Source organism: Trematomus bernacchii, unplaced genomic scaffold (assembly GCF_902827165.1).
Source record: "Trematomus bernacchii unplaced genomic scaffold, fTreBer1.1, whole genome shotgun sequence".
Taxonomy (NCBI): Eukaryota; Metazoa; Chordata; class Actinopteri; order Perciformes; family Nototheniidae; genus Trematomus; species Trematomus bernacchii.
In genome coordinates, this window is record NW_022988066.1 from 3,011,242 (window position 1) to 3,155,420 (window position 144,179).

A 144,179-nucleotide genomic window follows, 5' to 3' on the forward strand; every position below is an offset into this window, starting at 1 on the left:
TAAATCCTATTTAGGATCTAAGCCCAACGACAAAACACCAAATAACATGTTAAATAGAAACCTAACCTTATTGTCTTCATATCCCATAAAAAAAACCTACCTGGACATTATAAAATACAGTATATCTCACGGAAATTCAAACATAATAAAAATAGGACTATAGAATAGAAGTTATTTTACTTGATATTTTAAACGGCTATTCAAACCCTTACCCCGCTAATCTATCTGTCTACAAGTCTCATTTTCTTATAAGCAAATTTACAAAATGCAACACCAACCTTACGGTCATCATGGTCTACATTTAGGGTGACCAGATGTCCCGCTTTGCACGGGACTGCACAGCATTTTCACGACTTTTGGTGCGTCCCGCAAATTGAGACGATGTCCCGCATATTTCATTTTGATTGGCCAAAACGCTTTTCTGCGGAGAAAGGCCGGCTCGGTTCGCTGACGGCCGGCACCGCCCATTATTATATGTTTTAAACGGCATTATGTAAGTTGCGCTGACAGGCGACAGAGGTCCACAGTGTACCCAACCCCCCCCCCGTTGACAGTTCATGCGTCAACATCACATTTACATGTCCCACATTGTCCCACACAAACATACTCTCTGTCCCACTTGTGGCTTTCTGGCACCTGGTCACCCTATCTACATTAGATTGTATGGACTACAATATTTCACAAACGTTTAAAGATTGAAAACTAGAACGATATGTAATGATTTTGCTTTGTGTATTTTTTGTTGTCTAAATTGTATTGTATTCTGTTTCAAAGCTGTCTCTCTCTCTCTAGCCATGCAGAGTTATATGGAATTAGTTTTGTGTCATTAAGATAAAGCAACACTTTATCAGTATGAAAGCGGCACCCCTGCGGCACGCGCACGGAATTCTCGCGGTAGGCGTGCAGCAGTCTCGCTGAAGTTCTTATTTTTTTAACTTAGACTTTGTGGTCTGACCTAAATCTAATGTTTGTTGGCTTTTTATTGATTTATCTTTTTTTTAAATACACGGACAGGCAGCTATACATCTATTTTATCAGCAAAATATCAAATTTAAAATGCCTAACCTTTCTACCCTTCTAAAACGATTTCTTTTTTGCTTATCTTTGCTTTTTATTCTACTTACGTGCACAGCTCCCTAACTATCTTATACATACCTAAACATTTGAAGAATAATGCTCCCTCAAACTCTACGGTCCTTTGACACACTCTAGTGGTGTTATTTAAAGATGGACATGAGTTCTTTTTTAAATCCCTTAGTGAACAAAGTAGAAAACTGCCAACAATGCTTGAGGAGAGCTTTCATTTAAAGTCGGAAAGATAATTTATCGACTTCTTCCATACAGCATGTATCAAATATTTTATCTCTTCTTTTGTTGAGATAGAACTACAGACATAACATACTGGCCGTTTCTCAATGTCGAGTAAACCTGCTGCAGAGCCACTATTTCAAGTATACTACGTAATCGAGTTTAAATGCATGTTAAATGCCCAGCATTCGGCACCACTCGATGACGTAGTATACTTGAAATAGTGGCTCTGCAGCAGGTATACTCGACATTGAGAAACGGCCATTGTGTTGCTAGAGTGGCCATCATCCCACTGCCTTCTAGTCCCCGCCTCCATCCGAACCACTGTTCGAAATGGGGGGGAGCCAGGAGGAGCTTGGCTCCCCTAAAGAGGGGGGGAGCTACCCTGAAGGCCGACTTTGAGATAAATAGGGGGAGCCCAAAATTTGTTTGCATATTTGTGTCACACAGATTAGAAATGTTGAGTTCCTGTAAATAAAAGTTCTTGAAATAAATAATAGTCATTGGCGCAGCTCTTGGATTCACAAGCAAAGAAGCGGAGGAGTCTAAAAATGACAACGTGAACGGAACAACTTTTAGTTGGCCGGCTGTAAGCGGCGTTAGGGTCGAGTTTGACAGCTCCACACGAGGGCTCTGAAAAAAAAAATAGGGCTCCCCCGAAAGCAAATGGGTAATTCGAACACTGATCCGAACCATCATCTAGCCACCATCATCAGAGTGCATTCAAAAAGAGACAGAGGAGACAGTGGGTGTTTCTCAATGTCAAGGAAGGATGCTCCAGAGCCACTATTTCAAGGGAAGATTTTTTTTTAAATGTTGAAGTTAAAAGCATCAATCTGGTGCACTTTGAGAGCAACATTAGGAGATATATGGATACATCTCTCAACATCCATATGAAACAGAACTGTAAGCAGATTTTATTTTTCTTTATGGATATTTTACAAATCACTCTCCTTTTAAACCGTATTCTTGTTTATTAATAACAACTTCTTTTTACTGTCATATAGTATTTTATACCTGTTTACTTTATTCTCTTATTTTTTTATAACTATAATGATCATATAAAGATGTGCCTTTACGGTAAATAATGTAAGAAGCTTTTTCTCCCTCACTGGTTGGAGAAAAAGCTTCTTATATTAGTTAGCATAGCTAGCTAACCAGATGCTAATAACAACAAAGTTATTGACTGTATGATCAGTATGACAGATGAACAGATCGCCACTGGGCTTTCAACTAAAGACACAGCCACGCAAAAACTGCGGCATGTGTACGGCTCCTTATGGGTACTGCAGTTTGTGAAGTGTTGGAGCGGCGTTCTGGTGCTCTCCGTCAGAACTACACCCCTGTCAGACGAGACATATACCACGTGATGACCCTGACCTTGGCCAGGAAAAACAGGCACTCGCTTGTTTAATTATTTTGCGGTCTAGATTTCTTTAATTTTTTTCTTTTTTGCGTGTGTTTATAAATTACCTCGAGGGCCGTACCAAATGGTCTCGCGGTCCGTATACGGCCCGGAGGCCGGAGGTTCCCCACCCCTGCACTATAGGTTTAACATCTGCTTATGTGAGTTGGATTGTCAATTGTTTTCTTATTTTTAAATGCTGACACCTCTTCTCTTTTCGCCCATAAATTATTTCCTCCACAATCTAATCCACGCTTTCCTGCTTGGCATTCCATCTCCCCAAAAACAATAAACAACATATTTTATCAACCATCCACTTGCCCCTCTGCCCTCTGATATCAGGATGTGGAGTGCAGTTATGAACAGATGACGCTAGCTCACATATTCAAGGTCCTTATCATAAAAACATGCATAAAGCTGTCGTGGTTTTTACAACCAACAAGTTAATTTGTTGTCCAACAGGTGTGTATTTACTGCTTTGGAAAGTTGGAGGAGGAGGAGGAGGAGTGGGGAACCCATGAACAGACTGTCTCTGTCCTTGCACTTCATGGTGGTCCATCTGCCTGCAGGCCTTACAAGCTGACTGACTATCTCTCTGCTGCTCCAAAGTCATCTCCATGTCCGTCTGGTTTATCTGCGTGTCAGACTATAAGTCTGTGTGTCATCTGTCAGCTTGTCTCACTGCCTATCACAGACATGTGATTCTGGTCTGAGTGGAATTCCCTATATAAACACTTTACTGTCCCAAAGCTGGAGCTGGCTCCGGAAAGGTGATGACAGATGAGTTGCAGGCGGCAAGGCAAATAATCACTGATGCGTTGTGGTTTCATAGGCATCTCTCTGGAAAAATGATCTCCTTCATTAACTTAAATCATGTCATTCATTAAGTTAACACTAACCTTAATGAATGATTAAGTTACCCCCACTCCAAGTTACAAATAAAGGGTTCTATACCTTAGCAATATTCTTTTTTTCCTGATATGTTTATGCTAACTAACAATTCTCTCTTATAATAGTGTACCTAACCAACCCAACCAAAGAGCCCAATCAAACGCAGAGTAGGCCCGTCATGACTTCGCATTGTCGTATTCATAATTGTATTGGCGCCCACTTTTGAACCCTTAGTGCTGAGGCAGGTGTGATCCCATTGCAATCTTTTAAGATGCATTTTTATGGGTTGTTGGCCACCATATATTTGTTTATTTCCAGGCATTATTAACTCCCTGACTATGATTTTATTATCTGTTTCTCACACATTATTAGATGATAGTAAGCTTAATTTTGGTCAGTGGTGTAAATAAACTAAGTAGATTTACTTTTACTTTTTTACTCTTTCTTTTTACTGTACTTAAGTACAACTTTGAAGGACTGGTACTTAACTTGAGTTTTTCAATTATTTGTTACTTTGTACTTTTCAAAGGTATATCGTGTATCTTTTAGTGACTTTGCAAATTTTGATTATTGATGTGAAATATAATCAACACTCAAATAATACTTTAGACTTGGACTCACCTGGTCATGAGTATACAACTTATTTAAAATTAGCTGCACCTTTACCAGCTTTGATAACACTTTAATGCATCAGTAATTATAATCAAAATATATATCTGAAATAGGCCGATCTGCATAATGAGTGCTTTTGGTGCTATAAGTATATTTAATGCTAATATCTTTGTACTTTTACTTTAAATTCAGGACTATTACTTGTAACAGAAGATTACTACAGTACATGTAGGTAGTTCTTCTTTTACGTAAAAGATCTTACTTCTACAGTACTTCTTCCACCTCTGATTTTAGTCAAAACAAATCATTAAAACCTCTCACTCTCTGTCCTGCACATAACCAACATTTCCGTGTTCCTATGAACGCAGCATCACACTTCTGTTGCTCTGCATTACCACCCACCACTCTTCCTCTCAAGGTAACACATGGAACTTTACCGATATTTAAACCACTTAAGTGATAATTTATTCCACAACCTTATTTTTAATTTAGGTTACATTCTTATTCACTACACTTCTAACTACGTTTACATTAGCTAGTGCTATGTTGTTGTAGTAGCTCACATGTAGCTAACGTAAACTGTGCTACTGCAGCTAACTTGCTAACGCTAATGTTAAGCTAAACACATGGGTCTGTTGGTAAGACTGCATTACTGCAACTTAGTCAATAAACAAGTCTTAATTTAAAATCCTAATGGTAAGTTAACATGGCATCTCTGAATGAACAATGCTAAAGATAATCAAATTAAATGTTTATTTGGAAGGGACTTCAACTCATGCCAAGCAAAGGACTCTGGAGGCAAAATGAAATAAAAGCCGGGTAAGTTATAGTTTACTAAACTTCTTTAACCACAGACACTTAGTAAAGTGTTGTTTGTGTGTGTTGCATATTTCCTCATTGCTAACAGCTAACTGGTAAACTTACAAAACATTGTACTGAACTTAAACTAGAGAAGGCCTACTGTAGGTCCTCACTACTGGTCCATATTCATATTGATTTGTCAGGAAAACCACAGGTGTTACCAATTAACGATGGCTCTGTTCTACTCAAGTCTCCCTAATAATGAATTGTATATTCAACCTGCAATCAATGGCATTTCAAGGCTTTTTACTGTTGCAACCTACCTAGTTGCTGACATGAGTGAATACAAAAAGAAGAAGACTTACTTTATTAATTCCCCAACGGGCAAATTACTTTTATCACTCACATTACATATGCAGGTTGATATGTGAACATATGCAGAAACAGAACCACATGCAGGATATGAGATGGTGATTGTGACATGAAACTGCGACCCTTCGGTTCCCATGCCAAGTCCCTACTGACTGAACCACTGCTGATCTTGGCGTCGGGGGTCTCAATAGCGCCATAGAGTCCCCTATCGGTTGGGGCCCTTGAGGGAACTGTTGGACCAAATCCAGCCTCTCCTCCTGGCTGGCTGGAGAAGAAGGTTGCAAAGCCACGGCCACGGATACAGCTTCACTTGTGGAGCTAGATAGCAATGATGGTGGTGAGGCAGGGGAGCTATCGTGAGCCTCCGGGTCCGGCTGCACGTCAACATTGCTAACGTTAGCTCTCGATTTCGAGGACGATGTATGACAATAAAAACTGTCTAATTTCGTCAGTTTAGCTGTTACATCTCCTTGTTCTCTCTAGTCCTTTCTCTTTTTAGCGCCGCTCTTGTGCTTTGGTTTGCTGTACATTATAAATGCAAGCTATTACATTTTGTATAATGCTGCCGAACTTGCTGCTGCTAGCTACGGCCAATGCCATTGGGGCCCCAAAAAAAATCGATATATATTTTTTTTTGCATAGGCCCCTGGCCGGCTCTGGGCCTCGGTGCGTTGCACCGGCTGCACCGTCGATAGTTACGCCACTGATTGTCATATGTACATAGCTACAGTGTAATTATGACAATGAAAATCTTAGGTCACAGGCTCCTCCAACAGTGCAACACAATAAAACAGATAATAGTGCAACCGAATGGAGTTGGCTTTTGTGGCATTAAGTTGTATTATACAACAAACAAGTATTTTTTCATCTTTTAGTATTTACCTTTCCTTTTGTCTTTATGGTTCGTAAGCTACCATGGTAAATATAATCAGATTTGTTTAGTGAGTTAGCTATTAGCAGGTCTAGCAACACTAGCCTATCTGGCAGACCAGACTTATCTGGTGGGCCGTGTGTTTTTTTTCTTTCCCTTTTTGCAAAGGAAATTGAATCAGACAAAACACAAGGGAGGTGCTGTGGTATTAAGGGGTCAAAAATAGACAGGCCCATATGCTTTTCAAAACCTAATAATATGTTTTCTAAAGGACCTCATCATCCGTGGCTGAAGATGGTGATAGCGGTCTAAGTGAGGAGGATGTGGAGAGGGACTAAAGGCTCTGACACACCAATCTGACACCAAAGAACACGTCCCGACGGACCCGATTGTTGTGTCGCCTCACGTCTCCTGCGTCTTGGCCAAAAAGTCGCGCTGGAACACACCGCAAAGACTTCAGCCGACGGCCAAGTAGCACGTACGCACTGCACATGCGTGAGTGGCAATAACTCCCCTTACCAGCAAGCGGCGGTAGTGTGTATTCTTAATTCAAAAGAGGCAACCGGAAGACAGACTGCATGATATATACAAACAATAAATAGCGTGCGTTCCATTTTCACTCTCGTCCATCACAGACTGTTTCACAGACTGTTTCACATAACGACTTATAATCGAAAACATGTTTAGTGCGGTACTGGAAAATGAAAAATAATAGCCGTCTGTGTGTACCTTCTTCACTTCCGTTTCGCTTCTCATGCACTGATTCGCTAAGCTAAACAGCCAATCAGAGTGATTTCTTTGGCCGACGGCCTTTTGCCGACGGAAGGTGTCGGCACGGCCGAAAAGACACGACGGTGCGGGACACACCAATCTGAGTAGGGTGACAGGACGCTCATCAACGGCCAGACATCTATCGACGGCCGAAATCGGCCCGGTGTGTCCGAGCCTTTAAGGCCCCTACACACCAATCTGACAACAAAGAACACGTGCCGACGGACCCGACTCTTGTGTCGCCTCACGTCTCCTGCGTCTTGGCCAACAGTCGCACTGGAACACACCGCAAAGACTTCAGCCGACGGCCAAGTAGCACGTACGAACTGCACATGCGTGAGTGGCAATAACTCTCCTTACCAGCAGGCGGCGGTAGTGTGTATTCGTCATTCAAAAGAGGCAACAACCGGAAGACAGACTGCGTGATACACCGAGAGAAGAAGAATAGACTGCGTGATATAAACAAACAACAAATAGCGTGTGCGTTCCATTTTCACTCTACAGCGAGAAGCTCATGGGGCTTTCCCGAATCTGTGTCGAGAGCTGGAGTTACATTTAAATCTCAGATTTGCCTTCTTAATTTCGTTTGGGTCCCTCACTTCCGTTTCGCTTCTCATGCACTGATTCGCTAAGCTGAACAACCAATCAGAGTGATTTCTTTAGCCGACAGCCTTTAACCGACAGCCTACCGATTCAACATGTTGAATCGGCGGCGGAAGGTGTCGGCACGGCCCGAAAAGACACGAAGGGGCAAGACACACCAATCTGAGTAGGGCGACAGGACGCTCGTCGACTGCCAGACATCTATCGACGCCGAAAATCGGCTTGGTGTGTAAGGACTTTTAGATGTTGGTGAAGGGGAGGGGGATTAAAACTTGCAGCAGAAGAACAGTGAAAGTTGGATCTGCAGGAAAGGAAGAGGAGTTCAGAAAAAAAACTGCACCTCCTGAAGAAATTGACCAGAATGCTGCTGCTAGGTTATCGGGCGGTTATGATCTTCTCCTTGTCATGCGTACAAGTTAGTGGTGACCCTCCCATGGCCTGTGAAAGATCACATTTATCAAAAGGTGAGTTTACAGTTTATTCATTAATATATTACTATTTTTTATTATATTATTATTTATATACTACTTTTCTAGATGCTGATAATTTTATCAGATCGTTTTTCTCTCTCAATGTCCAGTATTGTCCTTGCTAGTAGGCTAAGTTAGCTAGTTACTAGCTATACCAGCGTGTAACTGTCTAGGAGAGCATTGAGCTAGTCATTTGAGCCATCCAAAATGATGCTGTCTAGTAAATTAGCTACTAGTCACATTAGCCATATGGGCCTGTAACTATCTGGGAGAGAATTAAGCTAAACTTTTGACCCATCCAGGATTAATCTGGCCATTCTGGCTAAATACCTAGCTTAAAGGTCCCATGTCATGCTTTTCCGGTTATTACCCGTCCCCTTGTGTGTTATGAAGGTTTTTATGCATGTACACGGTCTGCAAAGTCACAAACCCTCAAAGTACACCCTGTAGCGAGTAAAACTTTAACACAGAGAATACCTGTCTATGCTGCCCCAGAACGCCTCGTTGGAGATTTCTCTTTTTCTTCCTGGGTACAGTGACGTGCCCATACCCAAATGGCCCCATTGGTCTAAATGGACCAATCCGTGAAGCCGTTACGTTACGTCCGCGAAGCCGTTACGTTAAGTCCGTGGATTGGTCCAAATGGACCAATCCGCGGACTTCCTCACACACACCCACTCAATCTTTTCTCAGCTGCAGCTCCGCCGATTTCTAATCACATGTCTGTCTGCAATTGAGGAGTGGATGTCAAGCAACTTCCTACAGCTCAAAGCATCAAAAATGGAAGTCTTGCAGTGTGCGAAAAAGCACACGTCCCACCGTCCGGGACGTGTTATTTACAATGTCGGACAAGTAGATCTTTTAATTGACTTGTCCGGCGGACAAGTGACGTTTTTAGCCCTCATTTATTGACAAATTATTGATAAACTCAGTTTACAAAAGGCAGAACTCATTCGCAAATTGTCCGTGTCCGCTATTGTTCGTTTAGAAATGTTAGTTTCGGTTCTGCTTGTCGATTCCTAAGGAAATGCATCTCGCCGCTTTCTGTACTGTTAGACGGGGGCGGGGCGGTGCGGGACGTGTAGCACAGTGGCAGGGTTGGGAAGCAAAACCTGGTTCCGAGTAGGAACAACTAACAATTGTCCGGTACCGGGATTAATAAGAGTTGTGAGGACAGGAGGCGAGGCCGAGCCCCGCGGACCGCAGCTCTCTCTCTCTGCTCCGGATAATCTGATCGCTGCACGGTGCAGTTCAGCGTCTCTCTCTCTCCCTCTCTCTTTCTACACACAGCGGACCCGCTGCCCGTTAAACAGCCTAATCTTTGTCAAACTTTCTTATGTTCTTTCTTTAACACGTAATGAAGGTTATTAAGCGTTTTAGCTCCTACGTTGTTAATATTGACGCCATTTCCTTTATGAAGTAAAGCAGCCTCCCTGTCTGTGTCCTCGCGCTGTCGTCACATCCCCCGACCCCCAGACACGGAGGAGCACAGGGATGTCAGTATTGTTTATGAAGCAGGGTATAGAAAATACATTATTGAAATGAAAATACTATTTATTTACTTTTACAAACAGTGAGCAGCTGGGCAGCTGCAGCATGTGTATTGCAGGACATGTGTAAGCATGCAAGCGTCGTTGAGTTGTAGAAAAGCGCTAGGCCTATAGGCTATAAATATAATGTATTATTATTATTATTATTATTATTAGGCCTATGTGTTGGACATGTGTGGTTGGACTCTGTCTCACAGGCAGGTTGCAGTGTAACATCAGAGGAGACTGGGCCAATTATACATTCTCAAACTGCACCACATAGAACTAACTAAACAATGCAGAGATTATTTTTATATAATTTTATTCAATAACCGTAAGAAATTAAACAGTATGAAGTGATTTGTAAATAGGAATACAGATTTGACTTAATGTTTTCATAAATATGTTTTTCTCCCAGTTTGTCATGGGACTTATTTTTACCCTCTCAAAGAACCGGAATCGAGAACCGAAAATAACCGGAATCGAAAAGCAGAACCGGAATCGTTAACATCCAAACTATACCCAACCCTATGTGTGATGGAGTAAAATCTTACCGCTCACTTACGTTAGCGGTGTCGTAAAAAATGTGGGAAAATGTCAAATACGTTGGCGAAGAAGAAGATTTCAGTGGCCCCAATTTTTGTCCATTCTGGACAAGTGAAAAATGTATTCGGACAACTAAATTGCCAAACTCACTTGTCCATGGACAAGTACTCTCTAAAAACGTTTTCTCACACTGTCTTGATCTTAGCGGCTGATAGCATCGCCTCTAAGGTAGCAAGCCACCTGGGTTCATTTAGTGGTAATGTTATGGCAAACATAAAAAACCTTGGTGTAACTTTCGATCAGTCTATGCTACTAGACAAACACATAAACTCCTGACCCGTACCTGTTTTTTCCATCTCAGGAACATTGCCAAGCTCGGGGGGGTTCTATCCAACGCAGAAATGGAGATGGCTATCCATGCCTTTATTTCATCCCGGCTTGATTATTGCAATGCTCTTTTTGCCTGCCTCAACAAAACATCAATAAACCGGTTACAACAGGTTCAAAATGCTGCAGCCAGATTGCTCACTCGATCCAAAAAAACATGCCATATCACTCCGATCCTTTCGCCCTGCACTGGCTCCCTGTCCATCTCAGAACCCAATTCAAAGTATTGGTCTTCACATATAGAGCTGTCCATGGCCAAGCCCCAGCCTACATTAATGACCTTATCCACCCTCACAGTACAACCCGGGCCCTGAGGTCCTCTGAGCAAGGCCTCCTAAAGGTGCCCCGAACCAGGCTAAAGACTAAGGGTGACCGTGCCTTTGAGGCCCCCAAGGCTTTGGAACAAACTCCCCCAGAAACTAAGAGCCTCAATAGAGATTTTTAAGGGGCAGTTAAAGACCCACCTTTTCCGACAGGCCTTTGGGTCACCGGAGGAGGTGAGTTAATAGCTGTCTTTCATTGGTGTTTTATCCTATGTGTTACCTGCTGTTGTTTTATGCCTTTTATTCTACATTTTATAGTTGTACTTTGAATTGTGTCCTGTGTACTGTACTGTAAAGCACTTTGTACATCCGTGTTGAGAAGGGTGCTATATAAATAAAGTTTTACTTACTTACTTACTTACTTCTCCTCCCTGAAACGGCGGGACGTGGCGAGGCTGTGAGTCGGTGTGTGAGCACACACAGAAACTCCCAGCCAGGCAGCGGGTGTGTGTGTGTGTATTCGGGCTGGTTTCGGGCTGGGTTTTGCTGTGTCTCGCTGTCTCGCAGACGGCCACTGGACTCATAGGGAGGGGGGGGGGGGGGGGGGGGGCAGCAGCTCTAACAAGCCGTTTAGGACAGAGTGAATACACATACTATACAGAGATGCTGTATGAGAAACCAATGTGATTTTGGAAAATTGCACAATATAAATCTATTTTAGTAGACCTCAACAATGGAATTATGATCCGTAGAAATGGCCATGACATGGGACCTTTAACATTAGTTTTACACTATTTACTTGTTATTCATATAGGTAGGGTTTACATTAAAGATTAATATAAGACTCCAGGGGTCCTTTCAAAGTAATGTTTATTTAGCTGGCACTAATCTGCCTGACAGGCAGACAGACATTTACCCCTATTGGTCTGCCGTTGAGCTGCTGGAGCCCTGCAGGAGGCCCTGGCTCAGACTCCCAGGAACCAAAGGTCATCAGCCAATCTGGCTCCTAAATTCACTACATGACCCAACCTGCAGGCATGAGGCTTTACGTGTGAGATGCTTGATAGCTTAGTGTTGTTTTCATAGCTTATCTTCTGATATACATTACTTTTCAATTTTCTGTGATATAATCTGTATTTCAAAAAAATGAGGGTCGTCTTTGACAAAAAACTCAAAAGCAATGTTTTGAAGTGGGTAATCTTCAAGAATTTGCTTTACATTTTATATATTTTCTCGTACTGAGCAGTATTGGTTGTCAGGTTTTTTGGACTTCAATTTCCAGCTTGTCACAAGCAACATAGGCGGAATTTGTCATGAAAATGTATGGTAATTTTTTTTTAGATTTGGAAAAAGAATTGATTTGAATTCAGTTTGATTCATATGCAGTTCAAGTAGTGTTTTAATACTCTTTTCTTCTCTGACAGGAACATCGACTGAGTAAAAAGTATTTATGCAAGAGCCCATCAAAGAGCCGTTGTGGCAATTTTAGGGTAAGTGTGAAGTTGTAAATTCACAGTTGAGAAGAAACAATTTAATCTTTTTACAAGACTTGCCACTTAGTTATTTTCAAGTTATTGTAGGGGCTATTCAAGTCTATAAAATGTCAACGTGTTAACAAACTATTTTCTTATCTCAGCTGTTTAAAGCTTCTCAGGTTTTGGACTCAATGCATTTACACAGGATTTGATCAGGTTCCAATTGTGGTGTTCGTGTCATTCAGGTCCATAAAACAGTTTATAAACGTGCTACTATTTGTGGCCTGCTTCTTTGTCTGCTCCGTAAAACCAGTCACATTATTGGAAGATAGGGATTCTGCATGCGGTGCCGTGGCTGTGTGTGTCACCGTGTTATTTTAGTTCAACAATAAAAAATGCAACTGCTGTCAAAGGAATTTACAGGCTGTTGTTGTCTGTGATTTCTTTTTAAAGCTGGTTTTATGAGGTCATATGTTCTTTGAATCCTTGGCCAAATGCTGATAGCTTGTCATAACTTCTCTGCAATCTGGGTTAGCCACAAGGACACCAATGTCTGGACTGCAAATTAAAAAGTTATTTTTTGGTGTGAATCAGATATACTATTTTGAAATGAGGGTGTGTGCCTATGTCTCCCTGCCCTGGCCGTTCAGGTGTATGTTCATGTTTTGACAGATCTGTTAGTTGATCATTTGGCCCTCTCATGATATAAGAGAAGTGAAGCTATGTTTAAAGTCAAGGAGCTTTAGGATATAAACACCTGCATAGAAATCTGGATGCCCTCTAATGAGAGCATGCAACTGAACAATTTCTTTGCATGGGATTAATGGTGACTTTTAGTTTTTATTTGATTGTTTATATACTTCCTGGGATAAAGTTTATTTAAATAGATACAATTAAACCGCTTCAACCTAAAAGTTGAAGACACTATTGTTTGTGTAATTCCAAGTTGCTAGCTGCTGTGCCTGTTAGTGTGCACATAATGAAAGAGGCCTGCTGAAATAGATACCTTCTTCTCATGCAATGACCAAAACCACATTTGACCTTCAGGGTGTGTGAAAGTGTGTCACATGGGTTTGTAAATGAATTTGTGAGCTTTGGTTTGTCGCATACTATAGCCTGCTCACTGCTCAACATAACGGTCTCTCTCTAATGAGGCTAAAGGTAGAATATTAGAATGGCTTTAATTAACAGACTAAGCCTGCTTAATGGCTTCACACATGTCAGCTTAAAGCCACTACAAAATAAACATTCCCCTCTTCATGGGAATGCTCAGCTCCAGAGTGGCATTCCCAGCTGCACCCAGAGCAATTCTTTGGAAAACTGATCGCCTGGAAAGGGAGTTGTTCTTACTTAGCACAGTCTTACTTTGGCATTTCACATACAGTATGAATTGTCATGGCTGTCTTTGTTTTACTGAAATATTATGTCATAAAATATAATGGTGATACTGATATAGGAGAGGTAGTGGAGCCATTACATTTTTCATCCAACAAGATTGGCACAAGGGAGAAACCATTTCCCTGTTCCCATTATCCCCGTAAAACTTGAGACACTCTAAATACCTCCTAATTGACTGCATGCATGGTAAGATATACTGTACTGCTTTCAACACATATCAATCTGGGCACACACTGTAAGCTTAAGCACACAAACACACACAAAGATACAAAGTTCTGGCCTCATACCAATACAGTTTAAAGTAAATTATTTGTCAAAATATATTTAAATTTTTTTTCATACAAATATTTATATTACTTTAGGCAGACAACGTTGCTCCTGATATAGCAATGTAGAATATACATTTATATTTTTAGTTTGTACCAGCAGCAGTGCTGTAGAGGATATTTCAAGGTTTTGTGACATACACAAATATTCTTTAGCACTGACATTATTGTTTTGAAAATGTGATTTCTTCAAAATATTAGTTACCATAAGATATCATGCGTCAAAGGTTTAAGGCTTAAACATTTGCACATTAACAGACAAATATTGATAAACAAAGCACAATGGTAGTCAAGGAATAAGCAGTTGTTTGCACGACTAGCTTCAGGTAAATCATTTTGCAACTGAGAGCTGTATCTGTGAGAGCCTGCTCCTCTGAGTGGTGATAAGTTGTTACTCGGACTTCCACACTTTGTCAGTGGTTAGTTCTTTGCAAGGCCTCTTTCTGACACTCAATCATTAAAAATGACTTTTCGTCACTTGGCTTTTCAACCACAGCTGGCTACACTGAATATGACAGATCACTTCTCAGCATGTTCTCAGTTCACATGACTGCGCTAATGTTAGCCAGCATAGGTGAATTATGGGAAATGTGGTTTGATGGCAGACTTTCATAGTAGTAAGAATGCTTTTCCAATATGCTGATTGACTACAAATACCATAATGGTTAGAACTAGACAACATTTTTCCATGGACTGCAAACAGTCAGCCACATGCACAGACTCAGTCAGCCGCATGATTTCGATTTTAACATGGGTGTGACTGTGATATGTTTGAAGGTATAATTAGCATATTCATTTCTTCTGTCTGTATGTAGATGTTTGTTTTCAAATAACTTTTTTTCATTCCTTAAATTGCAGTAGCTACAGCATGGTTGCTCGTATGGTATAATTTGAAAGAGAATGGTGATGTAAGAGTAAGGAACTGTTGGGAAGTATTTGTTGTATTGTGGCTATGGAGTTTGTTGGTTTTCAAAGATTGCAGGAGGTTCACTGGACAAACGGTTTCATTGTAATTCACTTCTGTTTCTGCCATGCTCAACACTGAGTCATTCAGACATGCACCATTATAGAAACCACTACCGCTACAGTGGTATCTGCTTTCTCACAGGGCCAAAAATAAGCTGGGGGATTGTTATGTAGAGTTGTAACATGAGTATATGCATGCGCTTGCAAACACGCAACGCGTAGCGATAGTTTATTGTTGCTTTCAGCTCAGAATCTGTTAGATATGTTTTGAATGTTGCCTTTTTAAAGCAGACAATGCGATGATGTAGATCAAGGGCCGTATACGGACCGCGAGACCATTTGGTACGGCCCTCGAGGTAATTTATAAACACACGCAAAAAAGAAAAAAATTAAAGAAATCTAGACCGCAAAAGAATTAAACAAGCGAGTGCCTGTTTTTCCTGGCCAAGGTCAGGGTCCTTGAACACAACACGAGCCTAGTGTCATCACGTGGTATATGTCTCGTCTGACGGGTGCAGTTCTGACGGAGAGCACCAGAATGCCGCTCCGGCACTTCAGAAATTGCAGTACCCATAAGGACACATGACACATGCCGCAGTTTTTGCTTGGCTCTGTCTTTATTGCCTCCTAAAAAAAATCTTCCCGGGGGACCTAACCTCCTCTAGGGGGGTCCGTTAGGTCCCCCCCCCCACTTAAATCATGTTCACATGGATAGGAAACTAAATACATTTGCACACATCTTGTGCCACAACCGTGCACATGCATGCATGCGCGAGTCATGGTAAAATATCTGGATTAAGAGGTTGATTTTTCTTTGCACAGCATAAAAGAAAGGCGAAATTAATGGGTATTTTTAAGCAGAGGTCAATAATTTGTACGGCCCTCGGAGGATGTTGAAAAAATTGAAATGGCCCTTGAGAGGAAAAAGGTTCCCCACCCCTGATGTAGATAATGTCAGATCTCTTGGTTGGTTAAATAAAGTTCTTTTGGCATGATATTGACTCAGCTTTTATCTATAGAGGTTAGTTACTCTTAAATACAGAGCAAAATGACATAAAACAACAGCATTCATTTATGTTCAGCCAGATGGCCTTGCCTTATTTAATCAAATTTGAATGCTGGACTGTTTGTGATTTCGGTGTTTATAATCTGTGAGTCAGCTAGCGGCACATGGCAAACCATTTTTGGCCACGTGCCAACCAGTAAACTCAGCGCTGTAGATTAATCAATGTATTCATAGTACTATGATAAGTCAAAAAGCCTGATTAAACAGTTAGAATGCTTGAGTTAGGCCACTCTTTACATGGTCCACATTTTAGCATTTTATAAAACCAATTCATTGATTTTCCACAACTTTTTTAAGTTAAAGCAAAGTAGCCAAACCTCTTGGAACTTACAAACTGGATGTTTGTAATCTTTCTATCCTTGTTATTTAATTGTATTTGGTAACCTTTAAAAGGTGTAACAATTTGTCCAAATAAAAAATTGTTGAGGCACAGTTATGGTTTCTTGTATTAATGACAAATGCGATTCTCGAACTGATCCTTTGGAAACAGTATACGTTTCAATCTCAAAATCATTCACCTTGCCAAATGAAATATTATAAAATAATTCAACCTGGAAACAACAAGCTAGACCCTATATTTTGCTTTTGAGGTGTGGTATATCCTTAAAGGATTACTAATATGCTCTCACTCTTTTCTTCCCCTGATGGTGATTTATTACCACGCACGCCCCACCTTTTGGCTCACAGATGTGAAACCCAAGACTGCCTGGCCATTACAAAATGTGAATAATCTGACGCGGTGTTCCAGGGGCAGGAGAACGGACCGCTCCGATGATTCAGCAGCTAAATTGATCACGACACCTATTGAGTGACTGATTGCATTCCCAGAACCCCAGTGAATCCCTTCATTGGCCAGAATATGTGAGGGAGTGTGTGTCTGTGGCTATGTGTTTGTGTAGGACTGTGGAGGTGATAATCAGTTGTGGCAGGGGGGGACTTTCTTTTCCCTGTTGTTGTGCCGCGTGAAGCTGTCCCGGGCAGGGACTCCCATTTAGTCCCTTTCTACTCACCCCCCTTTTGTCGTCCCCTGAGCCCACCTCTTCTGCTTTTCCCTCTTAAACTTCACTCAGTCAACCTTCTGTTTCCCTTTGAAGAGGCTCCCATCTTTTGAAACTGGAGAGAAGAGGGGAAGTGAACAAATGTCCTGTAATTGTAGATTGGGTAGTTTTCTAGGGAAAGAGAGTTGGAGAGAATAGCCTAAAGGGCGCTTTGCTGCCTTTGCAGCTGTCGATCAGGAGTAGCTGAGTGGAAGAACCCCTGCTGAAGCTCAGCAGCCGTTCTTTCCCTTCCTGCTGGGCTTTCTGTCATCTGACCATGCAAGTAAGGGGAGAGAAAAACATAGCTGGCTCAGAAGGTTGACTGTCATCAGGATTTGCTGTCTTAACTGTAGTGGTTATTTTTGAGGGGGGTGTTAAGGCTGCAGGTGGTGCTAGGGAGTTTGTTTTGCCATGCAGCAAGCTTGGGATCGGACAAGTAGCACTGAGAGGGTCAAGAGAGACCATACAAAAATGCTGGGAAAAGGACAAAGTGGTGGATATCCCCCCGAGACAACCAGTGAACTCTTGCAGAGGTAAGAGAAAGTTAGATCCACCCTAAAAAGGCCAAGGTGTGTCCAGTTAAAGCACATGCCTGGTGCTTACTGTATGAAAGATGTATTTGTTCCACAGAACTTTGGGTGATGGTATTCATGAATACACTGTAACTCCCAATGCTTTCGATAGTGATTGGAAGTATTGCTGAAAATAAGTTTTATATGTGCTGGAATGTCCACTTGCAGGAAATCTCACGCAGTGTCAAGCCTTAAATTATATATCAATTAAACTTTATTCTGCAGTATGCCTCAAAATTAAGTATTTAGATATGTCCTATAAAGTAGTATTTAAGTGAATTTGAATTAAATAATTTTCAATTATAAATACTGGCCCCTAGTTCTCCACTCTAAAGGTGAGACTTTTTTTTAGTACTTAAACATTTTGACCAAAAATGACCTATACATCCTTAGTAAAAACTACAATATTTGCCACTGAATCAATCTTTGGTCATCGTCTTTTCCCAAGAGATACATTTGGGACGTGTTGCAAACATAATTCAAAAATGGTTCAAGCACATCATTATTTTTAAACACTTATCACATGAGAATTTAAATAAGTTTGATGTATTCTAATATAAGAAGCCTGACTACTGTACTACTTGCTTCTTAAAAAAAATGTTTTGCCCACAGGGGAATAGATATTATTTATTCAAAATACAGAAATTAACATCATTCAATCTGTAAAACTATGTTAAACACAAGCAACTTTTTAGGTGAATGTGGTGATCTATTGAAATTGTTTGTCTTAGTTAAATCAAAAGAATATGCGAAAACCTTTTTTTGTTACTGAAAGGCAAAGCCTACAAAGAAACACCAGTCATTTTCAAAATACCATATCTTGTCTTGAAGATTTGTAGATTTTGTAGAAATGTAAAAAGTATATATTTTGCAAAATCATGCTGTAACGTCCGCGAAACAAAAATGCATCTGGTAAAGTCTTTTAAGTCCGGCCTCTTGCCGTGAGAACATGTCCAGGCCGTACATTCAGTCTCGCAGCTTTTCTATAAAGCTGTATCTCAACACTGTATTAGGTCATAAGGCGACTAACAAATCTTGCAGCTGAATCGCAATCCAACAGAATTTTTACTTAGCAGAATTGTGTATTATAGGAATTACTTTTGGTACCTCTTTGAGCAGACATTATTGGTGGCAAACAGGCTATTTGTCTCAGATTGAACACCATTAAAGCCTGTGTAGTCCTATGCAGCCGTACTGTTGGGTATAATGTATTCTGGATTCTTCTTGATACTACTGTAAGCTGGCTTTATTGGTCAAATATTTGTTATGTTCGCAGGAGGGAATAAGAGCAAATTGTAGTATTTTGTGTGAATGTGTTCTTGTAGCAACATTTCATTATATTACCTGCTAAGCAACAAAGTAAAAGGTTACAGTGGTCCATACATGGATTTTTCATTCCGCTGCTTAATTTAGATCAACTAATTAAGGATATGCAGCAACACATGATATTCAGCATGGTTCTCTAAGATTTTGTGTGAGCCAACAAGAGTTTTGTCTGAGAAATATTTGTATTAACATTATATTCTGTTAATACAAAGCTGCTCAAAACCATATACACCAGGTAACATGTTTTTGCAATTATAATTTTAATCTGTCAGTTTCCATTTCATTTTAGTTGCTGTTATTGCTAAAAATACAGTTGCACTCATACTTAATGAATGGCTTGATTGGATTTGATGTCGCAAATACACTTAACTTGCAATATAGCCAGAAAGTAATTTAGTTTTTAAGATTTCTCAACTCTTGTTAGTGAGAGAAAAGGATTACAATATTATTCATTTTAAAATTAATAGATTACAACTGCAGCTAGGCTTGATAAAAGAAAGCATAACATTTCATAATTATCCTATAATATCATAACAATTATAACAAAGAGACAAACAATATCATACTAAGCCGAATTTAGATATAACTAAATTAATATTATATGTCAAATCAAATATGCCCATAGTAAGTAGTTGCATTAATCATAAAAAAGTCCAATAGCAGTTAGAATGGAGAGACAAACTTCCTCTTTTATTAACACACTTACCGTTTTATTAGGTCCTCTCCTAGTATCCCCTTTTTACTGCATAACAAGGACCTTGTTGTATTTTCAGTGTAAAATCAGAGTTGCATAGTTTCCGTCTCAACACATCTGGCCCTTTTTAGTGATCTTGTTACCGGATAATGTGTGGTCCACATTCTTTTACATGTAAATTATATAAAAACCTGTCCTTTGTCACCATCAAATATTACAACAAATCTGTCTTTTTGTAAGAGAATACAATTTGTATTTATTTAATAATAGGGTAACTGAAAGCTCCAAGTTGCTAGAATTGTAGTCTTGTTTTTCCTTTGGTTTTGTGATAATTCATCTTTGAATGATTGTAGTTGAACAGATTTGTGGTCAAAGAGATTGTCTGGTCATTCACATTAGCACTTATCCGTTCCCTGTTTTTCCTATTTCACTTTCCTCCTCTTACTGCTATTTCCCACCTGCCGGCTCTATATCACTCTGGCAACATGTCATAGGAGGCGAAGGCGTCACAGCAACTTGTACCTTGTGTTGCAATCTCTGAAGCTCTTCATTAGAACACTGACGTGTGAAAATGCCACAGGAAAGGTAAATCTCTTGCATTGAGACTTTTTTTTTTCATTTATTCGGTTTTATTGGGGGTCGCACTTTGTGTTTATGGGGTAGAGTGTTTTCTCGAGCTGTGGAACAGCAAAAAGCCTCGGCTACATTTCATGGCGCAACCTAAGGGCAACAAATGCTGTTTTATTGCCCTTCTGAGTCAAAGGAGCCTTTTGCTGTAAAACACTATAAAACATATTTTTGATGTTATTTTGCTCTTTTTTGTGTCTTGCAAAAATGGGTTATTTCTCTTCAGTCCTGAGTTTTATGAATAAATAATAGCCATACTATAAAATGAATGGATTATTTAAAAAAATAAATGTCATCACTGGATTTACCCTTATCCTTTTTTAAATCGAATTTGATATTAGTTGTTGGTTGAATTGTTTGCTATCATTGTTGAAGATTGTTTGCTTTTAACACTCCCATCCCACAGCAGGTCATTAACAAGAGCTAATCTGATGAGCTTTCCTGCACCTAATGTGGCTCTGCCCTAAAGCTTGCCTGGACTTAGATGTTGAGATTGATTTTTGAGCCGGCTTCACTGCTCTGTGACATTGGGGTCTCCTTTGAAATCCATTGAATTTGTTTGAAAAAGGCTAAGCAAAACAAATGCAGTGAGTCTTTTATTTTTTTATTTAGAGGTGAACACACGTTTTTTTGCTTTAGTTCTGAAAGTCATTACTGGTTTGCAGTTTACCCATACAGGCTAGTTGGTTTCATGAAAAGGAAAGGCAGTGTACAAACAATGTTGCATGTCTATTGCCTCCTAAATAAAAAGTATTTTAAGAGACTAGATTTAATCGCTTCTTCAGCAACAGTTCCTATCGTTAGTTAACTTTAGATGTAGCAGATTAGTTATGGCCTGGTGTTACTTTTAGGTGAGAAGAGTTTTCTCTCCTTTTGCTTATAGGAATTATACATTCATTGTGTCACCTCCTGTAGACTTACTACTATCTCCTCCCACACCACCACCTTAAGCATGTGTTCATTGCTGTGTTGACACGTGGCAACAACTGTTGCTAATCTTGATGTTAAATGGCTGACAGTTGTGCGGCACCAGGCAGGTGCCTCCAAGGCCTCGTCGTAACCAGGGCCAGGTCTGTCTTTTTTCGTGGGGACAAAAATCAAGTCTAGGTGCATCCTGTAATAACATTTTTTAAGAAATATCCATATTATCAGTCTAAATCACAACAATGTGCCGTGGAAAAATCATTTCCCATTTCCTTCAACTTGACTTATCTTATTTGCCCAAATTCAATTCTAGTGGCAGGTGCCTTTCTGTATAAGGTAGGATTGCACTTTTACTTTTGAGCCACTATTGCCAACTCTTGTGTAATGAAAGTTGCCAGCACCATTTGCTACGTTTCCAGGTGACATCATAAGATCAACTTAAGTCATATAAAAAGGTAGAAAAACACCAAACAAAACATTTGAGTGTTGTTTGATTTTCTGCTTTTCAAAAAAAGTTGCAAAGTGGGTCCAAATAGTTTTTAAGATAGTGTTAAGGTTGGCAACTTAGCAACACTGCATCAAGCTCTTGTACCTTTTTGAGTTTGAATTGTTCCATGATTCCATCACCAAAACTATTAAATGTACATTCGCTAACCATCAGACAGTTCAAAAATATACTTTTAAAAAACACCATTATCCTCATTATCAAATGGTGAGAGAACTTACAAAAGAGGGCTCATTTTTAAATTGATATGGCTCCTGGAAACATGTTACCTCTTCTGTATATTCTTTGGTGGCTTTATTATCGTATACATTAATGAACAGTTTGAAGTTTTTTGGCTACCATTTTAATTCTATACCAGAGATTATTAAACTTGTGATGATTTCCTCTGTTAACTTCAGCAAATATCTATCAGTACTGTAGATGTTGTCTTTGGTTCTCACCCTGCAACACACAGTATTATTATGTAGCAGTGGAACAGGGTTTACAGGCGTTGAGTTGGTAGACTTAGCAGACTTAACTATCTGGAACAATGGGAGTTGACAGAGTTAAAGAGGTTTAAATGTGTTTATACACCGTACAACATTAAAATAAAGCAATGAGATAAGAGTGTTGTCAAATATTTCCATCCGTATAGATTTACCAATGAGATTTGCACGTCGTTTGGACGGGCTTGAGTGGGATACACAAGTTAATCCAAAATCTTAATAGTTTCAGGGATTTGTTTTGGGGCCACCATAAAGTAGGCTCTAATGTAACTCAAGTGGCGCAATAGTCTTCTGATATGGTGCAATAAAAATGTAGCTTGTACAATATTAACACAATATGAGTCTTTGATGTAATGTATGTGATGTCTATCATGAAACCAGTTATGTATTTTTAAGAGAGATTACTACAATATTCAGCATGTTGCAGTTCTTAGTACACATCCTCAAATAGCCCAACGCCTCTTTCTGTAGTTCTGTTGAGTTTTCTTTTATTGCACTGGAATCATTTGTCAGTGCAGCTGTGACATTTTGAGAATGTGAAACTACTGTAAACATATCATATCTATAATATCTCTTCTTTTAGAATGAAAATGTATAGTTATAGCTAAAGGGTCATTGAGTTACCTTTGTGACATTTTGGTTCTCTGGAAAATCCCGCAGGGGTTGACCTCAGCTCAAACTACAGAAGACAATCAATCAGGTCCTTGGGGATCAGCGCTTCATCACTAGCTTCCTAGTTCTTAAGACTTTATGTGAGCTAGCAGAATCTAAAGGTCTTGGTGTAAGCACAATCTACATTTAAATGCTTGTTCATATGAAACTAATGAGATGCACTGCCCCTTGGTAAATATTAGGAATTAGAAAAATATACGTATATGAGTATAGAAATATAAGTATGTAAGTGATAACTTATTTAAATCAATAGAACTTAAATTCATGTGTTTTTATGTTTATATCTGTGTATGGATAAGGTCAGATAAGATACGATCTTAGAAATGGCGAACAACATTATTGCTTGTTATTATTTATGAACATTTTATACACATAAAGTCTTCTTTTTGACAGTCTCAGTGTTTTCCTCTCTGACTTATGGCAAATTATTCCAATTGCTCTTTGAACGTTTTAACTGCTCACTTTTTAAAAGCAGGACGAAACTGTTTAGCACAGGGGTTTCCAAACTTTTTTCACCGAGGGCCACATACAGAAAAATATACGAAGGGCTTGGCCACTTATAGAGGTGAGGTATATTGCCTTGTAAGTTAAGTTATAATTTAGCAAAATTTAGGTAAATTAGGCTTGATACATAATTATGCTTTTAGAAAAAAACAGCCTACATCACAGCTCTCTATAGGGTTTAATTTATCTTGTTGGCAGCTCATCCCTTAAAACAGAGGCCTCAGAGTGATTATAATAAGGGGCAATATGAAGGGTCTATTTCAAGCTTGTTATGTAAATAAGTTATTGGGCTTTTTTTTATCAACTAAGATTTGTTAGAAAATGAATGAATTGACGTGAATTTATTTCAAAACTGGGCTTATTAACACATGAATACTACTGTGTAATATATGTTTACATATATATTTAAGAAGTACAATATATGAAAAGCACAAGTTTCATTTGTGGGCCATATTTCTTTATACTTTTTTAATTTGCTGAGGGCCGATTCCAAATGTCCTGCGAGCCGCATTTGGCACCCGGGCCGTAGTTTGGACACCCCTGGTTTAGCATAAAGGCTGTCAAAATAGCAGCTTTTGCTCAGGTCTCTACAGAGATTTGCTTTTTTAAATGTTATATTAACCTGTCAAGGGGTTGTATTTTTTAACTGCAAAAATCCTGTATCCTAACCACCCGACTGGAAAGGGTAAATCTGTTAGTGAGAAAAAAACATGCTTTCTCTCAAATGTCGTCTTGAGTTTTTCACCATAATGTTGACCTGGTTCCATAATTACAAGTTAATGTAAGTATACAGAGGTGTTTGCAGGCCCTTTCATTGAGCTCAACATTATTAAATCTCACATTCAGTTCCATGAATCATAAGTAGTAAGAGATTGTTTTAAGATCTAAACAGTACTGCCACTTCTGGGCTATTTTTTCTGACAAGGCTATTTAAGCAGAGAGAAGTTTGATGCACAAGGGCATGTTCGACAGGTGAAGGCTTGTACGTACATTCAGCATGTTCAAAGATGTTGTCCACAGCATGTGCAGATTACAAAATGTCATATAACTTGGGCCTTCATTAACCCATGTACCTATATGAATGCAGAAATTAAGGCTTTACTTATTTACAAATCAAAACAATTTGCTGTAGACTGCTTCATTTTGTAAAAGTGATCAAATCCACTATTTAGATGTTTTTATAATGTGCTTATTATCAGCTCTCTACAACGCTATTGTAAAAGCCTTTTGAGAGAGAATGTTTGGGAAGCATGTTGCCCTCCAGGTTTACCAGCAGAAGAGTAAGGGCATCTTAGCGACACATAAACCCACCCCCTGTTTAAAGTCTCACGCAGCCGCTCTGCTCTGTTAGGCCGGCACCAACAGCTGAGGACGGGGAGATTGTAGCACGTGTGCTCACCCCAAAGGCATTTTGCTTTGGTCCACACGGTGACAGGACCAGAAAACAGGAAATCAAATGTACAGTACCTCCACCAGACACAGGTGCAACACACTAACACACATCAACCGAAGGAAATGTGCGCTGTTCTGGTCAGTCCCCCTTTCGACTGTCCTTCACCCCAGGATTATTTTTTGCGTGTAATCTATGAGGTTGTTAACACTGTTTTATACTTCAAACTCTATATTTATCAAAATTCATTGTAACATATGCGTTGGCTCAGAGGGGACAAAGAGACACATTCAAAATGTAATGAAACACATTTTTTACAAAAAAAACTGGAAAACTGCAACCTAGTTTGGGATACTCTGCAAGTGCAGGTTTTGTGATGGCAAAAGCCTTGCAACTGTTTAGTAAAAATAAAAAACTTTAAATGACCTAACCACAGCCAATACATCACTAATCCACATACTGAGTCTGCCCTTAGAAAATATAATTGTACGTATTATACGCATTGGTTTTTTTAATGACTCAGGGAACCACTAGCCAGTGAACCACTAGCACTAGTCTTATGTCCAGTGAACCACTACCACGTAAGACAAATTAATATACCAAAGACTATACATTGCATTATACTATACTTAGGTTTGTGGGTGTGTTTTTGTATTTGTATTGTTGTTGTGTATGCTTATGCTTATGCTTAAGACTCTGTACACTTATCTGCCACAAACTATTACTATCAATACAGTTCTATAATGGTGTAACTCTTTCTAAATACAACCGCTTCTCATCTTGGAAAAGACGGGGCTCAGAAATGTATGACTGGAATGTAGGCAGGCATATGAATATACGGATATAAGACACATGACGTCACGACTATAAACACTCCGTCATAAATTAAGTATTTCAAATAAAACTGGAACATAAATCAAAAGAGCTAATAGCCAGTGATATTAAATTAGAGCTTAAATGTTATCACTGTCAAGTGGCCATCATCCCTTTGGCAGGGCTGGCTATGTATAGGTCCGTAATAGCAGAGATGCCAGGCTCATCCTCTCGGCCATGAAAGGGAGGGAAAACCATGCAGGCAAGGAAGCAAGGCGGGTGTGATAATTACGTCCTAAAGTTATTCATAATCACCACATAAATGATAACTTTCAGTAAAATATGATTCATGCGGTGGCAGTACTTTAAACCAGCTTTTATGCGGCTTTCACACCAGCGCTTTTCCCTTTCTAGCTCCTAGCGAGAGCTTTTCTGGTTCAGCTCCGGTTTCCCTTTTCAGCTCCCGCTCTGTTCACACCGCCCAGAGCTGCCGCTGCTGCGTCATGACGTCACAGTTTACGTCGCTGATTTTCTCCCCAACGGAGCTCACAACAACAACAACGGGCCGGGGACTGCGTCGGGTCGATGATCGTGATTCGTGTTGCTTTTAATCATACGAAGCCAGATTAAATTAAATAACGATTTCTCCAACCTTATACTTTTCTCCAGAGTGCCGTGGTTCATTGTTTATTAATGTGTTTCAGCGTCATTTACCGACCGCTGCAGTGCTGGCTGCTCTTCCACGGGAGTTTATTCTCCCGTTAGCTCCGGGTTAGCTCACACGGCTCTAAAGTATTCACTGTCTGACTGTCACACAAGCAGCTGATACATATCCCCAGTTCCCCTTAAGTGAATGTGTGTCAGTCTGAATTTACGCTGTTTGGCATCACAACGCTGTTATGAAAGTTTCTCTGGTATAACATGGGTGATGTTAGCAGAGCAACCGAAGCTAAACTGACTACTTGCTAAGCCGTTTTCTACAGGCACATTTTACCGGCGTATTTTTCATTATGATTCTACTTGTGATAGTCGGACATAACAACCTGTACAGCCCATGTATTAATTCCATCCGATAGCTGCTATAATAACAAACAAAACGTCTGCCTGCTCTCCACAATGATCAATAACAGCGAACGGATGGTCAAAGTAAGGTTTCCTGCACGCCTCGACGTAAGAGAGACGTAAGCGACGCCGCGTCATAGCTCCGAAGCTCTTGCCTCTGGACCGACAATTTTTTGGAGCTGGAAGTGAACCGCATTCCGGAGCTATGACGCGGCGCCGCTGCGGTGTGAACAGGAAAAACCGGCGCTTTTCCAGCTCCAGCTCCGAGCAGGAGCTGGAAAAGCGCCGGTGTGAAAGGGGCATGAGTCATCTTCCCATAGGGAGGAAAAAGTAAATTGGTTGAGGTTTTAGCCGTATCTAATTGTTGATTAAATGTCAAGTCTACTTGAAACTTTGTCAATAGGTTTTATTCCTTGATGGTGTGATAGAGTGTGCGCTAAAAACTTGGACACAATTCAGTGACAATGCTTTGTGCCTCCATCTTACTCTGAATTACTTAAGCAATTGATAGTAGCATTGATACACAACTATCAGTACCACGAGAGGGGCAGTTATTTTGCCGTAAAATACATTTGCCTGTTTGTGTTAAGCTGGCATTTAAGGCAGGGTTGCCAACTCTCACGCATCTGGCGTGTGACACACGCTTTCACTCTCAATCTCACGCTCTCACGCTGCCCAAACTATTCTCACGCCAAAAATAAGAATACGAAGACTAGAAACGGTTTTGAAAACTTTTGTCACGTAGTGATCGTCTTCTCAATAGAACATCTTTGATAATGTCTTCTGGCCAATCAGAATCACGATAACGGCGTGGTGTTGTTGCAGGAATTCCCGACGGAGAATACTTTTGCGGTAGTACATCTCTATACATCGATACAACATTACGTGTTGATAGAAATCAACACGTAATGAAATAAGATCCCACGGTTTGATGATTGATAGGTGTGTGGGCTGTCTTTCATTTTGACACACAGAACAATGGGGGCTATCCACCCTTATCCACAATGTAAAGTAATTCACACAGCCTCTTCTGTGAGGAGCAGCAGGTTCAGCTTTCAGAACAAAGTAACACAAAACTAATATGGCATTCATTTTTTTAAATGTGTAGTAATAGATTTATTTATTTTTCTTCTCAAGAGAGTACCAGAATGTGTATTTTATGTTAGTATTTAAAAAATTCTCCTGGGGGAGAATCCCCCCAGACCCCCCTGCAGGGGTTGGGTTTTCAGCATGTCAACTCTTTCACTTGTGGGGAAATTGCAGGATTGGCTCCAGGTCGCCCTTTTTATTTCCTACAAGACAAATGTGCCTTTTTATTTCATACAGTTCAATTGGGATTGAGACAGGGAAATAATCTAAACCTCACGCGTGGCGTTTCACTGTCGGGGGGGATGTATGTATGTAATTACATTGCAAATACTGACTTGAGCCCCACCACTGTATGGGTTAGCCCTACCATAGATTACCCAACAAAAATACTCTGAAGCACATGCGCAGATCTAAGATCCAGTAGAAATGATAAAAAAGTAAAAGTCTGCTGCTTATTGTTCTACTAGGCCAAAATAGAGTCAAAGAGTATATGAGAGTGAGAGTGTGTTAATTAATATATTTGGCAGTTTGGAGTAAGTCTGTAGATTTGTTTGTGTGTGTTTCATGTATAGGCCTCTCACGATAATTAATTTTGTTGGATACATTTTCCCGGAAATTATTGCGATAAGCGATAATATTGTCGGCACCGTTGTATGACCATTTTAGACCACTGACATAATGATAATATATAATAATTATTCAAGTACATCCTTTCAAACTGCTAGTCACATCCTCATGTAAATGGCAATTTATCGAGGTCAGAAAAGTTATCGAGTTCATTTTTATTTATCGTACGATAAGTCAATTAACAGTGGAAACAAACATGTTTGACTTTCATTAGTGAATGAAACTGTGTGCCCTTTATAGTCTGTGTCCATTATTGTGTATTTGTATATATTGTATATATATCCTATATATATGCTAAGGTCCCGCTGCTGACACGATAGCAGTCATTTCGTGCGCATATGTGTAATTAAACCGAATTAAACCCATGATATGAAAATCTCACTCCAGCCAGGTACCCAAAGTTGGCAACCCTGATTTAAGGGAATATGTGGCCCAAGGCTGAAGGTGATTAAACATTGGTATTTGACCCACGTAGTAAAATCTGGCCACAAGGTCAACAGTTTTATCCCCTGCAATTTGGCAACTTCTTAAAAAGTAATATTGGCAAATTCATGTAGGTCACCAAGCCATATTTTCTTCTGAGCAATGCTACACGCAAGTTGATCTACTATGAAATCACTGTAATAGATAAACTGTGAAGTATATAAAAGGTTTTGTCATGTAATCTAAGATCTTTTGACCCAGGTCAATGTCAGCCATCCAAATTTGGTATTTTCAACAACATTATATGTGTAGTACTGGTAAATATAACAGCCTATGGACTTGATGAGTTCAGGGCCAGTAGACTTTAGCAGAACAGAAGTTCAGGACGCATGCATCACTTGAGTTTGTTTGACAGCTGCTGGAGGTACATTTTCCATCAGCACACACATTGGCTTGTACATTTTGCAATACTTTTAGCATATTTTAAGGTAGTTTGCCGTTGAGCATTACATGTACAGTATATATGTAGGTATATAGGTTCATTAAAATGGTATATCATGATAGTGGTGCTAGACCATGTGTGATTATTCCATTAGCATTGCTTAACTGACTTGTTTGTTGTTTTGGTAGTAAAGGGACATGGACAGTTTCTAAAACAAGCTTTCACGTGTTTCGTTCTGCATGTCTTACAGATCCAGATTTATGGGTCTGAATTCAGCAGTGTCACACAAGGACATACAGGTTATTTTCCGTCAAAGCATTGCCATTACCATCTTTAGTCTTTCTGGATGGAATGAACCGCCTTTCACCATATTATTTAACTCTATGTATGAGACTCACATATACATTGAGCAGATGTCTTATCAGCAATGTTCACACTTCTCCACACTCATGTATATGTGTTGCAATGAGTGGCAGTTTGAAGAGGTCTGGTGATTTGTGGTTGTATTCGGATTCAGTTGGACATGTAATAGGGTTGCTCATGTTGCTTTTCAAACTGTTCCTATTTGTTTGCCCCCTGCTGAAGTGAAATGGAAAGCTGGGATGGGGCAATAGATTGTAAAGACTGCTTTCTGTCTGACACATACAGAGGTAGGCTGTCTTGGGGGCACCAGGTGGGCAGTATATAAATTATGGACATGTCATGGCCCCAACACACCCTCCAACACTCCCTACTTTCATTTATCAGCAGACATATTTGAATACTGTAAAGGAGGGACTTCTAGTGAGTTAGAGGTTGATATATTTCTGCACAATTCCGAAATTGAATATGGTTTGTGCAAAAGAGAATGAGAATTTGCTGATATCCGCGAAGGGAATAGAGAACAGGACAATGTGTAAAGTTATTGAAAGTTGAGAACAGCATCCTGTGTACAGATACAATAAAGGTAGATAGTAGATAAATAACAAATGCCTGAAGGATTTTTCTTTAGTTATTTACATTCAGTTCATTCATAAAACATTATATATATTCATATTGTCTTATATTGTTTTAATTTTTTTCCCCCTTTACATTAGAAATAATGTTATGATATTTGATGTTGAAATGCTGACTTGCAATTTTCATGATATTGACATTCAGATCAGGTGAGAAGTGCAGGACTCGTAGCTTTATTTTAGCCCCCAATTTTAGGAGAACCAAGCAGGACAATTACCAAAAAAACACAAATAAGGCAACTGTGCTGTAATTGTGGTCATAAGCCACAACAAACCTTAAAGATTTAGGACATCTGCATTTAATTTGCTCACTAACTCATGTAGGGATGGGTGTCTTCACCAGTCACGTTATTGTTTCACACAACTGCTGCCTCCGGAAATGGTGACGGTCAGGAGCGTGCACAAGTGATTGAATTCGAAACAGCTGCAAGCAAGGCCCCTTTTCAAATTTCTCTCTGTAAGTTGGTTAATGTTGATTATTTTGTCTGTTGATGAAGTGACAGCAGAGTTCTATGTTGACATTTGTATGTCCGGCTTCCTGTATAGAATACAACTTCTGCGTTAAAGGAATACTGCCACTACATTAACACATTTACACCAGTGGGATCCCAAATAACTTTTGAACAGATTTATATTCATGGATTAGATTTAAATGGACTGAGAAGGACAGCAATGGGAAGAGGGACTCTCATGAGACCACATTGCCACCAGTAAGAGCCATTCAATCTTTCACCAAGACCACTTTGTATAATCTTTTCTGTAATCAAACACCATGGCACCATGACAACATGTATTTGCCATTAAAGAAAATGAATTAATGGAACTCCTTAATAAATGCTTTCCAAACAAAAAAACTGATTCACAATGCATCTCTTGACCAGTAATTTCAACAACAAAATATTCGCATATCAATGCAGAGTATGTAGTCAACGCATTTAGTTTCCGTTTGAGGTCCACGTAGTATTGACCTTATTATGTTCAAGCAGGCTTTGGTTGAATTCACGTAAAATGTCCATGCATATAGAAAAAGAGGCGCAACACGTTATTACTTGTTCTGGAGTCACAGCGCTGCTTTGCAGAACAGACTTTACATAACACAAAAATATTTACTTCGGAAACTAGGACATCTATTATCATGCTGTTGATGTAATAACAAGGTTGAGATCAAAGTAAATCAGATCTTTTGGAGTTAGTATTATCATTTTCAGCCACGACAGCAATGTTGGTATTGATTTCACATTGTGAGTCTGTGTTTGTCATAATAGCAAAATGTGCTCCATGAGTCCTCTACTGTAGCGGGAACTAAAACAAGCTGTTTTAAGTACTCTGCCAGGTGGTAATATATTCTATGTGGACATTGTCATTGTAATGGAGTCACAATCGTCCATGATGTCAGTTGTCAAAATGAAGTCCAAAGTTAAGAATGGGAATTGGAATGGAAAAAGGGCCACTGGCCCCGCATTAATACACTACTGGCCCAATTTAATAATAATAACAATAATAGCTTGGATTTATATAGCGCCTTTCATGAGACCCAAGGTCGCTTTACAAAGAAGAACAGGGGCAAAACAAACATAACAAAACAAAAGGCAGTCAGACAACCAGTCAGACAGACAAAACAACAAATAGATTAGGGGCCAAAGGCCTTAGTAAACAGATGGGACTTGAGGGCCCTTTTGAAGGCGTCAAGCGTGGGGATGTTGCGGATCTCCGCAGGGAGAGCGTTCCAGAGGGTGGGGGCTGCCACACTGAAGGCTCTGTCCCCAAAGGTTCGCAGTTTGGTGCAGGGGTGGTAAGTAGGCCAGAGTCTGAAGACCGCAGGTTCGGGGGTGGGGCATGTGGGCGAAGGATGTCCGATAGGTACTGGGGGGCATGGGCATGGAGGGACTTGTAGGTAAGGAGGAGAATTTAGAGTTGCGGCTGGTTTGATTTCAATGGAAGATAGTCTCTAGTAAATTGCTTTAGAGCTTTAATTGCAATGTTAATATTTTTTTATTAAAAATACTTGTTGCTGTGATAATTGTTCTTACAGCTTATTGATCATGTGGGTGAATGGCACTTTAGTGATTCATAATCAAATTTCTATCGATACAATTGACTCATCGCTGTTTTTCACACATTGTTGTTTTTTTACCATAATTTCCCTCTAATTTTACTTTCCCAAATGCATGCATATTTGTGTACTCATACTCACCCACACTGGGTTAGATGAAAACAAAGAGGTGTGAGCACACTTATTATTGGGTCCAAATAATGTAGGAAAAGATTGCAGAGTGTAATTGCATATTTCCACATAATTGCTTTGCTTTTGGTTTGAGATTTTTGGCGGGGGCTATAGTTTATAGCTTACTTTAGCTTTACTTTACTTAGGCAGCCATACTGGACAGAGTAGACCCTCTGACATCTTTATACCAGACCACACAATAACAAACTATCATATATAAGACATTAGTTTGTTTCACACTAGTTTATTATCATTTGCCCTGCCTACATAACAAAACCAACAGCTAACATGCTTGTTATTAACATGTTCATGTTTTGTCCATGCACATGGCTCTACAACGAATAGGAGTTCAATTACTTTTCTCCTCTATATCGTATAGACATCTTTGCATTCTTAAACTCCCCATTTCCAACATTTAAGGTGCTTGGTCCACGATAGAAACCATCTTATGTCAACATCTATTTCTGGCCCCTATCATCAGCACTACGAAAACACTATAAGGAAGTATCATGTAAGACTGAACAAATATCTGTCTGTTTGTGTTTGAAGACAGGGCTAAAGAAAAAATATTGCAAAGATTTTTTTTTAACTAAAATCTTTAAACGGTGAATGAGACAGGCAAAAACTGAAAATGATAGAGCAATGCTTTCATTCCTGGCAGTTTGAGGAACATATTAGAAATCAGTCATGCTAATAGGCCTCTTAAAATACACAGTGTGATGAGGGAAGTGGCCTGGAAGGTTTCCGTTTGTCAGCACAAGGTCAAAACCACGACCGAATAATTTGCCAAGTGATCAATTGCACCTCAGGGAGTCTGGCGAGCACATGTGATTGCTTCTGACTTCCCTTTTTAAGATAGCTGTTATAAAGTAATTGGCTATAACTGTACTGCCGTTATGAATATGTTCTCTCCCTTCCACCTTTCTCTGAGTAACATAAGTAGTTTTGTATTAAACCGGTAAAGGCCATGAACACGACACAGAACATTTAAAAAAAAAGTTTATGTGTGGGTCTAGAACAGCTCTGATACAGCTGACAATGGCTCATCAATAAGAAAATTGAAGATCATGGTGCACTAAAAATGTATTTCTTCCTCCAAGATGTGACAATTTCCCTCTTGCAGATAGTAAATTGATGATAAAACTTCTTCATCCAGATCGGCTCCGTGTTCTCGTGCACAGGCAGTGCAAAAACCTGCCATTAAATGCATGAGCACTACCTAAATAAATAGTGTAAAAAATATAAAATCCTACCATGTAATTTTTCTTCAGATCTGACACAAAACCCCTAACCCCCTATCCCTGGCAGCTATGGCAGTTTCCCCAGTCCCAGTTTCTTCGTGGAAAAATTATTAATTTGAGTTAAGTTTGGAATTATCAGTGTGTGAAAGTTGAGCTAGATTCTAAAACCGTAACTGTAGTCATAAAATAAAACTAAATGGGCAGTCTCATTTTATTGTTACTTTTTTATGAATGTGTATTATTTCAATGACCAGACTGCACAGAGAAATCCCTTGATGGTCATTAATCAGGGCATAGCCAACCCATTCTGTCCACCAGCTTTCAAGCGGATTTCTCACTTGGCTGGACGACTTTCTCTTTTTCCCTTTTTCCACCTGCGTCATTTTGGGGGATCTGCTGTGCATCTGTTGGAAATGTTCCTGAGTTCATTCGCTTCCATTGTTTGGGTAATTTGCACTAATGGATATTTGAGCAGTCTGTGATGCCGGCAGTTTCCTGGGTTGAGCCATATGGCTGCAGTGCCCTCCCTGTCACTGTCAGACCTACACTGTCGAAAGTGTGAGTGTGATTGGCTGTTTTCCCCAGAATCTTTCACCCATCTGTTGTCCTCATTATGCTAACGTGATAGCATGAAACTGTATTTCAGCATTTAAAGACACTGTAGACAACCATGCTAATCCATTCTCATTGTTAATTTAAAATTACTGAAATATACCCAACACATTTTGGGTGAAATCCATCTTTACTGACAGTCTTCACTATTAGAAGAAACAAACCTCTAAAATGCTTTTAAAATGTAATACCAATCCAACCTATTCTAAAATAAAAGCATTAGAAAATGTATTATTTACTCTCATAACCGCTGCTCTTTCAATATTGAATATGAGTCACCTAAATGTCTCAGATATGGAACTTGAATAATGTATGTAAATCAATAATTGGCCAATAATAGGCCATTCATCCTTTTACTTGTCTTCATCGACCAGTTTGCATTGGACCAATATTGCAGAGGAACATGATACAAATTGTAGAAATGTCATGTTCAACATGTAGTTTTCAACATAAAAGTATAGTGCTGACTCTATTTGTTGAACCTGAGTTACCAAAATAATACCATGCAAGTAAAACACTATATTCTCAGATATATAAAAAGGTAAACTATGCGTTTAGTTTGATAACTGATTTAGGGTAGGAAACAATAAGGTTAGCCTAAATTGTTCTTTAATTAAATTAATTGAATGTTTTCTCTTTTGAAATGATGGGAGGCAAGAAGGGAGTCATACTGCTATTGGCTGGAAAGTCAGTGAGAGGAATAACACAACTAGGTTTGATTGGTATGAGAAGGCATGACAGCAGTGACAGATGGTAAAATGCAATGCTTGCTTTGGAAGGAGATGTGTGAAAGTGAGGTAAGAACATTGAGATAGGGGGATATGAAAGGAAGGAAGGGAAGAAGAACTGTAGGAGGGGTTTTGGAAATCATTGCAACGTCACCCTGTACACCAATATAGCTCCGATGTTGCTAACCACTGCTGGGGAAGACTCCCGTTAGGTGTTCTTACTGTACCCTGCAGCTGCTCGCAAATAAAACAAATTAGTATCATTGCGAAGATGTAATTGTATGTGTGAATATATATTTAATTGCAGGATTTCTTAAACAAAATGTTAGATTTTGATTGTGTCACTGGACTGCACAGCAGCCAGTAATGAAAAATAAATGTATGTCTACACCCAGGCAGTGCTATAAATAACTATTTCAGAGCAGCAAGAAAAATGGCTGGTCAGGCTCAGTTGTCAAAGCCGACAAAATCCCTCCCCTATTCCCAATATTACTTCACCTCTGGGTGTGACGCTTCCTGTGCTTGAATCCCTACTTGGCAAATACTCCTCTTATCCAACTTGACCATTAACTTGCTTGAGAAATTCTCTTTTTTTAAATTCTCTTTTTTTAGATGATTTACATATAGGCTCACAATTTTTCCTGAAATTATCCCTTTTATGACGTTACCTGTTCCCAATTTTTTTTGATGACTAGAAGATAAAGGGACTGTTATTTTTTTCCAGCTACTGTGATGAGTTTATAGATGTCGTGTGGGTGTAGTCTTTCCCTTCCGCCTGTGAGGTGGCCATCATTCTTTTTGCTGGCAGCATTTTTGACAAGCCAGATGGTTCTCTGATGTCACCCTGTCCAGTCGAAGAAAACTGTTTGGCGACTTAGTCACCTGGCCCCCAGCTCTCAGCACCCAGTTTGACACTCAATATCAGCAGATCCCAGGTAACTGGAGGGCTTTTCTTAGCTTTTGTCAGCACACTCATCTTAAAACTGACCACAGAACACCTGATAGGCTGGAATAGAGGAGCTAGTGATGATTATCTGTCAGAAAAACGGGTGCTGGAATTTATGGGTGACATGAAGGCTATGATGGTTTACCTTAGAAAAGTCCATGGTGAGCACATTTTCAATCCAGGCAAAACACTACATATTGTGTGTTGGACACTGTTGTAAAAGACTCTTACTCTGGTTTTGTTCAATCTTTAAAGGTTTGAAATCCAGATTCCTGTAATATGTACAACAGGTGTCTTTCTAAAGTCCTGACGTGGGCACTGTGTCAGCAGAGCTTTAAAGACTAATTGCAGATTTCCTGCTAGGGTACGTATTTTTTTGGAATGCTTTTAAAGTTTCACAGTTGGGCGGCAGCTGCCAATTCAGTAAGTTTCTTTGACCTGTATGTTTCTCTGTGACCCCAATATCCCATGTTACGCTGTCCTAATGGTTGAAACAAGATCACCTACAGCTACCATATGTAAGCGAGAGACTAAAGGAGAAAAATACTTCCATCTTAGCCTCTTTGGGTGTAATTTCAAGTATCTTGGTCTAACCTGTTTTTGTGTGTAAGTTGATGAATTACTTAATGTGAGACATGTCAACTTATAGGTTTATTTGACAGTGATAGTCCAAGGCCGGGATTCTAGTTGCCTCACAAACTTTTAATATCATATAAAACCTGTGACTGATCCCTGTCATAAATCTGACCATTTTACAGCCCTCATCAGAGAAACATAAGAAGAATCAAATTGATGCCTTAATCTTGATGCGCCAGCCTAATGGTGGTCATGAGGGGCCAGACCGTATCTCCCTAAGATACCTCACCCATTGCTAGAGTGCCATAAATCAGGAACCTCCCATTTGCAACTGTGCCAAATGTGGAGCAAGCTGACCCTGCTTCCTCACCAATACCTCGCCCCATGAAACCATCCCTCATGGCATGATGTGTCGACTATGCAGGCACAGCTACGTGTCTGATTTGTTGAAAAGTTAAATTAAGGATCTGGAATGTCAGTAACTGTTTTGCCATAATTGGGAAGAGTTAGAGTTGCATGGTGTCCTCTTGATTTGTGTCTTGAGTCACATATTCTGAAGTTCATGTGAAATTGTATGCATGTTTCTCTCTCACATTTGCCTGTCCATTTGTTGTCTGCAATGAGCACTCTGTCCATATATAAGGTGAAGCCAACTATTTATAAGGAAATGGCTAAAATTATATCTTAAGCACGTTCATTATTCCAAAGGCCACATTTCAAAGTAACACTACATTATAAATCACAGTATCTAATCCCAGTATAAAAAAGTTAAGCATTGTGAATCCCATTCTCAGGCTGGATAGAAACGGTTCATTTAAAATAAGTATAGTGCCCTCCTATGGCAGGCAGTACAATTCTGTGAGACCTGCCAGGTCCAGTAATGGCATTGTGGCCCCACCTAGTGGGCCATGGAATAAGAGTTTTGTCAGACACCTTTGCATCGTGGTTCTGTCCCTTCCCATGATTATACACTCTCGTCTCCTACCAGTGGCAGGAAAACAGCAGATTTGCTAAACAACAAAAGAACAAACCCATGAATGTACAAAAAAAGAATTCTACAGCTAAATAGAGGGAAATCTAAAAGGAGTTTTTAGATAAAGACCAGTGACATCTCTGCGTCTGAGATTTCTTGTTTTTAGATCAATAAAATGTAATTAAAAAAATTAACTCCCGGCAGCTTACAAAAGAGGATTGGTTTGTCAAGACAATAGTACAGTGAAGGTAAACACAGCGAAGGCGGTGTGTAAAAGGCACAGCTCCACTTCCTACTTGGCGAACCTGTAACTTTCTCGTGTGCATGAGAACGTATCTCTTGCACACGAGAAAGTATATCGTGATGAGCAAAACCATGTCACTTGGCCCAGGTGGTTTCCACAGAACGGACAAAACATGTTTAACGACCATAAAGGTCCATAGGTACTTTGCCGAAAGTGTTTCGGGAAATGTTAAAGTGTTTCGACACTTGTAAATGTGTCTCTAGCTTTGTAAAAGTGTTTCGCATCTTGTTAAATAGTTTTTTCTTTGGTAAAAGTGTTTTGCTAATGTAAATTTGTTTTATGAAATGTAAATTTGTTTTATAAAATGTAAATTTGTCTCAAGCTTTGTTAAAGTGTTTCACACTTTGTAATTGTCGATTGCACCTCTCAGCCACCGTACAATAGACTATAAGACAATACATTTTTATTCTACAACATTTCCAACTTTTTCTTTTTTCTTTATAAAAATAAAGAATGAAAATATAACGGAAACTAAATGCATATAACAACACCTTATGATTATCGTTTAAGTATGGTATTGGCACAGGATAAAAACCATCTTGTATTTCAAATGTTGGTTAATGCACATTTTGCAAATAAATTATATCATTATGGTTTTGTTTTATTATTTTTAATGGGAAAATGTGCATCATATCCTGTTGTCCATAACAAATATGACATTCTTTCAGTAAAATAAAAAAAGTTCTATTCAATGTGCTAAATTAATATACACAAGGCAATAAGGGACTTAAGAACACAGAAACACACAATAAATCTTTTAGTCAACCACATATTTTTATCATAGCTTGTGTGTTAGAAATGAGTGTGTTAAATATTTGAATTTCAAAATACCCTTTTTGTAACTAAATAATGTCTGGTATTTTAAACAATTCATTTAAAATTGTTGAATTTGTTAAATATATAGAAAAGTGATATACAGTTAACTGAAGGACAGATTTCTTGATATTATAAATTATATCCGAAATGTTGGTAAAACATATTGTACGATTCCCAATGTATAATAGAAGTTAGAATCACTCATTCATAATCCTCCTTATACATTATGTAGTTGTATTATTGAAATAAAGCATTGTGCATATTTGTGATTGATAATAACAATATTTATACAGTGCTATAAAAGTACAATAAATAATACATGTGTTTATAATGCGTCATAGACATGGGCGTCATAGAAAGTGTTACTGAAATATTAAAAGCACAGAAACGTCACATATTAACTTGAAACTTGAACAAGTTCACTTTAGAAGATATCTTAGCTATAACCTCAGTAAGTTAAATAGATTCAAACTCTCAGTGTTTTTGCAAGTTAATACATTTCAGATGTACCTTTCATAGTAGTTGTTTAAACCTAGGCAGAGTAAAGTCAGTATAACTTGTTAAGTTTGTGCCAGTCAACTCCTCTTTACATTTCCCCTTTTGGTGAGAGTACAGAGGAAGCCGCTTGTCCATTAAAACACTTCGGGTGGACATGACATTATGTTTTGTGTCAAAAAACTCACCAGGCATTCTGAGGATTTTTGTTTTTTTCATCTCGGCGCAGGAACGATCCCCTAAAAATAATTTTATCTCACAAACTTAATGGGCTTTTGGAAGGATATTGGTGATTGCTCTTTAAGTAATATTCAATTTTCTGGCTTTTAGAAGAAGGATGAGATTTTTTATTAAATGTGTTACTTCAAAAGATGGATTTGGTATTAATGTTGGTCAGTGGTAATTTTGCTACATAGTTGCTGTTTTCTACTGCCTTGAAGCTGACAGGCAACTCTGCATTAAACTTTATGTGGGGCCAAACAGCTTCATGGTTGCACAGCATTACCCTAAGGCCTCGTCTGTAAATACCTACCCCCGTCCTCACACGCACATGCTGACCACTTGTGACTTTTCATCACATGAGTCTCCTCTGTCTGTCCAGTGGTCAGTAACACAGGGGAACAAAGTCCCACACAAAATCGAGTGAAAATCGCTAGCAGTGATGTTATGCTACCGTACATGTGCTAGCATTAGTCGTCCTGTTAGAGGGTAGAGATACAGTATACGTCATACTCAGCTCCTGGGCAGAGGTCAGGCAAAAGCAGTGCAGAGTTTAGAGTCAGATGTGTAGGGGGGACCTCGCTCAGTGTATCTCTTGGTAAGTCTTGTCAGCTGTGCTCTGTTGGGGATTCTGCATAGAGGCAGGATTTATAGCTGTCTGTGGTGCTGCAGTGTGTTTGGACATTGTGGAATATTTTGTTGGATGTTTTGATGGAGGGCTATCCTGTAGCAGGACTCAAATCCTACTTCTAATTTGTTGCTTCCTACAATGAGGCTCTGAGGACTGATTGTGCCCATGTGGCGTTTTGTTATGACTACGGAGCTGTCTTTGAGCTTTGTCAAAGTGAGTGTGTGCGTGTGGGGCGGGTGGTTATTTTACTTTTATCAAAACAATGTGGCTTAGAATAAGACTTGTTCAACAAACCATTATCCATCAGTATGTTTTGGTGTTAATTTGAGCTGTTTATTGTTTACACTTAGTCTGTATTTAATCCCAAATAATTTAATTTTCTCCCAACCGAATGATGCAGCAGTAAGCCACGTCTGTATTAATTGCCAATTGTTTCCAGTAAATGTTCACTTAATATTGTTACCTTTAGTCGGGTGGAGTCTTGAGTCTTGACATAATAACTTGTATTCACTAGTTTTGTGTTGTTTTGATTAGGACATTAATTAAGAAGGCATAAGAATATGCTAAGGCAATTTTTTTGTCAGGCTTTCTACCTCGGACTTGGTTTTGGATGACAAAACTGCTTCTCGGGAGCAGACTGGAGTTAGGAGTAATTCAAAAATATTGCAGCCGTTTCTTTATGATATTTAAATTATTTAAATGTATTGAAAGTTACATTATAATTGGGTTTGCATAAATGTATCACTAGACCTACACTGAACAGTTGAGTTAAAATGCAGGAGCTGACATATTATCAAAGCAATGTAAACATTTACAATTTACAATGTTCTTGTAGTAAATACTTGGTCAAAGAAAAAGAAAACAAGTTTGAACAGGCAGATTTAGCAAGAGCAGAAGTCACATTGCTTGTCTGTACTGGGTAAAATAAAATTAGACCAATCATAAAGAACATAAAATGTCACTCCCCTCAAATGGACAGATGTACATTCTTGTTTGAAACTAAGATAGATTAATCTATGGAAAATATGACTTGACTTGACCTATAGTATTTTCTTTTCTGAACCTCAGAAGCTGCAGGTTTATACATTGTTAGCTGTAATCTGAAACCTACAGATGATTAACAAATTACGCAAATTCTACCACTCACTATTTTAAAGTGGATAGTGTACATTTTACTATCAATTGGTACCATTTGTATTGAACCAATTGATAGTCATTAAAGTGCAGGAGACTTTTAATGACCACATGAAGCTATTCTTAAAATGAGCTAACTCTGCTGTGACATGGCCTTGACGGTAAGAGGATTTTTCATTCCAGAAAACCACGGCAATAGTTACACATGAAAAACAGACTGGTATTAAACATCACAGCTATAAATAAGATCTGCATATTCTTATCTCGTACATAATGTTACATATTTAATAGTTTTCCTTTGTGATGCAACAATACAAAAGTGTAACTGAAACAAATTGGGAACTTACACACTCATATATTACAATGTGAACTCTCTGGTACAACTTGGAGTTTTGTTGAATTGGATATTTTCCGCAAGATTTTAAAAAGATGTGTTCAATATTATTGAAAGTAAACTGTCTGGGTTGCTCAATAAATGACACATCTTTCATTACATTTTTCAAAAGCAATTTTTTCCCCAGTTGAATGTATGTTCAAAAAAAAGTAGATGATGCCTAAATGACATGTTACTTCTCTGCAGACACCAAACGATGCTCCTTGTTTTTGGTTTTACCAATGACATAATCGCTTGAGTTGATCAATTTGTCATTTTCCACCAAGAGCAACTATTTCAGTGTATACTGTATAATGTAATGTTATTAACACAAGGTTTATTATGTTCTTTCAAAGAGTTAAATTCCACTGCAGTTTTAGAAGGAATGTCTCCAGGTCGTGTGGACATTTGCAAAATAAGATTTAATCATAGTAAGACACAGTTTCACTAATTCACTCAATGATTTCATTAGCAGGCTTCTTTCTCGCCATCCACCTTGACACTTCTTGTGTCTATCTTCATCACAAGATAGGTCTGAAGTGTTTCGTACAGTGTGCCAGTAGCCCAAGAGTCCTTATTAGTCTATTAAGGACAGTGTGTGTCAGGAAGGCAAAGGACAACTCCTGTATTTATAGCTCTGAGTCATAAGCTGGAATGGTGTAAGTGTATCTGTCCATCAGCATGCTTACTCACTTAAGAGTGTGTACAATCAGCTGTGAAACTTGGAACTGTCAATTGTCAAAAGTGAGTCAATAATCTTAATTACATGTGTAATGATGCTGTATGATGTCCTTTTTGTTGTTCTGTTTATGTTTTTATGTTTCATGTGGAACCTACTTGAGCAGGTCTCCCTTGAAAAAGAGATCAATGATCTCAATGGGATACACCTGGATAAATAAAGGTTTGAAATGAAATGAAATTAAATGAAGTAACTCCTTCGAATGTGGGATGCAATTGTAATGTGTATTTATGTTTTTGTTTTGTATGTTAACCTAAACCAAGCAAAAACACCTATAGTATGTGATCCCTTTATCTTATTGCAAATTAGTTTGACTAAAGTTGTTCTAAAAATGTATAATAATATAACTTTTATTGTATACAACATTGCCAAAAATGTTCAGCAAGTGCTCAAGAGGAAGAAGTGCAAACCTAGCAAACTGATTGTTAAAAACTCCAACATCAGTACCTTGAATAGCTTTTTAGTTTTTGGTGACAATTTAATTGAATAATGTTGCCCTTATTGTGATGTTAAAAACAATGTTATCTTCCATGTGTGGAATTTGTTGAGCAACACTACATGAAAGTTATAAAATGGTTTTAAAATGTTTTCAGATAAATAAGAGTGTAAGATTTGATATGAATACAGCAGCTTCAGTGAATGTAATATCCAATGTTGCCCTTGAAGATTAATATGTTATAATTAGGTAAAACTCTCAATAACCTTTATTGGTTTCTTATGCCGCCAACACGTGGACAGCAGCTGGGCAGCCAATTCGGTCCAGAACAGAGCTGTTCTGTTATTTTAAATTGAAGGATGTCAGACTTTTCAAAGCGCAATAAGCTTTGTTTAAGTTTAAAGTGGTGAGCGGCCTGACTTCCAGTCTCTTTCATACAGTAGTTGATAGAATGAATAAATATGAGGTATAACTTTTAAATGGTTCAAGTATGCTAAAGGCAAAGAGATATTATTCTAAAGAAAACATGTTTGATGTAAAGCTGATCCATTATCAGTTGTATTCTAATGAATTTTGGTTCATTTGCTTCTACTGAGGTTTTAGAATTGCTAAAAACCCGCAGTTTCAGCGTTACGTTTTTCCGCTTTCTAAACATTCTTGCATTTTTTATATTTAATCTCCAGGGTGGGATTTGGGGGCCATATGTCTACAGCGTCAGAGTTTATAGATCTGTATAGCTTAGAGTATAAGTCATGGTTGTAATATGATGAGTTTATGATGTGGCAATGTAATCGCATGACCGCATCCCAACTACATAAGCCAGGAGGAACACAGACATGGAGGTGATAATCCTCCACAAGATTCAGTTGCATAATTTCATGTTAAAATGTCCCATGAACTTTTTTTGTACTTAAAAGTACTGCCACAACCTGTTTTATAAGCCATTTCCCTGCATGTGCAGTACAACCTTTAAAGAAGAATGTGTGTAAACATTATCACACACACCATAATTCAGTACATGTACATCGGTATCCCTGCATGCACAACTTCACTGCTGACGGTTGGTAGAAGGAGTTTCTAGATAGAGCAGTGTCAAATGCTTATATAGATAATGTGATAATGTGAATAGTTAAGTCGACTAAGTTTAGACAGCATGTGAGAGGAGAGCATTCATCAGAAAGGGATAGGCCAGTCAAACAGGGTCACAGCACCAGTGGGCGATATGGTTTTAGTGGTTTTATTAGCAGTTTGTGTTGTAGGAAGGCACCTGGGCAGCTATCCTTCTGATTATTATATATTCTGATTTAATGAATTTAAATTATATTTGAACTACAAGAATTGGCCTTGTGTTATCCTTTTGCAATGTTGTGTTACGTATAATGAATAAATGAAGATGTATTTGATATTATGGGTAGACTTCCCGAGTAAAAGTAGTAATAACTGTTGCAGATTTAGCAAAATAAAAGTTAATTCCCACTAGCTTATGTTTGTATTGCAATTGACTGAATGTTTTGTTTGTATTTAAGCTTTATTTAACATTATCAAACAATTGAGATACAATCTCTCATAAAAAGGTCATGCAGACATTGCTCACATACATACAATATTACCACTTTTCTTTTTTACAAAAGGTATAAAACCAGACACATGACAAAATCATTGTAACAAAAGTTGAAGTGTGAAATAAACAATCATATCTGTGAAACCATAAGGTAGACTGGGGTTTGGAAGCCGGTTTTGTATAATTAAACCACCGTCCCAGGTTCTTCTGCTTGCATATATTACCAAGTTGCCATCAATGGCCTTCTTACTGTCAGCATGTAATCCTCACACTGTGAACAGAGGCTAACTAACTAGCTCGTTGGCAGCGGTTGTTTACATAAAGAGGAATTATTAAAATATGAAATATAAAATGTTCTTGGCCCACTGCAAGTAGTATTAATGAACATTTGCTCTGCTAACCAGCTGACATAACCATCTTTCCTAGGCACCGTTGTCAGCCATACAACCAAAGGAAAATACATTTGCTAGTTATGAACCAACACATTGTAAGGTTAGAAAACAGCAACCAGCTGTGTAATACCTCTTGGCACTGATCATTTCCTTGGTTTGTCCTAGCACTAACAGCCATCTGATGGTTGTGCCCAACTGCCAGTCCATCTGCTGGTTGATCTCCTGTAGGAGTTGCCTTGTTAGCAGATGGTAGCTGTGAGGAACATAATTGTGAATATGGGGAGCAGGAACTTTCTTGCAGCTAATGTCAGGAAGAATAGGGAAGCATTTTACTGGGAAATTGTCTCCAGTAATATATATTTTCTTCTGTAGTTCAAAGATGAATGAAAGTAGTCTGACATTAGGAGTCAATGACGGTATTCAAATAGTTTAATGATTTAAAACTGTATTGATTTAGCTGAAAGCATAACAATGATTTATTATTATTTTTACAATTTGCTGTTGACTTTACATGATATAATCTGTTTTCTTTCCTCAGCATAAATTAGGGGGATAGCTTTGTGGTGAAAGCAGCTATGGGGTTTTCTTCGAGGGTTACTGGCTGCCTCTCTTGTTTCTCGCGGCCTTTCAAAGGACTGTTATTAAATGGCTTGTATTTCATTGTTAGCCCCAAATACCTTGGTCCCATCGGTTCCTGCTGACATTGTTTCTGCACTCATTTTTATTCTCCAGTTTGAATTGTTTGGATTCATGCAACTAGCTCGGTATATCAAACTTGAGTTGCACACTTAATCTGCATTTCATCTATACTGAGAATGAAGAGAAGCCATATGGTTTGATTTACAATTGAAGAGCATGTTTGTGCTCAATGTGTCATTCATTTGGAGTCACAATTTTCATCTGTTTTCTGACTTTATAACTAATTGAGTGAATTGTGATTTCTTTTTTTTCTTTTTCTCAAAGCATCAATGCACTGCCCTTGGACAGCGGCGAAAAGAAGAGTTTCCAGGTAGGGGCCGGCGGTGTGCATTCGGGGCCACACCAGCAGAACCAGCAGCTCCTCCTGACACCAGCCAGCCTCCAGCTTGCTCAGCTCCAAGCTCAGCTTACCCTCCATCGCCTGAAACTTGCTCAGGGGGGTAATTCAGCCAATGCAGCTACTCTTCTCAATCAGGTTCTTTCCAATGTCGCCATGTCCCAACCCCTGTTCAATCAGCTACGGACTTCAAGTATGGTTGGAAACCCTCAGGGTGGCTTTCCGACAGGGGTGCTAGGTTTTTCCTCTTCAAATTCAAGCTTGGGGGCCTTGGTGGGTGGGGGATTCAACCAAAACCCAGGAAATGTGAGACTGAACCATCCTGGTGGAGGGGGAACAGTGGGCCAACAGGGTGCGGAGTATGGTAAAACGTCAGGCTCAACTTACCCTTCTGATACTGACCGGCGTATTCAGTACAACTTAGGTGGAGGGACATCTACAGCATCAGCCACTGCTGGTGATGGACAATACACAATGATCAACACACAGGCAAAAAACATGAGCAATGTTGGTTTTCAGAGAGATTTCTATGGGCATGATATGCTGGGGCAACAAGCTGGGTTTAGTGTCAATGACCAGAAGGTGAATGTTTATAACTCCAAGGAGCAATGGAAGGGCCCGGCTAACTTGAGTCACACTGGAAAGGTGGATATGGTTTCTAATGCCGCCAACATGTGGACAGCAGCTGGGCAGCCAATTCGGTCCAGAACAGAACTGTATAACCCAGAGGAGCCCACCCCTGACCCCAAGTTCAATCACATTAGTGGAGTTTCCTCTTTTTCTTCAAGTGGCACACAGGGATTTGGGGGCTACCAACCCCTGCATGGAAGTGATGCAACCCTATCTTCAGGTACCAGGACACTTCAGCCTTACCAAGTCAATGATTACCATGCCGCCACACCCACTCAACTGCCACACCAGTGTAGCATCTGTGACAAGAAGGTCTACAACCTCAAGGTGAGTGGACCCATCATACTTGAAGCACATATACTGATGTATATACTGTATTTACGCCTCAGTGTATTTATTTGTATTTATACATTTTACATCTATATACCTTTACTTGTATATTTATATAGTGCATTTATTTTGTACAGACTGCTGATAGATGTGTATATAACTGACTGTTTGCACTCTGGTTAGACCCTCTTAATTTCATTACACTTGTAATGACAATAAAGTAATCTAATCTAATCTAATCAATAGACATGTCAATGCTTGAACGTAAATTAATGAGGATTTGGTTGATTTGTAAACATAACTGTAAATGGTAAATGTCCTTTGAAAGAAACTAGCATTTCAGCCTGAACATATCTAATATACCACAGCTAAATGGTTGATTAGAGGTTTACTAAGTAAGTAAATCCAAGATGTTGTCTCTATAATTACAATACAATTCAGCTTTATTTGTAAAGCACTTTTAAACCTCCAGACCAAAATGCTGTACAGAGAAATAATTAAACAAATAAAATACAATAATCAATACAACAGGGTATGTAAGAGCCACCATCGTAGGCCAAGCAGCGAGCTTCCAGTTTGTCCAAGCTTTCTGAGACTTTGTTTATATGATGTGTGTGTGCGTGTATTTTTTAGGACTGGGACCAGCACGTGAAGGGAAAACTACACCTACAGAACCGAACCTTGTACGCAAATGAAAGGTGCGTTTTTGGTTGTAATTGCAAAATGTTGTAAAATAATCTCAAAGCAAATGACTTCACATTGTTTTTTTTCGTCAAGATAATAATACGTGAACATGTTTTTAATTGTTATCCATGGCCATGTTTTTTTCATTTCCCCCCTTGCCCGTGTTTAAATGTGTTTGTTTTAGCAAGTGTTGAAAGGATTTTATCTTGCTTTTCCTTGATCTATATGTAGCAGTCTTAATCTTTCTATGAATATGAGCTCTGTCATAAGATATGAGTGCGCAGGGGAGAGGCAGCTAAAATCAGCCTTCTCTGATTGTTGCAGCTCCGCAGTGGTATCAGCTGGAGCTGTTCACTACTCTGTCGGTAGGCCTTCTGATGGCGGTCTGAACGCTGGAGGGACGAACTCAATGGTTTACTCCTCTGCAAGTCAAGGTAGGATAAAATATTTGTCACCACATGTTTCTCTTTTTGCTCTCAGTGTTAGTAATGTTTTTCTGTTTGCTAAAACACGTGAGTGATAGGTGGTCAGGGAGTATTTCTAGAGTTACGTGAGGCGGCATGTTTTTATTACTTGACACAGTGTATTTTCGCACATTGATGTATGCTGTTAGAGTATCCAAAAATATATGGTACACAGCAACACTAAGCCAAATCTTAATATGCTTTTGAGGGTTACTGCCTTTTGGTTAACATATTAAAACAGAAAACACAAAGCTGATGACTAATGTGTAGTGCATATTGAGCACCTGTTCTCTACCATATTGATAGCATCTGTCAACCCTATAGCCCTCATGTATTCCCTTATGTATAATTACTTTAAGACAAACTACCTATAGTTGGCTGCAAACAGCTTGAAGAGATGCCTAACTTTTTGCGAAGCCTTTAGTTGGAGTTTGTCTCTTCACTCAGATAACCTATAGTTACTGGTACAAATGTAACTTTATTTTTATTCTTGTTTCGGTTAAGAATTGAAGTCAACAAATGTAACTTTATCGAGCACTTGATGACTGATGCAGACAATTTTGAATTTAATGGTTTCCACAGATGTATCCACTGGAGCTAATGCATCATACTTGCCTGCTGCAGCCATGAAGACTTATCCCACGTCAGACACAGGATTTTCCTCGCATCAGCCAGAGTCAAAGGTCAGACAAACTATGTTATTTTTGCAGGATTATTAGAGTTTGCCCTAGACATATAAATCAAATTTTGTGACAGGAAAAAATAAGGAACAGCTGTAATCCTTGAACACGAATCCAGTCACATCCAATTATATCATGTTTCATGGAAATGTTCAAAATGATTAATGATTAATATTTCACTTAAAATTAATGACTGCGTTTATAACACATCAGGGAGGGAGGGGGGGTTGTGCTGAGTAATACTATATGTTACTATCTCTTCATCGCTGATTACGATTACGCTCTTCCATGTTTTTTAAAATACTTTAAATGGTGTATAAGGTGTGTGATGAATGAAACCAGAAGGTTTTTGCTTAATGAATTGACACAGATCCTCTTGTTGACAGCTGCTGGGGCAACAGAAGGCTTTGTCTGGGCTTGACAACTCTATAGCCCGGTAAAGTGTGTCATTAAAATGGTGGCTGGAAACTATGTACGGAAATGTACGATTATCTAGCCCATGATATATTACATATATGAAATAAAAGCTTGCTTTAGAGGAAGATATGGTATCGCCTCAACTTGACTTTGGCTTATAATAAATATCAGTATTTCTTAGAGTTTATATACCAGCACTTGATGCGCTACACTCAGTTTTCCTGGCCAAAAGTGTTGGCTCTCGACTGGGGTTGAAAACCAGCAGCTGTTCATAGGCAACCATCACAAAGGCAGGTCTCTTGGAAAGTACAGTGCAGATAATAAGCGAGGTGAAAATGAGCTCTGTCAGCGGGGATTCGTGTTATATTTAACACAGATACACAGTGTAGTCAATGTACATTATGGTTTTTTCGGAACTTCTTGAAAATATATAGCAACCCTTACAAAAGTAATTCCATTTTTAATAAAGTCACAGTATAAACAATTTGGGCAATTTTAATGTTGCATTACAAATAATTCAAATTAATTAATATTTCCTAACATTTTCACATGATTTCCAATGTATATTTCAACCTGATGTATATGGTGTCTTTGGACACATTTTGGGATTTTCTCAGAAATGTAAAAGGCATACAAATATTGTACATACATATTACATGCATTTGTACATATGACATAAGAAACTAAAATAAAAAGATAGTAGTTTATAGTAAAAAATAATTATAGTAAAGACAATTATTAAAATACTCAGGCACTAAGGGATATCTGAGAATACGGAATTGCATGTTGTTAAAGTGGGTCTCTTCCACTGTCAAAACCCCCTCTCCCGTTCCCACAAACGGGCATGACTTTTATTTTGGGTCAGCCATTTGTTCTTCTCTTCATTGTCCGGGGAGCCAATTTAAAAAGAGCCTAATATCAGTAGTGTGAAAGTCATATGCCTCAAAGGTTGGTTAATAACAAAGGGTTTTTATTGTATGAGTGGGGAAATATGTGAAGGCTGTGCTACAGTACATGAGCTAATGTTGGTTGCTATAAACACACACCTGTCGAAGCAGAACAGGTGGGGATTTACTGGCTTTAAACCCTGTGGTGAACTCAGAGCACAAATGCACACACACAACCACATGCAGTTTTAATTTGTGACGTTTTTTCAGAGGTTTAATACGTGTATGTTTGGATATTCAAAACTTAAGACTCCAAACTTTTAATTGAAAATAATCAATAGGTTATCTGTGATCTAACGATACTACCAGAGTCTACATCCTGTACAGAGAAGCTCGCCCATACAAACATACCAGATGCACAACAGCCCACGACTGGAGTTTCCAGCATCCCACCTTGAAATAACACAGTAGCTTCACGTGATAAGGGAACTCAAGCTGAGATAAACAAGGGATTAGAGCTAACTGCTGTGAGGAGCACAGACCTTAAGACCCATGGGTCACACCCCCAGGCAGCGGTGTAACATTTCAGACTGGTGAGAGACTAGTAAAGCGATCTGAGGGATTGGCGTGCGAGCAGCTCGCACAGGAACGTGGGGAGAAACTGTGAAACCAGACTGACTATCTCCCTGGATCCTCCAACATGGATCTTCCTTTGTACAAATAAACAAACATGTCTTTAGTAGAGATTCCAGCTAATGTCAGTCAACATGCTGTCAGTGTAAGGAGTAAAGCAGTGCAGTGCGATATGGTCGTTATCTTACACCATTTAGCTCTAGTTCAGTATGTCATGGTGTTGAGAGCTTCACCTCTATTGACTGTAGTGTAAAGTAGATTTCTGCAGAAATACGAAAAAGTAAAATTTCATGGATTTTTACAATGACAACTCAAATGTAAAAATGTAAATGTGTGATGAAGCTAATTTGTTAAATGAACAAGCTATACTTCACTCAATGTTAAAGTAGAAACAGAAAACTTTTCAACTCAGTCCAAATATCACAATTGCACTGAAATGCTTAATGTTGATGAATTACGGGTCGGATCCTGTATTTTCTGTGGGTCAGGCGGTGCAGATTGGCTCCCATTACGAGTCTTGTGGGTGCAGCTTATAATAAACCTGACTACTGTCCAAAGCAAGTAACAACCTTAACAATCCATGTTCATTGAGAAATATAGTTAAACACTCCCAGTATTATTAAGAAGTATGCAGGGAACCAAACTAAATGATTATGGTGTCATTATTTAACAACTATTGCATTGTGCATTCAATATTGACTTTACAATCACTTTTAAGAAAAATGTTTTTTTTGCCACTTTAAATGTAGGGTAGGTAATTTACTTCAGAAACACTTTTTGTTATATTCCATGGAATGCTCTTAACATCCCGATAGCATTGAATATATTAAATGCTTTGACAATAAATACATACAAAAATGTCATCTGTGGAAGCCGTGGTACTGTAAAAAGCACGACCAATCATCTTAGCCGGCCCGGCTAAAATAACTGGATGGCCTACCTGCCTGTCAGCCTTCCATCTGTGCACAAACTTATCTCGTGCCCTCATTGGTCATGTGCGCGTTCGTGTGTGTTGGAGGAGGGGCTCTGTAAGGAAGGGGCAGATTTTTTCCGGTTGTGTACTTTCAAATTCGAGCGCACTCGAGCTGGTTTCTCCATTCTTACCTACCCTACCTTTAACTTCAGAATTTAAGCTCGATTAAAATATATTTATTGTAGAGCTGACTTGGCAAATTGGCCTCAGTATGACTGACTATGTTTACTCTTATTTATTTATATCTGTAGCAGTGTTCTTTAATGTTTTTAGGGAATTTTAGTTTATAACCTGTTTTGTATGTGTGAATTAAGGCCTAAAGATGTGATATTGTTTTGATAAGGTGTTTCAACCAAAAATGTCATTAATTTTATTTATTTAATGTTAAATAATGTTGAAAGTCTATACTGCAATTTAAACCATTTATAGAGTCCCCTGCAGAGTGTGTAGTGTCTCCGTCAGAGTAGGCAGTGACATGGCATAGCCCTCGGCCTCTGTTAACTGAAACCGCTACCGTTCTACGCATGAGCCAACCTTGACTGTGTTCAAACTGTCTGAGCTTTCAGACACAGACGACATTTTACAGGTCAGACATAAGTGAGTGCTGTCAGAGAGCCTCTTATTCTCTCTAATATTCAAAAGACATAAACAGCCTATTTCTGGGTGTGTTTATTGAGCCCAACCTGCACTGACCTTTGTGTGTTCTTGGTCGTGGCACAGAGCTGCTAATGGAATTATCACTCTCATCATCTGAAGCTGCTGATGTCAGCTCGCTGGCCAGAAGCTATTCATTTGTGGCTCAGTAATTCAATTATCTGGCTCTTCCAGATCCTCTTTTGATCGGGTCGTATTAGGGTTGAATGGCAATATGGCTTTTCATGATTTATGTAAAAAAAAGAGAACTTTCCAAAATCAAGACTATCAAATGTGTAGTATTGTGTCATGAGCTAAAAGTATTTTTTATTTAAACGTTTTAACGTTTTTATTTCAGTTACAGTTCTATTCGAGAACATATTCAATCTTTTGTCAACTATTTTTTCCATTTCCATTCAGCTGTATCCACAAAGCCGATACAAAGAAAGATAACATTAAAGGAAAGAATACAGATAATACTCCCATATGTAAGTGTGTGAATGTGCAGGCCACTGCCGCCAGATACACCTCGATTGGGAAGTTGAGACACTGGAATAGTTCAGAAGGTGTGGTGAAACCAACTTACTGGATCAGCACAGTAATTGCAGGACTAAAAAAATCACTCAGAGAATCTGAACATTTGTTCCATCTGATAGATTTTCCACACCTTTTCAGTCCAAAAATTGTATTGTCTGGGTTAAGCCACTTAGCAAAAGCAATATTTGCAAAAGATATTTCCTAGCTGTTACCTCGAAGCCCTATGTTATGACTCCTAGTAGTGCCACCTTAGTGTGACATGTTGGAGGAACACTTAATTATGGGCCTCAAACTCTTTATCCCAAAACGTTCTTAGTTAAGGGGACGTCCAAAACACATGGGTATGGTTTCCTACTTGTGACAAAAGTAACCTTTTAAATAAAAGTCGGAGTACTCAGTTATCAGGTTTCTCTCAGATAAAATCACATTTTATTTATAGACTATATGTGATCAGCGCTTCATGTATGTTTTGAATACTGACACACTGATTATGTTTCAACATGCATAGTAAAGTGACTTCTCCTCCCCTTTATACATTCTACACTTTACAGCCATTGGACCCAGTGTGAAGTTTATGTTGGTGTTGGGTTTTCCCTGAACAAGTTCCCTGTAAAAACAGAGACTTTGGTCGCTGGTCCGAGTTAGGACCCCAGTCTGTCACACACATGGAACTGTCTGTCAGGTCTGTGAGCTGGAGAAGCAGGAAGCGGAGGAGGAGGAGGGGCACTGCAAAACTTGCAGTTGCAGCACAATGGTTGCAGAAATCAGACTCCTAGACATGACAGGCTGAATTTACAACCTCTTATAGCTATGATGTTAGAGGAACACGAGGTGTCAAGCGGTATGTGCACCGGCTAGATGATAAATAAAGATAGAGATTTTATATCAGTAGGTGGTACTTGTCTTTTCATTTTTAAAGTTAGTAATTTTGTAGGTAAATGATCTAGCAAAACTAATAGGAGCGGTGAAACAACCACTATTAGCATGCTTACAATGCATGATGGACCTCAGTCTTCCTCTCCACAACATCCACAGTCCCTGCCATGTAGTTCTCTACATTATCTATTACCTTAATAAGATTTTCGTACATAAGGAAAGCAAGACTATAAAATCTTAACATTGTCTGCCTTATAGAATATAAAAAAATATAGCTTTAAGGTGGGGTAGGTAAGTTTGAGTGCTTTGACAAAAAATCCATAACAAAATGTAATCTGTGGAAGCCGTAATACTGTAAAAAGCACGACCAATCATTTTAGCCGGCCCGGCTAAAATGATTGGATGGCCTACCTGCCTGTCAGCCTTCCATCTGTGCACAAACTTATCTCGTGCCCTCATTGGTCATGTGCGCGTTCATGTGTGTTGGAGGAGGGGCTAGGAAGTGGCAGATTTTTTCCGGCTGTGTATTTTCAAATTCTGGCGCACTCGAGCTGGTTTCTCCAAAATTACAGTACCTACCCCACCTTTAAGAGTAAATAATAAGGCATAAATAGTGATATAACATCTATATCCAAATGGGTCTGTATCAGTTTTGCCATCTCATTTAGTCACTCTCCTTTAAGTTAAAAAGCTATGCAGGTCGCTATAGTTGGCAGCCATGAGGGATTTGTATCAAATGTGTGAAATGTCTGGGGCCTGTCAGCTGACAAGTCTCTAAATCCAAACAAGTAGACTTCCATTATCGCCACTGCACTACTGCCAAGGAATTATTAATAGATGGAATGAGATGGGTTGCATCAAGGAGGGAAAATGACATGACATACTGTCTGATAGTGTTACATTGATGTTAGACAGATTTATTTCTTACAGTCTGATAATTCTGATGTGCTACAAAGATTGTTAAGAGATCACATATACAATTTTATATGTATACTTTTTTTTTTTACTGTAAAGTGTTATCCATATTAAGAAGTGGATTTGGTCACTGTGGTCACCCATTGGGTTTTGGGCTCCTGTTTTGAAGCCTCTAGTTTGAGATGTTGGATGTAGTCATATTGTTTAGTTTTTTCTGAGCAAGAAGTCACCATATTTGGTTGAGAGGGTGGAGCTAGGGAATGACAAGACCCGGCAGGGGCTGTTAATGGTGCATTAGTTCCAAACCTTTTTTTAATACTACACAGTTTTTGTGTCAGCTTTTAATGGCCAATGAGCAGTCGTAACAGGTTGGTTTTCAGTCTGCGGCGCAAGATATGTAGACTATCAGCCGTCCTAATGTCAAGGAGCAGCTTGTTTGGCCATATTGAAGCCAGGATAGCAAACAGCAGTGTTTTTCTGGAGGGGTACTAGCGTCCTACTTGCAGTGAGGTAGAACTGCCTGATGCGAGAGCAGTGACTGGCTGGTATGAATGAGAGAACTTAGGTAGATTAGAGACCTGTCTGGCTGCTTTATGCTGGAGGAGCTGCAGTGGTCGAATGGCACTTGCATGTAGACCAGCCAGGAGTTGCAGTAATCAAGGCGTGAGATGAAAAGAGCCTGGACCAGGACCTGCGTTGCCTTCTGGGTCAGTAGGCAAAGTATCTTTCTGATGTTGTAGAGAGTGTATCTGCAGGAGCGGGTTGTAGCAACGATGTTTGCAGTAAAGGACAGTTGGTCATCCAGTGTCACATCCAGATTCCTTGCAGTGTGAGCCGGGGAAACAACAGAAACGCTGATGTTGATAGTCTTCTAGTCAGGTTCAGCTCCAAATGGTTTGCAGACATGCACTGAGAGACGTGAGCCAGACACTGCGTTTTAACATGGGGGTCCACTGGGAATTTCATGCTTTTGGAGCAAGCCATAAGTGGCCATTAGATGAACTGCAGTTGAACAACAGTTATTTTCAGATGTTCAATAAATTGTTTTTCAAAGATCAGTGTGATGTATGGTTATAAATGTTCCATTAATTGCAGCCATTTCCACCCATACAGGCAACAATAGGGCGGGTCGTTCACATCTGCAACCTCCCTGAAGGCAGCTGCACTGAGAATGATGTCATCCACCTGGGAATACCCTTTGGCAAAGTCACCAACTACATCCTCATGCGCTCCACCCATCAGGTACAAGAACATTATTATTCTTCGTTCATTTCTTATTCATATAAACCAATACATATGTGTATGTTTTACCTCTCAGGGCTTCAACAGAGTTCTTTCCTGTAGAGTAAGAAAAACATAGTTGAACAAATATTTAAATTTGAAATAATCTTTGTCAATAACCAAAGTATCAATGTGCATTTTTATGATTATCAACAGTTTTTTTCTTCTGCAGCTGTTGTGTGATATCATATATGTTGTCATATCTTACTGGCTGTTTAACTACCAGAACATGACAGCTCACTCTCTTGCTGCCGCGTCATTAATATTACCCCTATCATATTTAAACTAAAATCGTGGTATTGGTTACAGGCACTTAAGTAACTGTTCTGGTGATTTATTATAGTGTGGAAATGTGATAACTTGTGATGATGATTTTTAAACATTAGCTTGAATCCAGTCTGAAATCCTAGATATTAAACAGGTTTGTACAGGGAAAACTATATAATGGAATATTGTTTGAGCAATTTTCTGTTCTCCCTTCAGGCATTTCTTGAGATGGCATATGTTGAAGCCGCTCAGGCCATGGTTCAATACTACCAACTTACTCCAGCTACGATTAACAATCAAAAACTTCTCATACGAATGTCTAAGAGATACAAGGAGCTGCAACTCAAGGTAAGACTAAATGAACAAAGTAAACAGCTAACGCAAGTTATAGGCTGCCAAATAATAAATTGTGAAAATGTGAATTTCCTTTCTGTTTAGAAACCAGGTAAAGATGTTCAAACAATCATCCACGACATCACCTCTCAGCGGGAAAGGGATGAGATGCAAGAACACGAACAGTAAGGCCACTTCTCTTTCGACTCTTAATCTTGAATACTTTTTACTGGGAGTCACTAAAAGAGCAAATGCAAAATCATTGAGTAGAAAATGTCTCTGATTATAACTTAAGTTGAGTTAGTGTGATATATATAAATATATATATATGTATAGCAACACAAAATGCAGATTTATGGGATTTCTCCATGTAATCTTTCCATCATCTCCTTGCAGCTACATCCCAGAGAGAGCGCGCTCCCGCAGCCCAATCAGCCGATCCCTCAGCCCTCATTCCCACAGCCCAAGTTTTACATCATGCAGCTCAGCCCACAGCCCCCAGGGCGCATCCTGCCGGGGTCCGGAAAGAGGCAGTAATGGCCTGGGCCCCCGCCGGGGTTCCTGGGATCGGTCGTCACACTTGAGAAGGGGTGAGGACGACAGGGAAAGGGAAGACCCATGGAGAAATGAGGGCAGCGTGGATGATGATCGGCCTAGTGGACGAGCAGCCGACCGCCGGAAGGTTTACCAGAAACCCTTGGATCATATCAGCTCGAGATCTGCAGATGAGCGAGGAGGTGGCGGAGGTGAAGGGATCAGGGGCAACAGAGACTGGCAACCGCGAGGCAGCCCTCAAGGCATGTCTTTCAACTCGTACAGGAACATGGAGGATGACATCTACATGAAGGAACAAATGTACAAGTCAGACAAGCCGCCTAGACCTCCATACCAGAGGCCCGACACAAAGCCCAAGAGGAGAGATGGAGGCGACTACCATAATAGATCGAGGCATTCTGTGTTTGAGATAACTGAGGAGCCACTTCGCAGAACACTAGAGGACAAGAGGCCGGGTTCACCAGACAGGGGCAGGGGCAAAAAGACAAGCAGGAGGCACACCACTGCAGACAAACACGATAAAGAAAATGCTACTGAAAATACTGTGAGTAACTTTTTGAATCATATCTATATGGAAGAGTGTTGTGTGTAAAACTGCTTCACATTGCACATCCTTCTACCTTCTTAATCATTTATTTTTCCAGGAACGCAAGTCAAAAGAAAAATCTTTTTCACCTCAGCAAAGCGACATGCCAAAAGAGACGATAGAATGTAGTAAAGAAAGAAACACTGTAAGTGATGATCTATGATTTGATTTATTACACATTCAAACTCCTTCATGCCGCAATTTGAAGGTTAATGCTACTTCAGTTGGAATAGAAGTATTAACAACTCTTTTCTTGGTCCAATCTCTAAGGTGAAGGAGTGGGAAAGTGGAGATGATACTGATGGAGACTGCTGGTACCCTAAGAACATGGAGGAACTGGTCACTGTAGATGAAGTTGGAGGAGAAGATGATTTCATAGTTGAGCCTGACCTTCCCGAGCTGGAAGAGTTTGTATCCCGCCCCCAAGAGCCTACGGGTGAAGAAGCAGCGGAGGAGTGCATACCACCCCCTACCCCCTCCTCCTTGGAGGTTCAGGAAACATCTAGCAGGGATATTGGACACCCAGAAGAAACATCTGTTAACAAAAAGCCAGGGAATGTTATAAGTGCAAGCAGTCCTGAAGAGCAGATGTTCAGCGCAGCGACTCCTGAGCTACCAGTCACTGACCTCAGTGACTTCCCCAGTGAGGAGTTCAAAGCGGCCCTAGAGGAGACATGTTTAGAGGACAAAGTGACCCGCAGTGGGCCTTCAGAGGAGTTGATGGAACATCATATTTACGTATCACAAGATGGCAAAAACGTGGAAGTAGGAAAGGTCCCAGAAACAATCAATAATGGGGTTCATCACAAGGACGGCATTCTTAAAAAAGGTACTTTTCAGATAAGAGAAGCCAAATGTTTACAGCAGAACAAAGCGAGATCCAGTGATCAGATGTGGGCATCCTAAATGGATGGTTTACGTTTTTAGAGTCTATCTAAATAGGAGAGAGTTAGTCAAATAATGAATCAATCATTTAAGTATTTATGTTTCGGTTGTCTCTAGTTCACACACAAGGCTGCAGTTTTGATCACAACTATAGATTATACTCCAAACAGGAGTTATTGTTGCAACCAGTCTTTTTTATTTCCAAAGGAAATAGTTTCAAATATTGACACATCATAAAACGATACAATGTCAATAAGACGTATGATGAGATAAAAATATAGCACTGTGATGAAAAAAAGGATTGTATGTAAAAGTGAATGACAAGTTTATCGAACGTAAGATATGAGATATGAGAAATTAGATTGTTTTTAAAGAAAAAGAAAGACAAATGGATTTGTGTGTCCAAAACTGCATTCTGGTAACCTAGGTGTTAAAAAGGGTGCTGTATACTGTGATCTCTCTCTGATTTGTGATGTTTTGTGCGTCCTGCCATTCTCATATTTAATATGCCTTTTACAGAGATTGAGGCTCCCTCGCCGTCTCGTGAGCAAGACAAAGCTGTCAGTGAACACAGCATCCCTTTGGGTAGGCACAAGTTTTATAACTCCTCTGATTTGAACTTGAATGTTTAAAAATACACTGCAAATGAGAACTATATGCACTTTATTTGAAATCCTTGGTGACTTTATTTAATCTGTCAGAAATATCAAGTTTAAGGTCTCCGAGTACTCTGGCTGGATTACGCCCAGGTCTATATTGACTTATTGTCACAGAGACAAGTAGCTGACATTGAGTCTTTTGGTTTAAGTCCTAAAGATAAAGTCTTATCATGTAGGCCACTAATAAGTGCACTGACAACCTGTTGCATTAGCACTCTAATTGATTGGAATTGCTTGGACACTTGCTGACCTATTTCCGTGAGCAGTTTGTGAAATGCACCCCTGAGAGATGAGTATTTATATTATCATTACGGCTAGAATGACACGGCCAGCGTTGGGCCTGCTGCATGGAGACTTACGTAAGCCGTGGAGCCGGGTATCAGCAGCAGACCGCAGTACAGACTCACGAGCGGCTGTCTCTGTTTGTGTGTGCAGAGCAAACTGTATCCATCGACAACACGTCTGAGACAAATTTAACAAAGATGACTCATCCGGTTGTTGTTGTTGTTGTTGTTGCAATTTAGTTTTTGTTTTCTTACTGTCACAGTCAGATGTGTGTTGTTCAAATGGACTTTGGTGCTCAGACAGTGCCTTTTTTTTTAAAGAGTGAAAATAACATGCTATAAAATGATGTTATAGTTTTTATGTAGTAGAATATTATCTGTGAACGTAAATATGAAGTATTAAGTAAGAGATTAATATCCTTTCCTTTTTACTATAATTGGTCTTTGTTCATTGTTCAAAGTTTCCGTGATCCTTAAAAAGTTTTACATTCAATTGTCAATGTGCATTTTCTCTCAAGTACAATTGTATTAGTTCATAGTTCTGTTAACTAAAAATAATGAAGTTGGTCATAAAAAAAAAAATTCTTGGCAGGATTACAGAACCCCGAGGTAAATTAAGTTTATTCATTGAATTTACTTAAACACATCCCTGAAGCGTGTTTTTATGCTGTGCAAGCAGTCCTTAAGATTTTACATTAAACTAGATTTAGACTTCGATTGCGGTTATATTTTACTATTGTATTATTTAACGTGTTCTAGTACTTAAATAATTCCGGGATTCATTTTCTGTCAAGGTCTTCTAATTTTCCAATATACTTCTGCCAGTATACAAAATAGAAATGGATATGAAATTTAAATCGCCACGATCTTAAAAATCTTAAAAAGTTCTTAAATTGTACTTTTCCTGCAGAATCCCTGTATGATGCGATTGCAAAGTACTATTTAACCATATCATTTAAATGTCAAAACGCTGATGCAGTCATACGAAGCTTATAGTTGTGTTTGTTGTCTAACAGGAGTGGAGTTCATTGTGCCGAGGACGGGTTTCTACTGTAAGCTCTGCGAACTGTTCTATAACAGTGAGGAGACGGCCAAGAGTACACACTGCCGCAGCACCGTGCACTACAGGAACCTCCAGGTACACACTGCACTCTGGTGATGAATTAAATGTCCATGAATTATACGAGCAAGCATATTGTGTTTATGTAGATATGTTGTATATTTTCTGTGCATATACTGTCGCACCTTTTATACCAGCTGGAGTTAGTGTCAGCAAAAATGAAAGTCTGTATGCCCACACTGTACTGGGGCACTGCTGGTGTGGTCCAAAGTCAGTGTGGTCTAGTAGCAAAATTCACAAGATTACAAAAGATTACACCACCTGTTGTTGAGTTGGTGAGTTATTACTTCACACGCATGCAGCATATGCACATTTTACATTATTTGTTTTCCTTTTCGTTCCAATGATCGTCCCATTTTGGGGATAAATCTTACTTAAATCAAGTATGGTGTTTTAAAAACTGCAGTGCAAAAAACAATGAATATACAAAGAAACTAATAATGTTAGTTTTGATAATTGATTAACTCTTTAAATCAAGAAAGAAAATGTACGAGCCTAACACTTAATTGAAAAGAAAATGAACGGATTAATCCAAAAGAAAGGCCTTGAATGCATTAGGATGGGCACAGAAAATAGAACATACACACGAAAGAACATACACATTAAACTTGAAACTGTATTAAGTTTCTGATTACTCAGCACTGAGCCTTCTTGCGTTTCTCATCCCAGCGGCACAGCTGAGGCAAGCCGGAGGAGCAGGGATTCAAACCTTTGATGGATTACATTCCAAGAGGAAAAATGTTTTTAACACGTGTGCTGTCCGTCAAAAGTCTCTGTTTGTGTTCTGCTATTAAAATAGTTTTACATTATTTGTGGTCCTTTTTTACCATAGGATTCTTGTTTTACTTTACTCATCTAAAGACATCTTTAACATATCAATTAACAGATATTTGTAACTTTTTGTATACATTATTATTAATTAAATTTAAACTCCAACACATCATTAAGCACAGCTTTTCACCCAAATATTTAACTGCAGTAAAATAAAATAAACAGATGAGAAAAAAGCCGCCTCCGATAAATCTAGGCTCCCATCCTCAGATATTTGAGTCGAGCTTATCGGATGCAGTTTTACTGACTGGTGATTGCTGATTTTATATTCATATACTTAATTTTAAACATTAAAATGTGCAACTACATCGTTGCATTTGCGGAAAATCCTTTCAAAAAGCATTCTTGACTGCAATGATGAATAAACTGTTTAATTTTACTTTAAAAATGTTTAGTAAAATACAACATGCTGGTTTCCAAAAAGCTTGTCTGGTTGTCGGACTACAAATCTGATATTTAGCAAGACGCTGCTTTTCATATTTCCTCCCTGTGCAGCCTCTATATGGATGTTTTGGTCTGGGTTGTAATTTGGGGAAAACATTACCACATTTTTTATATATATTTATTTTGGATTGTAATGTTTTTCTTTTTCTCCTCTGGTTCACAGAAGTACCTGTCCCAGCTGGCAGAGGACGGTCTGTCGGGCTTACTTTCTGAACCCTCCGCTACACAGTGACGTCTCAGTGGAAGGATTTGTGTGTGTGTTGCAGAGCACATGGGACACATGGATGCTAGAGGAAGTGGACAATTGCACTGGTTTTGATATTTTGGGAGAAGGAATGTCTAAATATGTTCGATGGCACTGACAATCCCAGCCCCACATGTGCTCTCAAATTTGTACATACCTGATGTGTAATGTAAAGTGAGGCTACAATATTTAATTTGATTTGATTTGGTTTATTCATTTCCTTACAGCTTACTTTATTGGATTGTGTGTGATAAAATGTTTGTATTTGTAATAATGGAAATGTTCAGTCCATTTTCTGAGTTTAAATGTTAGCTACAATTAAACATTTACATCTGTAAAATGACTTGAAATATGTGGCAAGTCATGTTTTACTCAGTTAAAAAACTAAGACTGATTCTCAGGTTTGTTGTATTTGTTTAATAGATTTTAATGTATAGCTTAGAAAACAACATTACATTTTTATTTATATAAGAGTCTTGGTGCCAGTTTGCGCACAAATAGCGTAATGGTAAATAAGGTAATAAAATGTAAACCATTTGGATTGATAATGTTGCAAAATATTATATCATAATATATTTATATTTGTGACGTTTTATTTTTAGTTGAAATCATGAGACAATCCCAGTCATATTTGCCAAAATATGTAAATGCCTTTATATCGGAGACCTTAAACTGGACCATGTGTTTAATTAGAGTCAATCATGCAATGTTTACCGTGACTTGTTCAGAGAGGGATATCATGCCATACTCTGTTTTTGTATACTGTGAATACTGATCCTGTGACATCAATGATAGTGTTGTTTTGTTTGACAAACTTTTCATATGATTTTTGATGCAAAAAACGTGAATAAATTGTGTGGAATATAACATATTGTGTATTTATTTAGGCATAATAGTATACTGTCATCATAAGATTGGGAATCAGCTATGCTTAAGACTTGAGTGAAGGTGTTGTAAAAGAGTGCCTCCAAGTGGTGAGGCAGAACAACCATCTGTGTGCTTTAACTAAATGTGTGAGTCTTAAGATCTTTAAACTTAGTTTGAATATATTCTTGATTTTCTGGAAAGGTAACATCAACCCTGATTGTTTTGTTTTTTTTAATTGTCATTGTCACTCATTTAGTCTGTTTACTTAAAGTCATTTGAAATAGTAAACCAAACTACATTTCTCTAGCTTTGCTGTGGTTCAACCTCTTCCAGTGTTACTTAATTGGTAACTTCCAAAAAACTCATAATTCTCAATTTCTCATCAATATCATCCTCGCCATCATTATAAAACACTGAACTTTGCAGTCGATGTAATATCCCAAAATAGTAAGAGCTGTTCTGCAGCACCACATCTAGAGGGCAGCACTTTTTAAACAACACGGAAAATGCTTGAAGAAAATCCCGTGTTGGATTTTCATTGGTTGTATGTTTAAAAGCCCACACGCCTCCAGCCAATCAGAAGAGGAAAACACAGCCCTCTGTGCCTGCGTTGCTGGGTAGATAAAACAAAAACAACAGGAAAGCTCCGTGTCAGAGTTTGAGGCTTGGACGCAACAGACGGTCAGTGATTTGTATTTGTTCTGAGATATTCGATCGACAAATCAAAGGAGATTGAAATGCATATGTTATATGTCATGGTCATGAAGGATAAATGTATTTGTTATCGCTGTCGCAAAAAAAATGTGCAGCCAGCTAAAGGACAGTTGACGTTAGTTAGATATGATATTTTACTGCCGATACAACAACAGATACGTCGAGTCAGCGATATAAACGAACATTATATAAAGTCTTAACTGCTGATTAGCATATAGTGTTTGAGTGGTAATAGTTGTATTTGAGTAGTCAGATACTCGGGAGTCTTTTGACGCAGCTCTTTATCATGACAGGGAACATTGAAGCTAGCGCAACGCTAGCCATTGTTTGTCAACAGTGACTTTGAATGAACGGGGGAGGGGAGGCTGCTGCCTTGCAACATGTCTGGGCATGTTATTGATAACTCTTTTCTGCATATAACAATGATGTGTATTGTTATACGTTGCAGGTATCATTTGCACGTTATTCTGCTGCAAAATCTCTTTTCTATTGTAAAATATGGCAACTGACTGCGAGGCCTGGCTCAACGCAAACCCCATTGGTGAGTGTGACGACGATTTAAATGCTTCATCCGCTGTGTCTGAGATGGGGCAATGGGGCTTTTTCGTGCGGAAGTGGGTTTTAGTGCTTATTTTTCTTGCACTGCCTGCAGGTTTTGGCATAGATTGCATTTTGTCGCTCATCCTACATATTGTGAGTGTCAGCAGATAAAAGTTGACTACAATACATAAGTTTGACTTTAAGCGTCTTTTCCTGAGTATATTGTATATGCACATGACCACTAGGAAAGTAAAACAAGATAGAATCAAATGTATTTCAGCTTGAGATCCACTTTCTCATATGTTATTAACATGAACTTTTCCCCATATTTTCCTTGAAATCCAACAGAGGCAGATGACCTGAGTGACTCTTTTTTATCTGGAGAAGAAGACAATGCAGGGTTGGTTGTCAACAAAAACATAAAAAATGAGATAAATGGCAACTGGCTGACCTCGTCAAGCAACAGCATCCACGAAGCACGTCTCAAGGCGAAGGCCAAGCGGAGACTGAGGAAGAACTCCTCCAGGGACTCAGGCCGGGGGGACTCTCTCAGCGATAATGGGGAAGTTGTCCGGGGAACCTCTGTGGCCCCCACCAGCCCCAAGAGCAAGCTGCTGGACAGGAGGTCCCGACTGGGCAAGGGCAGAGGCCTGCCAAAGAAAGGTATGTAGGAAATGGTGATGTGGTGCTGCTAAATAGATCAAATGTCTCAGTTTCTCTTCTTTTCAAAGAATAACCTTTTGCTGGTCATTTACACAGGATACTAAAAGTGAATAAAAGAGCCTTTGGTGTTGCAGTTCTACATGGGGGGGGCGGCATCATCATTACTGTGTGAACTACTTGTTATCACCTGTTGGCATGCATCTATGAGCCATAAACTAATTAGCATGTACACAAATGGCTTGGTGGTTTTAAAAAGGTCACACCGATTTAAAAGTACGTATTTTGTTTTACCAGCTGCTCTGCAATACTTAGTATAGTAGTAAGTAACATGGTAACCTTTGTTTTAGTGTAACAGAAGTTTCCTTTGTTATTATTATTATTGGTATGTCATTGGATGTGTATAAAACCTTTTGGACTGCCATGATTGTGTACAGAGACAGCTGGCTTTTATTTGAACAGTTTATTTTAAAGTGACATTTATAAGGTTGATGGCCCACTGTGTATGAGATTGCTAAGTGTCTTTGTGCACTGTCTAGTAATGGGGGACCCTACTGAAGTATTTACCTGATGTTGTATAATGACTTACTTTGTTTATCCAATATATTCATCAAACTAAAGATGGCTGCTCTAAACTGCCTTACATTTGACTATATTTTAGAAGTAACACTGACACATCACAATGTATAAGCAGAACAGAATTTAGTAAGTGCCAACATCTTTTGATAGTCCAGCTGTCTCACACTGTGCGTCCTCACTCCGTGTTGAAAGCATGCAATGCCCACTTCTTTGTCTGCAGGACAGTTTAGTCTATTTGCTTTCTTCCTGATGGGCAGTGGAACTTAAAGTGGACCTATCATGCTATATTTGAATAATATAGTGTAGGACCATACCTATATAAGGCATATTTATACTTTTTTTTTTTCTCAAAATACCAAACAGATCATGCATTTTAGCCATGCCTCATTTTGCTCAATTTGACATTTTTTAGCTCTGTTTTTGCAAGGGCAGATTCAGTGAGAACAGCACCATCTACTGGCCTGGCATATGTACTACAGCGTCTCCAGCGCTTTCGAACGGCAATGGCCGTGGCTGTCTCCTCCTGATTGGTGGAGTTGGCCCAATAGCCGTAGCGCCACGGTCCTGACGTCAGTGAAGTTTTCAAATCTGGATCAGTTTTTATCAGATCCGTTGCAGCCCCTTTTTTTAGAGATGTGGGTATGGAGGAAAATAGAGAGGGTTGTGTTTTCTGACACTTGGTGAGTTCCCTGGAACACCGGGGACACATATTCATGTATAAAAGACGTACAAAAGTGCATTTTGCATGATAGGTCCCCTTTAAGCAAGTGTAGTTTCTCTTGGCATGATGTCTGTTGGTTCTTCTGGTTTCATAACAGAACTGGTACGCCAGTGGAATCCTGTTATTGCAGTCCATGTGCAGAATTTGTTGGCGAAAGCAAACTGGCATCTGCCATGTCTTAGTGCACAAGTAGAGCTGATTTGCAAAACCAGTGTGGGCTGTGCTAAATATAGTGGCATTTCATATGCCACATTTTGAACGAATAGAGGTTTTAAAGCACACAAGCTTCTGGTACATCTTGAACTGTCTTCAATCTGTTTGTGCTGACCTAAGATTTAGCATGTTTCTTTGTGTAACACATAAAAAGGCATCACCTGCCCAGGTGGAGGGATTATTTCACAGCATGGTTGGTCCTTGGGTAAAAAAATGTAGATATAGGTTTTAGTACATGTACGCATACAGATGTGTAATGTCTAACATTATCACCGATCTTTGTCCACAGGAGGGGCCGGAGGGAAAGGTGTTTGGGGCCGATCTGGGGAAGTTTATGGACGGGAGGTGGTTGATCAGAGAGACCCCAACTATGACGAAGCTCAGGTACTGATGCAGGCGTTGATATCATCTCCCTAATCAATGTCACGTTTGGAATAGTCTGATAACTTGTTAAATCCAATGTAATCCAATTCACAGTCCTGCAAAACAAAAAGAAAGAAATTGTGCATTTTTATTGAGAATTTGTTGTTATGGGGTAATTTTTGAAGCCGCAGTTTGTGACGTATCTGTGCTAACATGCATTATAGTGTACGCTTTCCACATTATTCTGTTTTGTGGATAAAATAATCATTTAAATACTAAAAACTGAAGTAAATGTTAATGCAGATAACAATTGGCAGCATACTTGGCAGGTCATCCTTATTTCATATTTGAAACATTTAACTGGCAATGTATTTGTGTTTGGTCAGGAAAACTGTGTGTATGAGACTGTGGTTCCCCCGCTGGAGGAGAAGGACTTCCAGAAGACGGTCACCCCTATAGTGCAAGAGTACTTTGAACATGGAGACACAAATGAAGTAGCGGTAAGTGTGCAGAGAAACCACCTGTAGGTAAAATGTGCTCAAAGAGTGTACATAAACAGTCCTCTAAGAATAACAAGAATTGACATTAACACAACCTTGAAGCCCCTGCCTTGCTGACGTCCCTCTCCCCCTCCAGGAGCTGCTTGCCGGACTGAACCTGGGTCCCATGCGGAGCGAGGTTCCTTCGCTGGCTGTGTCGCTGGCCCTGGAGGCCAAGGCCAGCCAGCGGGAGCTCACCTCCACGCTGCTGGCCGACCTGTGTGGGCCGGTGCTGTCCCACAGCGACATGGAGAACTCCTTCGACAAACTGCTCCAACAGCTGCCTGATCTGGTGCTGGACACACCCGGAGCACCGCAGGTGAGCCTTCTGAGGGGTTAAGAGATACATGTTTGTACATATGTAGCTCAATAAGCCATTTATCAAATGCTTCTTGTACTACCTTTTTTTAATTGTTGTGAATTCAGGATGAGTATTAACTTAAAAATCCAGACTATTACTAAAAGAGCTGTGAGAGGATTTGGATGTCATGCTCTGGATGACACATTTCTAAATGATAACAACAAAAGACCCATAGAGCTACAGTAGTTCCACATATTTTCCTGATTTCTGTTTACGAACCAGGTCAGGTTGATGTGAAAAAGAGGCTTGTCAGTCACTCTGCAATAAACACACAAGACCCGTCAGACCTGTTGGCTGAAAGTGTGTTTTCTGTTTGAGATGGCGTGGTTTTGTTTCAACAGTCTGTGGTGGAGCGGAGGGGAACAACACTGTGGGTTTATGTGTCTCCGTGTTTGAAAGAACTAGTGTGTGGTGTGTGTGTGCATTTGAGCTCTTTCCTTTTCAGCCTGCACAGACATGAGATCTCTGTCCATTGTCTGTCTGCGCTCGCAAAATGCAAGCTCAGCATAGGACGGCAAAGGGTTATTGGTCGTCCAGCCCCCCCCCACCCCTCCTGTCACCGTCTCATTGGGGCTCACTCGTCATTTCTGTCCCTCCTCTGTGGGTTTAAAGGGGCATCATGTCTCTGCCCTGCCCCCAACCTCCTTCCCTTCACCCCTTTCACTCTCTCTTTCTCGGTTTCACACACACACACACACTTCACACTCCTCTCTTTCTCCTCATGTGCCTGCCAGTCTAGCCACAGCCACGGGTCAAAGGAGACTGAGCTGCCTCTTGTTTGAAGGGGAACAATGATCAGTGATGAGCGTAGGCTTAGTGGTGGCCAGAAGAGCAAAGACAGCGCTTTATTTTCCCCGAATCATGCGCTCGCACTACTGTAAACAAACATGTACGCGTGACTGCCAGTCATCGAGCATGGCATGTTTTTGTTGGACCTCTAGTTCTTCAAAATGAAAGTATTTAGGGATTATGGCCAAACAATGAGTAACAACATTTTTTCACTTGCAAATAGACTTTTATTAAAGAAGTCATTGTGAATAAAATGTCCTGCTTTCTCATGCAACAAAGCTGTTTTCTATTTACTGTGTTAGAACGACATATGTAATTAAGTAAGTAAATAAAACATTTAAATAATCAATGATTTTTAAATATGACTTGTAGACTAAAATAGTGAGCCAATCAAACAGAAGTGTCTTTCTGAACAAAATGTTCGCTCCTCACTTTGTTCTTGAACACTTCCTGTACAAGGGTCAGTCATATATGAACACGAAGTGCTTTACTTTAATCTACAGTCTTTATCTGTCACCTTTTGCCTTACTCGCATTAAAGGGGAAATGCTTTAAGAGGAGTGGACAGAATAACAGTTCTCTTTAATAGCCTTTTTTTAACATGTTGCCTTGAAATTTGTTTTGTTTTGTTAACATACTTCCCTTTTGTGTTAATTCTCCAGTTGGTGGGCCAATTCATTGCACGTGCTGTGAGCGACAACATATTATCCAAGAGTTACATCGAGGGCTTCAAAGGCAGAGTTGACTGTCAATACACAAGGTATGTGATTGTTACTGCCATGAGTACATTTTCTCTTTTATCATGGAAATCCTCCAACATTATGTCAGGGTTTCAAACAAACAGTTCTAGATCACATAAAGGAATCAAGTCGTACCCAAAGTGTTTTTCAGTAAAACAACAATGTGATCAGAGGCCTGTACTACGAAGCCGGATTTTCCTAACCTGAATATGTTTGAGTTAGCCGGTTGGCCCAATCCAAAACATACGCGCTGGCGCTAAGCTGTACTACGACGCTGGTTATCAAGTGGATCGCTCAAGCCAGCCGTGTCCTATCTAGTTAGGTGCGCGTTCACATGAAAGGGGTGGTATTTGGAGCATTCGACCAATCTCAAACATGGACAAGCGTACTGACAGCGCAGCGTCATACTTCCTGAATGAAAAGTGAACTTTAATATTAGTCAAATATGAAGAAGTTAAACTTTAAACATCCATGACTTAAACACTTTATCCAGGATAAAAGCCACATAGCTGCACCTGCAAGGTGAATACAGCTGGTAAAAGAAAAAGTGTTTGAATGCGTACATTAACAGGTTTATGAAATCACTGCCCCGTCCAAGACACGAGTGGATCTGACTTTAATTAGGAGAATTTGACTCAAGTGTTTCGTCAATTTAATGTGTTGCTTAAAATAATACTTCTGCATACAGTATGTGACACTGTGAGTGTTGCACGGCCAGATACGGCTCAAGAAGCTGACTCAGATAAGGAAATATATGATACATTATGATGTGATATGATATGAATGATAATGGGACACATCGACGTCTGCACTCACAGTGCCGCGGACTGTACTTAATGTTACTCTGATCCAGTTACTTATGTCGTGGCAGATATTTGAGTAAGCTTTCTTAACGCTAATGTTATAATAGTCAGATTGCTCTGAAGATGGGAGGGGATATTGTATTAATTTTCACGTTCACACAGTCAGTTGATTTTTGCCGGCCGTCTTTCCTGCAACGGCAGTTTTTCTGTATTTCCTCTATCCTGTAATATGACTTGATAGCTTTAAACTCCGCACACGGAGCTCTGATTGGTCAGCAGGCGGTGCTTTCACTGAGTTGATCTCTTAGCCTGCAACCTAACCTCCTCCCGAGGAGGTTAGCCGCTCAGCATAACTTACCATGGAGATCTAGCCCGCTAAAAAGAGAACCAGCGTCGTAGGACCGGAAAGCCAGAGTTTTCCCTGAAGTCAGCCGGCTAAGCGAAAATCCGGCTTCGTAGTACAGGCCTCTGGTAAAGCTTCTCTGTTTGCGTTTTTGTATACAAGTAGAGAACCGTGTGATCATGAGCAGATTGGAGAGGTGGGACAGTAAAGAATGAAAGGCAGTGTGACAACTCTGCCCAAACAACTCTTTTTTTTTTCTTGCAGAGCATCACTCGACCGGGCAGCAGTGCTGCTGAAGATGAGTAGGGGGGGCCTACGCATAGACAACCAGTGGGGGGCCGGCGGGGGCCAGAGGCCTGTCATACAGCTTATCAAAGAGGTACATTACAAAAGCAACCACACAGATGATGGACATTTCCTGTATGACCAATAAATGTATGTGAAAGTAAACATTTTCTGTTATAAAGCTTTAAATGGTTTGGTAACTTCACCACAGTGACGAGGGCAACATATATAAGAAAGACGTATTGATGGCCAGGTAAAAGATAGCACACAGTTGAAAATGCTCACTCTTCATTTATTCCAAAGAACCATTTCTTCGCAAATATTTCCGCCCTAACATGTCAATGTGAATCCCTGTTACTAAAAAAGAACATGGTCTTTTTCTCAAATGCTCAAGAAGACACAATAATACATTGACATTTGAAACACTCTTGATGTAGATGCCAGTATTACTTTCTGTTGAGATGGGTATTTCTAAGAAAAGTAGGTGTGATATCCGCTTCATGAACATCTATTGTTCCAACAGAGCCTTATCACAAAATAAAGTCCAAGAATTCCTTACAATAACGACTGATTGCTTTTTTGTTTAAAACATAATTTTGAGTTATAAATAATGTCCTCTCCTCTGTCCTGTCAGGTGAACCTGCTGCTGAAGGAGTACATCCTGTCCGGGGACAGTAAGGAGGCTGAGAGGTGCCTGAGGGATCTGGAGGTCCCACATTTCCACCATGAGTTTGTCTATGAGGTAAACACTTTGCTTTAGTTTGAGACAGAACAGCCCACATTCAGTCTGTCCTTAAAGCATCACCTATCACGAGCATATAGGATATTAGCCAATGTTTTTAGTACTAATGCATGGCTGTGGATACTTTTATTTTTCTCAGGCGATAGTGTTGGTGTTGGAGTCCAAAGGAGAGAAAACATTGAGAATGGTTCTGCAGCTTCTCAAGTCTCTCTCTGCTTCCTCCGTCATCACTGTGGACCAGATGAGAAGGGTAAGGCGCCACCTGGTGTCTGAGTGATGCACTGCACCATGTAGCAGCTCATTGTTTGCTATCCTTGGAAGATGCTGTTTTAAAGAGTGTATTTTTTTTCTTAGGGCTTTCAAAGAGTCTATATGGACATCGCTGAAATCAACATTGATGTCCCTCGCGCATACTACATCCTGGAGCAATTTGTTGATAAGAGCTTCGTTATGGGAATCCTTGATGTAAAGTTAAGAGATCTTTGTCCCTGTCGGTAAGTGCAGCCTATTGTTTTTTCTCAGACACACTCTTAACACCTTTCTCCTGTTTAAAATAGAGAAATTATAACTGAATGTTGATTATTTTTGTCTTTTGTCAGAGGCCGGAAGAGATTTGTCAGCGAGGGAGATGGTGGTGTTGTGAAACACGAAAGTTACTGAGGAGCCATTTCTATGTGCCGTATGTCCTGAAAAGCAGAGGATAGAGCTACCTTTTTTTACTTGCATATTTTCCCAAATAGTTGGGTACGAATTTTTCCCTTCTAACAGTCAAAATAATGTACATTTCTGAAATTGAGGTGGGGTGTTTAAAAAACGACTGCACTTTTGATTGACCCTGAAGTAGAGCACTTTCTTCAAGGTGTTTCAATGCAAACATTTACATAAGCTAACCCTTAAAGTGCCACACCTCGCAGTGTCAGTCATTCCATGTTGTTTTGTACAGTATTTTCTTAAGTTCACTGCCACTCCTTTTGTGTTTTGTAGAAAGCAGTGTTTGTACAAAGAGGACTGGTTTGTGTCAAAAGCTTTATAAAAGGGTATTAAAAAAATAAAGAAAGGGGAGCACGTTGGTAAAATGCAATACTGGCTCCCTATTTAGCTGCTGTTTCTATGCTGTGTTGGCTTTTTATTTCTACCCTTTCAATTACACAAAGATGTTTTTAATTGAAGGTATCAAGACACGAGTACATTTCAAAAACAAATAACAGTGAGATAACTTCACAAAATTGTGTTTTAGAGTGTTTATTTTTATACCTAGGGAATACTGGGGAGTGAAATGTACCACGTATTGCTCCTTGTTTGTTCATTAAATCACTATTCAACAACCCATGGCTGTATTTGTAATTGACACACTATAAACAAGTATTACAACTTTATTCTATGATCTGACAAATAAACTGCTCTACATTCACTCGATAAGGAAGCTTTTAACTGATGTTCTCTTGTTAATGTCAAATCACAGATGCAGTAATACACATGGAAAATCTCATGAAGCGCACAGGTCTTAATAGCCAACCACACTGGCAAGCGATAGATGTAATCCTTAACGGTGACATGCAGAAGATCAATCAACAATAAAACATTTAGACCTTCAAAGAGTGAAGGAGTTTTTAAGCTCAGGTTGCTACTCCCTTCTAAGCTTATCTCTGTGAAGCCAAACATCACACATTTCTTGATATTTTGACTGTTCTAACAAAAACATTTTCTTCCCGTGCGTAAAAATCTGGGTTTGTGCCATCCATCTGAAGGGACTTCCTGCCAGTTTGACCATTCATGTTGTTATGAGTCCTCCAATCAGTCATCTACTGATTCTGCTCCTTCATTGCCAGTTCCTGCAGCTTGACGGCCTTTTGAGCCTCCATCTGCATCTTCTCCAGTTTCTCCAGTGTGACTGATTTGAGTGGGAGCAGCTTTGGCTTACACAAAACCATGGTAGGCACATCTTCCATGGAAAGTTGCCCTGTGGAGTTTGCCAAAATAGAACACAACATAAATTCTCAACTAATCTCAGCTTGAATGCAAACATATTAAGACTTGGCTGGATGGTAGTCCCTCACACAGAAGCAGTGAAAAAGTTCTACCTAAAAACTTTAAAATAAATTACTACAAATGTGAAAGCATCACTGGCAAACAGGTCTGCAGTTAAATTGTGTCACTCAAGGAGCCTCCAACCCTTAGTATTTTAAGGACCACATGTTATATTTGCAGTTGTGAATCATTACATAATTGTTTGCTGATGTTTTGTTTTTTTACACTGATGGTCAGTTTTGCATCACTCATTAAAACATCTGGAAATGTAACATATCTGTCGGTCTGCCCATAAATTACTTGTGAGAAATTATGGCACTTTTAACGCCATGAACTACAATTCATTTATATACTTTTTTGTAGAGCAACAATGTAAATGGTTTTGAGCTGTAAGAGAGACTGTAAAGAGCGGGCACAGAGCAACCACTGACTCATTTTGCAAGCTTTTGCACATTTCTAAACAGTTCACATGTATTGAGTTTCACAGACGGCCTTTTGTTTGTAAGTGCTGCTGTCCAAATAGCTAGCTGCTGTGGTACCCACCTTGTTTAGGCAGAACTTCTCTGAATATTGACTTGACTTCTGGCATTGTGTCTTCTTGTGGCTTGCTGAAAGGTAAACATTTAAGTTTATTAAATGTAACTAGATTTATCTTACATACATTAATGAAACCAAGGTTTTACTGGCAGTGAACTTAGTGTCTGCTAATGCAAGCAGCTCTGGTTAAAAAAGAGCAGAAAAACATAAAAAAATGTGACACTGGGTTCATCACGATACCTGTTAATGTTGCTGGGTATTCTTTAGTGGATTTTTAATGCAGAACACGGAGGATAGTGAGATAACATTTTAAATGTATTTCGCAGTGACAAGTTACAACAGTTACCTAGTTTAATATCAGTATATGTAAAAAGAGTAACATCAGTAAGGCAATACAACAAAGTAAAACTCAGACAAAGAAAACACTTGACCATGCTGTAGGAAATAATAATCATTTAACATGTAAGAAATGTAACAAAATCTGTAATAACCGTGCAATATATACTTTTACTTTCAATACTATTATCTGGCTATCACATCACATGTATCTGGCTATCACATCACATGTTACACTAATTTGTATTAATACTGTTATTGTTGTCCACCTGAATGGGTACCTTGGTGAATTGTAATTTGTGTAATTGCTATCTTTAAGATTGTATGCATGACTCTTATTTAATATTTTGCCTCTTCACTTTTGCTATAACAAAGTAAATGTTCCCTCTGTCTGAAGAATAAATGTATTTAGATTCTGATACGTAGTTGTTTCAATATTTTATCTATTTTATCTATACTTTATATTTGTATTCGACCCCAATTTCCACCTTGGTTTTGATGTTACGTAATTTCGTTCGACGAGTTAAAATCCGACACTTACCGACACCGTAAAGTATAGCATAACAGCCGACGTTAGCTCAAAAACACTAGCTAGCTTTAGCACGTACTATCACAACATATGCCCAGCTAAAGTAGCGGTATCTTTCTTTTATCAAACTACCAGTCAAATACAATTATTAAAGCTGAGAATACACCTATTTATATTTACTGTGTCGTTTGTGAACACATTTAAATCATAACAAATTGAAAAAAAAGCCCACCTTTTAGCAACAGGAAGAGATTACGGTGGTTGTCAAGCCAACGCTTGCGTGAGAATCACGTGACGTTCTTCTCTTCTTATTTACCAGGCACAGTGCTGCACTGACACCTGCAGGCAGAACAGCGGAACTCTCAATAAGGACTATATGTCCCAATGTTTAAGTAAATGTTTTGCATAATTGTTGTAGTAATATGTTCCATGACGTGAATGTAGTTAGAGATTAACAGCTTTATTTCCATTTATTATTATATTCCACTGTCTTATAGATGAGAACATGTAGGCCTACTGTCTAATCCTTTATATATTTAGTTCACAGTGGCTGAAAAGTATTTAATAAATGTGCTAGTTGTTATTTTACTTATGTTTCCGTTTTATTGTGCATATGTGAACATTGTAACTGTACAATGTGGGTTTCATATTCCTCTGCTGAAGGAGGAAAGTTTCTCTATGATTATCTTAAATATTAGTTTAAGGTGTGTACATACAAGTACATCTAGTTTTGAAGCCAACCGAGATGTAGTAGGCTATTCATTTACCCAAGTGATAAGGAATATTGAAACCCCCAGTAAACATGCAGCTTAAATGTAATATTTGTGTTTGAAATATGAGAAATTCTGGATCCAGCGGTTCTACTTTCAAATTAGAATTATTTGTATGATGTTCGTATAAACTTGCTGGATTTTTCGATCACAAAGTACTGTTCAGAGCATTGTTCTAAAAGTTCTGCATTTAAACTTCACTTAGGAAAAAGAAAAAGAGTAAAGGCATCAACATGTTCATAGATATATACATTGTATGCAGGAAGGCAATATTTCTGTATAATATAGATTATATTATTGGATGACAATAATTGAAGGTTGATATCTTTGATATTCTATCTGATCAACGTGGAGAACATTATACTTGTTTCGTTATTTCATGTATTTAAACTTAGTGGGTAATACAAACGATTCTGATTCTGGTATTACTTTACAAACTGCTGATTAGCATGGAGACCATTAAAGCCTCTTTGATATAATAGTGTCATCATTAATTGAATGGCTATTTTGTAGTTGAATAAAACTAAAACATTTGCATCTGAGAAATAGTGGAGTAAAAGTATTAAGTAGCAGAATATAAAAATACTCAAGTAAATGTAATTACTTTCCAGTAATCATCCCCCTGTAGGGGATGTTTAAACACCATTTGTATTGTGGGGTTTTTACTTGTTGTAATGGAATATAAGTCTAATTTTTATTATGTATTACAAAACACACAAAAACAAGTATTTTACTTGTGTTGCATATTTATGTAAATTAAGCCAATGTTTATCTAGGAATATTTGATTGTATTTCAAAGTCTCGTGATAACATTGGTTAGGCGTGCGAATGACGCAGTTTGGTGGCAGGGGAGGGAGGGGAGCCGAGCAGCAGTGTAGGAAAAGAGGAGGAAGCAGCAAGGATGGCGGAGTCACACCTCTGAAGGTAAAACAGTTATATTATCACATTAACAGTGGTCGTTTTAGCCCCATAGCACGGTTTCGCATCACGCCAGGGATAACACACTCTCCAGTCTCTCGCTGCGGCGTGTTTATGGTTTAATTGTCATTTTGAGCTGGTGAGTACGAACGCACTCTTTTGTTCAGCTTCGGAATGGCCGCTGTTTTTCAGAGTGTTTTCTTTTTTTCCTCAGCTAATATTCAACACGGGAACGGGTTGTATATACGATGTTACAGTTAGTTTTTACCTTGTGTTTCTTAAATGGCCGCTCTCATGGAATACCCCCTGCCTCTACCGGCTGTTCTCTTTGGGTGTCTTCTACCCGCTCAGCTGGCCGCAGCAGAGCTTTCCCTCTCGGTCAGACTCACGGCGGACGGGTCGGTCCGACAGCCGCTATGCTCGGGCCTACACACAGCTAGCTTTGCTTGGATAAAAGCTCACCGCTGGATGTGAGTTAATTTGTCAGGCAAATCACCGACCCATTTGTAACGTGTTTTTTGCGTAGCAATGGGTCTTGGTATTATAATGTTACATTTGCCGTTACTTTTACTCGTTTGAGTCTTAATATCGCTCGCTAAAACGCTGCTAGCTGCTGGGCTAACCTGCTCGCTAGCTGACGTTAGCACGTTAACGTTTGGGCATAACTGACGTTTGCTTTGCTGTTGACGTTTAGCTTAGCTCCTTTTATTTCCTGCCTTGTTGTCAGTCGTTTTAGTCTGCTAAGCTACAATGTTTTCCTCTTTTTAAAGATTTCTTGATGAATATTTGTATTGTAGATATTATCTCTCAGTCACTTTAAAATGTTGGTTTGGGTAACATTAGATAGATATCAATGTTATTTAGCTAACGTTAGTTTATGTTGGGTTAAGGTTTAGCATGACAACTGTTCACGTCACACCAATGATCAGTGCCAAAACACAAAGTGGGCTTATCGTAATTATCCATATTATGTACAATAATGAATCTCTAACGGTGACTTCACATCTTGACCTGTACCGTTTTTGTCAGTTATCAGTTTGCAAGGATTTGTCATTGGCACACGTACGTTAGCCATCAGGCTAGCTGCGTCCTGTGGAGTCCTGTGTAGTAGCAGTAGCTGATATCTGCCACCTCACATCGTTTGCTATTTCTTCCTTATATTACACAAATAACCATGTCACTGACAGGCAGGGTTATTCATGCTTTTATTTGTATTTGTTTATTGTGTTTGGTAGTAGTACACTGTCAACATGAACACAGGAGCTGAGTTTTAGACGCATACTGAATCGAAATCTGTAGTACATGTTGTTATATAAAAGCACTTCATTCGTTACATTTGTTTAATTGCATTCTCTGATTGCTGCATTTCTTATTTAATCAAAAGGCATTAAAAGGAGCAATCAAAAGGCATTAAAAGGAGCAAACAAAAGCATGAGAACAGCAAACTGTTCTGCCAAGGCCTAAATGCTCTGGCATTGTCAGTTCCTAATGGAAACTTCATGAGTCTCTATGTGGTTTGCAAGTGCCATGAAATGTGGAGTGGCACTTTATGGTGGTGTTGTGTGTTTGCTGATGGACATGCATTAGCTTTTATCCAAAGCTGTGTATAGTGTGACCTAATATGTATATCTACTGAATGAGTGATATTGAATAACGGGGACCCCTATGCTGCTTGCAGGTTTGGTCCGTGAGAAATTGCTATGTTAAATTGACATTATCCAATGCTTTTGGCCAACATATGCCACAAGGGCATCTTTAAATAAGTCCCCCACATCTGGATACTAGACAGTTGTTAAGGCCAATGTAAAGATTGGAAATTGATTTAGAGCATCCACAAATGGTTGAGTTTTTAAAATAAAAGACACTTTACTTAATGCTCGGACTGTACATTACATTCTGAACCCCCTTTTTTTATTAACAGCTATTGCTATTGGTATTAAACCACTGTGTTTTGCCGAAACTCCTGCATGCATTTGAAAAATCCAACCATGAGCATGCCTGCATTGGTTTGGTTCATATATTTTCTTTTAATGAGCTGACCAAACAATGACCAAGAGTTGACCTGATAGTCATAAATATCACTACAAATTATAAGAGATAACTAGGAAATGAATTTGCTCTATTGGATTGCCAACTTTTCCTCTGATCTTGTTTGGTCTTCATTCGGTGCAAGCAGAAAACATCAAGTCTTTAGATGCAGAGATACATCTATACGCAATCACAAGTTTACATGTGGTTTGTTATAAACCGACCAGGGAGTATAACCATAAAAGGAAGTTGCTGGCACAGTTAGACTGAGATGTCTCTTGCAGTTGGCCTGGATATTCTCATGTAATTGTAATACGTATTTCGTGCACAGTTATGCCTATTACAGTCACTGTTGCATTTTTACCCTTTTATTTATGATGGTCTAAAAGAGCAGCAGATACCTTTCTTATGTACAGAACACACTGTCAAACATTCTATCATGTTAGGGGGCTGCTATTGACCCAATATTTATTTTACCCAAAAGGTCATATGACCTGTTGTTGTGGAGACTTCATGCTTTGAAGGCCACTTCTAAAGATTTCTCTGGCAGTACTAACCTTTTCATTTAGCTCTGATCCTGAGCCAAAACTGCCTTTCTTTTTTACCATGGCTTTGCTTTTACTAGTGCAGGACAGCTTTACACAGTAGCAATAGAGAAGTCCCGCCAGAGACATTATGGCTCAGTTTGTCATGCAAAGATACAACAAGTAGAGAATTTGGTCTGTATGTCTCTTAAATGTAAATATTCAGTGTGATTATTATGTTTCATGCTTTATAGTGGATGGCCGAATGCATGTTTAGGTGGGGCTGTAGGCTTACAGTAATGTCAACACCCTCTCGGCCATGTTTGTTTAGCAGGAGTAAGTTGGTGTGAGGTTATGCTTAGTAAGTTCAACAGAATTGTTTGGAGTGGCACATCATGGTACTGACAACCAACCAAACCTGTTGAAGTGTTGCTGTTTTTTGTCTCATGAATAAGGAAGCATATTGTGAGGGTATCATAACCTTTTTTATTGTACTTACTCTTTTCACTTGAAGCAGCTTACATCGCACCATAATCATTACAACATAAAATAAATTCAAATTATGGTTTATTGACATTTTTATATTATCGTTCAGTTTTTTCTAGCAGTTATATTTGTTTAGAGAAGTGTGTCAGTGTGGATCGGTTGTGGCAGGAAGGCGTGGACAGGTTGTGTTTCAGACTTTCTTTCCAGCATGAAAACGTTTTCAACTAACAGCAGTTCTTCAGATGTGTGGTTAACCTGCAAAATGTTGCAGAAAAATGTGCGAAATGAGGGAATTACCAATGTTTTTTTTGTCCACGGCATGCATTACTGGCTTACATGTTTGTGATCGCCAGCAGTGCCCATTTTTAAAACAGAACAAACTTTTTGAATGCTTCCCGAGTGAAAATTATTCCGTTTTTTCCCCAAATTATCACACTGACTTTTTAATAAATCAGCCATTTAAAAAGGAAAACAAGGCTTAAAGTTTGAGTCACCTATTTTGAGGTTCACAGCATCCATGTTTTATCCTGTCTTCGATTCGATATCCCGATGTATCACGATGCATAACAATGCGTTGCATCCTCAATTTTCTATATTACTGCACATGGCTTATTTTTCATCAATGAATACATGCAGTAAGATAAATATGAACTCCCTTTTTATTATTTAGAAAGTGCGTCAGAAATCAATAACATAAATGTCTTGACATTAAATTATAAACCTAAATAAACCAATTGTATAGCTCTAGCCTCCCTATATCTGTGTGTGAAATTGTTCCATCCTCAAAAACTAATGCTTCTGCAGTCTAGCTGCAGCGTCTAGCAACGGTCTTCTGTTCTAAAAAGGACACTGAATGTCCTGAATGTGGCATCACACACAGGACTTGAGTCTGAACACAGCAGACAACAGGAGTATTTACAACAGCATATAAAAACAAAAATACTGCATGTGGGAGCACACTTACATTCTCTGTCTTACTGTTACATAAATCCCATGAATGTATGAGATTAAGTTAGCTTCATCATATCTCAATCAGTGATTAAGTGAATAATAATGTTTTTATCAGGTTACCATCAGCCTGTCACTCAATATTTTCAGGGAGGGGGCGGGGTTTGGAGGAACAGAGGAGACGGTGATCGCGGAAGCTTTCCTCCTGCCTTCACAAACTTTACACACGTATTTATCAACTGAAAATAGCAAGAGGACATTCATACTCTGCAATCCAAGACTTGATTAAATCCACCAAAAACCTGACATGACAACGAATGTTTTTCAAAAACATAAATCGATGTGTGTCTCTGAGCCGCAGCGACACGGCCTGATTCAGAGCGGGTCATTCTGCTGTTGGTTCTGGACTGGTGTTGGTGGATAAAGCAGACTGCTCCGTGTTTGGAGTCGCTGTGCTGCTGTCACTTCTGTTCCCTGATCTCTGCGTCACCGACCGATTTGATATTCGTGTGACAGAAAAAAAAACGTTATTGTCCAGCCGCGGCCGGAAGATCAGGAAGCAACGTTACTATGCTATAATCGATTATGTTCTGTACCTGCATCGATGCAGAATCGTCCGCATCACGATGCATCGTAGAAACGATTAATTTCAACACCCCTAGTCTATGGGCTAACATAGCCTATACTATCCCATCAATCAAAATGTTAGGATTTATTCAGGTCCTGCAGACGAGGTTCATACTCTCTGTAATGATGACCGTAAAGGTCCTTGCTTTAAGGCAGGGGTGGGGAACCTTTTTCCTCTCAAGGGCCATTTCAATTTTTTCAACATCCTCCAAGGGCCGTACAAATTATTGACCTCTGCTTAAAAATACTAAAATCACAGCCCATTCATTTGGCCTTTCTTTCATGCTGTGCAAAGAAAAAGCAACCTCTTAATCCAGATATCTTACCATGACTCGAGCATGCATGCACGTGCACGGTGTGGCATGACCACAAAAACAGAAAGCTATGGACACAAGATGTGTGCAAATGTATTTAGTATCCTATCCATGTGGACATGATCTAAGTGGGGGGGGGACCGAACCTCCTCCGGGGGCCCCCGGGAAGATTTTTTTTTAAATGTTGAAGTTAAAAGCATCAATCTGGTGCACTTTGAGAGCAAAATTAAGAGATCTATGGATACATCTCTCAACATCCATATGAAACAGAACTGGAAGCACATTTCTTTTTCTTTATGGATATTTTACAAATCACTCTCCTTTCAAACTCTATTCTTGTTTATTAATAACAACTTTTTTTCATTTGTCATATAGTATTTTATACCTGTTTACTTTATGCTCTTATTTTTTTACAACTATAATGATCATATAAAGATGTGCCTTTACCTCACTGGTTGGAGAAAAAGCTTCTTATATTCGTTAGCATAGCTAGCTAACCAGATGCTAATAACAACAAAGTTATTGACTGTATGATCAGTATGACAGATGAACAGATCGCCACTGGGCTTTCAACTAAAGACACAGCCACGCAAAAACTGCGGCATGTGTACGGCTCCTTATGGGTACTGCCATTTTTGGAAGTTTCGGAGCAGTGTTCTGGTGCTCTGCGTCAGAACTGCACCCCTGTCAGACGAGACATATACCACGTGATGACACGTTAGGCTCGTGTTGTGTTCAAGGACCCTGACCTTTGCCAGGAAAAACAGGCACTCGCTTGTTTAATTTTTTTGCGGTCTAGATTTCTTTAATTATTTTCTTTTTTGCGTGTGTTTATAAATTACCTCGAGGGCCGTATCGAATGGTCTCCTGGGCCGTATACGGCCCGGGGGCCGGAGGTTCCCCACCCCTGCTTTAGGGCAACTGCAAGAAGTGATTTATTTCTCCAAATATTTTTAGCAGTGTTAAATATATTCACTATAAATGCTGGATGAATAACAGAGATACAGGTGTATATATATATATATATATATATATATATATATTTCAGACAATATGCATTACTAGTACAAATCTAGTAAAACAATCATTAACATATCAGTAAGTTATTATTATTTGAGATAATCTGATATAGACATTTTTTCCCAATGTCCCCTCACTTTACAGCAGTAGAAGCACACTCTGATCTGAACGTGTGAAAATGATCATACATTTGAACACATCTTCTTTTTCTTTTTCCCTAACAGCAAACCTTCGAAGGATTAAAAAAAAAACCTTGATGACCTTTGCAGCCCGAAATAACTCCAAGGTCCTTGGATTGTATGCAGTTCAAACACTTAAGCATGTGGCCCATGGGTGCCACAGTCCTGCTACTTCAAAGGATCTTTTCTCCCATGGAATTTTAACATAGGAACAAAGTTTCAAAAGCATCCAAAAAACCCTTTGGATCACAAGGCATTTATTTCAACGATAATCATAAATGTGTGGACCTGTACAGGGATGTTTTCTTTAAAAGCCTACTTGACTGTATGTGTCCCTTTTTTCCCGAATAAGTAACCTAACAAGGGAGACTCCCATGAGCAACTCTGCAGGAGGCTCGATAACGTCGACATGAGTAGTACTTTAGGCAAAGAAAAAGATTCGAAAGAAAAGGACCCCAAAGGTGGTCCAGCTGGGAAAGAAAGGGAAAAAGAGGCCAAGGCTCTAGCCGGCTTAGTCAAAGATGGTGGTAAAGAAACGAAGACCAAAGGGAAAGATGCCAAAGATGGAAAGAAGGACACCAGCAGCTCAACACCGGGTGTTGCCTTCTCGGTTGACAATACGATTAAGCGGCCAAACCCGGCAGCAGGTACACGCAAGAAGTCCAGCAATGCCGAGGTGATCAAAGAGCTCAACAAGTGCCGGGAGGAGAACTCAATGAGACTGGACCTATCTAAACGGTCCATTCACATGCTGCCCACCTCCATTAAGGAGTTGACGCAGCTGGCTGAACTCTACTTATACAGCAACAAGCTGCAGAGCCTGCCGGCTGAGGTTGGTTGCCTGTCAGGCCTGGTCACTTTGGCCCTGAGCGAGAACTCCCTGACCAGTTTGCCTGACTCCCTGGACTCCCTTAAGAAGCTTCGAATGCTCGACCTCCGGCACAACAAGCTGAGAGAGATACCGGCTGTTGTCTACCGACTAACATCTCTGACCACGCTGTACCTGCGCTTCAACCGCATCACAACCGTGGAGAAGGACATCCGAAACCTTTCCAAGCTCACTATGCTCAGCATTCGGGAGAACAAGATTAAACAGCTGCCTGCAGAGATAGGTGAGCAACATCTGTGTTTAAAGACGGGAATGAAAATCCCCAAATGTAGACAAATCAAGAAGACACAATTGAAGTCTAGTGGTCATAAGAAATCCAATAATGGTAACTGCATACCATTGGGTTTATGGCATTAAGCCAGTGTTCATTTCCACCCAAATTATATGTGCTCATAGAATATTTTTAAAATCTTATATTTTTAAAAACAAAAAGCACCAATAGCTCCCAGCATAAACACATATCTTACTATTCAAAATCACATATATTACTGAATGTTAAAGCGGGGAATCCAGCTGCCCATTGTATTTTGTGTGCTGTATTTTTGTGATTTAATATAGAGTTCTTGCTATAAAACATGCTTGGTACTTAAGCTATGCACAAAAGTCATCTGACCTTTTTAAAGGATGGACAAAGATAGATTTCCTCAGTGCAGCAGAGAGTGGGTTACTGTAAATGCTTTCATCTTGAATAAAGTTGATTCCAATTTTGTGTACATCTTTCTGCAGGGGAGCTATGCAATCTCATAACTCTGGATGTGGCACATAACCAGTTAGAACACCTACCGAAGGAGATCGGGAATTGCACACAGATAACCAACCTCGACTTGCAGCACAATGAGCTCTTGGACCTACCAGAGACTATAGGTACATTTAGTACAGTATATAGTACATATTATGACTCAAAAGCAAAGTTATTGTCTGTGGCGCCAACTAAATTTGATACATGTTGTAATGTTTATTTTGTCGTTGTAGGCAACCTTGCAAGCATAAATCGCTTAGGGCTGCGATACAATAGATTGTCAGCGATCCCCAGATCATTAGCCCAATGCCGAGAGCTGGAGGAGCTAAACCTGGAAAACAACAACATTTCGGTGTTGCCTGAAGTAAGTGGAACCAAATACACAATGTTGATTGTATAAAACTAACATCGTAACAAATGATAATAATAATTATCACTTGCAGTCGTAATTTGCATTATACTAACATCAAATATTTTCTGCAATGATCCTGCAGGTCAAAAAGTATCAAAGATACAAACAACAGATAAATGTTAATGCCTCAAGCCCTCTGCGCTGTGCTCTAAAATGAAGTCTCTAAAAGAGCTGCTGTTTGCATTGTTTAGAGCTTAACCACTTCATTTCTTGTGTATCACCAAGATCCACCAATGCAGGGGTGGGGAACCTTTTTCCTCTCAAGGGCCATTTCAATTTTTTCAACATCCTCCGAGGGCCGTACAAATTATTGACCTCTGCTTAAAAATACTAAAATCACAGCCCATTCACTTTCTTTGATGTGTGCAAAGAAAAAGCAACCTCTTAATCCAGATATCTTACCATGACTCGCGTATGCATGCGTGCACGGTGTGGCATGACCACCAAAACGGAAAGATATGGACACAAGATGTGTGCAAATGTATTTAGTTTCTTATCTATGTCAACATGATTTAAGTGGGGGTCCTCTAGGGGGGTCCGGGGGGCATGCACAACCGGGAAGATTTGTTTTTAAATGTTGAAGTTAAAAGCATCAATCTGGTGCACTTTGAGAGCAACATTAGGCGATCTATGGATACATCTCTCAACACCCATATGAAACAGAACTGGAAGCAGATTTCTTTTCTTTATGGATATTTTACAAATCACTCTCCTTTTAAACCGTATTCTTGTTTATTAATAACAACTTATTTTTACTGTCATATAGTATTTTATACCCGTTTACTTTATTCTCTTATTTTTTTCTAACTATAATGATCATATAAAGATGTGCCTTTACCTCACTGGTTGTAGAAAAAGCTTCTTATATTCGTTAGCATAGCTAGCTAACCAGATGCTAATAACAACAACGTTATTGACTGTATGATCAGTATGACAGATGATCAGATCGCCACTGGGCTTTCAACTAAAGACACAGCCACGCAAAAACTGGGGCATGTGTACGGCTCCTTATGGGTACTGCCATTTTTTGAAGTGGCGGAGCAGTGTTCTGGTGCTCTCCGTCAGAACTACACCCCTGTCAGACGAGACATATACCACGTGATGACACGTTAGGCTCGTGTTGTGTTCAAGGACCCTGACCGTGGCCAGGAAAAACAGGTACTCTCTTGTTTAATTATTTTGCGGTCTAGATTTCTTTAATTTTAATTTTTTGCGTGTGTTTATAAATTACCTCGAGGGCCGTACCAAATGGTCTCGCGGTCTGTATACGGCCCGGGGGCCGGAGGTTCCCCACCCCTGCACTAATGTATGCCAAGTAAAGACCGTAGCCTACATTGATAGAGTCCTGTTCTTATGGTTTGTCATGTCTCTTGCTGTGCTTGGCTAGGGCCTACTTTCAAGTTTGGTCAACCTAACCAGTCTAACACTGGCAAGGAACTGCTTCCAGTCGTACCCTGTGGGGGGACCATCCCAGTTCTCCACCATCTACTCCCTCAACATGGAGCACAACCGCATCAACAAAATCCCCTTTGGCATCTTCTCCAGGGCCAAAGTGTTAAGCAAGCTTAACATGAAGGTATATTTGTTTGTATACATGTTTGCCTGTAGTTAAAAGTGTCAAAAAAGTATTGAATGCTCTTCAGAATATTTATTTTCACCTCAGATATTTTACTTTTTGAAATGTGAAAAACAAGTGATTCCAATAACACCAAAGATGGCTATTGTGTTCTATTCAAGTCCCATCAAGTCTTGAGAGTGAGGCAATGGGCCAGAAACCCTGCAACGGTATTAGCTAAATTCAGCTATGATTATGTTTTTTTTATTTATGGACACCTCTGAATTTCATGCTGTAACCTGTCTAAATATTTTCTGTAAAAAATCAAGCTAGACCGTGAGAATGAATTGGAGCTTCTACCTGAGCGATACTGTGTTTGAACGATAAGTAAATCGGTAATATACAAGGTTTTAAATCTTAACAAATTATCTATAATCCACTTGTAGCAGTACAGTCTTCAGCATTGTGAATTGTTGACTTTGCTACATTTATAATAAAACTGAACCCTCACAGTAAAGGTGGATATAAATATTTACTAAAACTGAACAAGGTCTAACAATGTAATGATTTAATTGTTTTAAAGGATCTTAGTTGTGCGTACATTTTTATTACGCCTATTCTAGAAGGTAGGGATCGCCAACGTCTACATCAATATTATTGAATTACATATGCCACTATATTATACAACACCTTAGATGGAGCTGCATCACAGAAATTCCAGTTTGCTGATAGTGTTGTTCAGAACTAAGGCTGCCTGAACAACACCACCTTTGCTAATAAAGGTATGCCATTATCTTTTCAGGACAACCAGTTAACATCGCTGCCGTTGGACTTTGGCACATGGACGAGCATGGTCGAGCTTAACCTGGCCACCAATCAGCTGACAAAGATCCCAGAGGACGTCTGTGGTTTAGTCTCTCTGGAGGTGGGTCTTGCAGTCAGAATTGAGCTTGTGTTGGAGCCAATATGTCCAGACATTATAGCCCTTATCTTATGAGTAAATCGTTGAGGCATTTTTGCCTTGTTTGACATATGGATAGCAAAAGGGCCAAAGGGCTTTACTAAGCAACTCTTACTCATGGTATTACGTTTTGGGTGTGGTTAAAAAGTACTGCACAGGCCAATTTCCTCAATACAGTAGTAACCTAAGTACAGGCTAAAAAGTCAAACAAACCTTTTTTCACAAGATGTTTCAGTTATTATTAACAAAAATATTCAAATGTCTTCATGTGTTGTTTGACATGTTTTTACTGAAACAGTAAAGCAATCTCCCCTGTTTCTTGTTGTATATAAACTTGTCATTGTTTTCACAGGTGTTAATATTGTCCAATAATCTTCTCAAGAAGTTACCACATGGTATTGGGAATTTGAGAAAGCTACGGGAGCTCGACTTGGAGGAAAACAAGTTGGAATCTCTACCCAATGAAATTGCTTATCTTAAAGATATACAGGTACGTTTTCCTAAAATGCACTTTTCTCCATTATACCTGAAGCTCTTTATTGTTTGTTGCAGATTGTTGTTGTATAGGTTTGTATTTGTTTATATAGGAACATTTAGTAAAACACAAAAATCTGATTTTGGCAAATCCTGTTGTAATAAAACACACTGCAGGAGATGGTGATGCATTCCTATAGTATGGCTGTTGAATTGCTTTAAATAAATGTGCCTTATTAGAACCAGGAACTAATGCGTACCTGAATAAGAAGCAAAAACACTTTTGCTATTTACACAGTTCAAACAATACTCAATCTTTGGTTATTGTGTTGAAATATCAAACTGAGGAACAATCATAAGAATAAACGTAAACATTTAGAGCCTCATCATTGGCTATATGTAGGACAGTTTAGTATTAAGGAACAGGTTATCAGATAATCAGTTGTGTGATGACAGCAGACAATATAACTGGGTGATAAAGGGCGTATGCTATGTCATTCTAATTTAACCATCTTTTAGAGCACATTATAAACTTTGCTCTTTCTCTCTCATTAGAAATTGGTGTTGACAAATAATCAGCTGACCACGTTACCCAGAGGCATCGGCCACCTCACCAACCTTACTCATCTGGGTTTGGGGGAGAACCTGCTGCAACACCTCCCAGAGGAAATAGGTAAGTACTTTAAATTAGAAAAAAACATCAACTGAGTATTCTTCGCTGACTATGCGAAACTAGTGTCTCTTAGTAAAGGGTTACGGTACGATACGATAATACTTTATTGGTCAGATCAAGTCTGAAATTTGACTTGCATCACAGCAGCTCCATGTCCAACACCAACATAGACACATATCCAGACACAGTACATGAAACACGAACATTTAACAAAACATCACAATCACTGAGAGAAAACCTTTTCATGACCCTTTAGCATGCATTCGATCTGGGATTTAGCTCTGTATTTACTGTGAGGATTGACTGATGCACAAAGGAGTGCTTCAGTCTGACCTTATTGAATCGTGGGACCCTGTATCTCCGATTAGATGGTAGAAGATCATATTCACTGTTCAGAACATGGTTTGGGTCAGAGATGATGTTGTTGGACAGCCTCACTAGGTTATTATGATAGGCTGAGTCATAGAGTCTCTGACAGGGTTGACCAACAATCTTTGAGCAGATTTTTAACAGGTGGAGCCGTTTTGATTTTATAAGGGGATCTTATTTAAAGTGTGACTTTGGTTAAGTTTATCTTTTTTCAAGGAAACAATCGGATTTGAGAGCTTAACAGTGTGTCCCACCTTTGACCCTTCCTGCGTGTGATTGGCTGGTGACCGCTGAGGTTAAGAGTTTAGCCAGAGATTAAAACGGGTGGAGAAAGTAGCTGAAGGAGGGTGTATTTTTAGAGTTTTCAGACTGGATTCCAGAGGAAGCAAATGCATCTGAATTAGGGCTGTGAGATTATGGAAAACATCATAATCACGATTATTTTGGTCAATAATTGATATCACGATTATTAAAAACGATGATCCATTACCCTGAACCTTAAGTATAATATAACTGAAAACCAATAAAACCAATTATTTAAAAAAAAAAAAAATTGTTTTATTTCCATTACGTTGTTTTCGTAATCGTTGCAAGCCAAAATCGAGATTAAAATACGATTAATTGCACAGCCCTAATCTGAATAAATGTTTAGTTTGACTGTATGACATGTATGAACGTCATCACTAATACTTTATCGTTAAAAACAAACTCTATTACATTATGCGCTGAAGAAATTATACTCTAATAGTACAAATGATGTGTTTTATTTTAGAAGACACATTTGTGCGTTTTGTTATCCTATAGCCCTGTGATACATCAGGATGTATTACTGTTTCATATGTGTTGAAACGTCAGAAATGATCATGCTTGTCATATCTCCATAGAGGCTGAATCATCATGTTAGTCGTTGTCACATGGCTATCATATGCCTAAAACAGTGTGTCCTGATGCTCTTCTAGGTAATCATACATCCTGACATCTACGCAGCTACAGTTGGGCCTTTGTTATCATGTGCTACTCTGATATTGGAAGAGTACATCCAGTATTTTCCCAACAATAACAAAGTGATTTTATTTTATTTGAACAAAGGACACTTTGATCCCCAAATATCTAATTGTATTCATTGCTTCGAGGCTCTCAGACCCTCCTCCCTTGATGACAGCACCAGCTTCGGTTCATGCCTCCTCTAAATGTCACGTCTGTCCTCAGGTACACTGGAGAACCTGGAGGAGCTGTACCTCAACGACAACCCCAACCTGCGCAGCCTCCCGTTCGAGCTGGCCCTCTGCAGCAAGCTGTCCATCATGAGCATCGAGAACTGTCCCCTCAACCACCTGCCGCCCCAGATTGTCGCAGGGGGCCCCTCCTTCATCATCCAGTTCCTCAAGATGCAGGGACCGTACCGTGCCATGGTCTGAGCCGACAGCAGCTCACTCCCAGTCCTACTTAACTCCAAACCCTCCACTTGCTCTGCACCCTCTCGCCTGCCCGCCCCCATTAAGTGTATCATACACTGTAAAGAAAACCGACTCGCCACAATCAGTGTCGGGGGCAAACACATGGAGGAAGAGGGAGAACAAGATGATGTTTCTTTCACCATCCTCGGGCAGAAACGGGGCGAATCGTCAGACTTGACTTCTGTTTTACTCCAGAGTTTATCACGGTCATTTTCGGACCCCGGCCACCCCTGCTCATGTTTCATTCCCTATCAGAGGAAAATGTTCCATCTCTTTGCCAAAACTGAAGATATATAAAGTTATATATATTGAGTAACTGTGAGCTAAGTGGCAAGTCTTTTAACCATATAAACCGTGCTCCCATTGCCAATGTATTTACAGTAATTACACGCATCTATTATGTGAGCAAGGATACAATTGTATGCAAAAACAAACAAAAAAAGTCTTTGGAACATTTACTGCTGCTGCTGTAATTTTAACGTCGTCATCTTGTTATATTTTCTTTTGATATTCACTTTTTTTTACATCACCTTCGCTCCAGATAACTTATGTTAACTGCTTCTTGACCACAGAGAACAAAGATCTAATGATGGCATGTTTATAATATCTTTTTGTATTTTCTTTTTTTACCTGTTTTTGTTTATTTTCAAAAACTGTGCCTATGTTTAGAGTGATCCAGTGGTTCATTTCTAGACACAATTGTCCATGAGAATACAAAGATATAAATTATTTCAATAATTCATTTTTTATTACAGCTGTTTTTAAGTTAGTTTTACTTTTTTTTTAATTGGGTTTTTTGCTGTAACATCAATCTGTTAAAGCAAGTGATATAATTAGTCAAATAGGGTAATTGGAGATCTTTTTAACAAATAACAGCAGCAGTTGTTAAACATTAAGCTAGTAACGTATACATATGAGAAATGCCAATCATAAATGCTTGAAAAAAAAGAAGCAAGATGGACTTTTCTCCCGTGCGGGTGGTGCTCCGACCCCCGTCAATATTGCTTTTGTGACAAAAAGTTATTTGGAAAAAAGTCAAACCTACAGAGGTGATGGGATAAATGACAAGATGTTTTATACATGTATACAAATCCTGGTTGTTGCCTTGAGTGCAATTTTAGTTCTGTTTACTGGTTTGATATTATCTTCAGTGTTGGGCTGCATAGCTATCATTCAATTGATCATTGACCAACATATCAAGCATTTTGAAAAATACTTTATCTTGGTCTCTTGCGCTGTGGTGAGTGTATCAGAGCTTCAAAACAGTTTGATAATAAATCATTGACAGGTAACACTTCCTATTGGTAATATCCTTAATTCCTCAGTATTTTTTTTGTTTTTGACACGGTCGCATACAAATCTTAATTACATGATGGAAAATGTTCCCTTGATTTAGATTCCTTATGTAATTATATATATTTTTTTCTTAAATATCTTCTTTTGTCCCACACTGTCCCAGCAATGCTGCTGCTCTTATGCACTTTTTTAAAAAGACATTGGCATCCTCTATATTAAAAAAAACAAACACACAGTAGCCTCTCATTGGTTATTTTGAATGGGGGCATTTTGTTTCATAAAGTATTTTATCTGTTTTAAATAACGGTTTATCATGTAAATTTGTATCAATTGAACATAAATGTTAAGTTTAGCGGGCTCAGAATATACTAGTAACTTCCTTTGGGGAAGTTGTATCCTGTCAATCTTAAAAGGGTCTGTGTGGCTATGAGATGTCTTAAGATTCCCATATCCTGCTTTCTCCATTGCAAGTGAAGGCTTACTGCATTTCAGATCAGCATTGTTTATTTGAAATCAATTTGCATTGAGTGTTTTCTTTTTTCTAAATGATGAAATGTGTATTTAGTTAGTATTATTTCAAGTGACTGTACATTAAAAATCCCAACAAAAAGGTAATCAAACCAAACTTTTTTTTCTTTATGAAAACGTGTTGCATCCCTGCTCTATATTCAATCATGATTCTTTTTTGTATTGAAACGTGTGGGTCTACTTTTTGCAGCAGCTTGGTGTGTTTTACTTGGCTGTGGCTCGTCTCCTCTCGGGTGGGGAGCGATGTGCCGCTGCTTCTGATTTACCAGCAGAATCTGTTGCTGCTTTCGTGGACTGAAACATATGCTGTACAACACGGGGGGGCAGGAGGCGGGGAGCGGTCCACTCCCAACACTGATACAGACTTCACTCGAAAACCTGACGAGGAACAAATCCACTGACCGTTTTGATTTGGTGTCAGGCCCGGTGGCTTTTCTCACAGATCAAATCGTTCGGAAACAACGATGATACGACACAACAAGGTGCATATTTGAGCTATACGCAGTTACAGTACAAGACTGTCGGAAAAGACAACAACAAATTGTAAAAAGGGCTTTCTGTGTTTACGCTCAACAACACACCGGAGGCATTGCATTCCTGGGTTTTCTATACAAGCTTTGGAAGTTTTTTTTTTGTGTATTTACTTTTAGCTGTAAACAATTGTGTGAAAAATGCCTTCAACGTGTACTCAAAAGTGAGACGTGCATTAGGTAAGCAGCGAGAGTGCTGTGACCCATTTTTACATTCAGTCTGTGGTTTTTGCGTTTTATCATGTGCCATTTTGCAAGGTTGAGGAGGCCTGTGTATGAAGATGCAGAGGATGATGGGAGGTGGGGCACAAACTGAACTAGGCTAATGGACTGGAGAGCATTTATCAGATCCTGGAATGTAGTTTTAATGTGCTGTGTAGGAGACGGAGATCACCGACTAGCACGTTCAGTTTCAGTTTTGACTTGTTAGATCAAAATGATGACAACTTATTGCATACTGGTGCATCCAAAATATTTGGAGTATAATTGGTGTTTATTTTTCTATCGTCTGATTTTTAGGCAGTGGAAAGCATCGCAGATCAAAGTAATTTCTCTCATTTTGCTTTTTATTCGGGATCATGTCCTTTTTTTGCCTGGTTATTTTGTACAGGAAACAAGCATGTTGAACACATTTGTCTGGGTCAGAATCGGGCGTTTTTTGCATATAGGACTTGGATTTAGTGGCTATTTGGTGTATCTGCAAATGCTCCCTTTTTGTATATTGCAAAGGGTATCGAAGCATTGTGTGGCAATGCTTATCCTACTTAATCTACATTGACAAGCAGCCTTAATGGTCCTTTTTATGTGTTTGTTTGGCTATTTCTTGTGTCTATGGCCACTGACTGTACTTGATGACAAGCAACTGGTTGTTACAATGTAAATTTGGGTCTAGTTTCTTTCTGTCTTATTTTTTTCCTTTTACTCTGTACAGTAATCTGACATTACGGTAGACTCAGTATTACAAAATGTGTAATGTGATGAGAGTTTTACAAAGAGACATTGCAATGGAAGATAATGCCATTATGCTACCAAGTGAATTTGCATTAGCTTGCGTCTCACTTGTCTTTGGCATTAAAGAGGAATTCCACCAAAACTGGCTTGCAATTATTCTGCAAAGGTAAACTTTTTCACCAGAAGTTAACAGGATTTATGTTTTCCTAGCAAGTCATATCAGGTTTGAGTAATAAAGATCAAGGGAAGTAAAAGTTACTACACATTACTAAATAAACATCTGCTTTTTGTAATTAAACCAAGTCACTTTTGGTGGAAAGGCCCTTTTAATGGGAAGCCGCCAGTACCCCCTCTATTGTATCTCCATACTTTTTCTTGACTGCCTTATGCGCACCAAGCAAAACTTTGATGACAATTTGATTTAAACAACAAAGACAGATAATCTCTTTTCTTCTTTTCTTTCTTTAATGTCAGTAAAGGGATCTGGGTCTACAGATTGAACAGATGTTGAAAGCAAAGGTTTTGTGTCAGTTGTCTCTTGACTGGACGAGCAGATGCAGACATGACTACCTCTATGCGAGTCTTCATTGCTAACCACAGCGACCAAGATCCAGTTTGAGGTGTTTCTACCTGTGTACATACAAAGTTGCGTGTTGGCAGCAGGAATTTGGATTTGGACTAGCAATTCAACCACAATTTGTTTTACTTGGCATCCTTCTGTTTTATTTTGGTTTTACGCCTATACAAGTATTATTTGGCAAATGAAAGAGGAAAATTGTGTGCTTGGTTGTAAATGACAAACTCTATCAATGCCGCCCCATTGTAAGACAGTTATCCTGAAACCAACTATTGCAGAGTGCTACTTTGCAAATGAGTGAAAATTACCATGTTTGGTGATGTTCTGTATGTACATACATCTTTTTAACTGTAATAAACCGATACATATTTACAAATTTATGATGCGTTGCGGGTCTGTTAATTTCGATAAAAAGAGAACAAGTAACATTTATATTTTGACAGATATTAGGTAGATATTTTATTAAAAAGTATAATAATTTTATCACGAAAGGATTTTAGTGCTTTTGATTTTTCCCCTTTAGAAAGCATTTTGACCCATACAAAAAAAATCATCAAAGCTTTTTGTGATAAACCTCAGAGGATAGATTCACAGTTTCAATTCTTAGTTAGCGGTCCTTACATTTCCAGTGGAGAAACAATTATTTCAAAGTATAATGAAAAACGTACAAACGATAAATGTAAGATTGAGTCTGACAATTATTCTAAAGAAAAACTAAAATCCAATAAAAAGGATGTCCTACTCGACCAGTGTAGTATTACAATGCTGCATTGATTTGGAGACACTGGTTTACATATACGGAAGCTCTTGAAAACAAATTTGACTTTTCAAAAAAAGAAACTGCTGCATGTTCCCAGACATATTCATATAAAATCAAAACATTTCAACAATCCTACAATATAACGTGTGTCCTGTATACTTGTCCTTTTTGCTCCTCTTTTCAAACCTGGTCATACAGCAGGTAACTCTTTCCGTTGATAATCCTGTTCTACACCATGTTTTAACTTTTTCATCTTCCTATATCACATATTAAATATGATTTCAAGAGAAGTGGGACACAGAGTTTAAATATTTATTCTGTTAGTTTTTATTTTAGTGGCTGTATACTGAGCTGGTGTCTCTGATCCAGTGCAACACGGCCCCCTGCTGGTACATTAATGTCTAACTATTATTGAGCCGTACCGTTCTCTAATACTGAGAGCTTTGCCCACTATATTAGTCTAAATTAACATTATAACACTACCATCGGAAGAAACATTTGTCAGGCAAATAAAGTCTAACATTTTAAATTGTGTCCTTATTAAACTGTGTGCAGCTGCGGATTTATCTCCCCACCTGTTTTCCCGCCCTTGTCGCCAAAGGGGCTCTATCTAAGCAAAATCTTGTGTAAAAGAAAGGTAGGTGAGTTACAAAATTAAAAAAAACCTGAGCGCACTAACATCAAATTCTTTGTCCTTTACATTGTCATATACCTGTAAAGAGTTTTGCTTTATCCTTCTAGTACCGGGAGGCTCTTGCAGGAGACGACAGGTGTCACTGTATCCTTGCGCATCCTCTTCGCCCTCATGCACCGGCAGCGCCACGACAAAGTGCTGTTTACCCCAAAACAGTGAGCAGGCTCGGTTCTCTCCACAGCCTGGAAAGACGGGATTATCAAAACGATTAAATGAACATTGTCTCACAGGTGGGTGCTTTGCATATTCACAGTCAGTCCCCGTTAAAAGCCTCACACATTCACACATAGCTTTTGTCCAAATGCTCCATTAGTATATTATTGCATGCCAAGTGTTAATGCATGTCAAATACAGATTTTAAAAGTCCATATATCAGTCGGAGAGAACGGGAACAGTCACGCTCTTACACACACACACGCACGCACGCACGCACGCACGCACGCACACACACACACACACACACACACACACACACACAGCACTTTAAGCAATATCTACATCTCACACTGTCGTAGTTATTGTGTAAAACTATTCATACAACTCAAAATGTAAAGTAAAAAAGTCATTATACAATGTTTTAAATAACAAAATTACAGTAACCCCCAGAGATATATAATATTATATGATATACACTGGGCTATATAAGAGTTATAGTTTAGGCGTTATTTTACTGGTTTTATTTTATTATTATGTCCCAAGTTTCCTAGAAGGACGAATTATAGGAAAAATATGAATTTCATTGAAAGAAAAACTCCATAATCAATTGACAAAGTAAACTAGTATTTATTGACAGTTCATTGGAAAATATAAATGTCTCAACTGAACACATCCTTATTTTGTGTATAATAAACAACAAATGACTTACCAGTATATTTTTCCAGGAAACATCTTGCAAGTTATTTGGAAAGAAAGGACCTATTAAGTGAAGAGTTTCCAAAGTGGAAGTAGAAATTGCACTCAACATCTAAAAAGCTGACTCTTTTCTTCGTATTATTCATAAAATCTATTTAAAAGCAACTTTATACTTACAGCACAACAGCATATTGAATATTGAAAAGAGATTGAACAAAAACATCAGAGTACATGTAACATCACAGACTCATAAATATATAAAAAAGTAGATAAATGTAATACTTCATTATTTGAAGCTAACATGCTTTTAAGAAATAGAACCAAACAGAAGTAAGTGCATCCCTCTGGTCTGAATCTCAGATTGTGAAAATTCTTCCTCTACAAACAGAGCGAGCAGCAGTAACACCTGCAGTGGTCACGATTAAATCTCCTTTAGAAATGTTGCAAATGTATTAGGTTGGACTGTGACAGGACACACATGTGGACAGAAACATTTGATTCAATGTCATTACAGAACACGAGTGCACTTTGATGCAGTGCACAACACTGAGTCGTGTACAGCACGTCCAGCACAGGAAGATGACGACCAGTGTACGCCGTGTCCTCCTCCCACAGTTCCTCTGGAATTTCCTCCTCCCAGAGTGATCTTAAATGCACCACAGAAGTGGAGCCCAAACAGCACATCGAATTGTACGACTGAGAGTGAGAGCTTTTGTGGTAAGATGGGGCCTCAGTTCCAGGAAGACTGAGAGTTTGGATGATGATGAATCCCCTGATGCATGAAATCTGAAGAAGTGTGGTTTCCTTTTTGTTTATTTGTTGAAATGACACATCAATAACCATCAGTGTACTCTATCCACAAAAAATAAAGGAATAAGGGTCCAATTTAGTATCAGCATATTCTGTACTTTCTGCAATTTTGTGTTTTAAAAATTAGAATTTCAAAGTTACTATTTGTGACATTGTGGCATTCAACATTTCTTTATTAGTATGGCACATAGGCTAGTTGTTATCACTGATAAAACTGTTCATGAGTTAAAATACTTTTTCGTAAGTACATTCTCTGTAAACACATTATCTTGCTGCTTGTGTATTTAAGATTTATCCGATAGCTAGTGTTAATCCAATGAATCCATCCACTGAAAAACACTGTTACTGTAAAAACTTGTTTTGAAGAGTGAATTGGTGCATGTCTGCCATCCCATGCCACACCTCATGAACGTGGAGAAAGTAAACCAGATGGAGTTTGTTTTTCACGGACATGATTGCTCTGACAGCTCAATGCCATCTAAATAAACAGCTAACTGACACAGGTTGTCTTCAGTCCTAACCGCAATGGCCCGGGTTCAAGTCCGGCCTGCTGACCTTTGCCTCATATCATCCTCTCTACCCCTTTCTTGACTTTCTTTGGCTGTACTATCATATATCCCAAAAAATAACACATCATGTAAGGCATCTTCAGCTGTTCCTAAGACACAAAAGTCTTAAGACACAAGGTGCTTAATAAAATGTATTTATAATTATAAAATATATGGTAAACACATATTTTATAATTATCCCCAGATCCACAAATGTGCAGGTATGGCCAACATGCACATTTAGGGAATGTTAAGACCGCAAATTAACAAAAAACACAAAAGGAAGCTCCAAATCTCCCTAAAAAATAGGTAAATCATTTGTTGTACTCGGCCCTACAGTGAGGCTGACTAATAGCCTGCACCTGTCTGCATCACTGCTCCCAAATCACATCTGTAAACACCTGGCCAGATGTTTATTTGAAAATCCCCATCAGCCTCCCAGGTCTGTGAATCAGTCTGCTCCTCACTAAGCTCGGGGACTCCCTCATGTTGGACATGACGTGTGAAAGTTGGCTAAATTGATCAGTTTGGACAAAGTCATAAATCGCTGTTGACATCCACGTGGTGTGGCTCTGGCTGCTGCTTAGCAACGGAGTCTACAGCTGCACTGCAAGAAATGTCCATCACTGCAGGGGCTGCACTTTACTCTGTAAAAACAATCTGTTCTCTATACGTCTCTCAACGTGTGTTTACTGTTTCAGTTCAGAGTCAGAAACTGTTTGAAATTACAAATATAAAAGATAGTGTAAGAAAAAAAAAGTTGTTTTCTACCATAATTTTTCTACTGCTTTTTCAATATGTTTTGCCTGTGTCTTTGAATGTAACTTTTTGTCATCCTCTAAAGATAAGATAAGATAAGCATGTTGATGTGCCTCTGTGTTCAGAAAACTTGCCATGACCACGATAAGACCTCCTTTTATTATTTAATCTATATGATCATAATAAAAGTCTATGGCAAACAATGGCAGAAGAATAGAAAGACAATAACAGAAAGACTCATGCAAACGATTACAACAAAAACTACTTAAAATGCCACTTAACTGAACAATGGCGACATAATGATTAAAGGCAATTTATTTGTATCATCCAGATTATGTGGCATTTATTATTATAAGTGCTCATCTATTATTTGTTAATGTATTATTTGTATAAGTATAGTTAAAAAATATAATAATGATGCTTGCATTGCATATTTTTAGTCCAACACCTATATTGTTGTATGTTCACGTGTATGCATTAATTAAGTAAACACATTTCCATTCATTTTTTTAATGCAGTTTTTTACCTATAATTCCTGACCTACTGAAAACTTCCGGGATTATTATTATTATGAGTGTTGTTATCACACACACATGTCTGTTGTCACTCAGTGAACGCGCAGTGACCCCCGCAGCGAGACACTTTTTGCAGCGTGCGAGCTATAAAGAGAGGGAGTGTCGCTCCGGCTCACACAGAGGAGAGAGACTCACACACACACTGAGGAGAGAGACTCCACACACTCCGATGAGAGAGACTCACACAGACTGAGGAGAGAGACTCCCCACACACAAACAGCAGCCCGGATAACATGATTAGCTCTCCATTAGGTCCGCCACTGAGCCCAGATCATTGTGTCGGGAGGGAGAGGCGCCGCGGAGGGAAGAAGACTTCTCGCTTCATCCGCCACATGGATCCTCTTTGCTTCCTGTTGATCTGCTTAAAGAAGTTACCCGCTGACAGCTTTTTTAATGTCCGTGCGTCTCTGGCGCTGGACAGCTTGTGCCACCGCTTTCTGCCTCAGGTAAGATCACTTCGCACTTTATGTGTCTTTTTTGTCCTCTCTATTAATCAGGAATATGACATAATGCTTAAGTTAGTTCGTATAGTAATAATTATAAACACACGTCATAATTGATTGAAAAGTTAATCTAATTGCTCTGTCACATTTACAGATGAACTGACACCCTTATGAATACTAAGAGGTTCCTCCCTGAGGAGCGAGCACATGATGAAAGAAAGAAATCTGGGAAGCCTCAGAGGAGTGATTCAGTCCCTTCCTTTTTCAGCCCTGCTGCGAGCTACTAGCTCCGTGCTTCCTGGCGATGATATTTGTTAAACCCAGGTGAACTCAAACAGGAAGTGGGCACATCTGCTCCAATGGGGTTTGACAACGACACCAACCAGACTCTGCCAGCCGTCGCCCCTTACAGCCTGCGGATCTCGCTGCCGCTCACTGTGCTGGTGGGGATCATGATCATGCTGACAGTGTTTGGCAATGTGCTGGTGGTCATTGCTGTGTTTACAAGCCGGGCCCTGAGGGCTCCCCAGAACTTATTCTTGGTGTCTCTGGCGTCGGCGGACATTTTGGTAGCTACCCTCGTAATGCCTTTCTCCTTGGCCAATGAGCTAATGGGATACTGGTACTTTGGCGAGGTGTGGTGTGAGATATATCTGGCACTTGATGTGCTTTTCTGCACCGCCTCCATTGCCCACCTCTGCGCCATAAGTTTAGACCGCTACTGGTCCATTACACAGGCCATCGAGTACAACCTGAAGAGGACGCCGCGGCGAATCAAGTGCATCATCTTCATCGTGTGGGTCATCGCGGCGGTTATCTCCTTCCCTCCTCTTATCACCATGGAAAAGGAAAATCGCGTGGAGGACCCTGTGTGTAAGATCAATAACGACAAATGGTACGTCATCTCCTCCTGCATCGGCTCCTTCTTCCTCCCCTGCGTCATCATGGTCCTTGTCTACGTGAGGATCTACCAAATCGCCAAAAAGAGGACTCGGGCGCCACCGGGAGACAGGAAGCGGACGGAGATGCCAAAGACGGCCACTGTCGCTGCAGCCGACCAGAAGGCCAACGGTGTAGGAGCAGAGGAACGCCTCAGTCACGAGAAGCTGAACGGCGAGCAGGACATAGAGCTGAAAGAGATGGTGAGAGGAGAGAAAGGAGCAGATGAGGAGAAGGGCCAGGTCAACGGGGCAGACCTTGAGGATTCGTCCTCATCTGACCACAAAGTAAAAAATCCCTGCTCCATCAAAAAGAAAGCGCCCAAGGGGAAAACCAAACTTAGCCAAATCAAACCGGGGGATGATGGCGTCCAAAGGCGGGCGCCGAGCTCTAAGGGTAGCCGCTGGAAGGGCCGACAGAACCGCGAGAAACGATTCACCTTTGTTCTGGCCGTGGTCATCGGAGGGTTTGTCATCTGCTGGTTTCCCTTTTTCTTTACCTACATGCTGATGACACTGTGCGAGTCTTGCCCTGTCCCCGACACCCTGTTCAAATTCTTCTTCTGGTTTGGCTATTGTAACAGTGCTCTGAACCCCATTATTTACACCATCTTCAACAATGACTTTAGGAGGTCGTTTAAAAAGATTCTGTGCAGGAGAGACAATAGAAGATATGTATGATGGACTCTGACTTTGTGTACATACTTTCTTTTTTTACTTTATTGTACATAACTTATGAAATTAATAGACCATTGTGCATGGGCTTGTACACTCTAGGTGTTTAAATGTTTGGAAAGGCTTTACAGTGTCTTATCAAAGTGTCAATCATCCTCACAGAGAGGTCGAGACAGAACACAGTTAAAAACATGCTTTATCGTAAATGTTATTTTTTATAAATGAATCCACCAAAGTGAAGTCATGATATGTATTGTTCTTTACAGAAGTATGTAGTGTCTGAAAATATATCTTTATTGTCCTTGTTATGGATCCATAATTGTGTCATTTTGTATGATATGATGATAATGACAACGATGATGGTACAGATGACGATAAAGATAGCGATGGTAATGACAAAGTTTGGGATAAATCCTGGATCTTCAAATAATAAAACCTCTTTCTTGAACTGCTCTTAATGAAACGGTAAAGCATCAGGTTATCTCATCTCATTTTTTCTTTTACACTGACACACACACACACACACACACACACACACACACACACACACACACACACACACACTACAATACAATACCTTCAGTATGTTAGGCATCAGTAGAATCAGTTATAGGAATAAGTCTTAATTTGCTTTCAGATAGGTATCAGGTGTTAAGATGCCCCAAAATGCAAAGCTGATGTGAAGGTGTTCTCGTTCAGAGAATTGTAGACCAGAGCTGGCCCTCGAGTTTCTTTTTGACAGAAAAGTGCAAATACAACGGTCTGTTGAATCTGACCTTTGCTACAGATTAAAAAGGAGCTCGATGTCCAAATGTTCTCTGGTCCTCAGATTAATCATGTAGGTCTTCATTCCGAGATGTCAGATTCCCGAAATGATATTAATAACATTTTTTCAAAGATATTTTAAATCTTGTGTATTTGCTAAGGCTATCAGGGGCAGTTTATGAATCAATTGTGGATGATAGATGAATGCAGTTCCATTGTGAGGCACGGGAAGTGGAGAAGTAACGGTTCATTTGCTGCTTTGTGTTACATGGTATGCGTTATTAAAGGTCCCATGTCATGCTTTTCCGGTTATTACCCGTCCCCTTGTGTGTTATGTAGCTTTATCTGCATGTAAACGGTCTGAAAAGTCACAAACCCTCAAAGTACACCCTGTAGCGAGTAAAACTCTAACACAGAAAATACCTGTCCATGCTGCCCCAGAACGCCTCGTTGGAGATTTTTATTTTTCCATATCTTTCTTCCTGGTCATAGTGACGTAACGCTGCGGAGCTCCGCACACACACACTCACTCAGCCTTATCTTTTCTCAGCCGCGGTGCTGCGCGGAGCTCCTTACACACACACACACTCGGAGCTCAGGCTGTGAGTGTGTGTGCGTGTGTGCTCAGGCTAAGCTCTGCGGTGTCTTGCTGTCTCGCAGACCCCACGCAGCAACCAGGAAACGACACCAGTAATCCAGCTCACACTGTCCGCTCCTCAAGCCTCAAAGGGCGGAGCAGCGAGCCCCGCAACGTCCCGCCAACACGGCACCCAGACCCCACGCAGCATTTTCATCTGTTTGTCATTACTGGTGTCATTTTCTGGTTGCTAACAAACGCCATTGTAACACATAAACACTGATGTTCAGCTGTAACTGGTTGACTAATCAGAACAGAGTGGGCGAGCTGACCATAGGGAGGGGGGGGGGGGGGCATGAGCTCCAACAAGGCGTGTAGGACAGAGAGTGAATACACATGCTATACAGAGATGCTGTATGAGAAAACCAATGTGATTTTGGAACATTGAACAATGTAAATCTATTCTAGTAGACCTCAACAATGGAATTATGATCAGTAGAAATGGCCATGTCACGGGACCCTTAAGTGAAAACATGGAGCCTGTTAAACCAGAACCTGATTGACTACTTTCTCTCTCTTTCTCTCCCTCTCTCTGCTCAAGTCTGAGAGATGTGTGTATTAAACAAAAGAGTGACTATCATCCGTGCAGTCAAAACAAAGATTATAGCTTTTCCCAGTGGAGGGCGTTGTGGGAATGGACATTTCAGATGTAATATTAAATGTATTACTGTCGTTGATGCTTATGTGATTCACTGTGTCTAAGTAGTAAGGTGATCAGATGAGAGTCAGCTGACAGTCAACTGAGAGGTAACATTAAAAAGCCATTGTACCAAATGCCCACCCTAGTCATGAGGGTATCATTGTTTAACTAATGAAACATAAAGCAAGACGCTCTAAAGGTAATTCAGAGCACATGGGTCTTCTCTCTATGCTACACGAAGTAAAAAGATTTGATTCATCACACTGAGTCTGTGATTCTTAAGAGAACAAACTATTTTAGAAAATGTTCTTCAACAGCCTGTAAGTAAATGCATTTGTTTTGACATTCAGGAAGGCAGGTGAACAGTGCTATCCTCTGAAAGCTGAATAGTCCTCCTGGGAGTTTCTCTGACAGTATATCCAGTATATTCAGTCAGTGGAGTGTTTCCCAGCACGATTAAAAAAGTTTTGTGAGAAAGAGGTTGAGTATGTGGGAATATGCGTGTGTTTGCAGCGCATATAAACACATGGGGTGAACTCCCACTGACATACAAGCCTGCAGCCGTGCTGATGTTCCACGTTCATTTAGTGTCCAAGAATACTCACTCCAAACATTAGGAGTGGTTTTGAAGAGACAACAGGGACTGATGTTCAGCAGGGAAACATCCCCATAAAAAAAAAACTAATTAGGAGATTTTTACACTGACAAGCTGTCGTTTAAGGGTAGGTTAACGTTTTTTTTTGTATATCATGACACAATACTCACATGCCCTTATTTGCAGTACATTTAAAGAGTCATTGGTTAATGTAATCATACTAGATGTTCATTCTTACAGTGAACAAATCTCTTCTGAGTGCACAACATTTAAAAAAAAAAATTCAAATCACCCTGCCTTAATTTAATACTGGTTTAATGCTTTCTCTGACCAACAGCTAATGTCACTTGTCATACCTTTTACTTTCCATTTACCAGCATCAAGACAATGTGGTCCCTGTCTATCAAAATGTTCAAAAGGAATGCTTTAATAGGAAAAGCTCATTTGAAGTGGTATCTAGCTTCCATTGAAATGGTTTCCCTTTGAGCGGTGGCACAGGGACATAAGGATTGTGGATTTATATCACGTTCATTGGAAATGAGCTAAGAAGGGATCTTACAAGGCCAGCAATGACAGGAGTAATAGCAATAACTCTTTCCATGTACATATGGGCATGTGGGTATAGCTTCAGGACGGATTTGAAAAGACGTGTCCCCTCAAAATGTAAAGCAGAACAGGAAGATTTGACATTGGACTCTTAGTGATAAATATGCCTTTTTTTCCTGTTCTGCCCTCCTTTTCCTCTCTGTTGCCTCTCTGTACATCCCACATCAACAAGCAGCGGTGATATCGTTAGGCAGATGTGCTTGCTGACAGCTTATTAGAAAGAGCCAGCTGTTAAAGTCAGCAGAAACCCCTTGTCCCCAACAAACACACACACACACACACACACGCACACGCACACGCACACACACACACACACACACACACACACACACACACACACACACACACACACACACACACACACACACACACACACACACACACACACAGGGAATCGGGGGCATCTATCATCAGGATAGAGTGCACATCCATCTTCAAAATGCTAACCATGGCAGCCAAGCGCAACTACCATTCATAGAGACATGGATAAAATGTCAGCAGCCGCGAAAAAATCATACTCTACAAACAATAATTTGCAGTTGCAGGATGTGGGCGTTGTGGAGGGAGGAAGTTTCATCCTTGCATTTGAGATGACAGTATGCGTTTGTGTGTGTGTTGATGTGGGAGGATGGGCGTGTTTTATGTTGTGCACATGTACTGTAGGTGGCCGGGTTGAAGAGGTCATGATGACTATGAGTGTTGATGGAGGCCCCCTCATGCTCCCACCTGTACGTCTTTCCTTTATTTTTTACTGTGACATCCGCCTATTTGAGGTGGCTGCAGCGTAGGGGATTATTCACCGCGTCACTGATGACTCACTGTTGTTTTTCCCTAATTTTATTTGCTTGTCTTCAATGCGGCAATTCAACAGGTCTGTATTTGTCATCTAAAGTACACTTTACACTGTTCAAGAACATATTATTCAAGTGGGATCACATTTTCTAACATTCGGCTCTTCTTTGCCTGTCAGCTCCTAAAAGTGCCCCAGTCTCATTAATGACGGCTGATTAGCTGTCAGGCCTCTGGGTCTGATTGGAGACACAAATAACGCTGGGCAGTGGATATTTCCCTGGGAAATAATTTGTCGAGACAAATCTATTTAGCAGGAGCTCATTATGATCGAGAGCAATCACATCCTATCGTCCCAGAGACCGCACCGCATTATACGAGGTGATTATTAGACCTGTGAGGTAATTTGCTGTTGCTAAAGAAAGGAGACAGTGCAGGGTTTGACGTTGTGCTGCCCTGCATAAAAAACATTAGTGGAGTTGGAGCAATAAGGACTCAATTTCGTATCTGAATGAAATGGAGAAACTTAGGAACAGAGTAACAGTATAGCATTTTGCTTAAATAAACGAATAATCCGTTATTAAATTCATCAAGTTCTCTGAATTACTTTGACTCTGTATGTATAAGAGTAGGAGGCTATGCAATACATTTAAATAAAGTTATGCATACATTAACATACACATATATCGATGTATATACAACACATATTGACACCACTCACACCGATGTCCATATATTTCTGAAGAGTAAACTTTTCATGAGCTGAAGGAAAAGTATATTTTGTCAGGTTTATGACAACGTTTTTCTCCAGATAATAAAATTAGATATAATTGGAGGAGTAAGCTTAAGAAGTAGGTGAGTGTTTTTCTGTAAAGGAACACTTAATCCCTCAATTTATCTATACATATCGATTTCATTGGAAAGCAACGATTATGCATACTAGTACATATAAAATAAATAAGCACACTTAACATTCAAGAAAACAGCCACAATTTATAACATTCATTGTCTGTCAATTGACTTAATGATAAATTGAGCCATCCATTCAGCACTACACTGATTTGTGTCCCAGGAGAACTTTCTGGTTAAAAGCCATTCTCCATGATGGGCACACAGCCGTCACACATCACGAGTCAACCTGCTGAAACGTCCCAGTGGTGTTTGGGCATGATGGTTAAAAGAGTATAAGAAGAGAGCATTTAAGAGAGGTGAAAGTTTAAAAAAACAACAGAAACATTTCCATCTCCTGGCGAACTGTGAGTTTTGTAATTAGCGCAGATAAAAGCCACAAAGAGTAGAGCTCTCCATTATTCTGTCTCTAAGTGCTGGGCCTCCCTTCTCTCCCCGAGTGACGGACAGCAGAGAAGAATATCTGTTTGGTGACACGAGAGCAGCAGAGTCAGCGTGAGGCAGCGAGGACAGTGGAAGTGGGCAGCTGTAGTGTCTGTAATGACTGTCTAGTGTGCGCTGATGGACTGGTCGGTGGGCGTTTGAAGGAGATTATACCTGAGCACTCTGCTGTTTCATCACCGCGGCTCTTAATGATAGGGACTTGGCTGCTTGCTGTATAGCAGCCTGTTGTGTTATCATGAAATTGTTTTGATGTTTATCTTTGAATATTTCATAGTGCAACTCTGGAGTTTGTTTATCCAGTGTCACTTTGACTGTTTCAGTTTGTGTTCGCCTAAATGTATAATGTGTTTACAGCTGTATAAAAATGCTTGTGTATTGGTGTCTGCTGCATAACTATAATGAGCATTCATAAATAGTGGTTAAACCATTTAGTGTTTTTTTGTTGATGTTTTGCACCTGTTAAAAATGAGGGGTTACGTATAGAGTGCCACAGTGACGCATCCTAAAACCCGGAAGTAAACTCCTTCCGGTTCCTTCGACAAAAAACAATGTAATTTCTCCATAGGATTTTGGAAAATAGCTCGAAATAAGGTCTGTGGTTGACACAAATTGAAGAGAGAGATCACGTTTTGTTCAGACAGATAATATCCACATGTCTACCCTACTTTTATAATTTTCAAATCATAAATCTAATTGATAGATTTATGATCGATATGCTAACTAACTTACTTCCGGGTTTTAGGACGCGTCACTGTGGCACTCTATTGTAACCCTCATTTCATTTCATCTCAAACCTTTATTTAACCAGATTGGTCCCATTGAGATCATAGATCTCTTTTTCAAGGGAGACCTGCAAACCCTAGTTATATAAGCACAGGGGACCCTAGTTATATAAGCACAGGCGGAGCCCTCTACTGGACTCTATGGGTACTACCTCTCAACCATACCATGCAAGCATTCACCTACTGAGACTTCTATAAATGTAGCCGGCCCCCGGTGCGGGCCTACCTGAATGCGCGCGCAATCACACCGTATAAAAGGCGGCCTCGCCTTCGGACCGTCTTCTTACACCCTCTTCAGCGAGCGGTATAGGACAGACAGTGCCCTGAGTAGAGGGCTCCGCCTGTGCTTATATAACTAGGGTTACAATACGTAACCCCTCGTTATATCTCACACAGGCTCCGCCCTCTACTGGACTCTATGGGTACAGTGGGCGGCGCCCTGATGCAAAAACGTGCTGTCGTCCAACAACATCGGCCCCCCCCACACTGCCCCTGACCGGCTTTTGGTTAACCGCCACTGCGCCGCCACTCCCTCTCCTCCAGTTGTGACCGTGGAGAAGACGGGGCCGCAGATCACTTGGCTGGTAGAGCACACTCAGACACGCTTACCTCGTGAAGAGTGTGCATGAAAACAATTGTGAGGAAGGCTCTCCCCCCCCTGCCCGGCGGGGGTGTCCGGCTAAGGAGTGATCAGTGAGACACCCAACACACCGAGATTATTAGCCGCCGCCGCCATCTGCGTTCCGAGCCGGAATATTTTATCCAAATATTCCAGGATGTCTCGGTCCCGAGACAGCGGGGGCAGGGTTTTTTTCCCCTCCGCCCAACCGGCTGCCTGAGGAAGCAGATGGGCCGCCAGGCTCTCATCAAGGGGGGGCACGCCGGGACACTCTGCCCATAGGCAGGCGAGGAGAGTCTTCCAGCCCCGCCTGGGGCTTACTGCGCACCATGTTCCCCGGGTCCCCAAGGAGCATGGGAAAAACATAAGTGCATTATGTCCAGGGGAGGGGGGGGTCAGATACCTACTGTAAACGGCAGGTGCCACTGCGGGCGGAGGAGGCGTGCACCACTGGGTGCTGACTACTGACCCCCTGCAAAAACCGCGACCTAAGCGGCTGACTGAAGGCTGACCTGCCGCCAAATCCCTCATGACAGGATGAAATGGCTGCTGCATACACTTTAACTGTGGAATGCGCAAGCCCCCTGTCCACCAATAACTGTAAGTAGGACAGAATAGATAAGATAACAAGATAGGGGCTATAGACTCCGTTCCTCACACCATCGCTGGAATCCCAACCACTTTGGCTTGTAGCAAGCTGTGGTGGATCCCGCTCTTGCTGCCTGGATAGTCTGGATAACCTTGTCAGACAATCCCCCTCGTCTCAGCCTGTCCCTCTCAGGAGCCAAGCCTGGAGAGGTTGGCCCAGAGTGGGTAACGCTCCTTTTGCACCTGCTTCGACATCGCCCCCCAGAACTGAGAAATCGCCCAGGGCTGGCCCACCATCATCTGTGTCAACTCTGCGAACCACGGCGCTCCGCGGCGATCTGGGGCCACTAGGATGACTGACAGATGCTCTCGTCTCACTCTCTCCAGGAGGGGGAGAATGAGGCGCAGCAGTGGAAAGGCGTAGAGCAGCTATTTTGGCCATGGCTCATGTGCAAACGAGCTGTCCCGCCGAGCCATGGAAAACCACAGGGCACATTGGCTGTTGCGCCTGCTGGCGAACAGGTCCACCTCTGCTCTCTCTCTCGCTCGCCTGTTGATATACGCCACTGTGGTACAGTTGTCGCTCCTCACCAGCACATGTTTGCCCTGTATAAAGGGTTTGAAATGCTGGAGGACCAACACTACTGCCTGCAGCTCTAGAAGGTTGCTGTGCCGCGTCTCTGTCAGAGACCAGTGACCACCTATAGCTCTCTCCAGGCAGGTCCCCCCCCACCCTGTCACGGATGCATCTGTGAACACCGTGACGTAGGAGGTCACTCGCCCCAGTGGAGTTCCCCTCCGGAGATGCTCCGGGGACCTCCAGTATCGGAGGTTGCCCCCAACGAGGCGTCCTCGTTGTCTTCATCCTCGACGAACGCGGCCGCCCGACCCGCCGGAATGGCGAACACGAATGGCACCTCTCCCTCAACATCCTGTTCCTCCATTTCCACCACCTCGAGATCTTGGTCCTCCGCCTCCTCCGGTGAGACATAGTATGCCTGAAAATGCTCCAGACGATGCCGGCGGCTGAGCCGTGGGAGCATGCGGCAGGCATTGCAGGCCGGAGACTGGGTCAGGCCGTCCACCGCGTGGTCAGGCCCCAGACACTCAAAGCAGAGGCGGTGGGGATCAGCACCTGCGATTAAACCAGGGCACGAAGGACAGGGCCGGGGTTCAAGGAGTGGTGAGTCCATCTTCGATATTACTTTCTTTCTTTCTTTTCTCTCGTTTACGTTCTCAGTTGTTATCCTGCTCGCTGAAGAGAAAAGGATGACGGTCAGGAGGCGAGGCCGCCTTTTATACGGTGTGATTGCGCGGTAGTACCCATAGAGTCCAGTAGAGGGCGGAGCCTGTGTGAGATATAACAACATTTTCATTATTACAACAAATTAGACACTAAATCGCTGAACATACATTTTATTTAACACTTTTGGCTGATTTAATAATATATATACCAATTTTCATATTACGCAATCATCCCTAGACTGATTTAATTTGGTTTTAAATCCTTATGTGCCCTATTATTACATATTAGCAGAGGTGGGACCAAGTCATTGTTTTGCAAGTCCGAGTCAAGTCTCAAGTCTTTGCGCTCAAGTCCAAGTCAAGTCTCAAGTCAGGATGGGCAAGTTCAAGTCAAGTCCAAGTCCTAAACTTTGACAAAACGAGTCTTAAACAAGTCATTATGTGCTTTTCAACAAATGTAATGACATCGATCAACAGAATAATACTTAATAATCAAACTGCTCTTTATTAGTCACATTAATCATTTAATAATCCATTTTCTCTCTGCTGGTAAAGTAACGTGTTTTCTTCTATTTTAAGAGGGATCAGTAAGGTTAGGCTACCGTGACGGTTTGATTCAGAAGGAGTTTAATGTATAAGATCCCTGATGTTGAGGTGACCAGAATGTTTATTTCCACTGTGTACAGCATGTTATAAGGGACCCACGATCTATCTTTATGCAAGGGATAATGTGCAGCGAGGCGGTCTTTATGCGGAACACCTGAATCTACATCCCTCTGCAGGTGGTACTTTAAGTATATTTTGATGATAATACTTTTCTACTTTTACTTGAGTAACATTTTGAATGCAGGACTTTTTATTGTAACCGAGTATTCCTACACTCTGGTACTTTTACTCAAGTACAAGATCTGAACTTCTTGCTTTCTCCAATATCATTGAAATGCAGCCAGATGCTGCTTCTTTTTTCGGTTTTCGCAAATTTCTTGATTTTTTCCAATGCGCTTGCATTTAAATCTGGCTCCCCGTCTCCCCGTGGCTCTGTAGCTGGCCTGTACCACTACACCTGCTGTCTTTGGAGCGTCTGCCCCCCACCCTTCTTTCACATAATGGTATGATCCTAGTGTGTCCTCGCATATGATTGGCCGCATGGTGGCTCAGCAAAATAAAGTCCCGCCCCTGCCTGCATGGATTCTCAGCAAGAGTTGCAGCGGCTGAAGATTCTGCTCTCCCCGACGGGAGTCTGCTCTTCTAGCGGCATCTCGCGATCGGCGTGTTGGAGACCCCTGAATTAAATGATCAAGTCACCTCAAGTCAGAAGGCTCAAGTCCAAGTCAAGTCCCGAGTCATTGGTGTTCAAGTCCAAGTCGAGTCGCAAGTGTTTTGTGATTTTGTCAAGTCGAGTCCAAAGTCATCAAATTGGTGACTCGAGTCTGACTCGAGTCCAAGTCATGTGACTCGAGTCCACACCTCTGCATATTAGAGTATCCTCCCTGAAAAAGAAAACCTTGTAGGTCGTTTGAACAGGCAACTTAGTACAACCCATATTTACGTAATATGTTAGGCGAAGACTTGTAGTGGTCAAAGTAATGATAATAAGAGCGAAGGAGGAAGTCAGGCGATGTAGTATAAAGAGCAAAAAAGCCCAGGGAGGATGTCAGAGTGGATGGATTGGTCACTGGATGTAGACTTGTTGTATTATCCTGCCTTCAGCATCATCTTTTAATCTCCATTCTCCCCACACATCTCATTTGCAATTGCAAGGGCTGCAAATTGTGCACAGCGACGCCAAGACAATTGTGATTGGTTTAATATAAACAAACAAGCCAGAGCTTTTTTTTACCCTGTAGCAGAATGATAATTATAGAATGCAAACAAACCCAGGACTTTCCCTGAAGAGATCACCGCTTGTGTGCCATGTGAAAGCAAAAGTCAACGTTGAGTAATTTAAGCCTTGGTACTTTAGTAACCTTACATAGCTTGTTTTAATTAAATCATGTATTAAACGCAGATTCACTTATGTATGTATGTATGTATGTATGTATGTATGTATTGTATGTATGTATGTATGTATGTATGTATGTATGTATGTATGTATGTATGTATGTATGTATGTATGTATGTATGTATGTATGTATGTATGTATGTATGTATGTATGTATGTATGTATGTATGTATGTATGTATGTATGTATGTATGTATGTAATTTAAATTAGGCAACAACCCAAACCATGATCTCTTCCTAATCCTTACCAAGTAGTTTTGGTTGCCTAATCCTAAGTGAACTAAAACCATAATCACATCAATAATCACAGGTTTCAAACCGTTAGGTATGAGGATGTGTTGATCTCTTGCCATTGTGAGGGGTGTTCATTTAGGAACCGCTCCTATGAGTCATGTTAGAGGGTAGAGACCAATTATTTATGCCTGTAAGGGTTGGATGTTGTTAAATATTCATGAACTAACTTGAAGAAATACGTACTTCCGAACATGTGTGTGGTTCGATAAGGATTCATTGACTGTGGCATAGAAACATAGCTGTCATCAGATTTAGATTGCAATGCAGTTAAACTCTGATTGGTTCATGTTAGAGTGACATCATATATTTCCCAACGAGCCTCGCCCACCTCAAACCAGAGAGAGAACAGCAGAGAACACATCTCTCATGTGAAATAACCTCTAACTGGCAGGAAACTGAGTGTTTATGTAGAGTCAACATCACTCATAGAGAGAAGTTGTGCCTTTAAGAATAAAAATTTTAAAACGTACCTCGTAAAGAAAAAAAAAACTGAACTAGTTGAGCAGAAAAAGTTGCCATAGCATGTGTTTTGTTGAATTACTTAATTTTTTCATTGTGAGTCTCCTGTTCTCTGTGAGCTCAGTCTGTATTTTAAAGATTTAAAGACCTAATTTCCACAGGGCTCAATAGATAATGATTTATTCCTAGAGTAAGTAAGAGTGCCTTTCTACAAAAGCCCCTTAGTAATAAAATATCTTGGTCGAGTCAAATCCCAACTTTGCGTTGCATACTGTAGTTCTTACAAAATATGCCACCGTAGACCCTTACAACTAATCAAAAGCAGTGTATTACGATTGCAATGTGAAGAAACAGCTTTACAATACAACATACATAAAGTATCCATAAATGTCTGCAGGTGCAAAAGAAAAGAAAATTAAATGATGTCTTCTGTCTGTGCTCAGGTATCAGTACATCTGCCAAACAGCAGCCTCTCTGTTTCATGTTGTTCCGCTGTTATTTTAATTTGAGTAACACTCCCCTCTCCGTAAAACAGCCACTTATATGGATGTAATTATGCACATTATATACACACATGTAATTTCATGTCATTTTACAAACATAATAGTGTCATGTCAGCGGCTAGTACATATGAATAATTCAGAAGGATGATATTTGTATGTAAAAGCGGGACTGGGCGCCTGCATATGACGGGAAAGAAATGCATTATAGGTAATTATCAGTATCATGGACAATTATGAAGGGTGTGCCAGTGAGCATGAATTTAAACGGTGAACGACTTGATATGTGGGTGTTTTCATGACATAGCATCCATTTGGTTCAAAGGAGATGAATGGATACAAAAATGTCATGTAAAAATTACAGATTGGAAAAGAAAGAAGAAAGACAGAAGTGTGTGTGTGTGTGGGGGGGGGGGGGGGGGGGGGGGGGGGTGAGATGATTCCTAGGTTGAATTGATATTGTGAAAACAAACAGCTAATTGAAACTAAAGCCAAAGGTTCAGAAGCAGCAGGTGTGTGTGTGTCTGAGTACGAGTGGGAGGACGAGACAGATAAAGCAATTCAGAGAGAGGGAAGTGAGTGCATAAGCCACTTAGGCTGAAACACAAAGTCCAGCTCATCTATATGCTAAAGCCTCCGAACTATTTGCATGACAAGATGTTCAAACCTCCACACGCTAACTGCTGTGTATACCCTACCAAAGCTGCTTTCTGACTGTCATCTTCTCATGTAGCAGTCCCCTTTTTGTAAAAGCTGATATGATTCTGCCTCTCCCATCAATGAGAATAATCCTATTTCCCTGAGACAAAGGGCTCGTCTTTCATATCAATGCCAGTCGTAAATTAGTCTGAGGCCCAGGCATGGAAAATGGACTTGATAGCCCATATTTATGGGTGAATTGGGTTATGTGGCTGGCAAACACAAATGGAGGAAAACCACCGGTATTCTCTCTGGAACGTTCCCAAATGATCATGTGTACATTAAACAGTGCACGGCAGGCCGAATATGGGTTTGGAAGCCCTGGAACATTGTGAACAATTTCAAAAGTCATTTAAAAAACAGCTGCAAATGGAATTGTGTCAAAATAGAGTGCTAGAAACCCTGCGTTTTCCCTCTTTAACTGACTACCTTCAATTATTTCCATTATTTCCCTTTAACACACAATCAGTCTACCGTGATGTTTTTTTATAAATAAAAAAAACCTAAAGAAATCTTTTCCAGAGAGAGCTTACCCACAAATTGAGTTTAATCCTTCTCTGAGAGTGTAAATATTTGAGCTGTAAGATAATTGCTCAAGAGAAATCAGTTGGGAGCCAATGGCCCTTGTTGGATCAAGGGGAAAGAGACAGGTAGGCCTACGTCTGGACTTTGCTACCATTTCGGCATTGTTCCTTCAAATGAAGCGATAACACAGGCTTGTTGCAGCACATTAGACTGCATTATACTGTGTAAACAATAGGCTGATATTTGTGAAAGAGAACTAGGCATTGTTCAAAAAACCTAATTATCCACAATAGGTAGTGCTTGTTGACAAAGCGATGGCAGACGATTGCACAACAGTCTTCTAAGCGCACACAAACCCGTTCACACAGCCATATCTGACATATTTTCCTCTATGAAGTCACTGCTCAGGTTTAGTTTAGCAGAAACACTTTTAAACTATGCCAATTAATTCATAGCATCCATTTTCCCTATCAAAGGTCAGCCTTAAAATGGGCAAGTCTGCAGGGAGCCACATCATTTGCTCTACGTTTCACAGAGCACTATTAATCAATACAGCACGGAGTCTCTTGATGTGTTTGCTCATCCATCTATGCATGTGTGTGATTTTCTATGTGTGTGTCAGTGTGTGTGTGTGTGTGAACTTGTGTAGGAGTTAGACTCACACCAGCTCACATTTAGATCTTAATAGTAGGACAAAACGCATCAAGATCTACACACTCTTCTGCCTCTTCCCTTCCCAGGAAATGTAAATACTCAGACATATTTAAATTTGAACTGCTTTAATTTATTGTAATGCTTAACATTTTTAATTAATCCAACTGTTTGGAAATGGAAATTGAGTTGGGCTAAAGAAGAGGTTAAAAATATATGAAAAACGAAGAAGAAAGAAATGGCTATGCATGGGCAGTGGAGAAGGAGAAGGAGAATGCAATGGGGAGAGGGCCTGGTTGTGAATACTGATGGGAGGATCATTTGTGTTTCAGATGTGCATGAAAAAGATAGTCAGTGTCACGCAGAAGATGTAAAAAAAAGAAAGTGGGAGTTGATCTTGGTGGCTGGGGGTAAGACATCTGGCATGGTCTCTCACTGTCTCCCTGTCACGTTCTCAGGCCATGAGGGAGTTCTCTGATGGAAATACATACATCAATATCCCATAACACGTAGGAGGAGTAGAGGCACATCAAAGAGTGTATCACAGCACTTGGTTGTGCATTAGTAAAGAGTTCTGTGATATGACACTATGCCTGCCAACTTATTACAGATGCATGGGAAAACAGTTCACAACCTTTGTTCCTCCTTCATAAAACATTTCACTAACCCACATGCTTCCTCTTGAAAGGTCGATTGAGGCCCAGAGAGCGGATGTTTATAAATTCTGGCTATCAGTCAACGTTATTCATCATTAACAACCTGACAGCTAGAAAAATTGATTTCTTAGGACTTAACGCCTTGATAAAACTGTCGCTGAGCATATTTCTATCAATATCTCTGCTGTCAAAATAGATTTTGACTGAGCAGGTGGCAACTTGCTGTGTAATAGTCCTCAACACGTACTGCTGAGTTGTGGCTCGCTCCTTCAGACTGTGTGTGTGTGTGTGTGTGTGTGTGTGTGTGTGTGTGTGTGTGTGTGTGTGTGTGTGTGTGTGTGTGTGTGTGTGTGTGTGTGTGTGTGTGTGTGTGTGGTGTGTGTGTGTGTGTGTGTGTGTGTGTGTGTGTGTGTGTGTGTGTGTGTGTGTGTGTGTGTGTGTGTTTTGCCTCCTGCACTCTCCACATGGAGTCTGTCCAGGGCTCCACAGTAGTCCGTTCTCACAGGATTTCAACCATCCCTAAGGAATTAAACAATAAACAGCGAAGCTTATTCTGGAACAGCTCAACCCCTCTCCTCCCTTTTCTCCTCCAACCCTCCCCTTTCCTCTACACTTCGCTGTTCCTTTCCTCTCTCTCCCTCTCTTCCTCTCTTCTGTAATTCTCCTTTCTCCCCAACTTCTATTTCTCTCATTTTCTCCTTTCCTTTTTTATATATCCTCCCCTGTCATTAAACACTCTCTTCATCCTCTGTTCCCCCCCACCCCCCTCTCTTCTGCATCTGGTGACCTCTCCTCCCCAGTGACCGCTTGACTAAGTGGGAACTTGCTGTAGAAATATGAAAACAACAAGCCAGACACAAGGCAGAGGGATGTGATTGCTGCCTGGAGATAAGGCTTTTGAGTCCCTTCACACCACCACACAAACATGCAGTACATATGGCAGCAGGCACGTAAGCCCTACTGCGCTATTGTGGACCAGAATTATATTATTAGCAGAAGGGGATTCAATTGCAGGGACCTTGTGTGTAATTTCAGGAACCTCCCAGCGCTGCATCCATACTCCCATTACACTGTGATTTTGCAGGGGGATGATGAACCTATCACTCTGATGTGACGCTGGAGATCCGCAGTACTAACAATACACTTGCTGTGATATTGCAGAGCTTTACCTAGCTTCAACTGCTGGGGTGTAACAATAATTGCAGCTATGTGGACCCAGGCATTGGATGTTTAAAAACAACAGGTGTTAAGAGAAGGAACAAGCAGAAACATATCTCTGTCTTGTTGTCTTGGGTAGACATGAATAGAAAAACTCTACTAGAATATTAGTTAAAAACAAAAAGCAAATAACTGTGGGATGAATCTGCAGCTTTAGAGAGTGTGGAGGAATCTTCTCTCCACGACTCAGGCTGCGATATTTGATTGGAGAGAGATTACAGTGTTTAGGAACTCCGAGGGATGTCTGTCCACCTTAAAACGAATGTGATTGACTGAGTGAATGAAGAACGGGAGGGGAGCCCTAACACTGACATTAACTGTAAGAGTGAGTGTGGTTTTCATTGGTCCACTCTTTCTCTTTTGTATTTATTATATCTATAATTGTATTTTTTCACTCCCCATTTGTGGTTTTACTGCTTGTCAGTAGTATCTTTGCTTTTATCTGATTTCTTAAAATTATATTTTTTCCTTTTTTTTACAACCATGTAGTTAATAAAGTCACTGAGATAGCTAATTGAAAATTCATGCAATATGCACTTTCATTTTACAAGCTGATCTTTTTCAAAGATACTAATAAGCAGCTGCAGGATTTGAACAGAGGTCCAGGTAAAAGCAGCTGCATTGAGGCCTTTGGATAGGAAAAGGAACATTTTATTCACTTTCCACTTAGCTATCTGAAAGAAACTGAGAAGATATATATTTGTGCTGCCTGGCTGCACAGAATGGCTACATCTGCTCATAACATTTACATACAGTATATGCAAGTACTTGTGAACTAGTTTGGGGTACTTTTACTTTATTTCCATTTTGTACAACTGTATACTTCACTTTGGTTCAGAGCGAAATATTGTACTTTTTACTCCACTTTACAGATGTTATTTTTGGTAACCCCAATGGGAGTGAAAACAAGTTGACAACATGACATTAACATGTATTCACGTTTAGCTGTTAGTTGATATTGTGTTGTCGTTAGCAAACATATTGTTATACAAAGCAAACAGGAATTAGGGAGCAAAAGTATCATTGTTTTAAGTCTTGTTTATGGCTACCTATAACTCTCTTTTAGCCCAATTTGTTATCTCTACAAACTCCTGACATCTGGCTCTTTATCGACTCGGCGCGTTCACACCGGAGTTCCACTTTGTTCCACTTTGGTCACCATCTAGGTAAGGCATGTTTTGCCATTGTCTGCCATTTGGTGTTGGGCATGAGTAGAGTATTTCACAGCAAGAATAAACAAAACAGTAAAGTCGTGGGCCAGAAAACTGTAACAATGAGTTTAAAATATGGCAGACAGCATTACCTCTACTTCCACTATTTGTTTATGGCATCATACAGTATTTTGCCTAAGCCTTCTGTTTGTGTGTAGCTGGGTTTCACCAACCGTTGTTGTAGAGAAGCAACTCTAAAGCCTAACAGACTGTTAAATGCTCATTGTCATTCACAACAATTTCTTCAAATTAAATAAAAAAACAATGTTTGTACATACACACTGAAGGACACAGAGGCATTTCCTTATCCGACAATGATCTTGTTTCTCTGTACCTTCCAAGTAATAAATATAAATCTGGTTTATGATGTAACAATGGTTGGTTTGAAAGGTGTGAGTTAAAAAAAGGGTTAGGGTTCCTGATCTTAGCTGCAGCAATTAACGCATGGTTAAGGATAGGAAGTGATTGGGGACATAAAACAAACAAAAGAACACAGTGGTTCAAAAGTGGTCAGAAATGGAAACACCAGAGGCCTGTACTACGAAGCTGGTTCAACTTAACCTGGATATGTTTGAGTTAGCCGGTTGGCCCAATCCAAAACATACGCGCTCTCGCTAAACTGTCCTACGACGCTGGTTATCAAGTGGATCGCTCAAGCCAGCCGTGTCCTATCTAGTTAGGTGCGCGTTCACATGAAAGGGGTGGTATTTGGAGCATTCGACCAATCTCAAACACGGACAAGCATACTGACAGCGCAGCGTCATACTTCCTGAATGAAAAGTTAACTTTAATATTAGTCAAATATGAAGAAGTTAAACTTTAAACATCCATGACTTAAACACTTTATCCAGGATAAAAGCCACATAGCTGCACCTGCAAGGTGAATACAGCTGGTAAAAGAAAAAGCGTTTGAATGCGTACATTAACAGGTTTATGAAATCACTCCCCCGTCCAATACACGAGTGGATCTGACTTTAATTAGGAGAATTTGACTCGAGTGTTTCGTCAACTTAATGTGTTGCTTAAAATAATACTTCTGCATACAGTATGTGACACTGTGAGTGTTGCACGGCCAGATACGGCTCAAGAAGCTGACTCAAATAAGGAAATATATGATACATTATGATGTGATATGATATGAATGATAATGGAACACAGTGCAGTACAGTGCCGCGGACTGTACTTAATGTTACTCTGATCCGGTTACTTATGTCGTGGCAGATATTTAAGTAAGCTTTCTTAACGCTAATATTATAATAGTCAGATTGCTCTGAAGATGGGAGGGGATATTCTATTAATTTTCACGTTCACACACAGTCAGTTGATTTTGGCCGGCCGTCTTTCCTGCAACGGCAGTTTTTCTGTATTTCCTCTATCCTGTAATATGAATTGATCGCTTTAAACTCCGCACACGGAGCTCTGATTGGTCAGCAGGCGGTGCTTTCACTGAGTTGATCTCTTAGCCTGCCACCTAACCTGCTCCGGAGCAGGTTTGCCGCTCAGCATAAGTTACCATGGAAATCTAGCCTGCTAAAAAGAGAACCAGCGTCGTAGGACCGGAAAGCCCGAGATTTCCCTGAAGTCAGCCGGCTAAGCGAAAATCCGGCTTCGTAGTACAGGCCTCTGAACTCACTGCACTGACTGGTAAACTCTCATTTAAATTAACAAAATGATATATACGTATGTCTGTCATTTGATTAAACTTTGCCATGGTTTAGCAACCCAAACAGGAAATAAAGAGTAAACCTTTGTTGGTTATGATTTCAGGGTTTTTATGCCACTAACACAGTGTTGGGTTCTTTCGTTGTACTGTGAATTCACATTACCTCAGCCCTTACCTCTCTCAGCTCTCTTCTCTCCTAAGGTTGAGTAAATATCTAATTTGTGGGAACAGTTTAATCATATAACGTTCTGGTCTCTGCAATAACCGCATGCCACTTGATGCATTGTGTTTCATTCATCCCTCCCAATGGGAGATTTTTCCAGTTAGTGCTCGCTCCTAACATGAGCCACACAGTCTTTTAATATCTTGAGATATTGGATCAGACAAATAACTCGGTTTCTTCAAGCTTTTTAACTTACATTTGCCTTCAAATTTCACTATTGCTCAATGAGTATTAAACTCACGATCTCAGACTCTCACAGTCCTTTAACATATTGAGCTCCTGGATTCAGTTCAACTGTGTTTATGAGACCTTTATACTCTTCCCTTTGCAAAGTGTCCTTCAAAATGTACTTGCCTTCAGTAATGATGAGACAATTAAGCTCCTAACGTCAGAGTCTCAAATCAGTCTTCTAATAGCTTGAGCTATAGTACAGCATGTTCAGGACATGTCATAGATAACGTCAAAGCATAGTATATCAAAAAAATTGACAGTATGTCAAAGTATACAAGTCATAGTGTAGTATGATAAAGGAAGAAGTTAAACAAATGTCATAGTAAAGTATGTCACAAAAAGTCATGGTATGGTAGCAAAAGAAAATGGTAATTGAAAAGTAATATGACTTTATTTCAGTAATAAAATGTGTCATGAAAGTTATTAAAGACATAAAAAGTCATACTATAGTTTTACATTTTTTTTATTTATCTGGGCCTCCCATTACAGCACAAATAACTGGCTCTCCTTTCTTTGGACAATGACCAACAAAAATCCCTGAGACTACAAAGCTGTACCCTGGAGGCGGCACGGAGGTGATACTAATAACACACCTTGTTATGTAAAAGAGAAACAGCCACAATGCCAGGCTTCACTGCTGATGGAAAATATGTCTTCATTATTGTTGTTTCTTCAATGGGATTACATTCTTTGACAATGAAATATAGGGCAGCATAGTACAACAGCATGTCTTAACAAGTTGTAATTCACAAGGACAGGGTGTACTTTACTTTGGACAGTCTGAAGGGACCGCAACCCTTTGTTTATCCTTAAAACTTTAGTTGAATTGCATGACGCATTTTTGTAAAGAGGTGTGAAGAATGCACAAGGTTACCACGCTTTTAATACATTTTAACAATTTTCTTTCTTTGTTTTCTGGTCTTTTCTTCTCCGCATGCTCTCTATAGATCAAAGCAGACAGCAAAAAAATACTCTCATGCCCCTTTCACACCGGCGCTTTTTCAGCTCCGGCTCGGAGCTGGAGCCTGAAAAGTACCGGTTTTTCACTAACCAGGCTTCGTGTGATTCTGTTTATTTGTACCTTACTTTGACCATCCGTTCGCTGTTATTGATCATTGTGGAGAGCAGGCAGACGTTTTGTTTGTTATTATAGCAGCTATCGGATGGAATCAATACATGGGCTGCACAGGTTGTCATGTCCGACTATCACAAGTAGAATCATAATGAAAAATACGCCGGTAAAATGTCCCTGTAGAAAACGGCTTAGCAAGTAGTCAGTTTAGCTTCGGTTGCTATGCTAACATCACCCATGTTATACCAGAGAAACTTTCATAACAGCGTTGTGATGCCAAACAGCGTCAATTCAGACTGACACACATTCACTTAAGGGGAACTGGGGATATGTATCAGCTGCTTGGGTGACAGTCAGACAGTGAATACTTTAGAGCCGTGTGAGCTAACCCGGAGCTAATGGGAGAATAAACTCCCGTGGAAGAGCAGCCAGCACTGCCAACCCAGTCTCACGGCATTTCGTGTTATTAGTCACGAAATTAATTTAATCTATTGATTCGTGTTCACCAACACGATTTTCACCTTTTTTTCGTGTCACACAGAACGATTTTAAATGCAATGTATTTCTATTGGTAGTATGTTTCGTGCCTGCAACACGTGTTTTTGTCCGGTCGGGTCTTGGAAGACCAGAAGCTGTGTGGTTCATAAAAACATGTTCTTACTCAATATCTTACCCTAAGCCTAACCCTATCCCTTTTATTGTAAATTGTATAATGTCTGAGTTTTTTTGCCGTCAGTGAGGAAAATAAATGGCTCAGAGCCTCAGAATACTGAAATCTGTATTTTATGTCATCTTTTTTTCCTTCTAATTTGTTATTATTTGGTGCAGGCACGAAACATACTACCAATATAAATACATTGCTTCTAAAATCGTTCTGTGTCAGAATACTTAAATCTGTATTTTTTTAAATGTGTTTTTCCTTCTAATTTGTTATTATTTACATTGCTTTTAAAATCGTTCTGTGTGACACGAAAAAAATGGCGAAATCGTGTTGGTGAGCACGAATCAATAGATTCATTTCGTGACTATAACACGAAATGCCGTGAGACTGTGTTGGCACTGCAGCGGTGGGTAAATGCCGCTGAAACACATTTATAAACAATGAACCACGGCACTCTGGAGAAAAGTATAAGGTTGGAGAAGTCGTTATTTAATTTAATCTGGCTTCGTATGATTAAAAGCAACACGATCATCGACCCGACGCAGTCCCCCCCCCCGTTGTTGTTGTTGTGAGCTCCGTTGGGGAGAAAATCAGCGATGTAAACGGTGACGTCATGATGCAGCAGCGGCAGCTGGGCGGTGTGAACAGAGCGGCAGCTGAAAAGGGAAACCGGAGCTGAACCAGAAAAGCTAGGAGCTAGAAAGGGAAAAGCGCTGGTGTGAAAGCCGCATCAGTGTTTGTTGTCAACGCATTTTCCTGCTGCTTCTCTGTAACACATTTTCAGACAGCCTTGTTGTTTGTCAAACAATTAGATGAGGCCTGGGAGAGGGGATCAACACAATTAATGACCATGCTGATTGTGTAGGTATTGCATCATAGCAATTTTAAGCCTTTGTTTTAGCATGCACGTCGGCAAAGAGAACCTGTTATGTAGAGCAGCAACCCCCAGGGGTCCACAATCGTCCCAAAGAGCAGTCCAGTATAACCAGTCTCTCTGATTTTAACTAGGCAGCTGCACATACCGTCTGATAGCATCAGTGTGTATTGTGGACGATACTTAATAATACACAGTGGTTTAAATGGAAAATAACATTTCCCCGCAACTTAACAACTTTAAATACAATTCAAAGCCAAAAGTCAAAGTCAACTTTAATGTCAATCTTTCAGTTTGTGTGTAGACAGAGAGATCGAAATGACGTTTCCAACAATCCCGAATACAAAAATACAATTATACAATATACAGATATGTATACAGATATGTATATCCTATATACACAATCAACAGACACATTTACACATATACACACATATTCTCAATAATTACCACCAGTTTATGAAGTTTCTTGGTAAGTGTGTGTGGAGACAAAAGAAATGCGTTATTGTTTTAATACTCACATACAGCCACAAATGACGTTCCAAAGTTGTATCAATGCTGCCAGGAACATTTTGGTGAACTACTAGATACCGGGGAAACATTTTTTTAAATCCTGCAAATCTGCGTTAAAACAAATTCTTTGAAATATTGAGAAAAATATGCTAAAACTACCAATTTCCCCCTCAAAATAAGTGTTATGACCATAACATATAATAATTCAGGTATTTTGTAACATTATTATGCCCACAGAATAAACCAATCAAACATAAAAAAAACGGTCAAATGAGACAGGGATTTGGCATGATGAAACCTCTTTGTTCTCATCTTTTCTATAATCTATTTTTAAACATCAAACAAGGACAATGGAAATAAACAGAGGACAGTATTTCTGTGCTGATGTTTATGACATGGTGATGGGCTTGGCTGAACACTCCAGACGGTATGGCTTTTTTGGTGCACATCCATTAGAATTTGGTCCGAAGTGCGTTATCTTTGATTCGTACATACAGTAAAGGTGAAACCATCCAGGCGGAGGTGGACAAATAAAGCATCAGAGTGACAATACAGAGCAGCAGGAGAGAGTGCTGACCATGAACAAGCTGGAGGATGATTGTACGGTTGTTTTTATAAATACGCGTAAGAAATGATGGGGTTTGAGAAGTGTAGAATTGTTTTATTCGGCTGATTAAAATGTAAATATATCTCTAAGGTCGAAAGAACTATGCTAACTATTATCATTGTAAAGCAATATTAGCATTTTTTATTTTCTCCCTCCAACATCTGCAATAATGATAACAGTTTTTTTAATTGGTGCCCAATTCACACTATATACAACAACAAATAATTCTCATAAAGTCCGACACACACTGACATCAGACTGTCACCATATCACTCTCACATTGGTCACTGCAAACACATCAATAGTCAAATAGTAAGCTGAATATTTAAAATTAGGAAAATACTTACATGTCTTATCTTTGCATAACTCTGCTTCATATTTAAATCAGACAATCAGATAGAAAAGTCAAAAGAAAAGCAGCAATAAACCCATAAAGCTATTATGACTTTGTTTGTTTTTACATTTTATGACTTATAACAGAGTGTAGAGTTCACAGAGTTCATCGTTGAAGTTATGTGGCAGAGCTATATCTGTGGTCTTAATGAGGAAAGCTTACAAATCAAATCAATAACATTTGTATTTATATAGCTCAAAATCACAAATAATGCTGAGCATACGGCTTCCTCTATCCCTAGACCCTTGCAAGGAAAAAAAAAAAAAAAAACCTTAAATAACTTGAGAAAAAAATTGAAGAAACCTCAGGGAGAGTGACTGAGGAGGGATCACTCTCCCAGGACGGACAGACGTGGAAAAGATGCCGTTTGTACAGGATCTGCAAACCAAAGGGCAATTTTCCCACAATGTTTAAATGTCTGCTGAATAAAAACAATCTACAAACCCAAAGTTCAAAATGCCTATAAAAAAATCCCCTTTTTTTTTTGTTGACGTTCTACCGTCACAATGAAAACGTATCCCTTAATGTTGTGCTCCCTTCTGTTTCAACGCCCTGCTCAGGGTCTCAGGGACTGTGACACACAGTAACTGACACATACATCTTTTACATGATCTTTTTATCGCTGTACATCATGGTACCGCTGACCGATTCTCGTGTCAGAAGCAGCATGTCGATATTACGGCCTCTGTGTAGGAGACTCTAAATGTCACACTTAAATTTCAGCTATACATCATTACAAGCACATGGCTGTTTTCCCTGCTTGTGAGAAAATAGCTATGAGAGAGGAGAGCTTTTCACCTGATCGGCCCCCCGTCACCACCCTAAGAATAAGTGAAGGTAAAGCTCCTTAACATTTGCTGCACTACGAGTTGTCTTCAATCCACCGAGGAGACATTAAAGACGGCTAAACCTAATAATGTCTGAGCTGTGAGGACTGCCGTTTGTCAGCTGCAGAGTATTTCATTACCACACGATGCTTTTTCTGCCCTTGGCATCACACATTTGAATATTGAAAGGATGGGAGAGGGAAAGCCTTTTATTGAAACACAAGTCTTTTCACGAAACAACGGTTATTATTTGAAGATAATCAAACAAGAGATTTTATTTCAATGTTTTTATCTGGTTAAATAAAAAAAAATATATATATCTGACATTCAGCCTTGCAGGGTACAACTGCCTTGAATGATGGCCTCTTAAACTGCAAGATGATTTGAAACAAATGAAAGCTTATTTTTTGTTGGAGGTGTGTACAAACTCGGCTTTCATTAAATACAAAAGTTGACTAAAGCTTCTCTCATCAGTTTAATTTTGCAAAGTTCACAAAGTTCCTGTTTTCTCCTCTGACTTTAATAATCCGTCAACAGTTTCATGACAACTTGATTTGCTATTTTACATAACAAGCTTTCATTCACTTTCCTGCCTTACTTTTAATAGTTTGTGGGGAAATTCACCTGGGGAGGCTTGTTCTCTTCTCCTGTTCTCCTAACGCTGGCAAACTCAGTCCTGGGATTTTCTGGGAGGCAGTTTTCATCTTAGCCCATCGATTTCCTGCAGCAGCTTGTGGGCTAATTGCCCTTATCAAAACCATGACCTGCTAAATGATGGTCGTCTTTAATCACCTGCGCTCTGGCCAACAGCTACTGACATTTAGTACAATGAATTAATGCAAAGACCACAGGGGGTTGGAATCTTCTCCGCTTGGCTGAGATGGCAGCTTTCGTTATGTAAAACAACCAGGCAAGGCCTCAGGAAGAGGGAGAGTTGGCACTTGATGTCTCACTATCAGAGAGGCTTAACATTCAAGATGCTCTTTTACAACTGTTTAAATGTTTCGGTTTGAGAGGCATAACGTGAGAGCCTTTTGACAACTGTGTGGGGTCCTTGGTCGCATTATCTAGCATAATTGTATCCACTTGGAGTCACAAGTGCAGCTTGTAGGAATTGACCATTACTCCAAAGAACAGCAAATTAAAACTATAGCAGAGGATCTCAAACGATTTTTAGCCAAGAAAAGCTTACCAGATAAACAGCTGCATGTGCAGGGCAACACACACTGGTTGAACAAAGGGTGGATTCCTCCATCAACATCATGAAAAGTGACTGATATATTTAAAACTCATTTGGAGATATCCCTCCGGCCTAGGGAAAGTAATGAAAAAAAGGTTGAAATGTGGAAGCATGAAAACTCACACTTTTATCAACAGTAGAGCGACTTATATTGGTTACATGAGAGAACAAATATGAGCGAATAGAAATGGCTCACTGGGAAATTAATTTGACTGCTCCACCTTAACTTTACAACCACAGCTCTGACACTGATGCACCGTACAAATCTTCTCAGGAAAGGAGGGAAACAAACGTTTACGTCAGCAAAGCAACAGCTTAAAACCCTGCAAAACCCAATTTGATTGTAAAATGTATGTTAACAGGTGTAATCAATTTGTTTCACTGTGGTCTGGCTGTGTTTGCTCCTGCTGCTCTCCATCTGTCATAAACAAATACTTTTTCCCCTCAGAGGCCTGTACGACGAAGCCGGATTTTCGCTTAGCGAGGTAACTTCAGGGTTAACTCTGGGTTTCCGGTCCTACGACGCTGGTTCTCTTCTTACCGGGCTAGATCTCCATGGTAACTTATGCTGAACGGCAAACCTGCTCCAGGATAAGAGATCAACTCAGTGAAAGCACCGCCTGCTGACCAATCAGAGCTCAGTGTGCAGAGTTAAAAGCTATCAAGTCATATTACAGGATAGAGGAAATACAGAAAAACTGCCGTTGCAGGGAAGACGTCCGGCAAAAATCAACTGACTGTGTGAACGTGAAAATTAATAGAATATCACCTCCCATCTTCAGAGCAATCTGACTATTATAACATTAGCGTTAAGAAAGCTTACTTAAATATCTGCCACAACATAAGTAACCGGCTCAAAGTAACATTACGTACAGTCCGTGGCACTGTGAGTGCAGACGTCGATGTGTCCCATTATCATTCATATCATATCACATCATAATGTATCATATATTTCCGTATCCTCTTAAGCACTGGGGTCCCCCCAGGGGGGGCCCTCCCAACGGTTTTTTTCGAGACTGTGTCTCAGGGCATCTATATATAGGAAATATTGGTGAGTATTTTTTCCAGAGTAATTACTATTTTGCTCTGAAATAGTGATATTTAATCATTTTGGAGTGTATTTATTACTCATAGCTTCTAGAGTGCGATCAAAAATGCAGAGTCAATTCTATTGGAGTTAAACCATGACCACGCTGTAACGGAGGTGATCTCTGGGGCCATTGATCTCGGTCTCCGTTACGGATTATATAGCTTCATTATTGGCGAAGTATATTCATTTATTCCATGCTAAAACATTGCACAGGAAGCATGTGATTATATGTAATTTATGCATATATTAGTCACGATCTGTCTATGTTTTAGTTTGTCTGTCTCTGTTTCCTGTTTTAGTTTGAAAAGTGTTCCCCCTCCCGTCTTGTCTGTTGCTGGTGATTGCGTTCACCTGGTGCCCTGTGTTTCTCCTCCCTCCTCACCTGTGTCTTGTTGGTTTGATTAGTCCTGTGTGTATATAGGTTCTGTTTTCCTGTTAGTGTGTGTGTGTGTGTGTGTGAGGTCCTGGTGGCTGGTGACTGTGTTCACGTGAGACAGTCATATTGAGGCTGTGTATCCTGTACCACAAAGAGGAATACATGCCCACACCAGGTTGTATTTGAGGCCTCTGCCTCCTTGCTTGGTCGGGCCGCTCAATGGTCAGCTTCACACACGCCCACTCATGTTCCTTAAGCACATTGGTTTATTGACCTTTTTATTGTAAAGATCATTATGGTTCATTTATTCTATTCTGAGTAAAATTACCTTCTAGTTGGAGTGAAATGACGTTCGATTGGGAGTAAAATTACCTTCTATTATGAGTAAAATGGCAGTAGAGTTGTTTTTAATATACACTACATAGAGTAAATAACCATTAAGCAGAGTCAAATCTAAGCACATAATAGAGTAAAATGAACTCTAAAAATAGAACTCTGAACAAAGAGTACATTTTACTCTATATAGGTTGGGACCAAATGTTATATTTTTAGAGTAAAATTGTATTCAATTTGAGTCAATTTTACTCAGAGAAATGTACTGTGTATATATCTATATATATAAACATCTATATTGATTTCTGACTTGTCTACATCCAACTCACAGGTTTATCATTACTTTGAGAACAAAGATTATTAATTTAACCCTTTTAGAAGGGAAGATATGGTCATTTGTTCAGGGAATGTCATTTTCGAGCCTGAGACCTGAAAAACAGGCTCAGGGTTGAACAGGTTATCTGAGTCAGCTTCTTGAGCCGTATCTGGCCGTGCAACACTCAGTGTCACATACTGTATGCAGAAGTATTATTTTAAGCAACACATTAAGTCGACGAAACACTCGAGTCAAATGTAATTAAAGTCAGATCCACTCGTGTCTTAGACGGGGCAGTGATATCATAAACCTGTTAATGTACGCATTCAAACACTTTTTTTTGTACCAGCTATATTCACCTTGCAGGTGCAGCTATGTGGCTTTTATCCTGGATAAAGTGTTTAAGTCATGGATGTTTAAAGTTTAACTTCTTCATATTTGTCTAATATTATAGTTCACTTTTCATTCAGGAAGTATGACGCTGCGCTGTCAGTACACTTCTCCATGTTTGTGATTGGTCAAATGTTGCTAACCCCGCCCCTTTCATGTGAACGCGTACTCAGCCGGACAGAGAAACCCTGGCGTGAGTTACCGAGTTGATAACCAGCATCGTAGGACCGCTTAGCGAGATCGCGTTTGTTTTGGGTTAGTTAAGCCAGATAACTCAAACATATCCAGGGTATGTTGAACTGGATTCGTAGTACAGGCCTCAGGTGTACAGTAGGTGGCTTTTCGGTATATTTATATTTGTGGTTGCTGTCTTTTGCTGCTCCTTTAATTGTGTTCTTTTAGTATTTCTGCTGCTGATCTCTTTTTACTGTTTTCGCCAGTTGCTAGCCTCATTGCCTCATCTGCTCGTTTTTGCTTCACGGTCCCTTTCTCTCTCTGCTGAGTGTTTTATTGCTCTTTTATTTGAATACCCAACATGCTTCCCCTCTATGAACAGGCTATTTACCTCCCCAGGCAATCCTTATAAAAAACATTGTGCTTTTTAATCTGTGTGCTGTTAAGGAATAATTCTTCTAGATATCTAACCCTTTACTCTGACATGTGTTATCTCCTTTAAGGAAAGGCCTTGGTGCCATATGTGTTGTTGTCACCAGTGTGAGACCGGTCAACTTGACTGGCACGAAGGGTAATTGTTGTGAGAACACTGAAGCACTTCTTTATCGGTGTTTGTGGGCTCTAAGATGTGAAATCCTTGAGGCCATGAGCGTCGGACGCAGATGATTCAGTGTTTAGTCTACTCCTTCAGAGATGTTGATTTCTCTCTGTGAACCTGTTAAAAGGTCTAGCATAGAGAGAGGTTCTTCAGAATTGACGTGGCAACTCTACCGTGTGGTCAGAACCTCTGACTCTTTGACTTGTGATGTGAATCCTCCGGCCGAATACTCTGAATAAACCCATCAGTGTTTGACATCAAAGCTCCAACTCTCACCGTGTCTCCTTCCTGAGTCGGTGACTCCATGCATTACTACACAGAAGTTTCCTCCACAAATTGGCGTTGTCGGCAGGATACCAACATATCTTCAGAGACTGGTAAGTGTGATTTAAAATCTACATTTGGACATTGCCTTACCAGAATCTGTGATTGACGGTATCCTAAAATTATCTGTGAAGCTAAGCGGCTGCGTTTCGTTTTGGTTAATGAACATTTGGGGCTAGTAACCCCAGGGGATCATCCAGGGACTCTGTCTTGGCTGGTTCCCTCTGTGTGTGTGTTGCTCGGGACGTATGTGCCGTGCAGGCATACACGGAGATGTTTAAAAAAACCTTAATGAGGGCAGCAGTAAAGTGGAACTTCTGTGTGAAATCAAAATAGAGATTTGTAATGAACAAATCGCCGAGATTCCGGGGGTTTCAGCGGCCAACACTAGCAGTTAACTAAAGCATCCAGAGATATTACCCCCAGCGCCTCTAAAAAAAACACGGCTCCAGCTGCTGCAGCTCCGGGGAATGTGTGTCAAATGCCTCCCCGTATCTGCATGAGCTGGTGAAGTGAACTCAGAGGGAGAAAATCACAGCTTTTGTCTATAACTTTAACTCACACCACCGCCGTCTCTATTAGAAAACGAGACTGTTTAAAAGCACTCTCGTGGCTTGTGGCCATTTACATTCAGAGGTGTGCTGGCAGGTGCGAGGTGCGTGCATTACCTGATGCGACAGGCTCCCTACATTGCTGAGGAGCTGATGTCGGTCCGGGGTGCATACATAAAATTATAGGCTAATTGATCATGGGTGGGCAGTGGTATGCAAGTGTAGAGCAAAACTGTGTTTCATCGTTGGGATGAGCATGATGGGAGGTGTATAGGCTGGTCGAGTAGGACTACAGTTAACTGTGTGGTTTCGGATAGAAAGGGTAGAGGAAAAAAGGTCTATGTGCTCCTGATCGGGGGGGCATAGCACCACTAGAGCAGGGATAGTGGAGTCGCAAGAGGATAAGCTAGTTATTGCTCTTGGACGGTCTTCAGGCACCGATCTAAGGACTTGTATACAAGGGTGGAGGTACGAGTCAAGGTACCCCACTGGGTTCCCATTGGGAGAGATCAAATAGTCCCTACCCCCTCTGAAACCTCTTTAATCCGGACTAAATTGAGCTGGATGAACTTTTGCTGTCACGCTGGTGTTTATTATGAGTTCATCATGTTTGTTTGTCTGATTGTTTGTATCAGGGGTCTATATTGGTTTGTCTAACCGCCGTCTTGTGCATGTTTTGTAACAACTAATAATGAATCAGTCCATAGCCAGGGTAAAATAAACTAAGCTTTAGTTAACTCACCAAAAGTAAATGACTTGAGAAAGATAAATAATATATAGTGTTTTGCAAAATTCTGGTAGTATAGATGTGCTGCAAAATGAAAATAAATAGCAAAAGAGTGTTTTATGTCCTGCATCTGAGTGTGCAGAGGAAATGTAAACCCTATGCCCCGTCCTGCACCCTGAGACCCTCAGAGGCATCACTGCTGGTCGTAAAAAACCCTGCCTGAGGAGGTCAGGGTGGCAAAATCTGTCTGCTGTTTTAGGTCAATATTGTATTATTTGTTTCATTTATTCTTAAATCTATGTATTGTATGGTAATAATGAAAAAAACGTAATGTATTGAACACATTCCGAAACAAAGCTGATAAGACAGAACTTGACTCAGACATAATACAAATTATTGTTGAAACCTTTTGCGCTGTTGCTGCAAAATGGAAACTTTGTTGATTATCTGTTCCAACTGGCCACTGGAATCAGATAATTAATATAAGTTGAAGTTTAATTACAGTTTTAAATATAGTTTAACATTCTTTATTAAACTGCTTCAAATGATTTCTCGTATCAACCAATTGGTCTCCATAGACATTACTACAATTATAATAGTTGTTAAACTACTGACAAGTTTTCTGAAACCGAGCTTATGAACAAAAGAGTAAAGGTCGCTGGTTAAGCCAGGATCAATATATTTGTTGACGTTTTCATTACAGTGTGCATAATAAATGTGTTAAATGAATTGAGCAATTCTTTAAAAAGTATAATGTTGCAATCTCTTTACAATAAGTAATTACAGTTAACAAAGAAGTAGAGGTTGTTTTCCAAGGGCCTCTCCTTCACAGGCCCACACTTTAAATCATGAGACTTTCAAATCATAACAGACAGAGATCGGTATCACTTTGTGTTGCAAGCCAAATCCATGTAAAGGTTCTACTTGAGCCCAATTTAAATATCATAAAGAAAGTATTGAACCCAGCTCAAGCTAAATGTCAAATGTATTTAATTAATGTGCAAGTGTTTTGATTTATTTAAAATGTTCCAGTCTAGCTTCTTTCGAGTTCAGTCTAAGCAACAAATTGTTTCTCATAACATTCTCACTGCTGTCCCAAATGTTTTAACCTTGGGCAGACAAGCTGTTCACACACCCACACACACCCACACACTTTGGATAAGTAGTCACCTTATCCACATTGTAATTGTTGCCTTCTTTAAAGTTATTAGTCATTTAAGATTAATTATTAAATTAAATGTGGTACATAAGATAAAATAAATAAAATAACTTGACTTGATCATTTTGTTCACAACATTAGACCTGTCCTCTAATCTCTACTAGAATAAGATAAGTGTGCATGTTTGGATGTTTTAACACTCCTGTAATGTACCTAATCTTGATATCCTTTTCATTACAGAGCTGGGAAAATGGTGTATTGATTAGATTCTGATCCGTGCACGTCCAATTTTGACTGACTTTAGTTCTAATGTTAATGTTAATTTGACTTCAACCCATAAATAATTATTTAAATTAACTCTAAATGTCACATGATGATGGATTAGTGTTCCACATTTCTTCCACTAATTTGTTTTACAATTAGGCCAAAGGTAAAGAGAGACATTGATGACCTGGTGTCCCTTTTGTTAGTACGTGGTTCCATTTTGTCTATGACCTTGGACAGCTTCACTAAAAGTCACCCAGTTCTGCCCTGCTGCAGTCCGGCTGAGTGCAGTCACAGAGATGCTATGGCTGCTCTACATGACATTAATGGTCTGGTCTGAATGGACACCATTTCCTGCTCCCAGAGAGAATGACACTCCTCAAACTGAACATTACAGCCGTTGATACTGTCTCACATGGGTCTGCTCCCCCCCACTGAGCCATGAACTGAAAGCATGACATCTGCTATGAACACTTGGAAGCCTCCCTGTCACACCAGCACCAACCCTTGGGTCAGTCAGATGAGACTAACGGCTTCACTTAGGGCATTTGGTTCAGATACATGACTCTCGTTACCACAGAGTGGGTTGTTTTTAAGGCTATTCATACTGCTATGCAGAGGATGCCTGTAAGTTGGCGAGCTGGTAAAAGCCCCTACTATTGTTTCAAATAGGCCTAATGTCAGGGGTCTCTTAATGTCTAGTTCTACATGTATTCACATTATATAGACAATGTTTCCACCTGGTAAAACTAAAGGCTGCACAAAACTCAGGCGACAATACAACCATTATGTTCTGCTCTAACGATTCAATATATAGATTCTACATCAAAACAATTAGCTTTTATTGTTTCCAATGATAACGTCACCTTCAGTGGAGGAATGCAAACCTGTTTTCAAATGTAAGGTTTTGATTTTGTTTGACATTTCTCAGTAATGACACCCTCAGACACCCAGTATCATTCATGCTATGCCATCAGTAATAACTCAGATGTTAAAGGGATTAAACTTTTCCTCCCAAATCAGATATGCTTTGTTTTTCAACAAATGTATCAATTTCCTGCATAATATATGTTTATCACAATGGTTTTTTGTAAGCTGCACACAGGTGATACTGAGTCTTCTCGATTAATAGATTATAAACTATACCATGCTTAAATAGACTCCTAAGTTATTATTTCATATGTACCATATGCAAGAAAAGGGAGGGAAGAGTCAATTATATTGAGTAATTTATTATATTTCTGATAAACTAATATGTTATCAAAAGGTAAATGGTGAATTAATATACATTTAGAATCATTGAGAAGCGGTTATATCCACAGGGACAAGCTCACCTTTAACTTACAATAACATGTCTCTGCTATGGACTGATGAGTATATGATTCTTGCATGTTCAATGACTAACACAAACCTTCAAAATGATAATGTGCATGTGTCAGGAAGGCTCCCAAATAATTCTGAGGGGCCTATCCTATTTTTGTAATTAAATGATAATGTGCTAATCCATTACTTTGAGTTGTCTTCACTCAGAAAACCATCCCTATCAAGTGTTAACCCAATAACTAGGACAGCTCTCAAGGCCAAGGGTCAGAGAGAGAGGGTCACACTCTCCGGGTGCAGAGAGCACCCCCAGCCACGTGCAAGGAAGCACGAGGTCGTTCGAGATGGGATGCTTCTCTTCACCTTTCTGATAAGATGGGATGCTTCTCTTCACCTTTCTGCTAAGAGGGGGTTCTTCTCTTCATCTTTCTGCTCGGTGGGCTCTAGCAGACAACCCTGCAGGACGAGCGAGGGTTTCAGAGGCTTCTATAATACAATGTTCCATGTTTCTTGGAGGAGTTTGATGTCTTCCTAACCTCTCCCATCACGGGGGGGGACACCTGGATGCATCAGGAATACGCAGTTGCTCTCAAGCAGATAGCAGAAGGAATACAGGCAGGTGAGCCTCCGTCTCACTGGGGGGTCAGCTACAGTGCTCACTGAATGAGCCACACAAAAGCAGAGCAATTGGGGGGTTGAAATATGGCGCTCTGATGAAGAAGAGTTTGAGCCAATCAGCACCTCAGTGCTAATCTACAGTTTCAGGATGCCTTTACACACCAGACACTCTGTGTCATAAAGGGAGGAGGAGAACGAGTCAGGAAGACTGACGGACATGTTCTCCCAGCTCTCGTACAAAGATGAACTTTGAATTGAATGACCAGATGTTTAAAGATGTACAATTAATGATTGTTTTTTATATTTCCAATGACCAGACATGTGTTAAATAGTGGTGATAAATATATTTTGTAAAATCAGATTACACTTTCACACTAAACAAAATTAATAAATAAATATTTTCAGATTATAAAGTATTGAATAATAAGGTATTTCTAATATTATAACAGATAATGTTAATATCCTTAATCATCCAGCAATCAGGCTTAACAACACTACTCTGTAATGTATTGTCCATGAACAGACAGACCTAAAATGGTGTTTCAAGTATTGGATTAATTTCAGTTTTGGCCCAAAACAAATATTTATAATAATTAATATAACAATTATGTAGCATATTTGATCCTCAAATTAAAGAAGTATAATTTAAAGAAATTGATATTCTATATTTCAACATTAGATAAACACAGAAGAATCCTTTCCAAGTACCATAAATAGATGATCAGGTAAGTATGGCTAATAAGAATAAGTGATAGACTTAATTTGGTACAGATCAGTGGTAGCATTTACAAATGTATGAATTAAAGTTTTAAGAATGTTTAATCTTTCCTTTCCAGGTTTTTACAAAAGTCTTTGAATATTTGCCTAACTTTTCCTTTTCAGATTTTGAACAATGTACTTGACTAAAATGAATGTATTGATTTTACTAAGACTAAGTGCCTTACTCTTGACTAAAGCGTAATGAAGTAAATGTAAAGTAATCCTAACATTGAGGACACTGCAACTTTGTGGATTACAGATTGATCAAATCACCACTGTGAATTTTATGCCTTAGCTGGATCTCTTATGATCCTACGTTTTAAATGCTTTTGACTAGTGATTGCCTTAAAGCAAATCTTTAAGCTGCTGCTGGTTTTGATTTTATAGTTTGATAAATGACATTAACTAATGGTTTAAATGATAAAAGATATTAGTTTAAAACAAATATTTTGCTATTATGTATCTGTGTTTTTATGTGTGTTCATTATTGTGTTTATTGACAAAAGATGCTCCAAACACTGATGAGAGATAATTGTTCCTATTATGATTGCCTGTATCAATCATTGTGATTGAATGTTTCAATCTTACTCTACTTTGTGATGTAATTGAATGTAAGGTGAGACCACACTCGAATCTGAAGACGCCTATTGATTTAAGTATTGACCAGAATTATTAGACCAATGTTTTAAGGTTATCAAAAATGATAAAAAGAGAGGAACTGTTAAGGAATAATTCTTCTAGATATCTAACCCTTTACTCTGACATGTGTTATCTCCTTTAAGGAAAGGCCTTGGTGCCATATGTGTTGTTGTCACCAGTGTGAGACCGGTCAACTTATCTGGCACGAAGGGTAATTGTTGTGAGAACACTGAAGCACTTCTTTATCGGTGTTTGTGGGCTCTAAGATGTGAAATCCTTGAGGCCATGAGCGTCGGACGCAGATGATTCAGTGTTTAGTCTACTCCTTCAGAGATGTTGATTTCTCTCTGTGAACCTGTTAAAAGGTCTAGCATAGAGAGAGGTTCTTCAGAATTGACGTGGCAACTCTACCGTGTGGTCAGAACCTCTGACTCTTTGACTTGTGATGTGAATCCTCCGGCCGAATACTCTGAATAAACCCATCAGTGTTTGACATCAAAGCTCCAACTCTCACCGTGTCTCCTTCCTGAGTCGGTGACTCCATGCATTACTACACAGAAGTTTCCTCCACATGTGCCTGTATGCTTTAAAGTTTCTAAATGTCTCTCAATGAAAACAAGAGCTGAATTAACATCTGCCACTTTTCTCTAGACAGGTGTTATAACCCACACAGATGCACAGTCAGGTCTTCTACTCTGCAGCGCCAAGCTACATATTCAACATGAGTGCTGCTGTCATTCGATTGCCAGTTGAAAGATGTAATCATATTCCACATAGCATCTTGTATTTTTCTGAGCTCTTGTTGTCCTGCACTAATAACAAAGGCAGAAGCAGCTCTTGCTACACCTATTTCACCAGCGAGGGAAACAATCCTGCATTGAATGTTCCTGTTACACAAAAGTCATAAAATCACAGGTTGCCAAATGATTTCTTGTCATGGCTGAAAAGAAGACGAGACAGGGCCACAGTTTGAGTTTTAGAAAAAGGAATTGCACAATAGAACAGCAGGTATGAGATGGAAACATCTGAAATATTGTAGGGCAAAATTATTTAACGATACAGCAAAAACAAACAAACAAACTACAACACAGCAAATGTGTAGGTAGTTTAAGAGTTGAACTGTTAAAGCCCCAGAATACAAACTAACCAAGAATAAAGGTTATACTTTTAAAATCATGTCAGATTACATCAGTAAAAACCTGGGTCAATAGTTTTATAATAACAATGTAAAATAAATCTCTCGCCATGACAAACCTACATATGTGTAAAACCAGGGCTATGAAAGCAGTGTGGGCATAATTTAATATGTAGTACTTTTATGTTGCAATATAATTGTAACCGTGATCAACTCACCAGCATTGTATCTTATGCCCCGTCCCTAGCTGAACAAAAACAGACCAACAAGAAAACAGACGAAGGTGAGACAACACTGAATGATAGATTGGAAAAAAGAGTGATCTTCAGCTTAGATCATAAATTATTTAACACATTACAATACATGATAACGATAACATCATAAAGTATCTACGGCTCAGGAAGAAAGCCCACAAGATTATCAATGACCCCCACCACCGCAGCAACAAACTGTTCTGTCTGCTGCCGTCTGGCAGGCGGTACCCCAGCATCCGGACTAAAACCACCAGACTCAGAGACAGTTTCATCCCACAGGCCATAAGACTATTAACCTTAAGCCCAGAGCCTGTTTTTCAGGTCTCAGGCTCGAAAATGACATTCCCAGAAAAAATGACCATATCTTCACTTCTAAAAGGGGTAAATTAATAATCTTTTTTCTCAAAGCAATGATAAACCTGTGAGTTGGATGTAGAAAAGTCAGAATCAATATAGATTTTGAAAACCACCCTTGAATGATGGGATAGTAGACTAAAAGCTTTAGGAATCCAAACTATAACATATAATAAGTACCCTGTATCAAGATTGATGCAAAACAAGTGCAACTTTACCTCTTTAGAGAGAAAAAAAACCCACTTCTGGGGTCATTTGGGTGGATTTTCCATTTCTCTGGCCCCCCTCGTTCGATTTTGATGATTGACACCTCTTTTTAACCGTTAGAGCCAATAGAATCGAGGGGAATTCCTAAAATCCATCTAAACATTACTGAGTCAATATCACCATACGGTGCATTTGAGACTTCCCCATTTCCAAAAAAAAAATCTGGGATTTTCCATTGAACTTCATATTCATTGTATTAAGTATACGTTATGCTGTTAGAAATGAATGTTGGTCAAGCTCCCACACTTTTTATAAATGCACTGCAAGTACATGCAAACAGCAACATGTATCCACCCTGTCATGGACAAAATTCAAAGATTTAATACATTGTAATTACATAGTGATTATAAAATGTACATTTTCAGAAAGCTATAGTCCCTTTCTCAATATAACAATATATTTTAGTTAATAGAAAAAGTATTTGGATGAAATTAAGGCAAACTATTTGTACCATTGTACCATTTGTACCATTGTCAGCAAGCCTTCCATGACAGGGTGGACATGGTACAAATAGTTTGCCATAATTGTATTATTATCCAAATACTTTTTCCATTAACTGAAATATATTGTTGAGAAAGGGACTATAGCTTTCTGAAAATGTACATTTTAAATTATTTATGGAAGGCTTGCCTTGCTGACAGGGTGGACAATGACAGGGTGGACATCTTTGGCTAATATTAGCATTTAATGAGCACATGGTGGACCTTCAGCAACATGATTCAGTTAGCAAGGTGACTGTGTACTGTTTAACAAATATATTTCAAATTTCTGAAAGGTTTTTATATTAATTGACATTTCACTATGACAGAGTGGATATGTTAAACACCTGAGCACTATTTTTATTGTTTTTATATGTATTTATTATTATTTGATGTCTTGTAATTGCACTGTTGAGGAACCATCGTTTTTCATACATTACATAATTACACCGTAGTTGTGTATATGTTATGACAATAAACCTTTGAATCTTGAAAAAAAAAGAAGCAGAATACAATTTCATCCAAGGCCATACATCTTATATGTACAGTGTTTCCCACAGATCTGAAATATACTTGGGGGGGGGGTGGTGAGGTGACGCGCCTTTGTGACATGCAACAACATTAACATTAACCTTTCTGTTGGTCGCTTGTCAGACCCTTCACGCGATGGCAGAGCGAACAGGTACAGGCAGGGCCGGACCGAGACAATAATTCAGGCCGGAAATTATACAGCCAGCCAGGCCACTACCAGTTTTTTTTTGTGCCATTTTGCTGGATTTATTTGTCAATATTTACAGCGTTGCTGCCCATAGTGATAGCCCTATAGTTTAAATCTACTACCCACAAATAAACATATAGACAATGGGTTACTATTTAATAAAAAAAAAAAATGTCTTTAGGAACCTGTCCATGTGATTTTAAGTGGGGGTGGACCTCAAATCCTCTAGGGGGGTCCAGGGGCATGCTCCCCCGGTAAGATTTTTGTTTACATTTTGGAGCTAAATGCATCAATCTGGTGCACTTTGAGGGGAAAATAAAGAGACTAGATCTATGGGAACACCTATATGAAACAGAACTGTATACATTTCAATAATCATAAAACCATGGCCATAACCAATAACATACCATATCCAATATGAAAAAACACTGAAACTAGTTTATTTATTTATTTTTGGTTCATTTATAGTTGTGAGTGTGTCTGGACTGGGTACAGGAGGCATAGAGTGAGGCATGATTGTCCACAAGTTAATCGATCGCAGATGGCGTCGTGGTCGCGGACGGATAAAAAAATAAAAATAATAATAATAATAATAATAATACTAAATGGGTCGCGAAATATACTTTGGCGGCTGTTAATATACCTGGGCGGCCCACCCAAGTAAAGTCTATGTGTGGGAAACCCTGATGTACGTTTCTAGGAGGCAGACCACAAAGATGCTCTTGTAGCTGCGTGTTTTATATTGTTGCTACCCATTTACCACTTAACTGACTAAAGAGCTCTCGAATCCTGATGGAAAAAAATAAGAAACATTCAAAAGCAATGCTTTGAGCTTCTGCTGTGGGCCAAAAACATTGAAGAAAGAAAGCCCCCAATTGAACTCGAAGATAAAAGCAATTCTAGTACAATATAATTTTAGGAGAAACCAGAACTTAATGTCGTTTTGAGTCTGGTACAGGCAAAACAGGATAAAGAATATATATAAAAAAACAATTCTAACATATACAAGTTTCTGAATCAATAACCATTGATAAAATAACTGGAACATTTTTAACGGATCTCATTAATGATACGAAATAAACAGAAATAAAATAGTTTATCGAGTTTCTGTTCAGTTTTTGAGTAAAGCGGTTAGAGGGAGTTTAATACAGAGTTTTATTTTTTTTATACCATTAGCTTGTGGCCAATAACCTTAGTCAGATATTACGCTTTATGAATTGTAGGATATGAGACAAATGAAGAATCACACTTGTGGGACTGCTGAACTTGTCATATGGCTAGAAAGAAAACTCCAATAGGATAACGATATTTCTTTGTTTCTTTTGGAGGACTAAATAGAGAATTGTCTGTCAATACGTTAGCCGTAACAACTCATTATGCTAAAGGATAATTGCTGTGAGTTTGTATAAGAGACTCTCTACTCCTTATAGAGGAGGGAGATTTATTAATGCAGTTTCAACAACTAAAATCAATTTGCATCTTTTCAGCATTTGGACCTTGCCTACATCATTTTACCAATAATGGGAAACCTTCCCATCACAGCTTTGATTCACTTTTCAGCATGCAGAACTTTGTTTTGTTCAGCTGCAGTACTAAAAAATGTATTTTCAACACCAGTATAACGAAGTTCTCTGTGATTCTCATTTAGTTCAGTCAATCTTCTGCTTAACTGCTCTAGAGTCTAGAGGACTGTGTAGTGAATTACTGAAAATGATTGGCAGCACAGTGAATGCTGCAGGCTTGATGTTTTGTGTCTGAAATTCCACAATGTTTAGTTTTTATTGAGTCGGATTGATGGCTCCTGTGGAGCTCGATAAGTCCAACATGGCCTTGCTTGAGGAGTGCAGGCAGCAACAGAAGAGGCATCCAACAGACTGTTAATTATGTCAATACCCCTGCAGGGTATGCCTTTGTACTTTGGCAGGCACTTTCTCTCTTCCTCTTTTTTCAGTCTCTCTTTTCAAACTCTCAAATGCTCGTAAACATGAACATTTCTATTAGGTATTCATACTTTCAGTCCGTTTATGTTGGTCATGAGAAATGTGACACTGATTCAATGAAAACATGACCTTTAAGAGGCCACAGCACTCTGAAAGTTCACAAAATGTGTCAATGTAGACAATGGCATTAAATTGTAAACAAAAGTGTATTAAAGAAAATCAATGCATGTTCTTTTTGCCATTACGAGAACAATACAAATCTGTTAAAAAACACGGTCACCTTGATTTTATAATGAGCCCCCAGCGTTCGGGTAAAACTAATTAAATATAATCAAGGTTAAACATTTACTTTTCAATCATACACAACCACATTTTTTATTAATTTAAATATTAGAGGGATCAGAGAGGCAGTTAAAACGGCGGAGAGAGGGTAAATAAACTGATTTATCATGATTTCATAAACCTAGAGAAGGGGAGCATGAATGCCTCTCACGTATATCCATGTGCTCTGTTGGCTCTGCAGCACACCCAATATGCTGTTCACCTTAATGAGCTTGTTGTGGTCAGAAAAGTTTCTTGGATCAGTGAGGTGGAGATCAGAGGAGAGAGGGTTGTTGTGAGCTGTGGGTTTGGCAAGTACTGTATATAACATAAAGAATGTGTCTGGAATAATGATTGTGCAGTTGAAGATCTTAAGGTATTGTGAAGTGACACTGTTAGACAGAGAACATTTTAGAAAACAGGACTTTATAGAAATTATTTACTAAGTCAGATGTTTTCATCAATGAAGTCAAGTGAGAAGGCACACATTATAGTGTGTAAAATGTAAAAGATTCATTTTTAAAGGTTCTGGTAGGTGGATTTAGTTTTGATCCAGATGGACCTTCCTACGCGAGCATGTGTGCTTCTGCCTGCTCACATTCTGCTCACAGTTGTTTTCTGATCCGACACCTTTAAGACTTTTCAGCACAATTCAGCACTCACATGAACCTGATGCAATTTTGTTATAAAATAGAGGTGTTTCAATAAAGTTCCTGGGACTTTAGGACGATTGGCGCCCATGGCGTCTTTCGACCACGCAGCCTGTGAGCCAGACCCACCAGACCAAACTACCTCTCGGGTTGAGTGCTAATCCAGGACTTTAGGATTTTCCACTACCAAGCACTACCTAGCTTATGTCGGATCCCAAGTAAAACAGACTCAGCCAGTGAATTGTTTGTTCACATCAATAATGCTTGGTGGACAACCTGATGTTCCCTTTTTCAATGTTACTGTAAAGATGTTGGCCATATTATCTGCCCAGAGAATTGATCATTGACTTTGTTTGTTTACATGTTTCTTGTTGAAAGTTAAAAACATGAAATTCAGAAATGCACCACTACAGTACCACCGTTTGTTATGTTCTGTTTTGTTATGCTGGATACACTTTTCACTTGTAACGCTTTCATCCAGATTCACCACACAGCAGCTTACAGGCCAACTGTCCCGAATAACCAAGCAAAACAAATCAATCAACAACAATTCAACAAGCAGCTCCATCAGACCCGCAGGATTGAATAAAATGAGAGTACAGAGAGACATTCAACCAGTGTACATTGAATGCATAAGATTCCCTTAGGATTTCACCTGAAGATCTAAAATGATCCAAACTACTTAAAGGTGGGGTAGGTAAGTTTGAGAAACCGGCTCGAGATACACTTTTTTGTTATATTCCATGGAATGCTCTTAACATCCCGATAGCAATGAATATCTTAAGTGCTTTGACAAAAAATCCATTAAAAAAATGTCATCTGTGGAAGCCGTAATACTGTAAAAAGTACGACCAATCATTTTAGCCGGCCCGGCTAAAATAACTGGATGGCCTACCTGCCTGTCAGCTTTCCATCTGTGCACAAACTTATCTCGTGCCCTCATTGGTCATGTGCGCGTTCGTGTGTGTTGGAGGAGGGGCTCTGTAAGGAAGTGGCAGATCTTTTCCGGCTGTGTATTTTCAAATTCTAGCGATCTCGAGCTGGTTTCTCCAAAATTACCTACCCCACCTTTAAATAACATACGCTAAAACGGCGGCTAGTTAAAAATGTTTCTTCTCTGTACTCCACACAGTAGACCTTTTATCATCAGCACAAATATGATCATATACTTCCTTACAACCATTCGGTGAAATGTGAAGCTCTACCGCCAAGTTATTGAATGAATATGAAATACCAGAATCTAAGAATAAAGATAATTGAATGATTGATTATGAGGAATCCAAAGAAAAAGCTTGTATTTGTGTGATATTGTTCATGTTGTTACAGAAAATGTATTTCTCGTATCAGTTTTTCAACAATTACTGTACCAATTAAGAGATGTATGATAAATCTTTCTTCATTCATACTGTATATACCAGTGGCGAACCGTCAGGGCCTTCAAGGTATTCAGAGAATACCCTGGAACACTCAGATAAAACAAACAAAAATCGATTTACTTATATGAATAAAATGTGGCAGCACTTTATATTAAGGTACACAAATGAACCATCAACTAGTTATTAACATGCATATTAGCAGTATATTGGCTCTTTATTAGTCATTATAAAACACTTATTAATGCCTTATTCTGCATGACCATATTCTACAAGTAATAAGCCATTAGTTGAGAGTTTTTCCTCAATAACCCTCTAATTAGTGCTTATTTATTGCAAGTAAGGAAGTTGTTGCACATGAGTTTGGGTCTTAATATGCTCTGCTCAATATGGGCCTAATAAGGCAGTAGTACCACAAGAATAGTAATTCTCCCATAATAAGAGAGTGGCGCGGCGGCGGCGGAGGGTGCGTGTGTGTCTATAGAAGGTCCAGTTGTGATAGACACGGTTCACCACTGGTATACATATCACATTAAAACTGTGGGGTTTTTCTCTGGAAGTTTTTCCTTGTACGATGTGAGGGTCTAAAGGCCCTGACACACCAGGCCGAAATCGGCCGTTTTCGTTAGTCGGACGACGCCCAAACTCAATTTGGTGTGTCCCGCACCGTCGGCTGTGACACGCCTTATTTGGCCTTTCACGGCCGTGCGTCGGCCACAGGCAGTCGGACAAAGAAATCACTCTGATTGGCTGTTCAGCTAGCGAATCAGTGCATGAGAAGCGAAACGGTTGCTTGAGAATGTCTTCCACAAGCAACACTCCAATGGCTGATAGCTCCAATACCGCACGAAACATGTTTTCGATGGACGAGAGTGAAAATGGAACGCACACGCTATTTGTTGTTTGTTTAGATCACGCAGTCTGTTCTTCTTCTCTGTCTTCCGGTTGTTGCCTCTTTTGAATGACGAATACACACTACCGCCGCCTGCTGGTAAGGAGAGTTATTGCCACTCACGCATGCGCAGTTCGTACGTGCTCGGCTGAAGTCTTTGCGGTGTGTTCCAGTGCGACACATGGCCAAGACGCAGGAGAACACGGCGACGCAACAGTCGG

General features: G+C 39.7%; 4 protein-coding genes and 1 long non-coding RNA gene across 6 annotated transcripts; 4 read left to right on the plus strand and 1 right to left on the minus strand.

Annotated features, from left to right (window-relative positions):
- The first annotated feature begins 17,508 nt into the window (after nucleotides 1-17,508).
- Nucleotides 17,509-62,698, plus strand: rbm20 (RNA binding motif protein 20). Its single transcript, XM_034120668.1, has 14 exons — nucleotides 17,509-17,630; nucleotides 45,611-46,640; nucleotides 47,277-47,341; nucleotides 47,652-47,761; nucleotides 48,374-48,474; nucleotides 55,456-55,584; nucleotides 56,107-56,238; nucleotides 56,329-56,408; nucleotides 56,620-57,322; nucleotides 57,423-57,509; nucleotides 57,635-58,193; nucleotides 58,769-58,834; nucleotides 60,209-60,330; nucleotides 61,751-62,698. The coding sequence occupies exons 1-14, from the start codon at nucleotides 17,509-17,511 to the stop codon at nucleotides 61,817-61,819; spliced, it is 3,375 nt and encodes a 1,124-aa protein (XP_033976559.1). The 3' UTR covers nucleotides 61,820-62,698.
- Nucleotides 62,699-63,291: 593 nt separating this feature from the next.
- On the plus strand, nucleotides 63,292-72,416 carry pdcd4b (programmed cell death 4b). Its single transcript, XM_034120672.1, has 12 exons — nucleotides 63,292-63,379; nucleotides 63,861-63,953; nucleotides 64,301-64,615; nucleotides 66,415-66,509; nucleotides 66,875-66,988; nucleotides 67,125-67,346; nucleotides 68,839-68,936; nucleotides 70,327-70,441; nucleotides 70,982-71,089; nucleotides 71,229-71,339; nucleotides 71,444-71,583; nucleotides 71,689-72,416. Exons 2-12 carry the CDS (start codon nucleotides 63,911-63,913, stop codon nucleotides 71,747-71,749), a joined length of 1,422 nt encoding a protein of 473 aa, XP_033976563.1. The 5' UTR covers nucleotides 63,292-63,379; nucleotides 63,861-63,910; the 3' UTR covers nucleotides 71,750-72,416.
- On the minus strand, nucleotides 72,316-76,829 carry LOC117474694. The gene is made up of 4 exons (XR_004555111.1): nucleotides 76,476-76,829; nucleotides 74,752-74,858; nucleotides 73,661-73,725; nucleotides 72,316-73,049 (listed from the first exon to the last, which is right to left on the minus strand). It is a non-coding gene; the product is annotated as an uncharacterized LOC117474694 (long non-coding RNA).
- On the plus strand, nucleotides 76,122-94,124 carry shoc2 (SHOC2 leucine rich repeat scaffold protein). Of its 2 annotated transcripts, none has more exons than XM_034120669.1 (9): nucleotides 76,122-76,213; nucleotides 82,379-83,445; nucleotides 83,949-84,086; nucleotides 84,195-84,325; nucleotides 85,761-85,949; nucleotides 86,731-86,853; nucleotides 87,242-87,379; nucleotides 87,919-88,036; nucleotides 89,615-94,124. In XM_034120669.1, the coding sequence occupies exons 2-9, from the start codon at nucleotides 82,743-82,745 to the stop codon at nucleotides 89,821-89,823; spliced, it is 1,749 nt and encodes a 582-aa protein (XP_033976560.1). In that variant the 5' UTR covers nucleotides 76,122-76,213; nucleotides 82,379-82,742; the 3' UTR covers nucleotides 89,824-94,124. The 2 variants fall into 2 exon arrangements, with proteins under 2 accessions (XP_033976560.1, XP_033976561.1); XM_034120670.1 differs by lacking the exon at nucleotides 76,122-76,213 and adding an exon at nucleotides 76,253-76,346.
- A 4,739-nt stretch (nucleotides 94,125-98,863) lies between these two features.
- Nucleotides 98,864-101,274, plus strand: adra2a (adrenoceptor alpha 2A). The gene is made up of 2 exons (XM_034120673.1): nucleotides 98,864-99,188; nucleotides 99,340-101,274. Exon 2 carries the CDS (start codon nucleotides 99,545-99,547, stop codon nucleotides 100,802-100,804), a length of 1,260 nt encoding a protein of 419 aa, XP_033976564.1. The 5' UTR covers nucleotides 98,864-99,188; nucleotides 99,340-99,544; the 3' UTR covers nucleotides 100,805-101,274.
- Nucleotides 101,275-144,179: the final 42,905 nt, after the last annotated feature.

Bases quoted from the DNA above. Each gene is read 5' to 3' on its own strand.
- rbm20 (XM_034120668.1), top strand. From the start codon at position 17,509: ATGCAGCAAGCTTGGGATCGGACAAGTAGCACTGAGAGGGTCAAGAGA. The intron at 46,641-47,276 runs GTGAGTGGACCC...TGTATTTTTTAG, and splicing joins AGAAGGTCTACAACCTCAAG to GACTGGGACCAGCACGTGAA. The intron at 58,835-60,208 runs GTAGGCACAAGT...GTTGTCTAACAG, and splicing joins TGAACACAGCATCCCTTTGG to GAGTGGAGTTCATTGTGCCG.
- pdcd4b (XM_034120672.1), top strand. From the start codon at position 63,911: ATGGCAACTGACTGCGAGGCCTGGCTCAACGCAAACCCCATTG. The intron at 63,954-64,300 runs GTGAGTGTGACG...GAAATCCAACAG, and splicing joins GCTCAACGCAAACCCCATTG to AGGCAGATGACCTGAGTGAC. The intron at 66,510-66,874 runs GTACTGATGCAG...GTGTTTGGTCAG, and splicing joins CCAACTATGACGAAGCTCAG to GAAAACTGTGTGTATGAGAC.
- shoc2 (XM_034120669.1), top strand. From the start codon at position 82,743: ATGAGTAGTACTTTAGGCAAAGAAAAAGATTCGAAAGAAAAGGACCCC. The intron at 83,446-83,948 runs GTGAGCAACATC...ATCTTTCTGCAG, and splicing joins ACAGCTGCCTGCAGAGATAG to GGGAGCTATGCAATCTCATA. The intron at 87,380-87,918 runs GTACGTTTTCCT...CTCTCTCATTAG, and splicing joins CTTATCTTAAAGATATACAG to AAATTGGTGTTGACAAATAA.
- adra2a (XM_034120673.1), top strand. From the start codon at position 99,545: ATGGGGTTTGACAACGACACCAACCAGACTCTGCCAGCCGTCGCCCCT.